The sequence below is a fragment of the Mytilus californianus genome, unplaced genomic scaffold (assembly GCF_021869535.1).
Source record: "Mytilus californianus isolate M0D057914Y unplaced genomic scaffold, xbMytCali1.0.p SCAF_4, whole genome shotgun sequence".
Taxonomy (NCBI): Eukaryota; Metazoa; Mollusca; class Bivalvia; order Mytilida; family Mytilidae; genus Mytilus; species Mytilus californianus.
In genome coordinates, this window is record NW_026262690.1 from 3,719,193 (window position 1) to 3,859,816 (window position 140,624).

The 140,624-nt window shown below is 32.9% G+C and overlaps 3 protein-coding genes and 1 long non-coding RNA gene across 5 annotated transcripts; all 4 read right to left on the minus strand.

Moving 5' to 3' along the window:
* Positions 1-2,522: 2,522 nt before the first annotated feature.
* LOC127737310 (uncharacterized) lies at positions 2,523-27,968 on the minus strand. Its single transcript, XM_052247900.1, has 4 exons — positions 27,825-27,968; positions 17,956-18,061; positions 3,935-4,014; positions 2,523-2,782 (listed from the first exon to the last, which is right to left on the minus strand). Exons 1-4 carry the CDS (start codon positions 27,889-27,891, stop codon positions 2,667-2,669), a joined length of 369 nt encoding a protein of 122 aa, XP_052103860.1. The 5' UTR covers positions 27,892-27,968; the 3' UTR covers positions 2,523-2,666.
* Positions 12,970-15,584, minus strand: LOC127737318 (uncharacterized). The gene is made up of 3 exons (XR_007999388.1): positions 15,155-15,584; positions 14,529-14,685; positions 12,970-13,394 (listed from the first exon to the last, which is right to left on the minus strand). It is a non-coding gene; the product is annotated as an uncharacterized LOC127737318 (long non-coding RNA).
* A 15,210-nt stretch (positions 27,969-43,178) lies between the features above and the next one.
* On the minus strand, positions 43,179-66,001 carry LOC127737311 (uncharacterized). Of its 2 annotated transcripts, XM_052247901.1 has the most exons (5): positions 65,834-66,001; positions 60,953-60,979; positions 58,267-58,369; positions 53,959-54,041; positions 43,179-43,557 (listed from the first exon to the last, which is right to left on the minus strand). In XM_052247901.1, exons 1-5 carry the CDS (start codon positions 65,898-65,900, stop codon positions 43,481-43,483), a joined length of 357 nt encoding a protein of 118 aa, XP_052103861.1. In that variant the 5' UTR covers positions 65,901-66,001; the 3' UTR covers positions 43,179-43,480. The 2 variants fall into 2 exon arrangements, 1 of the variants encoding a protein (XP_052103861.1); XR_007999384.1 differs by lacking the exon at positions 60,953-60,979.
* Positions 66,002-78,277: 12,276 nt separating this feature from the next.
* LOC127737322 (uncharacterized) lies at positions 78,278-105,337 on the minus strand. Its single transcript, XM_052247914.1, has 6 exons — positions 105,296-105,337; positions 99,278-99,374; positions 94,721-94,947; positions 88,459-88,624; positions 81,386-81,571; positions 78,278-80,541 (listed from the first exon to the last, which is right to left on the minus strand). The coding sequence occupies exons 2-6, from the start codon at positions 99,348-99,350 to the stop codon at positions 80,327-80,329; spliced, it is 867 nt and encodes a 288-aa protein (XP_052103874.1). The 5' UTR covers positions 99,351-99,374; positions 105,296-105,337; the 3' UTR covers positions 78,278-80,326.
* Between the last annotated feature and the right edge of the window lie 35,287 nt (positions 105,338-140,624).

Genomic DNA, 140,624 nt, shown 5'->3' on the forward strand with positions numbered 1-140,624 from the left:
GTAGTACAATTTCAGAAAGATCCATACACTTACACACAAGTTATTGTCATGAAACTAGAAAAATGCTTGTTTTTTGCCCCTTTTTTTGGCCCCTAATTCCTAAAATTTTGAGGCAATTACCCCCAAAATCAATCCCAGCATTCCTTTTGAGATATGGAACCTTGTGGTACAATGTCAGAGAGATCCATACACTAACACACAAGTTATGTCTGGAAGTTACAAAAATGCTTATTTTGGCCCCTTTTTGGCCCCTAATTCCTTTACTGTTGGTACCATAACCCCCAAAATCAATCCCAACCTTCCTTTTGTGGTATTGAACCTTGTGGTAAAATTTCATAGAGATCCATTCACTTAAACTAAAGTTAGAGTGCGAAAACCAATGTGTCTTCGGACGACGCCGGACGACGCCGAACGACGACGACGACGACGACGACGACGCCAACGTCATACCAATATACGACCACAAAAATTTTTTTGCGGTCGTATAAAAATGAATTTGAATATGTATCATGACCGTTTACTTTTTTTGCTATCTTTAAAAACCTAAGGCCATTAGTGCTTTTAGGTCTTTTTATCATGCAGTGAATACAAAATTAAAAAAAAATCTTAAAAACTCATTTTCATCTGTATGTAAAATTGTTTCATATATTTCTACACCTGATTCAGCCCTCAGTTTGGGAAAGTATGTTCAGTTGATACTGTATTTTTTGTCCAATCACACTGTTCAGATACATTGACTTAAAAAGAGCAACCTAAATTCCGGATTGCAAATACTACCGTGCTACCTACAAGCATCGTGTATAAGTTTCGTAATTTTTTGTCGAAGCATAGATATAATAGCCTATATCTATGGTCGAAGCAAAGTAAAATTAGATTGCGGAAACTGAAAATCTCCAATTTTTCCGGTTAACATAAAAGGAAATAACTCGAAAACGGTGAAAGTGACACCTCCCAAATTCGATTTTGATCTGTGCTTTGTGGTAATAATTATTTATTGTGTTTTAGGCAAACTCAAGTTAGAGAACATAGATCAATTCCGCGACGTACGGAACAATACCTAATTCCTGTTTCAGATATACATGGAGAGCAGCACTCTTGCAATTATGAGAGAAATAATTTAAGCGTTCGTCTTATATTAATTTTCCAAACTATTTCTGTATATAATGACTGGTTCGTAGTCCTGGTCTAAGAAATGGTATTTTGATAGGTAGAGTGAGTGGTTCGTAGTCCCGGTCTAAGATATGGTATTTTGATAGGTAGAGTGACTGGTTCGTAGTCCCGGTCTAAGATATGGTATTTTGATAGGTAGAGTGAGTGGTTCGTAGTCCCGGTCTAAGATATGGTATTTTGATAGGTAGAGTGACTGGTTCGTAGTCTAGGTTTAAGATATGGTATTTTGATAGGTAGAGTGACTGGTTCGTAGTCCCGGTCTAAGGCATGGTATTTTGATAGGTAGAGTGACTAGTTCGTAGTCCCGGTCTAAGACATGGTATTTTGATAGGTAGAGTGAGTGGTTCGTAGTCCCGGTCTAAGACATGGTATTTTGATAGGTAGAGTTACTGGTTCGTAGTCCCGGTCTAAGACATGGTATTTTGATAGGTAGAGTGAGTGGTTCTTAGTCCCGGTCTAAGACCTGGTATTTTGATAGGTAGAGTGAGTTGTTCGTAGTCCCGGTCTAATATATGGTATTTTGATAGGTAGACTAAGAGTGAGTGGTTCGTAGTCCCGGTCTAAGATATGGTATTTTGATAGGTAGAGTGAGTGGTTCGTAGTCCCGGTCTAAGATATGGTATTTTGATAGGTAGAGTTACTGGTTCGTAGTCTAGGTTTAAGATATGGTATTTTGATAGGTAGAGTGACTGGTTCGTAGTCCCGGTCTAAGACATGGTATTTTGATAGATAGAGTGACTAGTTCGTAGTCCCGGTCTAAGACATGGTATTTTGATAGGTAGAGTGAGTGGTTCGTAGTCCCGGTCTAAGACATGGTATTTTGATAGGTAGAGTTACTGGTTCGTAGTCCCGGTCTAAGACATGGTATTTTGATAGGTAGAGTGAGTGGTTCTTAGTCCCGGTATAAGACCTGGTATTTTGATAGGTAGAGTGAGTGGTTCGTAGTCCCGGTCTAAGATATGGTATTTTGATAGGTAGACTAAGAGTGAGTGGTTCGTAGTCCCGGTCTAAGATATGGTATTTTGATAGGTAGAGTAAGTGGTTCGTAGTCCCGGTCTAAGATATGGTATTTTGATAGGAAGAGTGACTGGTTCGTAGTCCCGGTCTAAGATATGGTATTTTGATAGGTAGAGTGACTGGTTCGTAGTCCCGGTCTAAGGTATGGTATTTTGATAGGTAGAGTGTCTGGTTCGTAGTCCCGATCTAAGATATGGTATTTTGATAGGTAGAGTGACTGGTTCGTACTCCCGGTCTAAGATATGGTATTTTGATAGGTAGAGTTACTGGTTCTCGGTCTAAGGTATTTTGATAGGTAGATAATCACCTTATAAAACAATAAGTAATGTTATAAGTCAGTCGATATAAATGTTTAATGGCATATATGGTGGTGGTGTACAATGTATAAAACTATAAAACTATATAAATATATGTGTTTGTGGTATGGATGTAGCATTTAGACTAATTCAATAATGCAGTAGCCTCCTTTGTCATAATTATTATTTAGGGGGTGGATTGTAATTGGCCTGTGGATAAACTGTTTGTGGGTACCCTTGTTGTCCAACTGAAGCACCCTGTGGCTGCAGCACTGTTCCACTAGTGTTTGCTCTGCGCCCTGTAAGACAGAAATATACTGATATATATATATATATATATATATATAAGAAATAAATGTCTTGACATGTATTAGTTATCTTATTCTCATTGCATTGTTTTATGATAAGTTTTGTGGTGTTCGTTGCTTGAATTTGTTTGTACCTTTATTTTGATTATTTTTTCCCAAGAACTGAAACTTGAGACAAATAATTATGTGTGAAATAGGTTCTAAGCCAGAATCAATACACACTTACACTGGATATAAATCTATTCAAATATTTTGCACACTGCTGATCATTAAAAATAAACTAGTGAATGTAAATTGCCTTTTGCACCCTAACATTAGAAATAATTTTTTGCTCATGTCTCAAGTCAGGAACTCCTAGCCTTTGTTAGTCTTGTTCGTTTTTTTTTAAATTTTGGTTCATTTGTATAATTCGGAGATTAGTGTGACGTCCATTTCGCTGAACTAGTGTAGATTATTGAATTAAGGGCCAGCTAAGCTCGCCTCCGGGTGCAGAATTTCTGCTTGCGCCGAAGAACCATTGTAGGCATTAACGCTTTTAATATAAAACTACTGTACGATTTAGTCTAAACAATATATTGTTTAAATAACTATAATTAAGCAATAATAGACCATACAAAAAGGATCCAGAAACCAGAAACATTGTGCTTTAAAAATATCAAGTCAAAAGAATATTTATAAATTTGAAATATGCAAATACTATACGGAGACGATCGGAGTAATCCCGCTTGTTTAGTGCATCCACAAGGATATGTGTGAAGTTTATAAATAAGAAAGTAAGTTCGGTAGATATGGAACGTCAAGTCCTGTTATCCTTGTAAGAGAGCCAAACGCTCTAGATATGTGCGAAGAAGAATTCTTTGAATAATGCTCTTAAAGAAGTCAGTGAATGGTTGATTTCATAGATGATTTGCTTCCATTATATGCTCCTTATTATCTGGCATTTAAATATTTCCCCTTTCGTCTAGGTAACTCGAATGAATGAAATATTTGAGCAAACAACTATATTTTATTGCTATCAAATTGAAGAAAGAACACGTTTATATCTAGATGTTTTTCAAACATTGTCTAAACCACGTATTGTTGTAATTTCTGGCGATTTGTATACCTCCTGCAAAAGTTTTGCAAATACAAAAAAAAACTTACCTCTGCAGCAACACACACAAATCACAGCAACAAAAATTCCAAAACTAACCAAGCAACCTATTGCTATACCAACAATGGCTCTGTAATAAATAAAACCAAATTGATTATGTTAATCATAATATTGATATACACACCTCTTTTAATAAGTCATTATACGACGAATTGTTCTTATTTGATATTATTCTTCACCACTTCAACAATATTATATACACTACTCTGTTTAATGCGGTGTTCACACAGTGCCGATTATGGCTCCCGTTTGAGATCAGACAGCGCTAGGATACAAAATCTGAAAAAGTCGGATTACTATCCTGAATGATCTGGAATGTCCTATCATTGTCTGAACGCAGTCAAATACGTTCGTAACAGATTCCTACGGATCGGGAATGGTCCGGAGCGGTCGGTCAAGCACCCCGACAGTTAGGTGCGTCCAGTAACATTCGGGGAAACTCAGCCGATTTTGTCTAGTCGGATTGAAATCGTGACTATGTCGTGACAGATTCTGCTATATCGGATCAAAATCGGAACATTATTCTGTGTTTTCTGGACGGTGTCCTGTAGAACGGACATGATCTGGAGAAATTTGTCATTGTTGGTTTTTTGCCGATTGAGTCCAGATTGCATCCAGATCTTACCGAATGCGAGCCGTCTTTGTCGAAACCGTTCCGGAACAGTTCCGTTATTAATACGAAATTCGGCAATGATACCCACGTCAGAGTCCCGACAATTACCGAACACAATACGATTGAGTCCAGACAAAGCCATTTGCATTGCGGTACAGCAGACTGTGATAGGATTGCGTTCCGACAGTACCTGATCATCCCGAATATGGCGACAGTTTTCAAACGGATATCTTCCAACAGCGTCGGTTCACTGTCTGATCACTGTCTGATCTCTGTCGGATCAAATTTGGTTGATTCGGGACGCTGTTAGGACATATTCGGTTGATTTCAACCTTCCGAAAGATACAAATCGGAATGAGAAAGGGAATAATCGAGTCAAATTCGGATAGAAACGGCTGATTTAAGACGCTTCCTGAACAATATCTGATTGTTGTCGTGATTAAAATAATTGTTTTTACAAATTTCAATTAATTTATAAAAGTTTGAATTTCCAGCCACGATTCACTGGATCTTGATCAGACTTTTGACAAATTTTAATCGGGAATGGTCCTGTCAACGCCGGCTGTGAAAATCGTGAATGTGTGACCCAGCTTACACTACAAAAGTCAAAAAGTCTGAAAAGACCAGTTTTTGTCTGAATTTGCATGAATTTTTACTCGACATTCTTAATTTGTCTGAATAATTTTTAAAAATTCTTGACATAGTATGAATTTGTCTAATAAGGTTCTTGATTTTACTTGACAAGTGTCTTGACAGTATGAACATTGTCTTAAAATTTCTCGACACTTCCTGTATCATCTGATAAGAGTCTGGATTAGTCTCGACCAATTCTTGACTGTCTTAAATTTGTCTCGATCTGTCTTGACATATTCTTGACATTCTTAATAATGTCTGAATATGTCTCGACATATTCTTGACATTCTAAATAATGTCTGAATATGTCTCGACACATTCTTGACAGTCTTAAATATGTCTTGACACTATCTCAACAGTATAAATTTCGCCTGAAATGTGAACAGACTTATTCTGCACTGTTTATGACATTCTATTGCTGTTGTATACTCCATTTTGTTATGGCTAAACTCAACTTTGAAGAATCAAGGATTAATTTGGTATAGTAAGATACCCTTTTGGTGCAACTAAGTTGGAATACCCTGAATAATCCCCCATGTAGTTTAATTTTGATTTATTTTTATTAAACATTTAAGTAATTGTTTTCACTTGGAATATAAGTCAAAGGTATTGACAAACAGCATTTAGATTTTTGCCGTTCGCAAAACTGCCAGTCAAATTTGCTTTACTAAAATAGGTGTCTTGTATCTCTTTTGGACCCCACAATTCATTTTTGGGTTTGTGTGGCTAAAAAAAGAGGGGGGGGCTTTCGGTTAGGTCAAAGAATTTGTTCCCATCTTGATTCAAAAACCTTATTCATTTTTTAGAACAACCCAAAAACATTTTTTATTCAAATGTGAGTGTTGAATTTTATAATTTTTTATCAAAAATAAATATTTGTGATAACTCCTTCCTGAAAAGAAAAAAATGTTTAGATCTATATTATGCAAGTCTGTGTGAGAACCATTTCATAAGACCGATGATTTCTATAGAAATCATTGATGGGACCCATTATAAATACATTTTTTTTATTATTCCTGGAGTAGATAATAATTTTCTTTTAATCTTTGGGAATTATTCAATTTGTTTTTATGTTAAAATAATTAACTTCATAACTTTGATGAAGAAAATCCATTTCAATTCAATTTTTTTTCATCAAAATAATGATTTTCATTATCATCTATCAACAAACTTTTTAAATTGTAGTGGCATGGTCGGTCAACTGATAAGTTGTATGGCTGATTACAGGTAAAGCAATAACTTCTATTTGACAGTTGCGTGTACTCTGGGGTGTGGAATACCTTAATTTTATGGGGAACATCCTGTCCATGTGTAATACTTAATATATTCCAACAGATGACATTACACAAATTTTTCTTCTGTTAAATGAATGATTTGTATATCATCATAATTTGCTATTTATATAAACCACATTTTGGTATAATAATTATTTACCATATCAACATTGAATATTATGAATGTAGAATGAAATATGTCTACAATATGATTGGTTTGAATCATTTAATTTATAAGATTTAGGAATCAAAATTTGTAATTATTTAAAAACCCACATTGAAATTGTTTTATATCAACACACCCACATTTGAATTATTTTATACTTTAGATTTCATATCCATATTTGCATTTGTAAAAATATTTATATACCCAAATTTTGAATTATTTTACATGCCCAACTTTTATTTTTGTTGTAAAGAAGTGCAACTTGAAACAACAGTATATCATATAAAGAGAAATAAAGATTAAAGTTATATCATGAATATTGGTCATGATTTGTAAAACTCAGAACTGTCAAGTAAATTTAAGACACGATTCAAAATGTTCAGAATATGTCAAGCCATACTGAGAAAAAATAAGAATGTCGAGAATATGTCGAGAAATTTCAAGACAGTATTCAAATGTCAAGAATTTGTCAAGAAATTTTAAGACCATATTCAGAATGTCGAGAATATGTCGAGTAAATTTCATACAAATTTAATATAAATGAGAATTTGTCAAGAAAAATTAAGACACAAGTCATACTTTTGGAGAATGTCGAGTAAAAGTTCATGGAAATTAAGACAAAAACTGGTCTTTTCAGACTTTTAGACTTTTGTAGTGTTAATGAAAAGCAAAACCAATGAAGTAATAAAAAATCGATATTTTAAAACTATTTACTGATTTGAACATTTAGTAATGAAAAAAAAAATAAATAAATAACATACACAACGAATTGAACTAAAGATTTAATCTAGCCAGGTTTTCGCAATAGCTGACTTGAAAGTCGGGATTAAATGAATGCTCTGAAAATAATCTAACTGAAAAGAACAAATAAGAAATATAACAGTTAAAATCATCTGAGCCCTTAAAGTGTAAAAATATATAAAAATGGGTATCAGCCTCACCACCTAGAAAACACCAAATTTTCAAATACATATGTCACTCCAATTGTTAGTTTGTTAATTGATGAATTATTTACACCTTTTTATAGAAAGGCATCAGAATCACAGTTAAAAATGGTCTGCACCTTTTATGGAACAGCATTGGAATCACTGTACAAATTATTTTACACCTTTTATAAAACAGCATCAAAATCACAGTACAAAAAGGTCTGCACCTTTTATAGAACAGCATCGGAATCACAGTACAAAATAGTTTGCATCTTTTATAGAACAGAATAGGAATCACAGTACAAAATGGTCTGCTCCTTTTATAGAACAGCATCGGAATCACAGTACAAAATAGTTTGCATCTTTTATAGAACAGAATCGGAATCACAGTACAAAATGGTCTGCACCTTTTATGGAACAGCATCGGAATCACAGTACAAATTATTTTACACCTTTTATAAAACAGCATCAAAATCACAGTACAAAAAGTTCTGCACCTTTTATAGAACAGCATCGAAATCACAGTACAAAATAGTTTGCATCTTTTATAGAACAACATCAGCATAACAGTACAAAATGGGCTGCACCTTTTATAGAACAGCATCGGAATCACAGTACAAAATGGTGTACACCTTTTATAGAACAACATAAGAATACCAGTACAAACTGGTTTACATCTTGTATGGAATAGCATCAGAATCACAGTATAAAATAGCCTGCACCTTTATAGAACAGCATAACAGTACAAAATGGTTGACACCTGTTATAGAACAACATCAGCATAACAGTACAAAATGGTCTGCACCTTTTAAAGAATAGCATCGGAATCACAGTTCTAAATGGTCAGCACCTTTGATAAAAAAACATCAGCATAACAGTATAAAATGGTAGAATAACAGTTCAAAATGGATTGCACCTTTTATGGAACAACATAAGAATACCAGTACATACTGGTTTACATCTTGTATAGAATAGCATTAGAATCACAGTATAAAATAGCCTGCACCTTTATAGAACAGCATCGGAATCACAGTACAAAATGGTCTGCAGCTTTTGTAGAACAGCATCAGAATCACAGTACCAAATGGTCTGCGCCTTTTATAGATCAGCATCGGAATCACAGTACAAATTATTTTACACCTTTTATAAAACAGCATCAAAATCACAGTACAAAAAGTTCTGCACCTTTTATAGAACAGCATCGAAATCACAGTACAAAATAGTTTGCATCTTTTATAGAACAACATCAGCATAACAGTACAAAATGGGCTGCACCTTTTATAGAACAGCATCGGAATCACAGTACAAAATGGTTGACACCTTTTATAGAACAACATAAGAATACCAGTACAAACTGGTTTACATCTTGTATAGAATAGCATCAGAATCACAGTATAAAATAGCCTGCACCTTTATAGAACAGCATAACAGTACAAAATGGTTGACACCTGTTATAGAACAACATCAGCATAACAGTACAAAATGGTCTGCACCTTTTAAAGAATAGCATCGGAATCACAGTACTAAATGGTCAGCACCTTTGATAAAAAAAAACATCAGCATAACAGTATAAAATGGTAGAATAACAGTTCAAAATGGATTGCACCTTTTATGGAACAACATAAGAATACCAGTACAAACTGGTTTACATCTTGTATAGAATAGCATCAAAATCACAGTACAAAACGTTCTGCACCTTTTATAGAACAGCATCGAAAGCACTGAAAAGAACAAATAAGAAATATAACAGTTAAAATCATCTGAGCCCTTAAAGTGTAAAAATATATAAAAATGGGTATCAGCCTCACCACCTAGAAAACACCAAATTTTCAAATACATATGTCACTCCAATTGTTAGTTTGTTAATTGATGAATTATTTATACCTTTTATAGAAAGGCATCAGAATCACAGTAAAAAATGGTCTGCACCTTTTATGGAACAGCATTGGAATCACTGTACAAATTATTTTACACCTTTTATAAAACAGCATCAAAATCACAGTACAAAAAGGTCTGCACCTTTTATAGAACAGCATCGGAATCACAGTACAAAATAGTTTGCATCTTTTATAGAACAGAATAGGAATCACAGTAAAAAATGGTCTGCTCCTTTTATAGAACAGCATCGGAATCACAGTACAAAATAGTTTGCATCTTTTATAGAACAGAATCGGAATCACAGTACAAAATGGTCTGCACCTTTTATGGAACAGCATCGGAATCACAGTACAAATTATTTTACACCTTTTATAAAACAGCATCAAAATCACAGTACAAAAAGTTCTGCACCTTTTATAGAACAGCATCGAAATCACAGTACAAAATAGTTTGCATCTTTTATAGAACAACATCAGCATAACAGTACAAAATGGGCTGCACCTTTTATAGAACAGCATCGGAATCACAGTACAAAATGGTGTACACCTTTTATAGAACAACATAAGAATACCAGTACAAACTGGTTTACATCTTGTATAGAATAGCATCAGAATCACAGTATAAAATAGCCTGCACCTTTATAGAACAGCATAACAGTACAAAATGGTTGACACCTGTTATAGAACAACATCAGCATAACAGTACAAAATGGTCTGCACCTTTTAAAGAATAGCATCGGAATCACAGTACTAAATGGTCAGCACCTTTGATAAAAAAACATCAGCATAACAGTATAAAATGGTAGAATAACAGTTCAAAATGGATTGCACCTTTTATGGAACAACATAAGAATACCAGTACAAACTGGTTTACATCTTGTATAGAATAGCATTAGAATCACAGTATAAAATAGCCTGCACCTTTATAGAACAGCATCGGAATCACAGTACAAAATGGTCTGCACCTTTTGTAGAACAGCATCAGAATCACAGTACCAAATGGTCTGCGCCTTTTATAGATCAGCATCGGAATCACAGTACAAATTATTTTACACCTTTTATAAAACAGCATCAAAATCACAGTACAAAAAGTTCTGCACCTTTTATAGAACAGCATCGAAATCACAGTACAAAATAGTTTGCATCTTTTATAGAACAACATCAGCATAACAGTACAAAATGGGCTGCACCTTTTATAGAACAGCATCGGAATCACAGTACAAAATGGTTGACACCTTTTATAGAACAACATAAGAATACCAGTACAAACTGGTTTACATCTTGTATAGAATAGCATCAGAATCACAGTATAAAATAGCCTGCACCTTTATAGAACAGCATAACAGTACAAAATGGTTGACACCTGTTATAGAACAACATCAGCATAACAGTACAAAATGGTCTGCACCTTTTAAAGAATAGCATCGGAATCACAGTACTAAATGGTCAGCACCTTTGATAAAAAAAAACATCAGCATAACAGAATAAATTGGTAGAATAACAGTTCAAAATGGTTTACATCTTGTATAGAATAGCATTAGAATCACAGTATAAAATAGCCTGCACCTTTATAGAACAGCATCGGAATCACAGTACAAAATGGTCTGCACCTTTTGTAGAACAGCATCAGAATCACAGTACCAAATGGTCTGCGCCTTTTATAGATCAGCATCGGAATCACAGTACAAATTATTTTACACCTTTTATAAAACAGCATCAAAATCACAGTACAAAAAGTTCTGCACCTTTTATAGAACAGCATCGAAATCACAGTACAAAATAGTTTGCATCTTTTATAGAACAACATCAGCATAACAGTACAAAATGGGCTGCACCTTTTATAGAACAGCATCGGAATCACAGTACAAAATGGTTGACACCTTTTATAGAACAACATAAGAATACCAGTACAAACTGGTTTACATCTTGTACAGAATAGCATTAGAATCACAGTATAAAATAGCCTGCACCTTTATAGAACAGCATCGGAATCACAGTACAAAATGGTCTGCACCTTTTGTAGAACAGCATCAGAATCAAAGTACCAAATGGTCTGCGCCTTTTATAGATCAACATCGGAATCGCAGTACAAAATGGTCTGCACCTTTTATAGAACAGCATCAGAATCACAGTACAAAATGTTTTACACCTTTTATAGAACAACATCAGAATAACAGTACAAAATGGTCTGCACCTGTTATAGAACAGCAACGGAATCACAGTACAAAATGGTTTACATCTTTTATAGAACAGCATCGGAATCACAGTTCAAAATGTTTGTGTAACAGCCACTATGTTCCGTCAGTTACTTTGTTCCGGCGGAACTTTTCAACTAGTTATTTCGTTCCGATGGAACTTTCCAACTAGTTGTTTTATTCCGAGTGCAGTTGAAAAGTTCCGGAAAAAAGTAGCTAGTTGAAAAGTCCCGGAACAATGTAGCTAGTTGAATAGTTCTGGCGGAACAGAATCGTTCCGAATATACCATATTTCGTCCTTTTTGTAGAAAGAGGGGGTAGAATGAGTATCAGTATATATAAGAGCAAATCATTAATTTACAAGAATACCCAACGCACTGAAAGGGGTTTCTTTGGGAACAAATATGCAAAATTTAAGTTGTATTTCATAGCTCACATAAAACGGAATAAGTTGCATTATCATGCAAATTTAGTATTCATAGTACCCTCAAGAGAGGGAAGAATACCCCCCTCCTCATGTGGTTCTTTGCATCAATTCTCCAAATGGAACTTTGTAACTGGTTGATAAGTTCCGTTGGAACTTTTGGGCTAGTTTGTTAGTTCCGGTTTTGACTTATTTGCCAAAGAGGAACTTTGTGGCCAGTTGATAAGTTCCTTTTGACTTTTGTAATCAGTATCTTGGTTTCCCTTTGAAAGGTTCAAATATAATATGTTGCGCTGTTACTTTGCATCAATTCTCCAAATGGAACTTTCTGCCTGGTTGATAAGTTCCGTTGGAACTTTTGGGCTAGTTTGTTAGTTCCGGTTTTGACTAATTTGGCAAATAGGAACTTTCTAACTAGTTGATATGTTCCGTTGGAACTTTTCAACTAGTCACTTTGTTCCGGTGGAACTTTTAAACCAGAGTAAGAACAAAGTACCTACCCTACTGAAAATGTAAAGTGGGATTTCACTGAAAATACCAGTGGAGTTTCATCAGAGTTCCATTGGAATACCACTGTATTACCACTGGGAAATTTGGTCGGGATTTTCATTGGACATTCATTGTTTTCCATTGGGATATCAGTGGAATATCCAGTGGGATTCCGGTGAATACTCGAGTGGAATACAGTGGAAATTCCATTGGAATACCAGTGAAAACTTCGTTGGAATACCATTGTTTTCCCACTGGACATTTATTGTTTTCTACTGGGATACCAGTGGTAATTCCATTGGAAATTGTAACAATCAACCAAAGAAAACCAGTGATATTTCAATGGAAATTGACAATTCCACTGAAATGTTAGATATCATTTTGCATGCACTGCTTATTTTTGAATGAATTAATAAGAAAACTTGAAATAAGACAATAACCATTTTAATGCAAGTCAACAATTAAAGAAATTACAACAGTTTATACATCATCCACATTTAAGACCTTTTAAACGAAAAGATCAACCTCTTTAAAATATTAACGTTGATAAATTATCATTTTTTAGTCAAAGATGTATTTACTTAATTGTACATGTAAATCATTTTTCTGGTTAAATCATTCATAAGTCCATGGTAACTTTTGGTCCTCTTGAAATCTTTCACAAATGGTTTTAATTTTCAATTTTACAAATTTGTTTATTGTGCATTAACCAAACAAAAATGTCCAGTTTACATGCATACGAAATACTTTGTCAGTTTGGTCAGTTTTCTTCATCATCCATTGATATTATTCATGAATTAAGTCCAAAGTTTCTGCATTCCAATCCTGTTCCATTAAGTCTTCATCGATTAATCTGAAAGAAAAAAAATCATACATCATAACATGCATAGAATTTTGAATTAAAATAACATTACAATACCATGCTCCAGTCTGCAATTATTCAAAAATATATGTTACTGGCATATATATTTTATTTGTGTTTGTGTGTAATTTATTCACAACATTTATACACTAAGAGCAATTTAGACACATGTATGTCTATTGTTGAAGACTATGTGTTCTCTAGATATCTTTGGCTATAGTTGTTGGGTTGCTGTCTCTTAGACTTATAACACACATCTCTTTTTATCAAAATAGACTTCTATTGTTCATGGATCAGGTGTCTCTCAAAGCCAAATAAAACAGTATGTGTGGTTCCAGTTACATTTAAAAAAAATTAGGGTAGGTAGGTAAGAATTTTTTTTATTTTATGGTTTTTTTTTACATTGAGTCTATCATGTCTGCAATTATTCAAAAATATATGTTACTGGCATATATATTTTATTTGTGTTTGTGTGTAATTTATTCACAACATTTATACACTAAGAGCAATTTAGACACATGTATGTCTATTGTTGAAGACTATGTGTTCTCTAGATATCTTTGGCTATAGTTGTTGGGTTGCTGTCTCTTAGACTTATAACACACATCTCTTTTTATCAAAATAGACTTTTATTGTTCATGGATCAGGTGTCTCTCAAAGCCAAATAAAATAGTATGTGTGGTTCCAGTTATATTTAAAAAAAAATTAGGGTAGTTAGAATTTTTTTTATTTTATGGTTTTTTTTTACATTGAGTCTATCATGTCTATGGGAGCAACATTTTGACTTAAACAGTACTTACTGAAAAATGACAAAAAAATCTTTAGGGTAGGCTATTGTTAAGACTAAACAAAAAGGTAGGTAAGGTAATTGGAACCACGCATATATTTTTATTTAGCCTCATATTATCTTTCCCTTTGTGTTGTGTTTGTTGTTGGTTTACTATCTGGTTGAAGCATACCAGACACCTCATTTTGTTCACATAATAGCCATGATTAACCATTGTGCATGATGATCAGATCAATGTTTTTGAGATGTGTTTACAGCTTATAGATGTGAATGATTAACATGATTAATGTATTTTTATTTCAAGTGTGGGAAGGATGAAAAAATAATTCAATAAGTACCTTTCAATAATCTTATACTCAAATTTCTTTTCTGCTGCTGGTTCGTTTGTTTTCATCATGTTTTCATATTATTGAGTGGATATTGATCGATGCACAGTCATCATTTTTGCAGCTTTGTACCTTCACCATGATCAATCCCTTTTAATATATGGACAACCTAAAAAAAATGTAAAAACATTTTATTAATCATTTTTAATTCTGGTCATGACCTGTATGCATCATATATTACTGATATTTATCATACAATGTACATATATAATTAAGAAGCTTCTTTCAGTTAAGTATAAAGACTCTAAAACACAATATTAACCTTTAGGGATTTTTTGTGTTGCATGTCCATCCAAATCAGAACATGACAAAATTAAGTTGAATGTGCCTGAGATTGTGTAGTAAACTGTAAACATCTTTCCTTGATTGTGAAGGCACACAATGTAATTTAATATTGAATAATAAAATTATTATTACATTCCCACCTCCCCCTTTTCAGAACACCAAATGGTCATCCTCAAAGTGTGAACTAACAGAGCCCATGAATAAAACTAAAGGGGGTATATATCTTTTCTTTTTAATTTTAATTAAAAATATTCATGATGTAAAAATCAAATGTAAAATCTCTTAAAAATTACCTGTATCTGCTGTACGTCTGCCCTACATCAGCACATCGTCTCATCGTAAATTCTTGGTTCAACAGCTAATGTCATACCTAAATGTTCTGCCTTTAATGTCTATTTCTTTATTTATCGAAGGTTGTTGAGTATTAATTATTATTAACATGATTAATGTAACCACAGCTGGACAATGCTGGACAGGATACATACTCGTACAATATTTTTAGTTTCAAATTTGAACACATTCCGTGTATTAATGATAACGACTATCTGATTGGCCGATCGGAAATCCCGGATATAGAGTTATCCAATCAAATCAGCGGTTATATATATAGTCTGGTAGAAAAAAATGGCAGCCTCCATGAATGTAAACATGTGTGTTGAAAAACAACATTATAGACTACAGTTTCACGAATTTTCTGCTCAAATTATGCCAAAAACACTGACATTTAGCTTACAATTGATTGGAGCGGATTATATGTGAAATGTTTCTATAGATTAACTTATATGACCCGAGTTCCAGTGCCGAGTTCAGGACATGAAAATGATGAAAAATTCATCACACGGACAAAGTTAAGATACCGAAACAGTTTATAGAACAATGTGGAAAATGAAAGCCGTTCACTTTACTTTTCTCAAAAGAACAGTAGACCAGTAACAGTTAATGAACATGATGAAGTCAAAGGAGAAATAATTATATTATTGTATACATGTAGACTGTAGTGCAGGGCAGTTGCCAGTACGGTCACTTGAAGAAAAAAACGGAGTTATCCTAACAATTCGTACAGTCTGAAGATAATTTCTGCAACAGATCTGTTTAAAACGGCCCTTTTAAGAGCCATGCACATTTTTCAAAAAGAATCTTAATTGTTTTTGTTCGTTAAATCAACCAGAATTTTATTCTCAACCCAATTTGATATAAAATATTCATTTCTTTATTTATATTATCTGATTATTGCACATTTAATTTTATTTCTTAATAGTTAAAATGTATCCTTTCAATGTGTCATACTCATAGGCTATATGGTGATGCATTATATTCACCCTACATCTGAGGAGCTACCATTTTACTTATTTTATATGGGTGTGGGGGGGGGGGGTCTTTCAGACCAAATGATTATTTTCATTTGTTACTAGGCAAGTGATTTCATATTACATTTAACCATGTAACATTTTTTGAACAAATGTTTCATATACATGTATATATGTAGGTTTATGAAATATTCATAATACATCCCTTATATTATCATGATTATAATATTTAATTTCTTATCAGGCCAGCAAATTATATGCTACAAATTAAATCCTTTATATAATAATCATGCACTTAATTATTTGAAAAATTTAAATTAGAAGTATATATTCCTTTAAATTTCTAAGTCCAAAATTCCACTGGAATATTTGCATTAAATCAAAACTCCACTGAAATATAAACAATAATATTCCACTGGAAATTAATTGGAAAATCTTTGGAAGTTTCATTGGAAATTTCACTGATTTTCCATTGGAATTACAGTGTGAAAAATATTCCAGATGTTTTGGATGAAATTCTAATGGGATTCCATCGGAATATTTTTTTCCACTGAATACCAGTGTAATTTCACTGGAAATCCAGTGGAATCCCGTACTCATTTTCAGTAGGGTAGTTAATAAGTTCCTCCGGAACTTTTCGGCTAGTTAGTTCTTTCCGCCCGGAACTTTCCAACGTCGGAACAAAAGAGCATTTACATTTGCACCTTTTATGGAACAGCCTCGGAATCACAGTACAAAATGGATAACACCTTTTATAGAACAACATCAGCATAACAGTACAAAATGGTTGACACCTTTTATAGAACAGCAACGGAATCACAGTACAAAATGGTTGACACCTTTTATAGAACAACATCAGCATAACAGTACAAAATGATCTGCACCTTTTATAGAACAACATCAGAATAAAAGTTAAAAAAATGGTCTGCACCTGTTATAGAACATCAACGGAATCAGAGTACAAAGAACGGAATCACATTTTAAAGAACAGCATCGGAATAACAGTTCAAAATGGATTGCACCTTTTATAGAACAACATAAGAATACCAGTACAAAATTGTTTACATCTTTTATAGAATAGCATCAGAATCACAGTATAAAATGGCCTGCACCTTTTATAGAACAGCATCGGAATCACAGTACAAAATGGTCTACATCTATAATAGAACAGCATCAGAATCACAGTACAAAATGGTCTGCACCTTTTATAGAACAGCATCGGAATCACAGTACAAAATAGTTTGCACTTTCTATAGAACAGCATCAGAATCACAGTACAAAATGGTCTGCACCTTTTGTAAAACAACATCAGAATCACAGTAAAAAATGGTGTACACCTTTTGTAGAACAACATCAGCATAACAGTACAAAATGGTCTGCACCTTTTACAGAACAGCATCAGAATCACAGTACAAAATGATTTGTACCTTTTAAAGAACAGAATCAAAATTACAGTACATTTTATAGTGCAGAAATATACCATGTGCTTATTGGAGAACAGCATTCAGAACAATTACTTAATGCTGCAGTAATTCTCTATAGGACAGTATTGGGAAGGTGTGCATAAAAGATAATCTCACACAATACTGAGAAATTTAGTCGTCCATGTACATGTACAGTGCAATAGGAAACATGAAGAAGAATTCAGGATTTTCACCGCGAAACTGCTAATTTAAAGATCTGCTTCCATTAAGCAAGCTAACATATAATTCTGAATTACTAGTTTTTCAATAGTTTCCTTTGTTTTTAAGACCTCACCAACTGAACTTCAGCAAAGAGATACTCACCCGATACTGAGACAGGTTGCGGTCCCTGTACATACATATCCATCTTGGCAACACCATATTGTTCCACTACAGTGATGGTATCCAGAAAAACATGAATAATCTGACCCTATATAAAAAAGTGAACGTTAATGACATTATTTAAAGACTACTACACCCTTACTATTTGCAATCTTATTTGTTTATTTCTAGTTTCGACAACAAGCATGGTCTTCAGCACAAAACCATAGAATAAAATAAGGAGATAACTGTATTGTATTTTAAGCCTACTCAAAACGCAAAACGAAGGTGATGTTTTCCTTTTTAACATTTGCATTCTATCACTAACTTATAATTACTACTTTTCTACAGCTTGACATATTGTAAAGACACTTAAAAGCATACATTAAAGACGCAGTGTGTGTCTTTTTTGTTTTTGCGTCGTTGGGTTGCTGTCTTGTTGATGTATAGCTCACAACACCTTTTATCTATACACGTATGTTTTAAAAATACAGGGGTCACAAACAATAACATATCAGTACCTCGTTGTTGAAATATTGATTCACGCGTCATATATTTTAAGAAATAATTTATGGTGGCTTGAATTTAAACTGATTTTATCACTGGTCAGCCCTTTATGCTAAATATTTTACCTCGAGCGATAGCGAGGGGAAAAATATCGGCATAAAGGGCCAACCCGTGGTAAAAACAGTATAAATTGAAGCCCCCATGAACTATTTCTATTATACGGCAATCATTATGGATCGAAGCGCTCTATATAGCTAAGTGAAGGCAAACATTTGCCGTTCCCGTCATTAAACACAATATTAATATTGACGTGAATGAACGGAGAAAACTGAACTATTGACATGCTTAAGGTAGATCATAAGTATATACTTTTTGAGACAGAATTTTCTTATAATTTGCCAAAATGAAGATTTTACTATGCTTTTTTCAAAAATAAAATAAAAAGTATGGGTCACCGTGCTAATTTTCAAGCTATGAGTCGTTGAAAATTGCCTAAATTTGGTTAGATTGTTCATGAAAAAACACATTTGTGTGCATAAAAAAAATTCTATGAGATAGAATTTTGAAATAAATTGTTAGAAGATAGGTTTTATTATATGTTTTAAGAAAATAAAAAGAAAAAATGGTGTCACCGAACTTGTTTTCTTGCTACAAGTAAAAATTAAAAATTTCCCTATGAGTCCAGTATAATTTTTTTACTAAAAGAGTTATCTCCCCTTAAATGGCTCTTTTGAAAAAATGAATTTGTAAACAAGAAAAAATGATATTTATTTAAATATTTTGTATAAAACAATAAATCACCAAGTTTTTATTATATAAATAAACAGTCTAACCATTTATTGCTAATCTGTCTCTAAATTTGCAGACTTGGGCAAATAACTAGACCAATTTTGAACTGCGATTGTACAATTCAAGATGGCGGTATACCATAAATCTACCTTAAACTATTTACAATAACGTACTTAGTTAGGTTTTGGGCGAATTTAAATGATAATCTTACTTATATGTAATAAAATTGGCTTTTAACAAATTTTATGATCGTTTGTTTATGTTTCTTTGATTTGATGAATTTCAGTTTAACAACCGTGCATTTTCCCGTAAAATGCTTTTATTCTTACGTCATCGTTCAATGACGTCATATCCACCGATTGACGTCGGGTAGCTCATTCATAAAAAAAGCATATGACGTGGCAGTATGATCGGAACAGCCCAAACAGATCATGACGTTACCGATCACCTGACATGCAATATATTCATATTTTACCACGGGTGTGTACTCAAATTGTTTGAAGAACGTCATATTAGAATTTTCAATTTATTTTTATAGTACAAATTCAATAAAATAAAAAATAAAATGTTCCGCAGGACGCAGCTTGATACGACCACAGTGATCGAACCCTGAACAGTTGGTGCAAGTATGGACACTATATTCAAGCTTGATATAGCTCTAAATTTTGATTGTGATTAAATATTTGACACATCATAGGTTTCTTACATATCCAAAATCTGAATACACGATTAGATTCAGCATATCATAGAACCCCAAGAATTAAATTTGATGAAATAAAAAAATGTTTAATTTTGGACCCTTTGGACCTCAATGTGAACCAATTTGATAACAGAGACCTGAAAATTCAAAATCTAAATACAAGGTTATATTCGGCATATCAAAGAACCCCAAGTATTGAATTTTGGACCCCGATTTGGACAGATTCAGCATTTGCAAGTACACCAAGAATTTAATTAAATTATTTATTAATGGACAATATGAGCTAAGTTTTTAAAGGGGTTCGCATAAATGTATATATAGCATTCTGAAAACTAATTTATACAAAATAACAAACAAACCTGTCACGAAATTTACAAAAAAATGAAGAAAAAAAAAATTTCCAAAATATCATTCCCCATTAATACAGTCCTACAGTTATCCACAAGAAATCTCATCAAAATGATGGTGGATTTATAAATAGCTTTTCAGCCACACCACTTAGAAAACACCAAATTTTCAAATAAATTTGTCACTCCAATTATATTCTTTTCTTGATAATAGATGATAATTGCTGCATGAATGAATTAATAGTAAATACACAACACTTATCCATATGCATAAATGTGAATTAAATTACAAATGTTAATATGTAATACACACTGTGTGTAGTTTTTAAGAAAATTTTAGATAAATAATAATAATAATACATGTAATAATAATTCTTTATTTAAAGAAGGTTACATAGTCAGCTGTAAAACTGATCTTCCTTGAGACTCTCATGAAATACATTGAAATATAACAAAGAATTACAAAATATTCAAACAAATACACACATTAGCTAATGTATAGGGAATTCCATACATCACAATCTTTCCGTTATTCATTTTAATATTCAATTTCCATGATTAGTTATAAAAATGTTAAAATAAACAAAATTTCAATTAACTTCATAGTTCCTGTCCTAGAGTGGTAATATCCGAAACTGGACATAATCATCTCTCCATATTAACAGACTTGGTATTTAGTTTTAAACATCTGTTTGTTAAGTTATATTATATATCCCTTTATCAGCATGTCTTGAGATGACAGATTTACAGCTCTACTTAACCATTTAATAATCTAATAATGATCAGTAAATTTCAAACTATATTTTTTCTCTAAAATAAGATAATTCTTATTATGATGCTATGTCTGTTCTAAAAAGAGGGACGAAAGATACCAGAGGGACAGTCAAACTCATAGATCGAAAACAAACTGACAACGTCATGGCCAAAAATAAAAAGACAAACAGACAAATAATAGTACAGATGACACAACATAGAAAACTAAAGACTAAGCAACACGAACCCCACCAAAAACTGGGGTGATCTCAGGTTCTCGGGAAGGGTAAGCAGATCCTGCTCCACATGTGGCACCCGTCGTGTTGCTTATGTTATTCTTTACTATGACTTTACTTCTAATTTCTATTTATTCTGCAATACAGCTCAGATTAAATATTTCATATAGCATAGTTTCTGACACAGAATGAATGTGGTCAAAGTACTTAAATAATTTTGAATTTGATATTTACCAATTATGGTCCTATATCCAAAATCTAAATACATGGTTGGAATCAGCATATCAAAGAACCACAAGATTTCAATTTTTGATGAAATCAAACAAAGTTTAATTTTGGACACTGTGGTCCAATTTGATAACAGGATCCACAATCTAAAATATAACTACATCTTAGATTCGGCATCTCAAAGAGCCCCATATATTCAATTTTTGTTGAAATCAAACAAAGTTTAACTTTGGACCCCAATTTGGACCAATTTGAAAACTGGGCCCAAAATCAATAATCTAAATACTGCTAGATTGGGTATATCAAAGAACCCCAAGAATTCAATTTGTTTTTAAATCAAACAAGTTTAATTTTGAACCCCAATTTGGACCAACTTGAAAACTTGGCCCAAAATCAACAATCTAAATACTGTTAGATTGGGCATATCAAAGAACACCAACTATTCAATTTTTAAAGTTTAATTTTGGACCTGCATTTGGACAAACTTGAATACTGTGCCAAAATTCGAAAATCCATCAACACGTTGAGATTCAGCATCTCAAAGAACCCCATATATTCAGTTTAATTTTGACCCCAATTTGTACCAACTTGAAAACTGGGTCCAAAATCAAAAATCTAAATACACTATTAGATTGGACATATAAAATACACCAATAATTCAGTTTTTGATGATATCAAACAAAATTCAATTTGGGATCCAGATTTGAACCAACTTGAATACTGTGCCCAAATTCAAAAATCTAAATACACGCTTAGATTCGGCATATTAAAGAACCCAAAGAATTCATTTTTTTTTTAATCAAACAAATTTTATTTTTCTACCCTTTGGACCTTAATGTGGACCAATTTGAAGACAGGCCCCAAAATTAAAAATCTTAATACATGGTTAGATTCAGCATATCAAAGAATACCAATAACTCAATTTTTGATAAAATCAAACAAAGTTTAATTTTGGACCCTTTAGACCTTAATATTGACCAATTCAAAAACAGGGCCCAAAATCAAAATCCTAAATGACCGGTTTGATTCAGGATATTAAAGAACCCCTATAATGCAAGACTTTGAATAAAACCCTATTGAAATTGGTCAAGAAATAAGCAATTTATACAAAGTATTACAAAAGTATTGTTTTTGACCCCTTTTTCCTAAACCGTTAAACTCATAACCCCCAAAATCAATCCCAAACTTACTTTTATGGAATAAAAACTTGAGGCACAATTAAATAGTAAATCATAGAATTACACTCAAGTTATTGTATAATCCAGAAAATCTTAGCTTTTTTGCCCCTTTTCGGCCCCTAATTCCGAAATCGTTTGGGCCATGACCCCCCAAATCAATCCCAACCTTTCTTTTGAGGTATGAAACCTTGTGGTAAAGTTTCATAGAGATCCACAGACTTATACACAAACTATTGTCCCGAAACAAGAAAAATGCTTGTTTGTTATCCCTTTTTGGGCGCTAATTACTAAACGGTTTAGGCAATAACCCAAAAAATCAGTCCCAATCTTTCTTTTGCGGGATGGAACCTTGTACTAAAATTTCATAGAGATCCATAGACGTATACTCAAGTTATTGTCTGCGAACCAAAATGTATTCGGACGACAAGAAAAATGCTTTTTTTTTGGCCCCTTTTTGGTCCTTAATTACTAAAAAGCTATGACAATAACCCCCAAAATCAATCCCAACCTTTCTATTGTGGTATGGAATCTTCTGGTAAAATTTCATAGAGATCCATACACTCATACTCAAGTTATTGTCTGCGAATCAAAATGTCTTCGGACGACAAATGTTTTCGGACAACGTCGCAGACATCGCCATAGCATAATACGAACGCAAAACGTTTGCGGTCGTTTATAAAATAGTTAAATCAATGATAAAACAATACGAGTAAGTTAATACTTTTTTAGCGCCATATGTGTTAATATTTTATTTTATATTGTAAAAATCTAACTGAAAGAAAACTAATTATATTCTTTATTTACCTTTGATATTTGTTATACACTGAAATAGAATCGCAACTAACACACTAATCAATATTATCAACTTCATGGTGTAATGTTTTACCAGTAAAAGTGTGCTATTTAGTTGGATGATATTAATGTAAAATTGTAGAATTTCAAAACTATGTCGGAGGTTGCGAAATCGACCAAGCCTCCTGTCACGTGAATTTGTTTATCGTCAATTGATAAAACATGTAACGAAAGCTTTTCTATTATATATGTTATCTTTTATCAGTTACGATTCACATGTTTTTAGAATTTAGAAATGTATATATATATATATATAATTCGTCTTATATGACTTATATGTTGCACAACAATATATAAATATTTGTAGATACTATACCAGACAAATCTCCAGTGTGTACATTTATGTATCATATCAATCATACATTGTAGAATACATATTCATTATGTGTACAGCAAAAACAAAGGTGTAAACTAAATGTGTGAGGTATTCTATTAAAATACATTTCTATAAACGAGAGGTGCTACTTAAGAGAGTTCCAGTCCGAAATTTGGATCGTCCTTACTATAGCCGAACCTAACCCAATGTTATGATCAATCATGTTATCCCAGATTAATTAATTATTTTCCAACTACTCCAACTACTCCTGTAAAGGGTATATATATATATATATTATATACTCTTGTTTTATGCATGTAATTATTATCTAAAACTGTTTTTAATTTTTGCTAAAACAAATAAAATAAACATTCAATTGCCTTTCATTTATATATAAACCTGTACACCACCTTAACATGTTTAGGATACATTGTATATTTTAATTAATATAGTATTAATTATATATAGAGTTTTTATACGTTTCAAACATTAGAGAACGTATTTGATGACATTCGCATTACTAAGCATGCTTTTAATCTTTACTATGAGGAATATAGTAATAACTCATTTTCTTTAAGTTAATTCAAAAACCCACTGACGGAATCTGATATACTGAAATATTTTGGACGCAAAGACGTTGTTATTAAGTTTCATTTCGATTGCATTTTGCTAGAATGTGATAGACAAACGACATTTTGAAAACTACAAAATTCGGAGACATGTGTGATACTTAAGACGAATTTCGCAATAGAATTAAATTGAATTCGAACAAAACTGAAGTACTCTACTAGCGAAACAGAGATGTGGAAGTCTTTCTTTGAGGCTCGCGACGGGGATACACAGCGGTGCACAACCAAATACAACAGGAATTCCACGGAGGATGAGTGTCACTGTATACTCATCTGCTCTTTATACAAGGACTAAGAACTGTTGGTTATATATTTACTAACAATGGAATTTTTCGTTTTGAATTTTCCTTGAAGGTCGGTATTTTTGTTATTTTAGTTTTTACGTTACGTCATCAATGATGTAAAAGGGCTCTTCTTGACCACAGATTATTCGCGAAAGTTTGCCAATTAAACAGCGAATGCTTATTGAATATAGGCGTAGAATGTTATACACATTAAAATCTTGATAAAAAATAGTTATTATTTCAATTTAAGTTACTAATTTTAGCTGGACGTCAAGAGTGTTTTTCCACTAGCTGCAATATTTAAGAGTTAATAAAAGTTTAACTCATAATCAGTCTGAAATATTTTCTGATACTAAAATATAATAATTCTTCTTTTGTTTTTGTTTTTCATTCAACTTTAAACGCTTATTTGTATGGACATATATTTATTCCTTAATTCTATTTTTTTTATTTCTCATTATTATTTGGCATAACAAATTTTCAAACTTTCTCAAGCTTCCTCATTTGTTGAAAAATCCGTAAGGAAATGACATACTTGTTTGAACTTTTGAAAGATAAAAAGATAAGAAATTTATTTATAGTACATGTATAAAATCCGGACAATATGATAGCTACGAAATACACGTATAAATAATCAAGACTACACATATGTAACATTGACAAAACACTAATCTAAGTTTGTTTGTTTGGTTTTGTTTTTTCTTTTCTTAAATGCTAGACAACAAGCCTCTCCTAAAATTAGTATATCAATTAATATATCTAGAACAGTAATACAAAAGGAAGAAATTCTGCTTACCTCTGTTAATATATTTATTGTTTTCATAACGAGTGTGAATTGGATATTGCTTGTTATCGCTATTTTACGAAAATTTCCTTTGATCTTACTGACTTATAATTTCCTTTCTCAGCGGAGTCGAGTGATATGAAAATTATCGCTAAAAACTAAGGGGGCACGTGCCGTTGCTAATGAAATTGACATGAAATTGACAACGTCGTCATAGGTAAAATAGCGATAAACAGATTATCATTGGTCATCTCAACTCGATTGCTTTTCTCGCTTTCGCCGTACCGGCTCAAGCGAGAAAATCAATCTCGTTGAGATGATCAACGATAATCTATAATTATCGGTGGTACCTGTATCACTCTGCTCAGCTCTTAATAAAATTGCATATCACGGCTTTGTGACGTCAAATACGCAGACCCGGCCTTAATAACTTTGACCCGGACATATCACCGACGTCATAATATATGAACTTATCACGTCATCTTCCGATTTGCTGGTGAAACAAAGAAAACACTAGTTTGTATCATGCAAAATACGCAAATACAACCCGATAATTCGATTATCTGGTTGTCTGCATATTAATATTGTAAAATATGAGCTACTCGACAAAAAGCTTCATATTGTGACTCGCGGCTGATATTTTACGATATCAATATGCAGACAACCTGATAATTGGTACATATCAACTCCAGTTATTTAATTTCAATATAGATATAAACGCGATGGCGAGTTTATCATTGCCATTCAAATTAAATACAATCGATATCAGATCGATCCAGTTTTAGCCCTCAGCGTGATAGGGGGACCAGAATCAGGCCTTTTGCTCATCTTTAGTATATTCTTATTTTTCCTGAAGCGGTAGGTGTTTATTTTTATTTTTCCTGAAGCGGTAGGTGTTTATTTTCATTTTTTAAGTACATGACATAATACTCTGATTACCTTACTTTGATTATTTTTATTTTAAAACAAGGATAAGACAATGGTGTATGGAAGATGTACTTTATCGCGCAAAAAAACCCCAAGTTATATGGGATGGATTAAATAGGGGCTGTGCTGAGGAGCTCAACACAGATAAAAATATACTATGGAATCATTTAGGAAATTTCAAATTTCTATTCAATTTGGTCTTTTAAAAATAGATATATGTATTGACAATTACTTACTGGAATATTATAGCTGTGAAAAAACGTGCTCTACCAATTCTAATTTAATGTTTTACTGTTTAACCAGAAACATCCCCAGATAAATTGAGGGATGTACAAGCTATGCTATAAGATTTGTGTTAAACGTAAAGGGGAAAATAAAAAAGATTGATTGATCGATTGACTGATCGATTGGTGTTTAACGCCAATTTCAGCACTATTGGTTATTACGTGGCGGTCATTCTTTATTGGAGGAGGTAGCCGAGTTCCAATCCTTTAGAAGTGCAGAAATTAGTCCATGGAACTCTTGGGAAAAAAATGTATATTGAATTTCTAATACATTCCTGAAAATTGTAAAATTCTCCATTTTCCTTGATAAGATTAATCATGAAATATATATTTTACTTTATCTAACTATTAAAACACTGTTTTCCACCAATCATGATATTACAATTTAAAAACAGTGGTTGAGACAAGATGTCACACGGGGCTGTTGACAGAGGTTCACATGTTGAGGCCCATGATGCAATTACATTTTGCTAAAATGGGTTAAATTCATTTTTAATTTTGTTAAATGCTGAATAATATCAACTATTTTCTCCTCAATTCATTTAATGATGATCTTCCAATAACACCTTCAATGAAGAATAATTTGAAGGGTATAAAACCTATTTATACCCAAGACAGCTAAAGCGATTTGATAAAGGATTCTGTGTGTGGCATCTTTGCAGCACCATTCTCATAATTTGAGGAGAAAACATTTTTTTTTTAATGTAGATATTAAAATGTTCTGGCTAAATTCTTCCAAAAGTTTGAAGTGATATGTAAAATTTCGACAAGAATAAAAAGTCACAATGATTTATCTGTAACTCGTTGTTAGAATATTGAATCACGCGTCATAGATATAAGAAGATGTGGTATGAGTGCCAATGAGACAACTCTCCATCCAAGTCAAAATTTATAAAAGTAAACCATTATAGGTCACAGTACGGTCATGCATTTTTACAAATCCTTTTTGATATACCACAAGTTCGTGTATATGTAAATAAAAACAGGTCAGTTCATCATTTTAATATGCGCTACATAATTATGTTTACCTGAAATTAGCTAATATTCTGTAAAATTACCTTTGCTATTCGCTATACACTGTAATAGAATCGCAACTAACACACTAATCAAAATTAGGAACTTCATTGTGCAATGTTTTTCCAGTAATAAAGCGTGCTATTTACATTAGATGATATTAGTGTAAACAAATAGTTTCTGTAAAATTTCAAAATGCCGGAGATTTCGAAATCGACCAAACGTTCAGTCACATGATTGTTTAGTCCTTCATTTATTTACAATTCAAATTATCTATCATATATTTTCTTTAATTCGTATCGTTGCACACATTTTAGACTTATAATAATAATAATAATAATAATAATAATAACAATAATATTGACTGTATTTAAAGAGGATGACTCAATTAGCATTCCCTAATATACCTTGAGGCCCTCACGAAAAACATACAGAACAGGTATTACACACATTACAACTTTGTTAACATATAATTCATTCTTCACGCTAAATGATTGTCTGTAGAACAAGGAACACAAAATAATACATTATACACAAACATTAAATACATGATAGAGTTAGAGAGTTGTTACGTATCATTTATAGTTTTTAAAAATCTACACATTTTCTTTTAAAAAAGTACCAACATTTTCACATAGTTTTATTTCAGCAGAGTATAAGCATTATAAAAAAAATCTTCTTCTGGATAACAGTGCAATACGAGAACTTATGCGTTTACATACATGATAAAATTAAAATTTCCAGTGTAAATGTTTATCAATATATATATACCACAATAAATGCTCCATTTTGTGAATCCTTATACAAATTTAAGAAATATATACAAACCAAGCTATCAATATTGTTTATTAGCTGTTGGAAAAAACAAATAGATAAATTTTCAGACAGTAAACTGAAAACCTACCTTTCATATAAAACAAATTTTGGTTTTGAAAAATATCTAACATTGATCAAGAATTTTGAACTTAGAAGAAGTTTTACTAAATTACGTGTATCTTCTCATAGATTACAAATAGAATAGGTAGATATCAGGGTATTCCCCGAATCAACAGAATATGTAATAAATGTTCTTCCAATACTGTCGAAGATGAGGCTCATTTTCTATTTGATTGTAACAAATTTGAGGATGATAGAAATTGTATGTTAGCTAGTATTGCAAAATATAATTCTTATTTTAATCATATGAGCAGGCAAAGCAAAATTATCTGGTTATTTAGTGTAGAAAATGTTGAGTTACTTAAAATAATATGTAATTTTATATACAAACATCTTCCTTATTGAAGATTAGTTAAAGGAAATCTATGTGTGTATATACATTCGATTGGACATAGAAAATTATATTCATCTGAATATCACAAACATACTAGCCTATTAAAAAAAAAAAAATTAATTGTTAAGATATATTATTTATTCAAATGTTCTCTTATATCCTTGAGGCATCGTCCCCTGGTATCAACTGCATTCAAGTTACCTATGATGCTTCCTTGTTTGCTTTTGATACAGGTAGGAAAGAGACATTTACACACATTTTACATGCCTATGGCCCATAAGGTATCGCCCCCTGGTGTCAGCTGCCTTTAGGAAACCATAATACTTTCCTATTTGCTGCTGACACAGGATGAGTCATGGACATGCTTAATTTCTACTTTCTTTTTGACTGATTATTATATGTTTAATTGATCCAACTTTTTGTGTACTATACATATATGGATATCTATTTTTCTTTTTTCTTTTTGGGCTGCTTGTTTGTTATCTATATCAACCACACTTGCAATAAAATGCATTAGTATTAAAAAAAAACATACTATAGATTCTTTATCTACGTATTCTTCAAGAACTTTAATAGTTCTCATTCTATAAGAACTTAAATAGTTCTCGTTAAACTTTTTTTTTTTTTTTTCATTGTTTGTATTGTATTATGAAAAATTATTGATGTTGTAATGTTTATGCCCTTTGGGGCCCATAATTGGAAATAAAAATATCTCTTATACCCAGAAGCCTTTGTGTTTCAACAGATGTTATTGGGCCATCTTCTGTTGATATATTTAGTTTATAGGACAGAGGTCAAATCAGAAGGGACAACACAGAACTCAAAACAAGTCCAACAGAACTGATTGAATTTTCTGTCAATCACTTAGGCGTTGGTAAAAGGCAATCGGACATAATAACACATCCAGTGATCAGAGAGAGACCATGCAGTGTTTCGTTGCATACCACATGAATTCAACATTAAACATGACGTAATCAAATCAACTTTCGAACTGCAAACCTTTTTAGTCAATGGAGTTATGAATGAAATTTATGTTTATACATGTATTGTACAAGAACTGCATATGAATGAGAATTAAATAGAATAATCAAGTGAGTTTTTTACATGCAATTTTAATTTTAACCTGTTTTTAATTTTTGCAAAAAAAAAGCCACATTCAATTTGCCTTTCATCTGCATATAAACATGAACACCACCTTAAAAATGTTTATGATATATCTCAATATAGGAATCTGTATATATTTAGTTTCATAGAGGACCGTAGAGAATTTTCATAATCGATCAATACGTTACTTGTGTTTTGTCCTACATCTTGACATTTATGGGGATATTATAAGAATTCCATATCACTGAGTGCACATTGGGCAATATAGTGTACGCGACTGGAATAGACTCATTTAATTCGATGATGACACTCACATTGCTGAGCATTCTTTTTTTATCTTTACTATGAGGAATATGACAATAACTGATGTTCTTATGTCAAAGACCTACTTACAGAATTTGATATCCTGGAACATTTTGGACACAAAGCGTTATTATTATGACTAATTTCGAATCCATTTTGCTCGAAAAATATGACTCTATAGACAAATGGCATTTTGACAACTACACAATAAAGAAACTTATGTGATACTGAAGGCGAATTTCGCAATAAAACATGATTTGAACAAAACTGAAGGACTTTCCTAGCGCAACTATGATGTTGAAGTATTTCTTTGAGGCTCAAGACGGGGATACAAAACGGTGAACAGGAGTTCCACTGAGGATTAGTGTCACTGTATACTCATCTGCTCTTTATACAATGAGAAAGTACTGTTGGTCATATTTACTAACAATGAATTACGTTACGTGACATATGATGAAAAAAGTAAAATAACAAAAACGAAAAGTCCTTTATAAAATCAAAATCTCAAACACATCAAACGAATGGAAAACAACTGTCATATTCCTGACTTGGTACAGGCATTTCCTTATGTAGAAAATGGTGGATTAAACCGGGTTTTATAGCTAGCTAAACCTCCCACTTGTATGACGGTCGCATAGAATTTCATTATACTGACAACTATGTGTGAGCATAACAAACAGACATGATAGGTAAAAATGTCAAAAATCGGGGTACAGCAGTCAACATTGCAATATAATCTTAATCACTAAAAAAAAAACTATTTCAACAAAGAAAAACAAACTGGCATATAGAAACTCTATAGACAAAGTACATAAGCAAAAATGAAAGACAAGAATACAAAATTGACCATAGCACAATAACACAATGGCGGGATCTATAATTACCGAGCCACGTCAAAAGTTTATTACCAAAAATGGTAACAGTTAAAATATACAAGGACAAATAACACTATAACACGTAATTAATCATAGATTTAAATACTGTGTGGAATAAAATCGGCCGCTTACGGTATGGGTTTTGCTCATTGTTGAAGGTTGTACGGTAACCTATCGTTGCTTACACTCACGTTGTTTGTACAGTTGTCTCATAGGCAATCATTCCACATCTCCTTATTTTTAATTAAAGATTTATATAAAATTTATAAAAATCCCAACTTCGCAGTGGTACCACAGGAAAATATTGTAGCATATGGTCTAAAATAAAGGCAACGTAGAATTAACATTAATTAATTAATTAGAAGAAACAAAGCATCCGGGAAATCATGTAATCGCAATAACAGTTAAACTTATAAACTGGACACAACCACATACTGCAATACTGATATAATTTTTGACAAGTCGAAAGTTCATTCTCTACAATAATGATACTTTTTAAAAAAATTTAGTCTAAAATGACAAAATCGCAATAATAAATGCACGCAATAATTTCTGAATTTACAGTACTCCATTTTTTCAAACAAATCATTTTCTCTTGCTGAATCTGTTTTCCACGTTTTTTGGATCACCACTTATCATATACCTTAAAGACATTAAAAAACAACAGCAGGAAAATAATCCAAAAAGGCGAATGAAGGAATAGGTGGGTGGGGTTGAGGAAGCTTCCCGATCGAACGTTAGAAAATTCTAAAAGTGACGTATGCTAGTGACGTCACAAAGTGAAAACATCACAGACACGGTCAAGGTTCAGAATACGAAGAGAAAAGGGGGGACTCGAGAATAAATACGGAATTTAAACTTTTATTAAACCTTTATTATCAGTAAACCGATAAACATTATTAAAATGATAACCAACGTCAGTACCTAGAATCTATACCTCAAGACCATCATGTATTATTTGTGAAGTTGATACGGAATATTTATCAACAAGGTCTTGGTATCTTCCAATAATTTTTTTTTAGAAAAAAGGACGATACGTTCTTTGGCATAACCTAGGTTCATCAACTTTCTGCTCAGACACTGCTGACGTTTTATAAAGTCTGAGTAGCAGCTGCAAGCTCTTGAATACCGAATGAGTTGGGAAATGTATATCCCCATATGCAGGTGAAGTTGATATATTGCTGCAAAGGTTGGGGAAATTTATAACTTCAAAATTAAAATCGTCTCGTTTGTCATAGATTCTGGTACTGAGATGACCTCTTATGTCAAATTCGAGGTATAAGTCTAAAAGGAGGCAGAGGAAACCATGTCTGTTGTTTCTTTAATTTCTAGTTATGGAGGATATATTAATGGAACCCAATCAGAAAAGTTTGGATTGTTAATGGAAAGAACATCATCAATATATCTGAATGTGAAATTAAATGATCTGGCTTCTTTGATCTTCTTGTTTTTGACAAGCGTCTGCAGGAACTCCGACTCATATGAAATAAAAAGAGGTCGGCAAGGAGAGGCGCACAGTTCGTTCCCATAGGAATGCCGACAATTTGTTAAAAAAAAGTATACCTCCAAATTCAACAAATATGTTGTCAATAGAAACTCCAACATACTGATCACTTCTTCCTCTTTGTAGCAAATTGAAAAGAAAAGGAGCACTTCTAGACGACACATTATTGCGAAAGTTGGCCATTTAAATAGTGAATGCTAATCAAATATAGGTGTAGAGTACGTGTTATTCTTTGTCTTTGTATATTTTTAACCTTTACTGTTTAATTCATTTTTGGTAATATCCTGTTGGCTCAGTATTTATACATCCCGCCATTGAGTTATTGCTATGTCATTTTTTTGTATTCTTGATTCTTTCATTTTTGCTTATGTGCTTTGACTATAAAGTGTCTATATGCCATTTTGTTTTTCTTTGTTGACATAGTTGTTTGTTTTTACAGTGATTTAGATCATTATACAATGTTGACTGCTGTACCCAAATTTTTTACACTTTTACCTAAAATGTCTGTTTGGTTTTTGTTTTTTTTTTTTTTTTAAATTGATAAATCGTTTTATTCAAATTTCCTCTGTTATACCATATCCCTAAGCAGCACAGGAAAGCAGACTGAGGGCCCCTGTTTTATTACATTCTGCAATTGTCCAGGGGAACAAATGGCATATTTCTAATCCTAAAAATTACAAATCAAATTATACTCCTTTTCACCTTTTCAAACATATTTGACATAGATACATAATCAATTTATCCAATTTAAATACCTCGTGCTACACTTAACCACCGTAGATCACAACAGATCATTATAACGAACCACGCCGTTCGATGGATTTCTATTTTATTATAGTGTCACATATTGATCGACATACATATTATACAATAACATTAAAACATACATATCAATCAATACCCAGCCATATCAATTTGGCTTATGAGACACATTGCACAAAATATATACCTGTTCTTAAAAATCCAAGGATACTTTGAAATTCTATTTTAAAACTAATAACTATGATTTAAGAGTATTTTCAACACGAATAAAACGAAAGAAAAAATAAATAAAAATATTTTGTAAAAAAATATTTACTTTACCTTTATTTAAAAGTTTAGACATATGTGAAAATATTTACTTTAAGATATCACGATACTCTTATATGCATAATGTAAATAAGCAGAATTAATTAAAATAATTTATTCACGATCCCATAAAAAACTTATAAATACTTTTACATAAAAATGGATGAATCTCGGAGCAGTTCATGATTTGTATTAAATCTAAATCATCATTCAAATTTTCGAAACTATTAATATGTTGTGAACATTCTGAGTAAAGGTCAAATCTTAAATCATTATATAGACAGCAGTTTAATAAAAAAAATGTTTCTCAGTTTCAACTCTATTGTCAGAACAATAAATACATAATCGATCTTCAACAGGTATTGGCGACCTGGTGTATCTTCCAGTCTCTGCACGAAACTAGCCATTACACGTCGGTACGACCGTGGAATAATATTTGAAACATACGGTACCACAGAACAGTTTCTTTTGTATTGCCTGTATGTTCTAAGTTTATTTCATTATCTCTTCCGCGATCGTTAAAGAGTTCTCGCTGCCATTCTGTGTTATTTAGGATGTTAACTTGTTTAACTACTTTTTTCATGGCTACTTTTGTACTTATTGTCACATCACTAACAATGTCCCTAATTTCCAATAAGTTAACCGTCTTGTTCACCTCCGTATTCTAGCCTTTTCGTCGACGTGATATCCAACTCAGGATATTAAACACAGTTCTACTCTGATCCATTCGTGTAAGTTTACACTGAAGCCGGACGCAAGAAACGCGCTGCTTATTCAAACATGATGTCCACACTAGGTCGCCCATTGTAGAAATATTAGACGTATTTCTAAGAACAGATAAAAAGTACTTACAAGATTTATTTTTGAGTTTTTGTATAAACCCTATATGATATACCACTGGATGAGATAAAACATCCAAAAACAGCTCCAAAGCTCGGCTTGCTGATTTTGCTATTTTCTTGGTGTTTTTGGTAAACGTAAGATGTTCGTCAAGCAAAATCCCAAGGTATTTATAAGAATCCGTTATTGTTAAATCATAATTACTACATGTAAAATAATGTCTGAAATATCAAACGATTGCGGTATAAAGTGAACCACTTAAGGCTTTTCTGGGTTAATGGACAACTTCCAAGATGAGCACCAGACTGTCAGGACATTAAGCATACGCTGTAAACTCTGTTCGTCCGGCGCGATTAATGCAATGTCATCAGCATAAAGCAAAATGCTTAATGTTCTTTCACTTAAAGACACTCCACAGTCAAGACTGTTAAAACGGTCGGCTAAGTTATTTATATATACAGAGAATACATCCTCGTTTAACTCCAGATGACACATCAAACCACGGTGTTAACAGATTGTTCACTCAAACCGTGCACTGAACATCTTCGTATAATGATTTGACTGCATTTAAAAATTGGCCACGAATACCCATAACTTGAAGCTTGTACCAAAGTAAATCCCGCCTTACAGTATCGAACGCTTTTTTCATATCCACGAAACATACGTATGTTGATTTCCGACTAATTTTTCTATCAATAAAAATTGAATACAATGCGAAAATGTGTTCTTCACTATGAATCATAGTAAAAGGTGATTGCTTTTTTATTTTATTTCTTTCTGATCTTATTAATTTTTAAAAGATGGATTATGTGCAAATATACAAGAATAGAAAGAGTGCGAATTCTATACTTCAAGATTATAGATATTAATTTGCTGCTAGATGTGAGTATTTATAGTAAAATTAAAGACATAGTCGTAAGTGTAGATAGTAGTATATATAGTATGTATAATTACATAAATTAAGATAAGGTTAATATGTACTGAGCTAATTAATCAGTCAGGGTTAAGAGCCAAATAATAAGTCATTAAAAAAGCAAATTAGAAATTAAACTTTGGATATATAAAGTAAGTATGTTATGAATAAATACAAAATTAGAAGAGTGTATTTACCTAAAACTTAGAAATTTACTATGTTCGTGAAATGATAGTTTTCTATGCTTGCCATTTGAAATATTTCCGTACATTCCTTAAGAATAAGTTTCACAATCTTTTGCTTTGTAGTGTTTTTCTTTTGGTACATTAGAATGTTCCGTTCTTTCCAGATTACAAATTTCCCTGTTAATAAGACGTATTTACAATTACATGGATCAATTCATATGCTTCATTCACAACACCTAAAATAATTGATTCCTTTGATTTTTGTATAGTTTTGCGATAACTGTTTTCACAAAATAAATGTATCTTCTCAAAAATAACTATCCATACATCATTTATATGTGTACAATTCGAAAAAAGATGCACTTGTGTTTTCTTGTCTATTCTTACAAACGTGACATATTTCATTGACCTTTTTAGCTCACCGGGGCCCAAAGGGCCCCATGTGAGCTTATGCCATCACTTGGCGTCCGTCGTCGTCCGTCGTCTGTCGTCGTCTGTCGTCGTCGTCTGTTGTCGTCTGTCGTCGTAAACTATTTCAAAAATCTTCTCCTTTGAAACTACTGGGCCAAATGCCTTCAAACTTTAACTAAATGTTCCTTAGGGTATCTAGTGTATAAATTGTATCCGAAGTTTTGATCCATCGACAAACATGGCCGCCATGGCTAAAAATAAAACATAGGGGTCAAATGCAGTTTTTGGCTTATATCTCAAAATCTAAAGCTTTTAGAGCAAATCTGACATGGGGTCAAATTGTTCAATTGGTCAAGATCTATCAGCTCTGAAATTTTCAGAGGAATCGAACAACCCATTGTTGGGTTGCTGCAACCAAATTGGTAGTTTTAACAAAAGTTTGCATTTTTTTGTTATTATTTTGAATACTATTATAGATATATATAAACTGTAAGCAGCAATAATGTTCAGCAAAGTAAGATCTACAAAAAAGTTAATATGATCATAATTGTCAATTGTCCCCTTAAGGAGTTATTGCCCTTTAAAGACAATTTTACACAATTTGTTCATCAAGTTTGCTAACATTTAAAAATCTTCTCCTCTGAAACTACTTGGCCAATTACCTTCAAACTTTAACTAAGTGTTCCTTATGGTATCTTGTTTATAAATTGTATCCGAAGTTTGTATCCATCGACAAACATGGCCGCCATGGCTAAAAATAGAACATAAGGGTCAAATGCAGTTTTTGGCTTATATCTCAAAAACTAAATCTTTTAGAGCAAATGTGACATGGGGTCAAATTGTTTAATTGGTCAAGATCTATCGGCCCTGAAATTATCAGACGAATCGAACAACCCATTGTTGGGTTGCTGCCACCGAATTGGTAGTTTTAACAAAATTTTGCAGTTTTTTGTTATTATTTTGAATATTATTATAGATATATATAAACTGTAAGCAGCAATAATGTTCAGCAAAGTAAGATCTACAAAAAAGTTAATTAAAGACAATTTTACACATTTGTTCATCAAATTTGCTAACATTTAAAAATCTTCTCTTCTGAAATACAGGTGAGCGATTCAGGCTCTTGAGAGCCTCTTGTTTTAGCTTTTCTTCAGTATATACAATATCATGAAGCATTTTACATTGTGATTCAAATTGTTTAGCTTTTCCAATTGCAACATTATTTTGTAAAAATTTCCATATATCATGCCAATTTATTTATTATGTCTGTTTGTTTTGATCACACATTGTTGTCAATATAATGGTATTATATGTGACAGGTTTAGCTAGCTATAAAATCAGATTTAATCCACCATTTTCTACATAAGGAAATGCCTGTACCAAGTCAGGAATATGACAGTTGTTTTCCATTCGTTTGATGTGTTTGAGCTTTTGATCTTGCCATTTGATAAGGGACTTTCCGTTTCAAATTTTCCGTTTTTTTTTTGTTTTTTTTTTTACTTTTTTTTCCATTAGCTGTAATATTCAAAAGTTAAAAGTTTACCTCATAATCAATCTGAAATATTTTCTTATCCTCATTTGTTCGAAAATCTGGAAGGAAATGAAATACTTGATTGTAAATTTGAAAGGTAAGAAAAGATATTTTTTAGTATTAAATCCAAACAATATGATTGCTACTTAATACACATGTAACGCTACACAATTAACACATAGTTGATAGAGTGATAAAGTAAATTATTACTCTGAGAAAAACATTGTCAATCGAGGTGATGTCAAAGTTTACAATGTTTTTTTCGAGGGGTTACAATCTACTTTATCGCCCTCTCAGCTATGTGTTATTTAATTTATTGTACTGAATGTTCTATTATACTGTCTATTAAATTTCAAATTTAATTAACGTAAAAAAATACTGACGTCTTGTACATAACAACCATCCGCTATCAATAAAGCGCACAATTAATCAAGCATCTCCGTGAAGAGTATTAGCCATGTGTTATTGACTAAATTATCTCCCTCGTATTAACCAATCAAAATGTTGCATTTCAACATGAAGTATAATAAAACAAAAATCAACAATACAAATATGTAACATTGACAAAACATTAATCTAAGTTTGTTTGTTTTGTTTTGTTTATTGTTTTTGTTTTTTTTTCTGTTCTTACATGCTAGAAAACACGCCTTTCCTAAAATTAGTATAACAATTAATATATCTCGAACAGTAATACAAAAGGAAAAAACTCTGCTTACCTCTATTATATATTTATTGGTTTCATAACGGATATAATTGGATATCGCTTGATATCAGCTCGACTTATTTGATTTCAATATAAATGTAAACGAGATGGCGAGTTTATCATTACTTTTCAAATTAAATAACGAGAGTTGATATCAATCGATATCAAATCCTCACGAGTTGTTAAACCGATTTCTCTTGTGGTGATCATTTTTGTTCTGTTAAATAAAAAATTCGCGACTCGTTGATCTAGTCTATAGATAAAAGAAAAGCTTTTCCGGTGAAAAGTGTAAGTGTTTTGTTTATTATTGAAGGAATCACATATCTATGTTACCATAGGGACCAAAATATAGAATTCCCCAGCCCATCAAATGGAAAAAGAACTTCAGGTTACTGATGGATGCAGTTGAGGACTATGCTAGAAAATGGGTAAAGCGCAAACCATACGAACCAGAACTGGACACTTTGTATGAACGAATCAAAGCTATTCGATCATGCATTCAGAAGCGCATCCAGAAACTTCGATGTCCTATGAGCACAAGGGTTTCTAACCTATTCAATAACCCGGAGGTTGTGGATGCTTTATCCTCTTTGCATGACACATATGTCGTTGTTCCAGCAGATAAAGCCTCCAATAATATTGTCTTCGTATGTAAAAACCATTATTTGTAATGTCTCACAAAAGAGCTTGGAATAAATAGCACAACTGGTAACCTACATATTCTTTAACATCATTTACAAAAGGATGAAATTTTACAAAATCACACATCTGTCCTTCTTTCTTTTGGTATTAACATCAAAGAAAACGAAGAAAATCTACCGTCATTATACTGGATACCAAAACTTCACAAAACTCCGTATAAAGAACGATACATAGCTGGATTATCAAGATGTTCGACTAAACATCTTTCTAAAATGCTGACTACTATTCTTTCTACAGTAAAAGATTGCCTTCAAAAATATTGTGATGAGATATATTCAACCAGTGGTGTCAATCAGATGTGGATTCTCATAAGTTCTAAAGATCTACTGCTAAATCTTAGATCACAATTTGATATTTCTACGCTTTACACTACTATTCCCCATGCTCAATTGAAAGAGCGACTTCACCATCTCATTAAACAGAGCTTTTTCTATAAAAATGGGAACCGTAGATATAAATTTCTTGTTTTGGGTTATAATGATTCTTATTTTGTGAGGAACCACAATGGTTCTATCAGAAAATACACTGAAGATGATTTTATCAAAATGCTGGACTTTTAAATCGACAATATATTTGTTGAGTTTGGAGGATTGATATTTCAACAGACAGTCGGTATTCCAATGGGTACTAATTGTGTACCCCTTCTGGCCGATTTGTTTTTGTACTCGTATGAAGCAGAATTCATTCAGAACCTTCTAAAAGACGAAAAGAAAAAGCACCTTGCGAAATTCTTTATTTTTACTTTCAGATATATTGATGATGTCCTATCACTTAATGACCCATATTTCAGTCAGTACTTTCATCTCATATATCCCAGTGAGCTTGAAATTAAGGATACTACTGATACTAGAAGGACTGCTTCATACCTTGGTGTTTTCCTCAATATTGACACAGATGGACGACTTCACACTAAAATCTATGACAACTTCCCAATTATCAATTTCCCATTTCTCAGCAGTAACATACCCTCTGCTCCGTCGTATGATGTTTACATATCTCAACTGATACGTTATGCTCGTGCATATTCACACTATACGGACTTCATATACAGGAGTGTGCTCCTTGCGCAGAAACTGCTCCAACAGAGTTATGAGGAGGAAAGATTAAAAATGACACTCCGTAAATTTTATGGACACCATCACGAATTGGTTGATTCATACGATGTGTCTGTGTCTAAACTGACTAACGACATTTTTACCACGTCTTAGATTGTGGTTTACCATCTACGTCTGTCTGAACCGAACGTGACCTATTCCCGAATATGACTGTTTTGCCGAGTGTGAATTCGCATTGCTATACAACGTGTCTCGGTATTTATACATCCAACATTCATGTATTAGTATTTAGTTATGATGTTTCTTTTGTAAGTTCGGATGGATATTGTGTTATGTCTTATCGTCTGTGGTTTGAATTCTGTATTTTCGGTACATTTCACATATGTCTTATTTGTCAGTATAGTCGAGTTAATTTCCATTTTCCATGGATAAAGTATTGTGTTAGTCCAAATAATTATGACGTCGTCACAGCATTAATTTAAAATAGCCTTTCAAGACCGTCATAATCATGGTAATTATTTGGACTAGTATTGTGAAAACAATTGTGAATTTTTGGATCTCGTTCCATATAATTGTATGAATTTCAAGATATATACGTCACAAAAACATGTCACTGTTTGTGGTGTCCTGTGCTGTCGTTAATGGGAGATGTCCGTTGTTATTCTGCGGTTTACATGTTGTAACGACTATTATATTATTTATTTATGCATTTCTCTGTGCTGAGTGTTCTTGCGTTTGTTTGAACTGTATTCCTGTCACGTAGTGTTGTCATTTTAGCGGTATTTTTTAACATTGCCATATAAGCGGGAGGTTTGGCTAGCCATAAAACCAGGTTCAACCCACCATTTTTTCTTAAAATGTCCTGTACCAAGTCAGGAATATGGCAGTTGTTATCAAATAGTCCGTTTCTATGTATGTTGGCGTTTGTTTTTGTTGCAGTTCAGTGTTTCTGTTGTTCCGTTGTTTCCCTCTTATAGTTGATGTGTTTCCCTCGGTTTAAGTTTATAACCCGGATTTGTTTTCTCTTGATCGATTTATGACTTTTGAACAGCGGTATACTATTGTTACCTTTATTTACCATGGAGAAAATATACTTCTTTTTGACCTCATGGAATATTTACAGCCATATAATACACGGAATTTATAAAACATTTACAAAACTGTTGACTGTGACTAGTTACAATTGCAGAAATGTAAAAAATATTTTATTCAAGTTGAAAATTAATTATAAAATCGATTGAAAACCCATATTTTCTCAATATTGGGGTATAAATCCTAAATATATACGATGATTATGTATTGGAGTACTCACTTTCTCGACCTCATAGTTGCTATCATCTCTTATCGAGCACTATGCAGGTTATAAAACATGTTTTTTTGCTGGTGTGCGATGGTATATATGACGCGTGATGGTAAGTCCAAAATCTACAGTTGTGCAATCATTATGAGAACTTGACTGATTTCTTTATAAGAATGTCTAGAAAAAGGAAATTGTACTTCCTTTTATATTCATGGTAAATAATTGACTGATCTAGAGAGTTTAGAATCTCAAACAATCGCTTCCCTTTTCTCGTAATTTTAATGTTTATAAGCTCCTTTATAAAAATAAGGAGATGAGGTATGATTGCCCATGAGACACCTATCCACCAAAGTTCAAATAAAGTGGATGTAAGCAATTATAGGCAACCGTACGGCCTTTAACAATGAGAAAAACTCATACCGTATAGTCGGCTATTAAAAGCCCCTACATGAAAAATGTGAAACAATTCAATTGAGAAAACTAACGGCCTAATTTATATCAAAACAATTAACGAAAAACAAATTAACAGACATGAACCAACGACAACCACTGAACTACAGGCTCCTGAATTGGGACAGTCACATAAAAAAAATGTGGCGGGTTAAACGTGTTTGTGAGCGCTCAACCCTCCCCTATTCTGGGAAAGTGGTGTAACAGCACAACATAAGAGCACACTAAAAAATCAGTTGAAAAAGGCATAACTCATCAGATCGATACAAAGAAGAAAAACATCAAACATAAGCACAGACCGGACGTGACAGGGTACGTATTTATCCGTCCCTCGTCCCCAACAACAAAAAGGACACTTAGTACAGATCTGAGAGTACTCGCAGTTACTGACAACTAGTTCAAAGCCAATAACAACTAATAAAAAAAAATCATGTATTTAAGACTAAAATATCAATCAGTTCACATCCAACATTCAATGGATTTAGTGTAAAGACGTCATTAACAGTCAGTGAAAAACATGACCTTGTGCAATGCAAAAATAAAGGTATCGGCAGATTGTAGTAACGTTAAAGTGCATATGTGTTTAACCTAGTAAACTTGTTACCTTGTGGAATATGCATAAAACTTTTGAGACTGATGTGAGACTAAAATTTGTACATCAAACATCCATCAATCTATTGATCTTTATTTTCGCAAATGATAGAATTGTATTTCCGATGTGATGTTGTCTTGGGACGTAGACATAGTGTTTGAGATGCGATCCGTGATCGATTATAAAAGAGCGGTTGTAAAAGGAAAGATTTTGTGTCCCTACCAAAATATTCATATCTCCGCCAGTTGCAGTAAAAACCATCTTTCTTATAAAATTAATCGCTCTGCTTCTCAGGAGCATCGATGATTTACTAAAAACAAACAAAAAAAAAGCTGCTTCGAACAAATAATTTGACTCTACTTCGAAAATGAAACACATTGAAAATATAGTTTATCTCACCCATCGCACTTCAGCGTTACCAACAACACACTTCATCGTAACTATCAACAAGATAGCGTCACAATGCCACAATCGTACTTTAACGAGATCAAAAACGTATTGTTCAGCGTCAAACCATCGCATTCCAGCGTTTTCATCGCGGTTCGGAGCAACATTGCGGTCAAGAGTCTGACACATATATAACTGGAACGAGCAAGTTTCAAGCCTTTATTATGATTAAAATATATGTTGGTAATCAACAAAACATCAAGCATTCATGCTAAGATGATAAAATTCAATCTGTTTTCATAAATAGGCTTTGAATATGATATTTTATAAACATGAAATGCATTATAACTTTTAATTTGAAACGACTGATATTAAACGGCTAAGCCTAAAGATATGTTGGTAAAAGATAAATCTAATTAGGCAATACAAGATCATACAAAATGGATCCATAAACCAGCTTCATTGCTCTTTTCCTTTTTTTTTTTTTTACTCTTTCTCCAAAACAAATTATAATTGGCTATAAGGAGCCTGTGGATGAACCAGTTTTGGCTGCAACACTGTTTCACTAGGTTTGTCTCTGCATCCTATAAGACAGAAATATACTAATAAAATAAAATTCTTGACATGTGGAAGTAAAATAATCTCAATGCATTGTTTTTTAAAAAACGCTTATGTTTGGTTTTTGCCTTTGATTGTATCTGTATTTTGCATACTACTTTCCAAGAACTGAAAAATCTAACAAATAGGTGTGTCTGAAATAGGTTCTAAGCAAGATTCGATTCACACTGGCTATAAGTCTTCGACGAATGTTGCACACTAAATCAACTAGTGAATGTAAATTGCTTTTTGCACCCTAACATTAGAAATAGCATAATAGACGCCCGTTTATCACTATTTTGGCTAACCGAACAAGTTCATTGTACCATGTGTTGATAGGTTTTATCAAACTAAGAAGATTGCCAATGAGACAACTCTCCACCAGAGACCAAATGACATAGAAGTTAACAACTATAGATCCCCGTACGGCCTTAAAAATATATACATATGTAGGACTATGAGGTGCAATGGGGACACTGAAGTCCGATGGTCACGACGAAGTGCGATAGTCTGCGCCGGAGTGTGCTGTGATGGTCCTTTTGCTGATGTGCGATGGTATATATAAAGCGTGATAGTAAGTTCAAAATCTACAGTTGTGCAATCGTTATGAGAAGTTGATTTTTATATTAGAAATAATTTGCATCAATTATTGTCTATAGTATAGTTATGGTATTTCAGTATCGATGTTATGTATTTGTAAGAATAAAATAGGAGAATTGATAAAAGAATTGTCATCCTGCAATAAGTATGTTCACCATACAATTTAGAATTATGTGTTGATCTTATACTGTTTGAATAGTATCTGTAAGTACCCTGCGAAAAGTATAGTTTGATCTATACCTTTAATGTACGGTGAAATTAGTACAATTGTTAAATGATATGAGCGAATCAGCCCTAATACGGATAAATAAGCATATGCAATACTGATTACGTCGACCTGTTGTAATACATTTGTTTGGCCCGGTCCAGTACTGAAAAAAGCCGTATAAGCCTATGGGCTAATACGGAGTATTCACAAAAAACCGCTTCAGAAGGTTAAATTTCCTCGTTCCACCAATCGATCCCCTTTTCCCGTAGAATTAAAAGTTATAAGCCCTTAGTTAACGTTTTTCTCATGTGGAATAGGCAAAATTTGTTTAATACTGAAATTTGAGAGTTGTGTTTCAATGTCGTTTTGTGTTGTGACATGGACGAAGCGTTTGATATGGGGATTCGTGATGAAACCATAGAAAAGTGGCAGTAAAAGAAAAAATTTCGTGTCCTACCAAACGTTTCATATTTTTTCAGGTTGCAGTAAAACCATCTATCGTACTCTTTGCTCTCGTTCACAGGAGATCAATGGTTTACTTAAAACCCCAAAAAAGCTGATTCTAACAAACAAATGGACTTCGATATTGAAATGTGAACATGAGAAGCATTGAAAATATAGTTTATGTAACCCATCGTTCTTCAGCGTTACAACCAACGCACTTCGCCGTAAGTTTCATCAAGATAGCGTCACAATGCCAACATCTACTTCAGCGTAATCTAAAACACACTTCTGCGTCAAACCATCGCATTTCAGCGTGACCATCATGGTTCGTAGTACCATCGTGGTTCCGAGTCCTACACATATATGACTGGAACTAGCAAGTTACAAGCCCTTATTATGATAACAATATTTGTTGCTTATATGATAGAAGTCAATCTGTTTTCATAGATAGGCTTCGAAAATGATATTTTATTAAAATTAAAAACCAATTGTTCAGAGAACAATTGAAGGTCTTTCCACTTCTTACGATTCATTTTGATATGAAAATATTAAAATACGGTTTAAAGTGTTATATACAGTGTCAAATGATACCTTAATGTACGCTGATTCCAAAAATATATGGTTTCTAAACAATTTTATTGAAATAAGGGAGATAATTTGTTACTTCCGGTCTGAAAAAAGTCACTTCCGGTATTATTTGATAGTTTACTTGACACTGACTCCAAAAAGATATGGTTCTTTATACTTTAACATCAAATAAGTACAATACAAAGCTACTTACGGTTTACACAAAGTCATTTCCGGTTGAATTTTCAAGCTCATGTAAATTGCAACCTAATGAAAAGGGTCCCATGGCTTTACCGTGTCTAAATATGAAGTTTAAGCAAAGGTCAAAATCTAGAACGTCAATTTCAACTTTGACCTTGGGCTCAATTTCAAGGTCATAAACCTTACCCTAGGTCTTTATTATACTTGGGAAATGAGTTAAACCACCATACATGTAATTTTAAATATAATTTTCATTTTTTTGGACCAATCACCTCAAATCAAGAGACCCTAGGTCTTTATCACTTATGGTTTACCAGTTAGAAATGCATATTACTTATATCAAATGCATAAGGGGGAATAACTCTCATATGGAGTCTCCGGATAGCTTCGATCTAAAGTGTCATCCTAATCCGGAAGATGTAACGAGCAATTTGGTAAAATAAATTTGTCATAAACTTTTACGGTTGCGAAGGAGTAGTAGCCACAAGAAAAACAGTGTTTGGGGAGATAAATCTTACAACGTAAAGTGTTCGGTTAAGCAGTGTTAGTTTCAAAAGCGTATGAACTGTACGATATCATATTCCAATTATATAAGCGACATCTTATAAAACAAGAACACAACGATAGAAAAAAAAAATAATCAGAACAAAATCAATAGGTCTTTCCACGGAAGAGTGGCGGTTTCTTGGACAATTCTATACTTTGGAAAGACATACTTAACTTTTTTTATTCAAAAGATAAACGCTAGCGGATTTTTGTAAAAGCATCTGGAGTATTTTCTCTACATAAGTGTGCTTTGAATTTGTGTAACTATTCTTTGGAAATTATTCATTTTTATCACATGTTCATGATTTTAGTCAAAGAACGACATTTTGTGCTGTATATTTATCTTATTTAGAATAATCATCGGTGATTTGTTCATAAAAATTGGCACAAATATTGTTCATACATAATCAAGGCAAATGTCATTTTTAAAAAGAGGGGTCCATGAACTCGTTTTCAAGTTAATTCAGACGTCTGAATGATAAAAATCAGTCGAAAATGCATCTTTTTCCGTTATGTCACAGTTTGACGTCGTGAAAAATAACAGTTCACGTTACCAACGTCATTACCTCCCCTGTAACTGTATCGTATGTCCCTAATCAAAGAGTATGAGTGAGATTAATTTTTTGTAATTATTTTTTAAAGTAATGCAGAAATAAAAGATAAGAAGAAAAGGAAATTATAAAGGAAAAAAAACAAGGAGGTGTATAATGGCGTTATGCCATGAAGAAAAAGTTTGATTGAAATCCATTCCCTGGTTTAGGGCGAGATACTGGTGGGGGATATTCACTCTCTATAATATGAAGGACAAAGTCCATGTACTTGAACGGAAAACCCCAGAGATAATTCCAATTAAAAAGTAAAATAGGAGATGTACAATGTTATCATGTCATGAAGAATCCGTAAAAGTTTATTTGAAATCCCTTCACTGATTTAGGACAAGGTACGGATGGGAGATGTTCACCCTCTATAGTATGAAAGGGCAAAGTCCATTGTTTTTAAAGGGAAACCCTAGAAATAATGTTGATCAGAAAGTAAAAGATGTGGTACAAAATGGCATTATGTCATAAAGAATGCGTGAAAGTGTGATTGAAAGCCATTCACTGGTTTCGGAGGAGTTGCTGATGGTGGATCTTTATCTCCTATAATGTGAAAGGGCAAAGTCTATATTTCGATATGGGAAAACCCAGGAATCACTCTAGGGGAGTGACATTAACCTTAAATTTCATTTTTAATGCACCCACCTAACACACGGCTACATTATATATTTCTGGAAAGCTTATTTTCTGTATTTTCTGTGTTGCCTGGACGTAAAGAAATCATACAGTGCAATTTCTGTACAATCAAGACCAAAATATTAAATGTATCAAAATAATCATTAATCACAGAGATTACCAATTACTTCTTTGAAATATTTATGACATGTTTTTAATAAACAGCAACTTTTCCAGAAGTTGCAATCAAAATGATAGAAATAAGTGAAAACAAAAATATTTGTTTTTGATTCTAATTTTCATCACATAAAACCAAACAAAATCCTTTATTCAGTACTAAGGAAGTTTTTGACATCATCAAATTACTTTAAGCACGCTTAATAGCCAATCGTCTTCAATGTCCCAAAATACCGCCATCTGCAAAAAGATAGTTTTAATAGTTCTACACTAAAACATTGTTTAGAGTCAATTTCAGGTTGCAGAAACACTATTCTTAAAAATGGGAAAACATTTAAAGGAAATAATACAAGCGAGTATCATAATTTTGATGGGAATTTAAGTGAAAAAATCTTCTATATGTAACTGCCAACCTGAAAGATAAACTCTTTCGAATTTGATAATTATTTGATTTGTGATTTCATAATAAACAGTTATTTAGTTATAGGACTTTTTATCTATATCAAGTCAGCCCAAATAAATAAGAAAGAAAAAATAAACACTGTTAAAAGACAAATTCGTTTATGAAAAAGCAATTTCTAATAATTCTCATACACAATTTAGAAAACCTGTCCTCTTGGTTGATTCCAGTGCAACGTGCATTGTTCTTGGTATGAATTCATAACTTTATAGACCACAGAAAAAGTATTTATAATATCACATCTTCTTATTTTTATATTTTAATAATCTCTTTACACCTCTAAAGTAAGAATATAAAAAGACGTCATTTTCAAGTACATGTTTCAGTTATATCAATTGACTTCCATTCTATATCTTGCACATATGGAGCCTGCTTACCCTTCCGGAATACCTAAGATCACCCCCAGTTTTTGGTTGGGTTTGTGTTGCTCAGTCTTTCAGTCAGTTATCAAATAGTCCGTTTCTATGTATGTTGGTGTTTGTTTTTGTTGCAGTTCAGTGTTTATGTTGTTCCGTTGTTTTCCTCTTACAGTTGATGTGTTTCCCTCGGTTTTAGTTTGTAACCCATATTTGTTTTCGCTTAATCGATTTATGACTATTGAATAGCGGTATACTACTGTTGCCTTTATTATTTCTATGTTGTGTTTTGTGTTCTGTTGTTTGTCTGTTTGTCTTTGTCTTTTTTCAACCATGGCATTGTCAGTTTATTTTCGACTTATGAGTTTGAATGTCCCTGTGGTATCTTTCGACTCTCATAACTTCTCTGTTGATCAATTTAGAAATTATTATGAGATCAACTCATTCAGACAAAGTTTGATTTGTTATTCCTTTGGTCATAAAGCTTTCTTCTATTCAAGTAATTATATACCTTTTGCTTTCATATTTTTGGGTTATATCCTTAACATGCCTCAAAGTGAGGTACTCGACAATAAATAGAAATTATAAACCTTTCTGCAATGATATTGCATGGACATGATGCTATTTTGAGTATTTGACTAAGCTTAACCATTTGTGTTCTTTGAAGAGCAGAAGACTGTACAATAAAGATGTAAAATCTTTTGAGTTATTAAATGTTTCCAAAGAACTGAATGTCTAGAGAATTTAACTGTGTCAAAATAGGAAAATGTCACTTGCTGAAGCGGCATCAAGTGGGTACTTTCGGGGTTGCCCATTTTGTAAAAACATTTATATCACTTCGTACCCCTAAAATTTAACCATATCTGTGAAAATTTCTCAGCTTCATCGAGCCATCATACATATCCAAGTTTATGATATGGACAGAGAAATGGAAGAAAATGCTACTATTGCTGCCTAACTGAAATGAATTGCGCATCCTGACCAAGTTGCTGATGAATATACATCTAGAAAAGCCTTTCAGATGTGCACGAAATTAATAAAGTGTTATTTTCATAAATTTAGTCTAAACATTGAAGCATAACTCTAGATGTTATTAGACTTCCTAAATGAATTACACATTAGTAGTATAAACATGATATAAACGAGAGATTACTTAGTAATTGTCACACCAATAATTCAATCAATCAAGATCAACAACATTTTATAAAAGAAGGCCTACTCTCACGATACGTAGTACTATTGAAATTGCTGAAAACCAAAACTGCATAAATCAAACTTTTGCTAAAAGATCACATATTTTTGGACAACTTTGAGCCAATATTTACTTGCCTATGGTTTTGCATTAAAATGCTATGGTAGATTGGATATATAATGTTTCCATCAAAGATATTTAAGACAATGCTGGTACGACGTAACAAAATGTACACTGCAAGTTTGTGAACGAGGAATAAAATTGTGTGTACAGTATAGATTTATACAACAGAAATATAGATTACAATATAAGGGTATTTCGAGCTTTTTTATTTGTTCCTATCATTCAATATTTAGAAAATGGTCTCATTGTGATTCAATAGTCGGAAAAATGGTCGAATTCCAATTTTCCCATAAAAATGTGATCTCATATTGAATGTACAATATCGTCGATTAAAAAATCATGGCAAACAATCCTACCAAGTATGATAGCTTTCTGTCAAAGGGCCTCAGAGGAGTTGCATTCACGGGGTCTCATTGTGGTAGGTAAGTGTAAAAAATACCAAAGTCTCAGAACTTCCATAAAAAGACTGGTCATATTCCATCGAGATAACTTATGGCCTGATTTATGTACAAAACAATAAACGAAAATTTTAGGACAGGCACATACAGATTGTGCCAGGTTAAACTAGTTTGCTGGCGCCAAACCCTCCCTCTAACGTGGGACAGTGGTGTAACAGTACAACATAAGAACAAACTGTAATAAACTGTTAACACAGAGATATGTCTCGCCTTTATGCAAATATTCAAAGTCAATGAACCATGACTGAAGGTACATGGCAAAACAATCTCCATGGAAATGAGATGTGCCACTGCTAATACAACTGCAAACCAAATACCATTGACTTTTCATAAGTCGTTCCCTTTAAACAAACCTAAACACAAACATTAACTTGTAAACTATGTAAAAGTTTCAAAGTCAATGAACCATAATTAGGGGGTGGGGTTATATAATCTCCATGGAAATGACACTTGCAAATGCCAATACATTTGCATACCGAATATCATTGACTTAACATTAGTGGTTCATCTTTAACTGACCTAATCACAAACTAATACATGTAAACTAAGCAAAAGTTTCAAAGTCAATAGACCATGACTGAGGGGTAAGGACCAAATATTCTCCATGGAAATGAGATGTGCTATAGCTTATACAACTGCATACCAATTATCATTGACCTACCACTAACTGTTCCCCTCAAACTGACCTAATCACAAACTAATACATGAAAACTAAGCAAAAGTTTCAAAGTCAATTAACCATGAATGAGGGGGCGTGGCCAAATAATCTCCATGGAAATGAGATATGCCAATGCTTATACAACTGCATACCAAATATAATTGGCCTACCACTAGTGGTTCCCAATAAACTGACCTAATCACAAACTAATACATGTAAACTAAGCAAAAGTTTCAAAGTCAATTAACCATGAATGAGGGGGCGTGGCCAAATAATCTCCATGGAAATGAGATATGCCAATGCTTATACAACTGCATACCAAATATAATTGGCCTACCACTAGTGGTTCCCAATAAACTGACCTAATCACAAACTAATACATGTAAACTAAGCAAAGTTTCAAAGTCAATAGACCTTGACTGAGGGGGCGGGGCCAAATAATCTCCATGTTAATGAGATGTGCCAATGCTAATACAACTGCATACGAAATATCATTGACCTACCACTAGTAGTTCACCATGAACTAGACCTAATCACAAACTTATACATTGTTGACGCCGCCGCCGCCGCCGCCGCGGACGCCGACGCCGGAAAAAGCATACCTATGTCTCGCTTTTTGACTCCGTCAAGGCGAGACAAAAATCAATTGAAAAAGGCTTAACTCATCAGATTGATACAAAGCAGGAAACATCTAACGAAAACACAGACCGGACGTGGCAAGGTATTTATACATCCCACAACAAAAAAGACACTAAGTACAGATCTGAGAGTACTCGCTGTAAGTGACAGCTAGTTCAAAACAAATAACAACTAATAAAACAAAATCATGTATCTAAGACTGAAATATAAATCTTTACACTGTGTTCATCTAACATCCAGTGGATTTAGTGTAAGGACGTCATTAACAGTCAGAGAGAAAAACATGACTTTGTGCAATGCCAAGATACAGGTATCGATAGATTGTAGAACTTTGAATGTACACATGTATATAACAATAATACATAATAGTTTGATTTTAATCTACTGAAAACAAAAACAATATTTATACCAATAAAAATTATTTACATGGTTGAAAAACGAAAAAGAAAACCAAAGAGACAATCTCATACCATGAGTTGGCAAAACACAATTACGACATGACCAGCGCAAAAAAACTCATACAAAATCAGTCCGTAAAAGAATACACCGAAATGTAAAACGACCAATACTTAAAACCGGATGTGATTTCATGTGTCAAGGAAGAGTATTCAATCTTTCACAAAATTAATGTTCAGTCATATTAAGGTCCTTTAATTCACCATTGCATTTGTATTTTGAAAGCTCATGATGAAAACAATAGTCATTCAATTATTGGTCGAATATTGAATGAGCTTAAACTTCTTAACATGGTTAATACTTTTTTAAACAAAAAAGCAGTAGCAATATTCCTATCATAGTTCAATCTATCCTAATATGGGATAGATTGTTTCAACTTTTAGAAGTTGCAGTCGCAGTTGGTATTCGAGTTACCTTTATTGGTGCAGTCTTTAAATAAATAGGTCTGCGATTTTCAGAATATCAAACTTCAATTTTTGGAAACGGGTCATGTGGGCTAATGAACCAATAACGTTTGTGACGTCAGTGTAATGTCTGCGTTAGCGTTCAGAAGGGATAAAGCATTGCAAAAGAATCAATAAGAATTTTTTTCGGCTTTGTGTAATTATTTTTATATAATGTGGGAAAAAACCACCCTCCCATCTCTTGATTTGAAAATGTTTGTATTTTGTCGATATACAGCTGCTGTTTTGATTTTTTTTTCAGATTTTTATATTTCTTACATAACCCGATATTAAGTCGCACTGAGAGTGTCCCTTTGTGCGTCTCATGTTGTTCCATTTTTTACACACAAAAAAAAGAAGACAGAAAGGGACATTTTCTTGGCTGTGTCTTATCTTTTAAAAATGAAAGTAAGATCGGTCGATCACGTCCATATGGAAACCTCAAATCCGGTCATATTTGTGAGGGAGCCCAGACTTTATGTATGTGTGTATATTAGATAACCCTTTATATTGCTTGGTCTTTCAAGTGCAACTCGAAATCTATTTCTAAATTATTAACATCAATTTTATCAACAATCAAAGCAGGGCTTCAAAGTTATTGTAAAACTACCTATTCTTCAGTTAGCGTGATTCAGATGTAGATACTAAAAAATTTCCGAAGATCTTTCATCTTGCAACACATTTGATTTTTCTACATTTTACAAAAGTATTCCACATTCCAAGCTAGAAGACAAATTGAAAGAGTTTGTCCTGCTTTGTTTAATAAGAAAGAATGGCCAACGTAGATACAAGTATCTTGTCTTAGGAAAGGATAAATCGTACTTTGTAAAAAATCACTCTGATTGAAACAAAACATTCTCTGAAACTTGATTAATAACATATTTGTTACGTTTGGAGAATGTGTATTTCAACAAACATTCGGCATTCCCATAGGAAGCAACTGTGTCCCTCTTCTTGCCGACTTGTTCTTTTATTCATATGAGGCTGGCTTCATACAGGAACTTATTAGGAAGAAAGAATAGAAGTTGGCACCTCACAAGTTTGTTGACCTCATGTAATATCTGTTTCACAGATAACAACGGATATGTTCCAATTGTCGTAACTATAATACCGTCTCCTTTTCCACGATTGTGACCTACCGAATAGGACTTATCACCGGGTTTGTACTTACATGAGCAACACGACGGGTGCCTTTCCGGAGCATATGAGATCACCCCCAGTTTTCGTGGGGTTCGTTTTGCTCAGTCTTTAGTTTTCTTTTTTAGCTATCGCGTTTATTTTCGACTTATGAGTTTGAATGTCCCTTTTGTATATTTCGCCTCTCTTTAATAACACTCTTTGAGAAGTCAGTAAATAATCAATTCCAAAAATGATTTCCTTCCCTCTGAACTCTATCTTTTCAACAGGTGATTCAAATATATCCTCTTTTTTCTCGGTCGATTCATTTTGCATAAAATGTATTTTTTGTTTTACTTAAGTGAATGAAATATTTGTGCAAATAACTATTTTTTAATGGTGTTTCATTGAAGAAAGAACGTGATTTTATCCAGATATTTTGTTAACAATGTCTATACCATGTATTATTGTAATTACTAGCGACTTGTGTATACCACGCTGCAAAAGTGTTGCAAATACAGAACAAAACTTACCTCTGTAGCAAACCACACAACAAAAGGCAATAACAAGTACTAAAATAGGGCTGAGTAGTCCCCATAGAAGGCCTTCGTTTTCTCTGTAATAAATAAAGCCGTGTTAATTAATATAAAAACCGTTGTGACCCCTCAAAAAGTAAAATATGAAAAATACCGAACTCCAAGAAAAATTAAAAACAGAAAGTCCCTTATCAAATAGCAAAATTAATAGCTCAAAAACATCAAACGAATGGAACAGAACTGTCATACTCCTATCTTGATACAGGCATTTATTCATGAAGAAAGTGGTGATTAAAACCTGGTTTTATAGCTAGCTAAACCTCTCACTTGTATGACAGTCGCATAAAATTCCATTATATTGACAACAATGTCTGAACAAAAGAAACAGACATAATAGGTAATAATTTTATAAATAAGGGTACAGCAGTCAACATGGTGTTATAATCTTAATCACTATAAAAACAAACAACAATGCCAACAAAGAAAAACAAATGGCATATAAACAAAGCATATACACAAAAATGAAAGACAAAAATCACCATAGCTTAATAACACAATGGTGGGATGTATAAATACCGAGCCACGCCAAAAGGATATTACCAAAGATGGACTAAACTGTAAAGGTTAATAATATACAAAGACAAATAAAAGAACACTATAACACGTAATTAAGATGATAAACAACGTCAGTATCTAGAATCTATACTTCAAGACGATCATGTATTATTTGGGAAGTTGATACGGAATATTTATCAACAAAGTCTTGGTATCTTCCGGTGAACTTTTTAAGAAAAAGGACGAGACGTTCTTTGACATAACCCTGGTTCATCAATTTTCTGCTCAGACACTGGTGACCTTTTAAAAAGACTGAGTAGCAACTGCAAGCTCTTCAATACCGAATGAGTTGGGAAATGTATATTCCATATGCAAGTGAAGTTGGTATTTTGCTGCCAAGGTGGGGGAAATTGATAATTTCAAAAAATCGTCTCGTTTGTCATAGATTCTGGTACTGAGATGACCGCTAATGTCAAATTCGAGGTATAAGTCTAAACATGAGGCGGAGGAAGCCATGTCTGTTGTTTCTCTAATTTTTATTTATGGAGGATATGTTAATGAAACCCAATCAAAAAAGTTTGGATTGTTAATGGAAAGAACATCATCAATATATCTGAATGTGAAATTAAATGATCTTGCTTCTTTGATCTTTATGTTTTTGACAAGTGTCTGAAGGAACTCCGACTTATATGAAAATAAAAAGAGGTCGGCAACTTATTTCCCTAAGGATTGCGCCCTCAGAGAAATAATCTTTTACGGTTTACAATTCTGGATATTTATCCTCTTTATGGTCCATAATTGTATATACGCAAAGAAAAACAGTTTGATAACAAATAAAAAATAACAACAACTTTTTTACACCTTTTTAAGCCAATAATCGGAGGTAAAATTCATGCATTAGAGTAATACAATTTCTCTATTAGTCCTGCTTTTCTGTATTAGACCTGTATCCATGACGAGTTTTCAGACACATGAAATTTTATTAAATGAACAACCTAATGCGAAAGATACCATGGCTTTATCATTTATGAATATGAATTTATAGCAAAGGTCAAAATCCAGAACGTCAAATTTACTTTTGACTTTGATCTCAATTTCAAGGTCATAAAACAAGGACCTCAAACCAAAAGACCCTCAGTCTCTACTATATATGGTTAATGAGTTATATCCCAATACAGCTAATTTTAAACATTAGAGGGGAGAAACTCCCATTAAATGTTAAGGCACTCTTTTAACCAAAATATATATGTTACGACATGTCGCAACTAACACATCAGTAAAAATGTTTTGTCGATATCTTATAAGATTTCTGAGGAGAAGTGATAATAAGCCAAAACTAAAAATCTAAAACATGACCTTTACCTTTGAACTTGACCTCATTTGATTTTTGATGGACCAATGACCTTAAATGAAAAGACCCTAGGTCTCTATCAATTATGATTAATACATACCAGTTATATTAAATACATAAGGGGAACTAACTCTCATATGGAGTCTCCAGATCGCTTCGGTCAAAATTTGACCAGAAAATTCTGAGGATATAACGAGCAATTTGGAAAAAAAATTGTTGGTTTCTTATATGGTTACGAAATAGAGATAACAAGTAAAACAGTGATTGGGGAGATAATGAAAAGTGTTCGGTTAAAGAGTGTCAGTTTCAAAAGCGTATAAACTGTTCCATATCATATACCAAATATCTAAGCGACATCTTGCGAAACAAGAACGCCTCGCAAGAAATAAAAGTGGCGGGAGAGAAAAAATATAATAATTATAATCAGAACAAAATCAAGAGGTCTTTTCACGGAAAAGTAGAAAGACCTCAAAAGACAAAATACTAGTTCACAAAATACCGATCTTAAAGTACTCGCAGTTACTGAAAGCTAGGTAAGAGCTAATTACAATTAAAAAATAAATCATGTTTCCCAGACTAAAATAAATCAGAACACATCCAATAGATTTAATTTAAATACGCTGAGAAAAGCATGAGTGCGGGATTTTATCTCTGACCTATTGGTGGCCTTGGCCTGCTTTCTGCTCTTTGATCGGGTTGTTGTCTCTTTGACACATTTTCCGTTTAATTCTCAATTCCATCTAATTAATATCACCGTTCCTGTAAGCGAGATATATATATATATACCGCCTATACTAAACAGGACCTCTCCAGTAAGAGAAATAAACAGCATTTACTGAATACAATCATTCCAGTAAGAGATCTAAACAGCCCCCTCTGGTCTGACCGTTCTGGTAAGAGATAAAAATAGCACCTACTGTATATATCTGTTCCAGGAACAGAAATGTACAGCCTTTACTGAATAGGACAGTTCCAATAAGAGACATATATAAAATAAGGAGATGTGGAAAGATTTTGAATGAGACAACAATCAATTAGAGTTCAAATGAGGTGGGTGTTAGTAATTATAGGCATCCGTACGGCCTTTAACAATGAGAAAAGAACCTTTACCGTATAGTCGGCAATAAAAGGTCCAGACATGAAAAATGTGAAACAATTCAACCGAGAAAACCAATGGCCTAACTTATAACAAAACAATTTATCATAAACAAATATGACAGACATGAAACAACGACAACTACTGAACTACAGGCCCCTGACTTGGACAGACACATAAAGAATGTGAAGAGGTTAAACATGTGTGTGAGCGCTCAAGCCTTCCTAAACCTGGCACAGTGGTGTGATAGCACAACATAAGAACAAACTGTAAAAATCAGTAGCAATTGGCTTAACTCAGAGCATCAATACAAAGCACATAAACAACTCACATAAAACAAATACAAATACAGCACCATAACCGATGTTGTTGTAGAATAACATGTTTTTTTTTAATTTAAAGTTTATATTGTTATTTAATATATTTATTAATCTCACAAATTTCTTAATTTCATGAAAAAATATTGTAAAACAAAAGAGATATTAACAATTTCTGTCGACCAGGTCAATATTATTCGTAGCGTAATTTTCGACGGTAAAATCCGTCAGGCCAACTTTTTTGTATAAAACATTTTTTTTTACTATAAAAGTTATATTTTCATATAATATATTTATTAATCTCACAAATTTCTTAATTTCATGAAAAAATATTGTAATACAAAAGAGATATTAACAATTTCTGTCGACCAGGTCAATATTATTCGTAGCGTAATTTTCGCAGGTAAAATCCGTCAGGTCAACTTTTTTGTAGAAAAACATGTGTTTTTAATATCAAATTTATATTGTTTTATAATATATTTATTAATCTCGCAGATTTCTTAATTTCAAGAAAAAATATTGTAAAACAAAAGAGATATTAACACTTTTTGTCGTTAGTGTTACCCCAGTAAGAGATATATATTCAGCTCCTACTGAATAGGACCGCCCAGTAAGAGATATATATACAGCATCTTTTGAAAACTTAATGACAGCTCGGACATTAATAGACGAGCATCGGAAGGACAATACAAAATTGTATGCACCAATTATAGAACTAAAATATATATTGCAATCCTCTACAGAGAAGAACAAAAACGTAAGCTCGCATTAGAAAACAGCAGTAGAAATATACATAATGCAGCACTCTATAGGACAGTGTCGGGGAGGTGTGCTTACAAGAGATAATCACACAATACTGAGTGCTTTAGACGAACATGTACATACAGTATCATTAAACATTACAAGAGATGTATTGAACCAATAGAAAGCGATTTAAACATTAAGGTACAAGCACAAACATTAACCATCTTCAAAGAGATACTCACTTAGCGGGACATATTACGGTCCCTGTACATTCATATCCATCTGGACAGCACCATATTGATCCGTTACAGTAATGGTATCCAGACAAACAGACATCACCTGACCCTTTATAAAAAGCAAACGTTAATGACAATGACGTGTTTCTGCTTAAAGACAACATCACTCTTTATTACTGCAAACTTATTCGTTTATTTCTGGTCGACATGTTTTTCTCCAGGCATTTGGTGAATGGACCGAACAAGAGAGAGTCAAACTTTAAAATCAAATATTCAATCTGTCCTCTGAGACATTCACTGTTTTTGTTTAGGAAAATCACTATCTGGTTTGGGGGAGATAACTCAGAAGATATTTCAATCAAATATATTTGGTTCAGATAGAAATTTAACCTGGGTAAACCCAACATTGAATATCTTTATATTTCATGCTTTATACATATTTTGGAAGATCATTGCATTTATATAACTATCATTTTACATTTAATTTTTTTACTGTCATTCATTGCAACACACAGAGACATTGTTTTTCTACTGGGTTAGGTTATGGCAAAGAAGAAAAGATCACACAAGAAGCACAACTATACAAACTGTCAATATATTTATCATAATCTGTTGTTTGTCTAACACCTTCATTCTATTTCGAAAACAATTTTAATTAAAGGAACTACATGTAATATATAGATTAGCATTTTATGTACAATATTTGAAGTCTGTCAGAGTTGTTCAATTTACTAGATAGTTGTATTTCTATGTTCATCTTTCGTATACACGTATTAACAAGAGTGCACACGCAGAAATGTCTCGCCTACTATACTGACCATTGATTTTATGTTGATAGTCCTACATATAAAGTTTTACTACAAGTATCACATTAACATTTATGATCCAAGAAAATGAGGTCAGATAAGATAAACCAAGCCGGAAATACATGTACACCTTTAATAATCATTCCATACACAGAATATAGATGGCCTATTGCTTATAGTATAAAAGAAACAGACCAAACCATGGAAATTCTATACTGACCAATGAACCATGAAAATGAAGTCAAGGTCATTTGAACCCTGCTAGACAGACATGTACACCTTAAAATCATTCCATGCATCAAATATAGATGACCTATTGCTAAAGGTATCTAAGAAAAAAAGTTAACCAGGAAACCTGAACATTGGCCAATCAACCATGAAAATGAGGTGAAGGTCAGATGATACCTGCCAGACAGACATATTCACCTTACAATCATTCCATACACCAATTATAGTTGACCTATTGCTTAAAGTTTAAGAAAAATAGACCAAAACACAAAAACTTAACATAAGCAATAAACCATGAAAATGAGGTCAAGGTCAAATAAAACCTCCCAGACTGACATGTACATCATTAAATATTTCCATACACCAAATATAGTTGACCTATTGCATACAATATTAGAAAAACAGACCAAAACACAAAAACTTAACATTGAGCAACGAACCGTGAAAATGAGGTCAAGGTCAAATAAATCCTGCCAGACTGACATGAACATCGTAAAATATAAAGAATATTGATATTTGACCGTATCTGGAATATAATGAATAAATAAAACCTCTCAGTCTTATTATATCTACAAAGGATGAGATATTTTTTTTTTAATTTAACATTGCAGTTTTTGTCGAGCCTTAACCTGACTAATCCAGTCGTTATATTCCGACTCACTATCGATCGCTACGGTCAAAGATCAATATTCTTTATATGACGTAAGGTAGTTAAATATACTAGTTATACCTGAAAGACTATTTGCAAAAATACTAACTTGAGGGACAATATCAAAATTAGGTACTGACAAATGCTTAACGCTGCCTGACTTCAAATGTAGTATCACTCTTAACAAATACCAATATTTTTGGCATCAAACAGGTAAAACAAAGTTGTACATGGTCAACATATCATAAAAACTAATCTACCAATCAAACACAAACTGCACATCCTGAGCCTATGTATGCACACCAGATTAGTGAGTTAGTTTTAGCAGAAATTATGCATAATTATATATACAGAATGTATTTTCAGCCTTGTATCACCATACACGATATCTCAGTAGCACGAGTTCGAATCCCGGCCAGGGAAGAACAAAACATTTGCTTCCGCAAATTTACAGATCTAACATTTTTGGGCTGTTGTTTAGACGAATTGTATATACAGAGTGTATTTTCAGCCTTGTATCACCATCACTGCTGGTGATCCGATGGATAAAATCTGTTGTAGAGTCGTCACTGGTTCAGACGTACTTATATATATATATATATATATATATATATATAAACAAGTCTAAATTGAAAACAACGTTCAAACCTATGATTGCGTTGGATAAAAACCGCAATTTTTATACGTGTGCATGCAAAACATATTTCTTGATAGAGGGGTCTAAATACAGCACAAACAACATTTTCCAAAGACCAAAAAAGTGAAAAAGTATATTTTAACAAAACGCATTTGACTAGCATATCAGCAAAACATCAACACAACAGGCTGGATAATATAGAGCAAAATAAGCATATACGTTTATATGTGGATGCCACTATATTGCAGGCAAAAAAGCAAAAAAGAAGAGAGAGCTAAACTGAAATAGTAAATACAAAAAAAACAAAATATTTGCATAAACAGAAAATAAACCTGGAATTAATTTCCTTGGATTTCTCCCTTCAATACTTACAATTTGGTTTCAGTTTTATAGCTATATCTGTGAAAGTACGATAAAGAAAAGGTTTATATTTAGACAGAAGAGAAGGAAGAAAAATGATAAAAAAAACAGTTTTGTATACAAAACTAGATTGAATTTTCTCTTAAAGTAAGCTCATAACTTGATTATTAAAGAATTATCTAATATACTAGATATCTACAACCGCACATATGGTTCTATATTTTTTTAGAAATAGGTCAGTTTAACCTATATATATATATATAAATGGCTCATTGTTATGTACATTGTTGTACATTGTTATTTGTCGTTCATTATTCTCGTAAGCTAAAAGTGTCCGCATTATTTTTACAAGTTTCAAGAGTCATATGTACCCCAACATCTCGAATAAGTGTTTGCATTTTTTTTTTTTTTTTTCGCGTATTTTGAAGGCTTCATGAGATAGAAGGAATCCGATCGTCTAGAATACGGATTTAATATAAAAAAAAAAGATGTGGTATGATTGCCAATGAAACAACTCTCCACAAGAGACCAAATGACACAGAAATTAACAACTATAGGTCACCGTACGGCCTTCAACAATGAGCAAAGCCCATACCGCACAGTCAGCTATAAAAGGCCCCGAAATGACAATGTAAAACAATTCAAACGAGAAATCTAACGGCCTAATTTATGTACAAAAAATGAACGAAAAACAAATATGTAACACATAAACAAACGACAACCACTGAATTACAGGCTCCTGACTTGGGACAGGCACATACATAGAGAATGTACTTTTCAGATTGTGCAGTACCTTTCAGATTGCGGACACTAGATATTATTAGTTGTCTTTCTCCATAGTGTAAAAATGTAACAATAATCGCTTTGGGTCCACTGCTCCTTGTTGGAACTCAATGAGCATTGGCAATCGGAATGGCGTTTGCTTTTCTTTGATCAATACTTAGATTTTGGCTAAACAACTGACGAGTAACTGAATAGATGTTCTCATCTACATTACTGTCATCAACACTATAAATCAAAACTTTGTATTTCCTTTCATGCTTTTCAAACAACGTTACCTTATTCATTAATTTCATTCATCTAGGTTTGAATTTGAATTTTTGTTTTTGTAGTTTTTCACCTTTAATTGCCTGTATTTGCAATTCCTTACCTATAACACACTGTTCCAGCTCAGTATATCTCGTCTAAGATTAGTGATTTCTATTTGAGATGCATCATATTTTGCTTTTGATACATTAACGTCAGTTTTTAATTCATTGAGAATACCCGTTAGGTTATGTTCAACTTTCTCTAGTTACTTTTAAAAATCATCAACTGTTTTATCATCTCTAATTCTGAGGCTTTTTGATCTCTTCAAATTCTGCTGATTCCATTTTTATTGTTGTATGGAAATATATTCTTAAAGTTTTTAGAACAGTATTACTCTGCTTACTTCTTATTTTGTAAACTAAATAATTGCACACAGTCTAACCTACATGAAAATAGTTGCTGCTGCATGTATAGTTCCTGGAAGCTTTTTTGTTCATAGATATGACACGAGAGTTTAGTCTATATGGTTTGTTACTCAAAGTTATATATATTATATATAATTCATATGTAGTGGTCACAAGAGTCAAGTATAAGAAACAATAAACTTGCAACAGTGCACATGCATCATCATTTGATCGTTGCGATCGAGAATATTATTGAACATCGTTTAAAATGTTTTTTTTTTGTTTTTTTTGATAATATTTTTTTAACACGCACTGTCCTAACTGCACATTATGTTATCTTACACATTCACAGGGCCTCAACAGTGTAAATGCCTATAAAACTAACTCTTATGAAAATATCATGGGCGCATCCTATATTAATTTTGCTTAAGCAGAGTTCGATTTAAAATTCCATCTGTCATTGAAGCAGTTGAATGGCTTAGATACAATATAGGATTGACATAGCCTCTATGAGTTTATGCTCGACCAATAAAGCAAATAAAAGAAATTATCAAATATTGATAATATTTTATAAAGGAAAAGGGCTTACAGATATATACATCACTGGTAATTGACTGATTTATTGAGATAATTCTTCTTTTCCATATTAAATCTATGATTTAAAGGCAAATATTTGTACATCTATATTTATACATGAGACTTGAGAGTGATGTGTAAATATGGATATGCATTACAACAAGAGTGCACACGCTGAAATGTCTCGCCTTCTTTACTAATCATTGATATTATGTTGATAGTTCTAAATATAAAGCTTTACTACAACTTTCACATAAACTTAACACGATCCAAGAAAATGAGATCAAGGTCAAATAAACCAAACAGGAAATGCATGTACAACTTACAATCATTCAATACACTAAATATAGTTGACCTATTGCTTATAGTTTCTAAGATACAGACTTAACCAAGAAAACTAAACATTGGCTAATGAACCATGAAAATGAGGTCAAGGTCAGATGAACCATGCCAGGCTGACATGTACAGCTTGCAATCCTTCCATACAACAAATATAGTTGACCTATTGCTTATAGTAATAGAAAAACAGACCAAAACACAAAAACTTAACACTGAACTATGAACCGTGAAAATGAGGTCAAGGTCAAATAAAACCGGCCAGACTGACATGTACATCATAAAATATTTCCATGCACCAAATATAGTTGACCTATTGCATATAGTGTTAGAAAAAAAGACCAAAACTCGAAAAATTAACATTGACCACTGAACCATGAAAATGAGGTCAAGGTCAGAAGACACCTGCCAGCTAGACATGTACACCTTATAATCATTCCATACACCAAATATAGTAGACCTATTGCATACAGTATAAGAAAAACAAACCAAAACACAAAAACTTAATTATAACCACTGAACCATGAAAATGAGGTCAAGGTCAGATGACACCTGCCAGTTGAACATGTACACCTTACAGTCCTTCCATACACCGAATATGCTAGACCTATTGCTTTTAGTATCTGAGATATGGACTTGACCACCAAAACTTCACCTTGTTCACTGATCTATGAAATGAGGTCGGGGTCAAGTAAAAACTGTCTGACAGGCATGATGACCTTGCAAGGTACGCACATACCAAATATAGTTATCCTATTACTCATTATAAGAGAGAAATTAACATTACAAAAAATCTTAACTTTTTTTTCAAGTAGTCACTGAACCATGAAAATGAGGTCAAGGACAATGGACATGTGACAGACGGAAACTTCGTAACATAAGGCATCTATATACAAAGTATGAAGCATCCAGGTCTTCCACCTTCTAAAATATAAAGCTTTTAAGAAGTTAGCTAACGCCGCCGCCGCCGCCACCGCCGCCGCCGCCGGATCACTATCCCTATGTCGCAGGCTCGACAAAAAATAACTATCATTCAGTTCTAGGGAATAAAAAAAAACTACTAAGCTAGCATTATGTAGCTTTTCGTCTCATATATATATATCGAGACTGAGCCATTAGTATTGGACAGGATATTTCATAACAACAGAATCGGGACCCAGAGCTTGCTATTGGGGAGGGATAATGTTAAATTAGTATTTTAAGCCAGTCATACTTTCATATGTCCAAAATCAAGAAACCTCTCGACTGACGTCGTTAGTCTTATCAAAATGTTGGTGGGGGGATCTTTGTGTATTTGTGTTTTCTGTTACATATTTTGAGTATTTATGTCGTTATTTGTTGGTTGAGGTCTCAATGATGTACACCTAACAACTCCTTTTATTAATGGGTTAAAAAAATCACAAAGGCCAACAAGAATGAAAATCACAATATTGATTCAAGCGTCATGCATTTTTACAAATCATTTTTAATATACCACAAATTCGTGTATATGTAAATAAGTATCAGTTGACATTAATAATAAAAATAACATGTCAGTTAATCATATTTTTTGCGCCACAAAATTATGTTTACCTGAAATTAGCTAATTAGCTACTATATTGTAAAATCTGGAATGCCTCAAGGGTTCTTTATTACTTATTTTGTTTATAAATGATTTACCATTCGTCTCAAAAAAAAACAATTTGGTAGTTATTCGGCCAAACACGAATTTATAAAAAAAAATGTTTTCCATACAATTCTGCAATTCTATGGAATAGCTTACAAATGAACATAATAACATCTTTATGTTTGCTTCAAATATCTTTGTCAAGCGACAGAGATAATAGATGATTAATTAACACGAACACTATGAATGATATTATCATATGTATATGTTGTGTACAAGTTGTAATTTCGTACAAATTATAATTTGTACAGGGCTTTTTTACAAGTTATCAGTATTGTGACACACACCTTCTTTCACCAGGTGATACAAGTCTATCTTCAATAATTATCCAGTTCGTTGTTTTACTCACAAATTTATATACTTCAACCTAATATTAAGCAATGTCCTCTATGTCATAAAACTACAAATAAGGACACCTGATTTGTATAGATTATATTTTTATTTTTTGACTAATACTAAATTCTATGTCCACAAAATATATTTTAGTGTTTTTATATAAACTTTGTGTCAGTACTATGTGCAAGACTGTAGCATGTAGTTGTGGAAATGAAACAGTGATACGCTTAACCAAAGACACTGTGCTTATTTTATCTAATTATGTAAAGAAAATATTCACAAAATACTGATAACTTGTACAAAAAATAATGTACAAATTATAATTTGTACAACATTACAATTTGTACACAACATATATACTGCTTTGTTTGTGTTTATTGTTAATTTGTATGAACTACATTATTTTGTACTTATACTTTATGCGGGCCCTAAGTAAGATTAGTGAAAACTAATTGGGCTACCCTCTTTAAATAAAGAATATTAACATTATTATTATTATTATTATTATTAATATTATTATTACTATTATTATTATTATAAAATTACCTTTGCTATTCGCCATACACTGAAATAGAATCGCAACTAACACAACAATCAAAATTAGGAACTTCATTGTACAATGTTTTTCCAGTAATAAAGTATGCTATTTACGTTGGATAATATTAATGTAAAATTATTTTATCTGTAAATTTCCAACATGCCGGCTGTTTCGAATTCGTCCAAGCGTTCAGTCACGTGATTGCTTTGTCAGTCAATTAAAAGTTCCATTATCTATCATCTGGGACATAATATATTAGAATAAAAGTCCCAGCTATCATATATTTTCGTTTATCCCTATTGTTGCACAAATTTTAGACTCAAATATATATATAAACTTCTTCTCTTCTTAAATGTAGCACAACAGTATATAGATATTTGTAGCGATATCAAGTGCGTACATTTATGTATCACACCAATTATAGAAGACCGATTTACATCTGTACTACAAAGGTAGACACAAATAGTATGAGGTATGCTATTAGAAATACATTTCTATTAACGGAATGAACACTTTCTAACTTATAAAAAATACTTGTGTCTGATCATTTTGTTATTGTTTTGGACAGTAAAAATAACCGACATGTTGATTTCCAGTCCTAAATCACGATCGTCTTTACTATCGCCGAACCTCAGCCAATGTTTTGATCAATCATGTTATCCAAATTAATAAATATTTTTCAACCACTCATGTAAAAGGTATATAATCTTTTTTTACGTGCGAAAACTATGCACAATGTCGAGCAACACAGAATATGTTCTTGGCTACTCACATTTAAAAACGTTCGCAATATTTTACATTTTATTCCAATCCCTGATGGTCCTTGGAAAGAAAGATTGGCCGTTGGCATCTGTACTGGTTCTTTCTTGGTAGAAGCGGTTTTTGTCTCTGGTCCGATTATCATTTAGGTTCAGATATTGTTGGCGGTCTTGAATAGAATGCATAATCTGTTTGTTTTTCTCCATTCTTCAAGACTTTCACATTTCAAAGTTTTAACCATATTCGTGACACAGCCAGGTGTTCGGTCTGTGTCCACAAATCTTGCTGCTCTTCTCTGTACTTTCTCTTTTGTCTTGGTCTCATTTTGGTTTGTTGGGTCCGATACTGTGTATGCATATTTTACTGCCCGTCTAACCATGGATACAGCTGCAATTGCCTTTACAGGTTTTGTGCAACCTTTAGGATTTCAGCGGATAAATCCTAATGTGTTATTTCCTTTGCTAACTGTATTGTCGATGTGTTTATCCAAGGTTAGGTTTTTATTGATTGTTACTCCTAGGTATTTTCTGGCTTTAAAAGTGTCAGGAGTCTGACCGTGGAGTTTGATTGTGGATTGTATCACTTGTCGATGATTTTTTTCTGTTATTCTTATAACAAAGTATTTTTTTTGGCGTTGAAACTCATTCGCCATTTGTTTTTCCCAGTCTTCCAATGAAGTTAAGTCTTTCTGGAGGAAGTCACTCAGTGGAGATATAAGGCCAACATTGTACGTCAGTGGAGATATAAGGCCAATATTGCACGTCAGGTGAGATATAAAGCTAATTTTGTAAGTCAGTAGAGATATTAGGCCAATATTGTATGCAAGTGGAGATAATAGGTCAATAGTGTTCGCTAGTGGAGATATAAGGCCAATAGTGTACGCCAGTAGAGATATAAGGCCAATACTGTACGTCAGTGGAGATATAAGGCCAATATTGTATGTCAGTGAAGATATAAGGCCAATATTGTACGCCAGTTGAGACATAAGGCCAATACTGTACGTCAGTGGAGATATTATGCCAATATTCTATGTTTGTGGAGATATAAGGCCAATATTGTACGTCAGTGGAGATATAAGGCCAATATTGCACGTCAGTGGAGATATAAAGCCAATATTGTACGTCAGTGGAGATATAAGGCCAATATTGTACGCCAGTCGTTTGGTTATCGGTCACTCAGTGGAGATATAAGGCCAATATTGCACGTCAGTGGAGATATAAGTCCAATAGTGTACGTTAGTGGAGATATAAGGCCAATATTGTACGCCAGTGGTTTGGTTATCGGTCATTCAGTGGAGATATAAGGCCAATATTGCACGTCAGTAGGGATTTAAGGCCAATATTCTACGCCAGTGGATTATTTATCGGTAACTCTGATGAGATATTATTACTTACATAATGTGCTAGTGACTTAATACGATATATATGGGGTCAGTAAATTCCATATGGGGTGAGAGCGAATATGTACGCCAGTGGAGATATAATGCCAATATTGTATGTCAGTGGAGATATAAGGCCAATGATGTACGCCAGTAGAGATATGAGGCCAATATTGACGTCAGTGGAGATATAAGGCTAATATTGTACGTCAGTGGAGATTAAAGGCCAATATTGCACGTCAATGGAGATATAAGGTCAAGAGGGGCGAAAGATACCAAAGAGACATTCAAACTCATAAGTCGAAAACAAATGACAACGCCATGGCTAAACAAAAAGACCAACAGACAAACAATAGTTCACAAAACACAACATAGAAAACTGAAGACTAAGCAACACGAACCCAATCAAAAACTGGGGGTGATCTCAGAAGCTGTGGAAGGGTAAGCAGATCCTGCTCCATATGTGGCACCCGTCGTGTTGCTCATGTTAGTACAAACTCTGTGATAAGTCTAATTCGGTAGGTCACATTCGGGGATTGTAGTTACGACATTAGGAGCATATCCGTTATCATCTGTGAAACGGATATTCAGTAACGGTCAACCAACTCGTGATTGCGTCCGTAAAATTTACGAAGCGATGATTTCAACTTCACCACTTGGAACTCTTGGTTTAATAGCTTTCTTGTGAGCAGCAACCCTCTATTAAGGAAATCATGATAGGAAATACAAGCCCTGGAGTATAGTATCAACTTGGAGATATATACTCCGTATGTAGGCGTTGCTGGAATGTTGCTACATAAAAATGGAAAGGTCACAATTGGGAATCTGAAATCATCTCTTTTGTCATAAAGTTTTGTTTTCAACCGACCCTCATTGTCAATTTCTAGATGTAAGTCAAGATATGAGGCAGACTTAACTGTATATGTTGCATTCTTAATCTCAATTCGATGGGATAGATGCGTTTAACAAAGTCACCAAATTTTGAATTATTTAGTGAGAGAACATTATCTATGTAGCGGAAAGTAAAGTTAAAGGATACTGCTAACTTCTTTGTTTTCTTCCTAAGAAGTTCCTGTGTGAAGTCAGCCTCATATAAATAAAGGAACAAGTCGGCAAGAAGAGGGCACAGTTGCTTCCAATGGGAATGCCGATTGTTTGTTGAAAAACACTTCCTCCAAACGTAACAAATATTTTGTCAATCAAGAAATCAAGCATCTTGATAATGTCAGTTGCAGATAATTTTTTGTTAGAATCAGAGTGAATTTTTACAAAGTAGGATTTATCCTTCCTTAAGACCTGATACTTGTATCTACGTTGGCCATTCTTTTTTATGAAACAAAGCAGGACCAACTCTTTCAATTAGTCTTTTAGTTTGGAATGGGGAATACTTGTGTAAAGTGTAGAAAAGTCAAATGTTTTAATACTATTGCAAGATGAAAGAGTCTTAGATTGTATGTACTCTAAAAGATCTTTGGAATTTTTTAGTATCCACATCTGATTCAGGCCACCGCTAGAATAGGTAGTTTCACAATAACTTTGAAGCCCGGCTTTGATTGCTGATAAAATTGATGTTAATAATTTAGAAAGAGGTTTTGTGGAGCACTTGGAAGACCCTGAAATATACCGTTGTTTGTAAGGACACTTATGTAGTTTAGGTATCCAATACAGTGATGGAAGATCCAGTTCTTTATCTTTGGTTGAAAATCCAAAGTAACATAGAACAGACCTATGATTATCAAGGATTTCCTCTTTAGTAAGTGTCGTGGGGGTATATGTTGAGTTTCCAGGTGAATTGTCAATCCCTAATGCATTTATCAAGCAATTTATGTAATGTGATTTACACACACAAACGATGCTGTTTGGGGCTTTATCTGCAGGGACAACAACATATTTGTCATGGAGGTAGGACAAGTGTTTAGCAACATTTGGGTCTTTAAAGATTGATGTAGCATTGTTATTTATAGACCCATTCAGTTTCTTAATTCTGATTTGTATTAACGACTTCACAGCCTAAATCCATTTGGAAAGAGTATCTACGTCTTCTTTCTCGCGTTTAACCCATTGCCTGCCATAATCCTCGACTGAATCCATCAGTATATTTTGAAGTGTTTTCAATTGATGGATTTAGGCTCACGATATTTCGGGCCTTTGGATAACACATTTCGCAGAGAAGTGTTATTGACAATGTTTAGGTCACCAATAATAACGTGGCCAGCCGGATTATATATTAATGGGGAACTAGCACAGGTGCAATTAGGGGGTTTAGACTTGAAGTTAATATTTAGATCCTGCAACACGTGTTTGTAATTGAAAAATTAAGTTGCAATTGATTTGGTATAGGTATAAGAAATGATAGGTACAGAGTGATCTTTAAAAAGAGGGAGGTATTTTCGAGTGAATTAATTAATGATAAAGGATATTGTACGTCAGTGGAGATATAAGGCCAATATTGTACTGCAGTGGTTTGGTTATCGGTCACTCAGTGGAGATAAAAGCCCAATATTGTACGCCAGTGGTTTGGTTATCGGTCACTCAGTGGAGATATAAGGCCAATACTGCACGTCAGTGGAGATATAAGGCCAATAGTGTACGCCAGTGGTTTGGTTATCGGTCATTCAGTGGAAATATAAGGCCAATATTGCACGTCAGTGGAGATATAAGGCCAATATTGTACGCCAGTGGATTGGTTATCGGTCACTCAGTGGAGATATAAGGTCAATATTGTACGTCAGTGGAAATAATAGGCCAATATTGTACGCCAGTGGAGATATAAGGCCAATATTGTACGCCAGTGGAGATATAAGGCCAATATTGCACGCCAGGGGAATAGACTTGTTCAATTTGATAACACTAGCATTACTAAGCAAGCTTTAGTCTTTACTATTAGTAATGTAAAAAATAAACGATGTTCATATTTCAAAGACCTACTTACGGAATTTGATATACTGGAATATTTTGGACGAAAAGACGTTATCATAATGACTATTTTTTATTCCATTTTTATCGAATATTATAATTCTATAGATTAAAGATATTTTGAAAACTCTAAAATTTAGAACTTATGTGATACTGAAGGCGAATTTCGCAATAGAACTTTACGTTAAATTGAATTTGAACAAAACTGAAAAGCTTTCTTTGAGGCTAGAGACGTGCATATACAACGGTTAACAACCCAATACAATAAAAACTCCACGGAGGATAAATGTCACTTTATACTTATCTGTTCTTTATACAATGAGAAAGTACTGTCGAAGATATACTTCCTAACTATGAATTACGATACGTGACCAATGATCAAAAGGGGCTCTTCTTGACGACAAAACTATCCGCGAAAGTTGGTCAATTAAACAGTAAATTCTAGGTCTTTTGGAAAATGCAACACTGTTATTTATCGATGATGAACTAGAGTTACCAAAAAACGTTACGAACAATAAAAAAATCAGCATTTGTAATTACCTCAAACAACCATGTTTTCTAATTCACGTACCTAGCACCAAAAAAAATGAAAACAACACTTCATGAATTGCATGCGCTCGAAGCGCTTTCCTGCATTTACCTTCATGAGGAACGCTCAAAACCAAATATGACCTGAAAATAATAGTCAATTCCATCTTGGAGTTCGGTATTTTTGTTATTTTACTTTGGAGTTGAAACCTTAGTTTCTTTATACTGTCATAAATCATATCAGTACCGAAGTACTAAAAACTGAACTGAGAATCTAATCCCGAGATCAATCAACAACATCCGTCCTGGAGGTGATCATACTAAAAGAAGACATTTAGTAAATTTTCAAGACGTGTTCGGGTTTTTACAGCGACGGCCGTGGCATGTTCGTGTGTTTAAGTTCAAAATTTGAATTGAAAATGTATTTAAAAAGGGCAATGATTTTACACATTTTGAACAATTACATGCACAATGCACAACATTTGGATTGTGCCGGATAGTTGTCCCATTAGCAATCATACCACATCTCCCTACTGTATATAGACATATTAGATTAGGACGTAAATATATTATACATCAGATAAATATTGGCTGTCCATGTACTAAGTATGTCTTCCAAAAACAATGAATTAATCTTCTTGCAAAGATTTTTACTAGTAATAAGTGGTTTAGGGAAAGATGAACGAGACTGCATGCTGTATTACTGACATTTCATGATGCAAGATCATAATCAGAACGACTGCACGTTTCCCTAATATATCATTATACCTTTGCAAATAATGTTTTGGTGACAAATTTTACAGGGACTTATATTTCAGTACTTTAATGTATTTGCGCAATCTCTTTCTAACAATTTTCCGTTACTTTTCCCTAGCTGTCATTTTGTTTGTATGTGCCGTTGGCTTGCTATCTCATTTAAGCAAACACCGGCGCCCATGTCTCATTTTATACTGATTTGTTGGAACCATGAATCCATTTCATGTGTGGTTTTTCAGAATATCTAAAAATCAGTATCAAAACCATAAAAATTAATGGAATGTATAATGACAACAATATACACTCGAATAAGGCATGCGTTAATACAATTATTTTAGAACCAAGAGTTCCAAGTGGTGAAGTTGAAACCATCCCTTCTTAAATTCTAAGGACGCCATCACGAGTTGGTTGACCGTTATAGAATATCTGTTTCACACATGACGACGGATATGTTCCAATTGTCGTTCAAATGCCGAAATTACAATCTTGTCCCCTTCCCCCGAATGTGACCTACCGAATTAGACATATCATCGGGTTTGTACTTACATGAACAACACGACAGGTGCCAAATATGGAGCAGGATCTGCTTACCCTTTCGGAGCCCCTGAGATAACCCAGATTTTGGTGGGGATAGTGTTGCTCAGTCTTTGGTTTTCTATTTGTTTTGTGTACTGTTGTTTGTCTGTTTGTCTTATTCTTTTTTAGCCATGGCGTTGTCAGTTTATTTTTGACTTAAGTTTGAATGTCCCTTTGGTGTCTTTCGCCTCTCTTTTTTCTGGTCTAGCAAGTTTTTTTCAATAAAACATTTTAAAAAAAGGCAAATTAAAACCATTCGTGATTAAAGATTACACATGTCGCATATTCTAACAACAGAACGCTTTATATTTCTATCAATAAGATTCTACATAACACAGAGCAAGTTCAAACAGTACACCAGTTTTTTTTTGTTTTTTTTTCTAAAAGAAAGAATATAAACTCTCATACTTTATTCTTTCTACTTAAAGTGTGAAAAAAACATTTTATGTGTAATACTAGTACATGTAATGATTAGTTAATCAAGACAATTTATACGCCTGGTGTCTTTGTTGATTTTTTTCTCAAGAAGACTGTGTTCTGTACAAATACTGACATCTACATTGGATTAAATTATTCTTGGACTCATTTACATAAGAGATCTTTTCTTGTTGTACTGTAGTGGGTTAAGCTTATTTTTCATGAAAGAGAAAATGCTTTACTAAATTATCATATACTATCTACAACATGACAGCAACTGAAACACACTTTTTAAAATCATTTTAATCAAGTATATTATCCAGTCAGTATCACTACTGATGAATCTTTGTAGAGGATCTTTAGTTTCTATTTATTAAAAATATCCAAGACTAATCTAGATATCGATATCGACAATGTCGACATGATATCGAATCGATATCGATGAACTTATACACTCATGAAATAACCAGATATCAATTTCGATGACAACACCAATGACAAAAAAAAACCTGATGTCAATATCGAGCATGTTGACTTGATATTTACTCGATAACGATAGTGAAATGAAAAAAAAGACATATTCAGCTGATCAAATTAAGACCGAATATAAAGATTGATATATAATGAGAAGAAGGCTGAATTGTAATCGATTTATTTACTTTTCCCATTGTATTTATACAAGACAATCAAGTGGTCACCTATCCAAATTACTGCATCCTTTAAAAAACAAATTTCATTTGGTGTATAACGTTGACATGTAATCTATGTGATAACCAGGTGAAATATGGTTACATGCAAATACGGTAAACATAGAGATACAGTACAAACATGACTTAACTATGTAGAATTTAAATACATAGGATGTATAAGGATATGTTTAGTTGTTTATAGACAAGTAATGAAGGTATTTATCCGTAGCTTATTAGATCGTAAACTATGCCTTATGGATTGGTCCAGAAATTTTTATTTCCCATGTCTGCACATTTAAATAAAAATGTATACTAACTGTATAAAATGAATATAGTGTAAACTCATTGAACGAACAAATCAGTTGAGGAAACCTTTTAAAGTCTCATTGAAAATTCTACAACATATTCTTATTGAAAAATATAAAATAATAAAACATATTAAATGAATAGAGAACATCTACCTCGTGAAGAAATTTTTTTAAATGTCGGTAGCTTTAACAGATAAACAAGGAGAAACTAAACAATCTAACCTGAAGAAACGTCCCATGTTTAAATTTGGCTGACTTTATCGATATCGACGGCTGATGTTGTGTTTGCTGCGACACATATAGTAAAAGGTGCATATTGATATCGATACGATATCGTTGATATCGAAACTAATGTCTTGGACATGTGTCTAAAGATTTGCAACATTTTAGTGCCATTTAGCTCCAAAGAAACCTTTTGATAAAACATAACCAATAAAAATAAGAATAGCTTCTTGCAACAGTTTTGGGCCCATTAAAACACAAACAAATTACTTTAGGAATGCAGGCTTTGTTGTGCTACACATACCCTATTCTCATTTCAAAAAAGCTCACACGGCTGAAAAACTGGAGATCAAATATGAAGCCATTCTGTTAAGTAGACTGTTGGAGAAAAAAGTTACAAAAATATTTGATGAACGAACGTACGGACGTAAGGACAAGGTGATTGTAATATGAAGTCATTCTTTCAGTATTACTTGAGATTATGTGATGTAAATATATGTTCAATGAACAAACGGATGGACGTACCAGGTGATTGCAAGGGGGATTTGTATAGTACTATACAAATCCTCTTACTATACAAATCCTTGGTGATTGCAATATGATTTTTTTTTTATCTTATATTTGTTTTTCAATAGTCAGGATTTTACATACACCCATACACCACTAACTGACAAGGGTATCAAGGGGTTAAATATAGAAAATAATGCAGTATACAACATGTATCTCTGACTAATTGATTTTTACAATAAGAGTATTTTTAAAAGGTTACATATAAATTGTATTTGATTAATCTCTCTCTCTCTCTCTCTCTCACATACAACATTAATACTTTTCACTCATCTGTTTTGCTACATTATGTATCATGACTTACTTTTTAATACAATTATTTTAAAGACAAACATACATTTGCTCATAGTATATAGCTTATTTCTTTTCATTTAAACTAAAAAATAGATAATATGAAACAACATTTAGTTAAATATTACATGTAAAGGAGACCAAAATTTTTCACAAACTTGGACTTTTATAATTATCTTTGCAATATGATATTCAAGAAATTGGTATTTCTTTATTCTATTCTTTAACTCAACCAAATTTGGTTTTGTTTCACATTTATATATATAATTCTTTGTAATTATGACTAACAGATTCAATAATAAACTTTCATGTTTGCAACCAAGAAGCACATTTTCTTTGTTGAGAACAAAGTTTACATAAAAAAGTTTCACGATATTTGAAAAAGACTGCCACAATTGAAAAGTTATTGGGCATTCAAAAAAAAAGGTGTTCAATGGTTTCTTCTCCAAGTTTACAAAAAGAACATAACTTGGTATCTTTTACTTTAATTTTGTACAAAAAGGTATTAGTTGCTATAATGTATAATGTATTGCCATTAATTTGAAAGGTTCTTAAATAGCATCTCTACAAGACTTTTTTGTTATCATGAAATATTCTGACCATTCTGTTGTATCAATATTAACCAACCGTTCTTCCCATTTCAAAAATTTGATTGTTGGTAGTTGAATAACTACATCTACTAAGTTTTTATATCTAAAATTAGCTTTCACATTACGCATCATTTTCTTTAAGAAAGTATCACCATTGTAAGACTTGTCCAAATCATGATTAAGACAGTTCTCTTTAAGGCATTTTTTCATATAGTGTTAGGGATTTTTTAAATCAGACCATAGTGTTTGATTAAATTGTTGGTTTGTACTTTTTCTTGAAATTGCTCAAATTTATAAAAATTCATATTTTCATGATTAATAAGGTCACTGTTAATGGTAATACAGGAAATCATCCAAAGAAGAAAAGTTCAAAATATCTAAGGATAAAATGTCACCGACAGATATTTCAGTATAAGATTTTGCAACAGAAAAGCATAGTAAAACATCCTTCCAGAAAGAAATTTTACATCTTTTAGAAATCTCAATCAGCTTTTCTTTCTGAAGATGTAAAACCCTTTCACCCCCATACTGTATAAGGTCTACCAGTAACAACTACTGTCAGTCACCACTAGGGTTTGACAGCAGTCTTTTTATCCAACTAACTTTCAAATAGATATTAAAGGAATGGGGATGTACCATATTGAGTCCACCTTGTGAAATATCACAAATAAGTGTGTTAGTACGCTTAATTCTGTCTGGTTTTCCATTCTATATGAAATCAGAGACATATAATATGTCTCTGATGAAATCATAAAATAATGAAGTGAGCTCTGTTAACCTGGAGTGTGATAGGGTTGGCAATGCAGTCATCAAGTGGATCAATTTTGAAAGAGCAAGTGATTTAATTACTGTAATTTCCCCCAATAACGTGAGTTTACGATGTTGTTAGCTCTTCAGAATTGCAGAGTATTCTTTGATCTTCTTAGCAAAATTAATTTCTGTGATACAGCTCAAATCTAAGAGAGCTACCATTTGATTTTTATGGGGGGGCTAGGATAAAAAATTGTCATCCTGCCTTTTTTTTTTTTTTGCAAAGTTGCTCATCCTGCCTTTTTTTTTTTTGCAAAGTTGCTCATCCTGCCGTTTTTTTTACTCAAAACTCTTGTCCTGCCTTTTTTTCAAATTTCATCCTAACACAACACCTCCCCCCCCCCCAATAAAAATCAAATGGTAGCTCCCTAAAGAAAACTCGATCCCCAAAAGTTTAAAATTCGAATGTGACCAATGAAGTTTTAAGTCAGGACATAGAATAAGATCTGAATATTTTTTACTTCCAACCCATGTTGCTTTTGTCTTTGAAGCATTTATTTTCAAACCTGAAATTTTATAAAAAGATTCAAAACATGAAAGTGTTTCCCTCAACGATATTTCCCTTCCATCTAACATCATGAATGTGTCATCTGCATACTGGCCTAAAAGTGATTCATTATCATTGACAGTAATTCCCCTTATATCAGCAGGATTACCTTTTAATTTCAAAGGTAGTAATTCAACACCAATTATAAATAAATAGGGAGAAAGAGGAACGCCTTTTCAAAATCAACAAGTAATAAAAGACCTGTCTTATTATTTTCCTCATGATAGTGCATCAAATCATATAAAAGGCGTGTGTTCTCACCAATAAATCTATCTTTGATGAAACCTTTTTGTGAATCACTTATGATAAATGGTAAAACTGGTTTAAGTCAGTTAGCTATAACAGCAGAAGCTATTTTCATATCAGTATTCAAAAGACTACTAGGATGCCAGTTACTTATATACTGTCTGTCTTTTCCCTCTTTAGGAATGCAAGTTATTACTGTTACTGTACAGTGTTCTCCCCAGGATTTTTGGATAGCACCAGGGTAACGCGTGTGCACAATATGTACATATGTCCGTCCCCTTCACAGATACTATAGTTTGAAACCTGATATCATGCACTATGTCATAATTAAAGAAAATGTTGGCCATGCATGGTTTAATCAGACATATTAAACAATACTAATGAGCCAACTTTATTATGTACAAAAAATGTACAGGCGTGTGTGCAACTATCAGGTTCACACTGTTTGTGTACAAAGTATTTGCAGACTTGTCACAGGTCAGCGCTTGGGTTGTGAGTGAAGCCATAAAATAGTTATCAGTGATCATAAAGTTATGAACTCCTAATTAAAACATAAAAAAGAATAATGTAACAAGTGTTAATTACATCGTTTAAATCCAATCAACAAGGTTAACCTCATAAGGTAAATCGATCACGTGGTGTCAACAATCTGGGTAAACTGGTTTGAACTGGTCAAATTTCACCTGGAATTTTCTTGGTGAAATGATTCATACAATCAGTTGTGTCACGTCGCGTCGCTTAGCCATATTTCTAGTTACTGCAGTATGTCTCTTGTTTTGTTCTGACACTGTGGTACTGTGTTATGTAGACATTGAGTCAGACAATTATTGGTAAAAAAGAAGTAAATCAATAAACAGTTTGTATACTTTAATATTTTTTTTAAATAAATAAAACATGATTCATTACAAAATATTCATCTAAATTTAAAGTAATCAAATCTTTTATAAAATCCATGATCAATAAAAATAACATATCATTCAAAGAAGACCAAAAATGTTCAATTTAAAAAAAACTTTATAGTTTCTAGAAAGCAAGTTGTTGTATGTGAAAGGATTCTTGTCATAAGGAGATATAAAATAACAAGAACAAATATTGATTTATTGTTTGAATCAGTTTCTATCTTAAATTTTAAAAAAAAAAGAAATTTTTCATAAATTTAAAAACATTTTGCCATAGATATCATGTAGATATTAACCTTTCTTGTCTTTGGTGATAATCAAAAATTGATACAGACTTAATACTGCACTGAAATCTAAATCTTTATTTGTCATGATCCATTTAAAAAGAATTTCTAAATCTATAAATTTATCTTAAGTCTATAAGTAACCATATTTAATGTCAACAACAAAGTCTCCCTATTTTTCCCGCCTAAATGACAGGAAGTAGATATAAATAGATTTAACATGAGCTTATGGATAAAATTTGCAAGATTACTTCTGTTATTCATTAATTGTGGATATAGATATCCAGTTTGAAGGTACAGTCATAAATTTTATTTATTAAATAGAATAGATTGCAATTAATTGCAAATAAACATATTCTACATTAACTAACTGGGTCATGTGACAGAAAAGAATTAATAAATCGCTTAAAACTTTACCAATTTACGATTTTTTTTACTGAAAATTTTAGCACCACGGTAAAAAAATTATACATCGCGGTAAGACCGATACCACCACGGTAAAAAATTATACATCGCGGGCCCGCTGTCCTTTAAGGGCTTGGGGAGTGTCACTTTGATATTGAAAATCAGAAAATTCTCCACCCTCATATCCAAAGTGAAGAGACTGAAAGACAAAAGGGCCAAAATCTTTCCAAAAAAATTTATAAAAATCTACAGTGTACCCATCAGAACCTGGACTTTTACCATTTGTCATAAATTTTAATGAATTAGCACATTCTTTAAAGGTTAAATTTCCTTCACAAAAGTCACTTTGTTCTTCTGTAAGCTTAATTTTATGATTAAAGAATGATGTATCATTGTAATCTAATTTTTTGCTTGAGTAGAAATTTTTTTTTAAATTTTGTTGTTCCATCAGAATTTTGGATTGCTCTGAAATATGTTGACCTTTTTCATCTATTAGATCTGTTATGGTTTTCTTTATGTAATTTTTCTTTTCTAATTTACAAAAATAATTTGAGCACTTTTCACCATTCTCATGCCAATTAGCACTGGATCTAAGCAGCAAGCCTTCAACTTTCTCTTATTGTTAATTTTCTAATTCAAATTTTTTTTTATTTTTGGAGAATGATTCATGATACTTCCTAAATTTACAATATCATTTTCAAGTTTGAGAGTAACGTTTTTGTACTCCCTGGATTTATTTATGCTGTAATTTATGGACAAAGATCTAATCTTCATTTTCAATATTTCAAAAAATGCTTGATCATCGCATGACAGCTCCACAGAAAGAAGATCTTTCATGTCGCCTGACAGATGATATTCCAAAGTAGTATCCTTAATGCAAGATTTAACCCTTTGTATATAATCTGCATCTCTAAGTAACTGAGAGTTAAATTTCCAGTAACTTTTGCCCTGTTTCTCTAAACAAGCTGAGAAGGTGAAAAGAATTGCCGAATCGTCTGTTCTATAACATGTATAACCTGGTATTATAATTGTATTTTTCTTTAAAAAAAAATATTTGTTTTCATTTAACATTTGAAAGTATCAGAAAACAGGTAGTAGATGTCCGTCCCACAGATCCAAAAATTGTGCACACATTACAACTCATCACTGTCATGCTCCTTACCAGATATTAAATCATTCTGTGCATTAGTATAATTTGGTCTGATGGTTTTCAAGGAGAAGATGGAAACTTGAATATCAGCACATGTCTAACGACTGATGATAAGGGTTAAAAATTTCCCTGGGAGCAAGGTGAATGTTGTAGTCATTTCAGTTTAAGATTTTTCATATTCCATGCCTTTACTGATTACACTGTCATATGTAGGTGGTGGTGCAGATATATCTGACCCTATTGGAGGTGCTGATGGTTCTACTGCGCTAAGAGTAGTCGGACGAGCGCCTGAATATGATTCAGGACCTTGATAGTACTGATTATTTGTGACACTATTGGCATCTCTAATTCCAGTATGCTGCATTAAATTTCTTTGCTCTGTAAAAAAAGAAATTTATCATTTAAATAAACATACCTCGATTTACTGAAAAAGTGTTCTTTTTAGATACTTTAATAGTTCGGATGGTTTGCCTAATGTCTAGTCGTATAATGAGAATGAGATCAACTTAATGATGAATCTAATAGACTGGTTATCTGGGATGGACTGATTTGGACTGTATATAAATGAAAAATAGATGAGAACTATTTGAATAGAGACTGGAATATTGCCTTGCAACTGGCTTCGTACAAATCCTTCAATTTCAATATGATGGTGCAAAGGTTATGAAACATGGGGAGAGCATGACACTCTCCCAACAGGAGCAATAGGTTTAACATCATCATTCCGACCAGACCGGACTGTGTTTTCATAAATACCACAGAGCCAAATAACCGCTATTCAGCATGAGTTTATTGTCAGATTCACAGGAAACCATAACGTTATCAAAATAAATATTCAGGAGTTATTAATCCGCCAACTTTTTTCAAATATGTTTTGACCATAAAACACAACAATTTTCACCCATGGTTTATATGTTACACCTTTTTTTATTTGTCCACACACTAAACACATTAACTTACTCTGTCAACATCATTCTTTATGAAACAAAATTTGACTAATTCATCCTACGTTTTAAGGCTAAGGAATTTCAGATAAAGGTAAAAGACGTTTTAAATATAATGTATGGGCTAAGAGACTTAAGTTGTACATACTCTAATAAATTTTACCTTGATATACAAATAAAAGTAATATTGCTCTAAGAGGATTGCTCTCATATAATTTTAAGTTATACTTATAAGGTACAGTAACTATTCCTTCTTTATATTCGCCTAATATTGTTACCTGGGTTTTGCTGATGCCATTCATTTCCATGGAACTGTGGCATTGTATTGACATCATTATTGTCTTGTTGTCTGGTTCCCTGCATTATAGACTCGGATGCAGCTTTACGCTTGATTACAAGGATACATACAAAACATACCAGACAAACAATGAATATACTTCCGATAACACCAGCTATCACTCCACCTAAACAAAAATGTATATCACCATTAGTATAAAAAAACGTAGTACAAATAATAAACAAGGAACATACTACCTACAACAACAGCAATCAATCCACTGAACAGTAATATACAACATAAAACACCAGCTATTACTCCACTAAACAATGAATATACAACATAAAACACCAGCTAGCACTCCACTAAACAATGAATATACAACATAAAACACCAGCTAGCACTCCACTAAACAATAAATATACAACATAAAACACCAGCTATCAATCCACTGAACAGTAACATACAACCTATAACACCAGCAATCACTCCACTAAACAATGAATATACAACATATATCACCAGCAATCACTCCACTAAACAACGAATAAACAAAATATAACACCAGCAATCACTCCACTAAACAATGAATATACAACATATAACACCAGCAATCACTCCACTAAACAACGAATAAACAAAATATAACACCAGCAATCACTCCACTAAACAATGAGTATACAACATATAACACCAGCAATCACTCCACTAAACAATGAATATACAACATGTAGCATCAGCTATCATTCCACTGAACAGTAATATATAACCTATAACACCAGCTATCACTCCACTAAACAATGAATATACAACACATAACACCAGCAATCACTCCGCTAAACAGTGAATAAACAAAATATAACACCAGCTATCACTCCACTAATAATAAATCTACAACCTATAACACCAGCTATCACTCCACCTAAACAGTAATATACAACCTATAACCCAAGCAATCACTCCACTATACAATGAATATACAACATATAACACCAGCTATCACTCCACTAAACAATGAATATACAACATATAACACCAGCAACCACTCCACTAAACAGTAATTTATAACCTATAACCCCATCAATCACTCCACTAAACAATGAATATACAACCTATAACACCAGCAATCACTCCACTGAACAGTAATATACAACCTATAACTCCAGCAATCACTCCACTAAACAATGAATATACAACATATAACACCAGCAATCACTCCACTAAACAGTTATATACAACCTATAACACCAGATATCACTCCACTAAACAATGAATATACAACCTATAAAAAATGAATATACAATGTAACAAAAAATTTTTGTTTTGGCGTGACATTTGTTTCGCCTGAACTTATTTCAAAGGAAATATGTACCACCTGAATTTATATCACAGAAAATGTATAGAGTGGGGTGCCCATATTCGCCGTTTTATGATTTTGTTCGGGAAATGTCGCGTTTTTTTTCCCCATTGCCAACCAAGATGTCTGCAGTTGTCCGGCGGCATAGTTAATTTTTATGAATCAGTTTTGTTTATCGAATAGTCAACTACATGCAAGTAACATAAAAAGATACTGGCGTTATAAAATTCGTTGTCTATGGGTAAAAATTGCCAGTTTTTGCGGCGAATATGGGCCCCCCACTCTACCTGGAATATATATTATAAGGAAATATGTTCTAGCACTGTTCCATGAATTATTGTTCCAATATTAAATGTTCAAAAATGTGAAATAAGTTCCTGTGATATAAGTTCCGATGGAACATATACAATAAGTTCCTTTGCAACATATTTCACAGCGGAACATTTTCTTGTTACACTTAAATAATAATGCTGGGTGCTGTCCTGAGCTTGCATGGGATACATTTGCAATTAAAGGCGTGACTGCAACTCTAGGATGAAGAATAGAAATAAAAGTGACGGTTATGTAAAAAGTAAAACAACAAAAATACCAAACTCAAAGGAAAATTCAAAACGGAAAGTCCCTTAACAAATGGCAAAATCAAAAGCTCAAACACACCAAACGAAAACAACTGTCATGTTCCTGACTTGGTACAGGCATTTCCTTCTGTAGAAAATGTATTATAATTTGTATTTATTTGTATTTTATGTGGTATTCCTCCTTGTTTCCTGTAAACTGTCATGGGTGTTATAGTTTAATGTGATGTATTAACCTTATATCAAGCAAAACATTCTATACCGGTAGTTGTACCTGACAAATTTAATACTCATCATTGAAGTCTTTAAACAACACGAGAACATTCAAAATATGGTGATCTTTTAGAAATTCAAATTAAGTCAGCATATATATTGTATGTAGATAATATCATTTTTCTGAGTGATTTTTCTTATTCTTCTCTTTCCTGCCCCATTAGTGTCATTTGGGTATTTTTTATCGAGAATGTAATTAAAAATTTTGCTATACTTCACACGATCCATATTGGATGTTTACACTTTTTATTTATTATAATACATGATCTTATAAAATATATGAATGATAACTTTAAACTCACTGAAGACAATGCTCAGTATAAAAGATAACTTGTATAACCAGTGGAACATATTTCACAGACAAGGAACTTATTTCACCAGGTAAGGAACAAATCTCACAAACCCGAAACTTATTTCACCAGGTAAGGAACAGATTTCACAAACACAGAACTTATTTCACCAGGTAAATTGTGGAACTTATTTTATAGAGATGGAACATTCTCCCATATTTATTCCACTGGAACTTTTTTTCACAGGAACAAATTTTGGCTCACACATTTACCACACTTAAGATTCAGGTTGGTGTTGCTTTATCTCAAGCTAGATATTTTAAGTTTATTGTGTACTGTTTTGTGAACTCTTGTTTGTCTTTCTTTTTTTTTTCTTTTGACCATAGTGTTGCCTGTCTTTCTTTAACTTTCGGTTAATTAAATTGCCATCTTTGAATTTTATTTTATTTTTCTTCAACCATTGTCAACAGAAAAATATCACTTTAAACGCCACATAAAGGGTTATGATGTTAATGTTAGACATGCTTCATTCATGGAGCAACAATTTAAATGCTAAAAAGCTACATGTAATTTGATATCATTCTCGTTTCTTCAAGTTAGCAACCATTAGAAAAAATATTTGCCACCTTGGAGACCTAAACCTAAATAGAAAAAGCATTGAAAAAACTACCATCCATTTAGAAAGTTGCTAAAAATATAGATGGAGATTACCGTTTATATTTTTCAAAGATTCAGACAAACCACTGGATTTAATATAATAGAAAAACAAAGGATATGTGCTATTCATCCATGACACAAAATCAGTACATAGATATAAGAAGATGTGGTATGAGTGTCAATGAGACAACTCTCCATCCAAGTCAAAATTTATAAAAGTAAACCATTATCGGTCACAGTACGGTCTTCAACACGGAGCCTTGGCTCACACCAAACAGTAAGCTATAAAGGGCCCCAAAAAAATTACTAGTGTAAAACCATTCAAACGGGAAAACCAACGGTCTAATCTATATAAAAAACGAGAAATGAGAAACACTTATGAACCACATCAACAAACGACAACTACTGAACATCAGATTCCTGACTTAGGACAGGTGCAAACAAATGCAGCGGGTTTAAACGTTTTAATGGTACCAAACCTTCACCCTTTTTCTGAAACAATAGTGTAACATCACAACATAGAAAGACACACTATAAAATATCAACTGAAATAGCTTAACTCAATCAAAGGACATATTAACACCATTGAACATACACTGAACAAAAATACAAAATAAATAAACTAAGGGAAGAATAATAAAAGTAACATGTTATATCGGTAAAAAATGTTAAACAATTAAACAATATGCTCGAACAAAAATATCAGCCATTTGCAATAGCTTTAAACACAGGTAAATGAAAATAATTTTGTTGTTAGGTATACGTGTACAGTACTAATAGAGAAAGGAAATATTTTTACAAAATAAATAATTTTGATGTTCATAGTACGAAATGAAAATTTATAGTTATACCAAACACTCATCAAAGCTGGTATATAGACCAGATATAACCCTGAATAACATTAAATAACAAAAAAGCAATACAATTAGTATCAACAGGTCAAATAAACAAGAAAGTACGATTTGAGAGTACTCGCAGTTACTGACAGCTAGTTAAAAGCCAAAACAATTAATAATAAAAAATCATGCATCAGAGACTTAAATCAACTAAAACACATCCCAGGGATTTAGTATTTTAACGTCATGGACAGTCAAAGAAGACTTGACTAGTGCAATGCCAAAAATAAATGTATCGACAGACAGTAGGATAGTTAGTTTAACCTCTTTATAGATCTAAACGAACGTGGGTGAGTCTTTATACATCCCGCTTGAAAAAAATACAAATTTAGTTATGTTTTAATTTGCTGATGACAAAATCGATATTAGTGCCAATGTAAACTATATTCAAAGATCTAATTACAACATTGGTAAGATAACCTTTACTAATAAGTTTGTTTAAAGGTTCGATGAGTTTACACGGATCACATAGTGATTTCCGCGCTTTAAGTACAATATTACCGTAAAATTTAGGATGTGAAATACCGTTTTTAATCAGTTTTCTACAAGTACAGCCAAATTTACTATTCAAATCTTTGTATCTATGAAAGAACTTAGCAAAAGTTTTACGTAATTTATGGTAACGAAATCCTTGATTTAATAATTTACCAGTGATGCATTGATTACGTTCGTTAAAATCTATGACATCACTACACACACGGGCATAACGAATGAGTTGGGATATATAAACACCGTATGATGGATCCAAAGGAACATCACCGTCTAAAAAAGGAAAATTAACAATAGGGAATGAAAAATCGTTTCTTTTGTCGTAAATTTTCGTATGGAGTTTTCCTTTAGAGATTGAAATGTCCAAATCCAGAAAAGGACAACTACTGCTGTTTATGTTAGATTTAGTTAAAGTAAGTTCTATTGGGTAAATTTCGGTAGTATATTTAGAGAACTCTGGATTATTTAACGAAAAAATATCATCTAGATAACGGAAGGTATTGTTGAATGTATCAACCAAATGTAACAATGACGTGTCTTTACTGAGTTTGGTCATAAACTGAGATTCATAGCAATACAGGAATAAATCTGCTATTAAAGGGGCACAGTTAGTGCCCATAGGAATACCTACTACTTGTCGATACACTCTATCACCGAAACGTACATGTATGTTGTCCAGGAGAAAATTCAAAGCTTCAATCATATCTTCACATTTCCAGTAAGTGTATCTAGCATACTTTCCTTTTTCGTTACAGAAAAAGGCTTTAAACGAGTTACAGCAAATAAATTTGTAATGAGATTTTTCAAAAGACCATTTAATTAAATATGAAAACTTTTTCTTGATAAGATTGTGTGGAAGTGTAGTATAGAGAGTAGAAAAATCATAACTGTCAACAGAATTAAAAGGACCATCAAAAGCATGTATTTTATCTAAAACCTCTAAAGAATTTTTAACACTCCAAAAATAATTAATACCATTATTTTCATAAGCTTTATTACAAAAGTTAATAACAAGTTCTTTGATAGAAGTAAGGGAGGTAGTTAGAAGCACTGATAGATTAGTAGTAGAACACTTACTAGATGCAGAGATGAAACGGAATTTAAATGGTTTTTTGTGCAATTTAGGTAACCAGTACATAGTAGGGACTTTCAAATGTTCGGAAGAGGCTTTAAGCTGGGTAGTGGCAGTGATATGCTTGTTTACAATTTGACTCTCATGCATAGTAAAAAACACAAAAAAAGCAAAGGAACAGCTCTTTTATTGCTGTTCTTCATCTCAAAGTCATTGTGAGGCCTTCAACACAGAGTAAAAAAATCTTACCTCACTGTAAGCTTAAGACGGCCCCAAGTACAAGTTTGAGCGGAATTTTTTGCAAAATAATTTGGACAGACTTTGTAAGATGTAACACTACCAAATCAGGCATGGCCAAAAAGAACATACTACATACTGGAAAGTAGTACATATTTGATACAAAATAGTTCTTACGCATAGGTGTAAATATCAAACTATGTAGAATACACTTCGGTAGTTTAGGTATCAAACGAAAAAGGAAGACTGAGATCGTTGTAGAACACATTTTGACTGATAATTTTGAATAATACAAAAGTGTATGAATGAAATCTAAAATTGAGGGAATATATCATTATTGCCTGTTTCTCAGATATAATATACCTGATTTGGTGTATCCAAAGTTCTGGAAACCAGTATGGTCTGATGTGTAAATAACAGTATATTGATCCCCCCATTAATGTTTAAAAGTGAAAAATTTTAACGTGGAAATTAAAGGAATTGGGACCAAGAATAGGTGGTGTGAGTCTTATTAAAATTTTAGTACACAAACTGGCCTTAAATTGAGAAAATGAAAATTATCTCAAGATTGAAGAATAAAGACACCATAACTTTTAAAATACAGAAGAGAGTGCACCTCAAGCACGAGGAAACTTTCTACAGCCTGTTTTAAAATATAACGGATCACTAAGCTATAATATGTTTTTCATCATTGGAAAATATTCAATATGTTGTGCTGCTTTTACTATTAGTTGTCAAAATTTGTTACATATATCATGTATATGTCCATAAGGCGATAATTTTTTTTGTATTGAAGTATTGAAAAACAATTTCCATGTCATCAAATGGCAATTCATGAAACTACAAAAAATGAACCATGTCTGCTTGTTTGTAAACTTTGTGATATATGTGACTAATAATCTTACATTTTTGTGAAATTTCTAAAACACCCTATGTAATAAATAGTCAAGAGAACCTGTGTAAAGGATATCACTCTAATGTCACCTATCTGTTCCACCACTTTTAAATTTAAACAAAATGAAATATTTTAGATTACTAAGCATCCGTTAGGCATAGGCATATTCTCCTAAAACTGAGCGCATCAATGCTAATACAATAGTATATCATTACTACTTCTTTATAAAAACACCAAATCAGACAACTTACACAGCTCCTTTTGTGTTGACCACACATCTCAATCATGTCCTGACCTTGTAACAAAGGTTTATAAAATCTTTGGACTACCTACCATTAGGTGAATCTTCATCCCCGTATTTTGATAATAGATTTGCTGTAACTGTTATTCTAAGTTTAGAATTAGAGCGTTTGATATTGTAATAGTCTGGCTCTAGTGACATGAACAGTAAGTCTTCATTACAGTATTTAATTGGTAAGGAGGAATAACAGTCATAAATCTGCAAAAAAAGAAATTAAAAAAAACCTTTTTAAAGATGTCAAACTCTAAATCCAGGAATGTTTATAATTTTCAGTGACATAGGGTGCACAGGTTTGTCTATACACAGCATTGATGTTGGAAATCTTTATCCTTAGACTGTATCTAAATGTTACTTGCAACTACAATAAATGAGGAATACAGATGATATATATATAACATTATAAAGGGACATAACTCAAGAACGGTAAAAGTGATGGTCACATAAATAAATAAATGGATCCTGGTGTAGTCTGAACTAAGTCTTGTAAGTGAACATAAACACAAAGTCGATTAAAAGTTCAATACTGTATTATTCAAAATCCAATGTGTTAACAAAGTAACAGTAATAAAGTTTACAACATCTAAACTGCAGGCTCAACAATACGTTTCTCTCTTTTATACCACTCTATTTGCCCTAGTAGCCCGATTACAAATATGGTTAAATGACTCCTAAAAAAGAGATAATCAACCGGGCACTAAGGCAACCGGAGCCGGTAGCAGAGGTCAACCGGAGCCAGGAGCATAGTTCAACCGGAGCCCAGAGCTGAGGTCTACCAGAGCACCTGTATAACCAGAGCAACGGGGCACCAGATTAACATGATTAATTTGACATTAAACAAATAAACTCTTATCGAAGGCAATAAAAATAGATTGTAATGAATGACTTTACAACTGTAAATGAGAATAAGTAATCTTATACAATAATAATAAAACTGAGTGACATAACATATAAAAACGTTACAATAAGATTCATAACATTTGGTTGAGGCAAACTTAAGTTAGAGAACGGAAACTAAAAATTCAGCAATTTTTCCATTTGTAAAGGGGCATAACTGTAGAAAGGTAAAAGTGACACCACCAAAATTCAAACTTGATCTATGTAACCACAGACTGAACCTTAATGTTGACGATTCTATTTACAATGATGACGAAATAAAGGAAACCTATGTCTTGCTTCTGCACATGTATGCAAATTTAAAGAAAATCTTAATTTTGATATACTGAACACGTTCAGCGTATGTACTAAATTCCTACATAAAATTAAACTTCTGATGCTTGAAAACTGTGAGAGCCAGATAAACCATGTTCTCTTCATGCCTAATTTTATCAAAATATGACTTGTCATTTGTGAAAAACTAAATCAAGTCCTGATAACATGCTCATCTTCAGTATTTGAACTAACACCCTACACAATCAAAAAAGGTGAAGCTAAAAAGTTGAAATCATGTGGGACAGACAGAAAGAGAGATGGAAAGGGAGACCTACAGACTGACAGGGGAAAAACAATACACTGATCATATCATCATACAAAATAAAACAGCACCAAACAACACTAAAAAACTAAAGCAAAGCAACATACTGCAACCACTACAAGACTGAAGGAAGCAACAACGCCTTGTTATAGTATACTGCAACCACTACAATACCGTAGGAAGCAACAATGACTTGTTATAGTTTACTGCAACCACTACAAAACTGAAGAAAATAACAAAGCCTTATTATAGTATACTGCAACCACTACAATACCGTAGGAAGTAACAATGCCTTGTTATAGTATACTGCAACCACTACAATACTGAAGGAAGCAACAATGCCTTGTTATAGTATACTGCAACCACTACAAAACTGAAGGAAATAACAGCGCCTTGTTATAGTACCGTACAGCGGGTTATTTTCGTGGGGTGTTTTTTTTCGCTTATTTTGGCGGATAAAGGAAAATCGCGAAAATAAATTCCGCTAAAATTTATGCATCCGTACGATACTTTCCAATAGCTGGAGCGTTTTGTAAACGATGTATTTTTCAGTTCGGCGGGTCAATAACGGTTTATGTTAGTTTTAACAACATAAATGCCAAAAGGGCATTATACGTAGTATTACATATATTTTATAAAATGGCTAATAGGTGTTAATAAGTTTATTAGTGTCAAATAATATAAGTGTAAGGTACTCTGTCAGAGATTTACCCTTATCAATTAGTGTCAAATTATATTTAAGAGTTGCAAGTCACTCTTGGTTATTTTAAAACTAATTAGTACATCAAAGGTCCGATCAATTTCGTAACTAATCAACCGTAATATATACAAGAAATGTGTACACCTGTATTCTATTCATTAACTGTATCAATATATAATCAATAAATAAGACGTCATGCCGGCAAAACAATCATTTAACAATAACAATAGACACTTGTTTGTCAATTTTTACAACTTTTTAGCTACAACCATTTCGGTATCCGCCAAAATATTTAATTGGTATTTAAGAATCCGACAAAATAAAAACCGCCAAAATTTTTCGTATACTTTGTTGCCCCTAAATGGCGAAATTTTACACCCGCGAAAAAAACCCACTATACGGTAAACTGCAACCACTACAAAACTGAAGGAAGCAACAATACCTTGTTATAGTATACTGCAACCACTATAATACCGCAGGAAGTAACAATGCCTTGTTATAGTATACTGCAACCACTATAACACCGCAGGAAGCAACAATGCCTTGTTATAGTATACTGCAACCCTTACAAAACTGAAGGAAGCAACAATGCCTTGTTATAGTATACTGCAACCACTACAAAACTGAAGGAAGCAACAATGCCTTGTTATAGTATACTGCAACCACTACAAAACTGAATTAAGCAACAATGCCTTGTTATAGTATACTGCAACCAATACAATACTGTAGGAAGCAACAACGCCTTGTTATAGTATACTGCAACCACTACAAAACTGAAGGAAGCAACAATGCCTTGTTATAGTATACTGCAACCACTTCAAAACTGAAGGAAGCAACAATGTCTTGTTATAGTATATTGCAACCACTACAATACCTAAGGAAGCAACAACGTCTTGTTATACTATACTGCAACCACTACAAAACTGAAGGAAGCAACAATGCCTTGTAATAGTATACTGCAACCACTACAAAACTGAAGTAAGCAACAATGCCTTGTTATCATATACTGCAACCACTACAATACCGCAGGAAGCAACAAGGCCTTGTTATAGTATACTGCAACCACTACAATACTGTAGGAAGCAATAATGCCTTGTTATAGTATAATGCAACCACTTAAAGACTGAAGGAAGCCACAATGCCTTGTTATAGTATACTGCAACCACTTCAAGACTGAAGGAAGCAACAATACCTTGTTTTAGTATAATGCAACAACTACAAGACGGAAGGAAGCAACAATGCCTTGTTATCGTATACTGCAATCACTACAATACCGCAGGAAGCAACAATGCCTTGTTTTAGTATACTGCAACCACTACAATACCAAAGGAAGCAACAAAGCCTTGTTATAGTATACTACAACCCTTACAAAACTGAAGGAAGCAACAATGCCTTGGTATAGTATACTGCAACCACTACAAAACTGAAGTAAGCAACAATGCCTTGTTATAGTATACTGCAACCACTACAATACCACAGGAAGCAACAATGCCTTGTTTTAGTATACTGCAACCACTACAATACCGCAGGAAGCAACAACGCCTTGTTATAGTATACTACAACCCTTACAAAACTGAAGGAAGCAACAATGCCTTGTTATAGTATACTGCAACCACTACAAAACTGAAGTAAGCAACAATGCCTTGTTATAGTATACTGCAACCACTATAATACCACAGGAAACAACAATGCCTTGTTATAGTATACTGCAACCCTTACAAAACTGAAGGAAGCAACAATGCCTTGTTATAGTATACTGCAACCACTACAAAACTGAAGGAAGCAACAACTTGTTATAGTATACTGCAACCACTACAATACTGTAGGAAGCAACAATGCCTTGTTATAGTATACTGCAACCACTACAAAACTGAAGTAAGCAACAGTGCCTATTTATAGTATACTGCAACCACTACAATACCGCAGGAAGCAACAATGCCTTGTTATAGTATACTGCAACCCTTACAAAACTGAAGGAAGCAACAATGCCTTGTTATAGTATACTGCAACCACTATAATACCGCAGGAAGTAACAATGCCTTGTTATAGTATACTGCAACCACTATAATACCGCAGGAAGCAACAATGCCTTGTTATAGTATACTGCAACCCTTACAAAACTGAAGAAAGCAACAATGCCTTGTTATAGTATACTGCAACCACTACAAAACTGAAGGAAGCAACAATGCCTTGTTTTAGTATACTGCAACCACTACAATACTGCAAGAAGCAACAATGCCTTGTTATAGTATGCTGCAACCACTACAAAACTGAAGGAAGCAACAATGCCTTGTTTTAGTATACTGCAACCACTACAATACTGCAAGAAGCAACAATGCCTTGTTATAGTATACTGCAACTACTACAAAACTAAAAGGAAGCAACAACGCCTTGTTATAGTATAATGCAACAACTCCAAGACTGAAAGAAGCAAAAACGCCTTGTTATAGTTTACTGCAACCACTACAATACTGAAGGAAGCAACAATGCCTTGTTATAGTATACTGCAACCACTACAAGATGGAAGGAAGCAACAATGCCTTGCTATAGTATACTGCAACCACTACAAGACGGAAGGAAGCAACAATGCCTTGTTATAGTATACTGCAACCACTACAAGACTGAAGGAAGCAACAATGCCTTGTTATAGTATACTACAACCACTACAAGACTGAAGGAAGCATCAAAACCTTGTTATAATATACTGCAACCACTACAATACCGCAGGAAGCAACAATGCCTTGTTATAGTATACTGCAATCACTATAATACCGCAGGAAGCAACAACGCCTTGTTATAATAAACTATAACCACTACAATACCATAGGAAGCAACAATGCCTTGTTATAGTATACTGCAACCACTACAATAATGCAGGAAGCAACAATGCCTTGTTATAGTATAATGCAACCACTATAATACCGCAGGAAGCAACAATGCCTTGTTATAGTATACTGCAACCACTATAATACCGCAGGAAGTAACAATGCCTTGTTATAGTATACTGCAACCACTATAATACCGCAGGAAGCAACAATGCCTTGTTATAGTATACTGCAACCCTTACAAAACTGAAGAAAGCAACAATGCCTTGTTATAGTATACTGCAACCACTACAAAACTGAAGGAAGCAACAATGCCTTGTTTTAGTATACTGCAACCACTACAATACTGCAAGAAGCAACAATGCCTTGTTATAGTATGCTGCAACCACTACAAAACTGAAGGAAGCAACAATGCCTTGTTTTAGTATACTGCAACCACTACAATACTGCAAGAAGCAACAATGCCTTGTTATAGTATACTGCAACTACTACAAAACTAAAAGGAAGCAACAACGCCTTGTTATAGTATAATGCAACAACTCCAAGACTGAAAGAAGCAAAAACGCCTTGTTATAGTTTACTGCAACCACTACAATACTGAAGGAAGCAACAATGCCTTGTTATAGTATACTGCAACCACTACAAGATGGAAGGAAGCAACAATGCCTTGCTATAGTATACTGCAACCACTACAAGACGGAAGGAAGCAACAATGCCTTGTTATAGTATACTGCAACCACTACAAGACTGAAGGAAGCAACAATGCCTTGTTATAGTATACTACAACCACTACAAGACTGAAGGAAGCATCAAAACCTTGTTATAATATACTGCAACCACTACAATACCGCAGGAAGCAACAATGCCTTGTTATAGTATACTGCAACCACTATAATACCGCAGGAAGCAACAACGCCTTGTTATAATAAACTATAACCACTACAATACCATAGGAAGCAACAATGCCTTGTTATAGTATACTGCAACCACTACAATAATGCAGGAAGCAACAATGCCTTGTTATAGTATAATGCAACCACTACAATACCGCAGGAAGCAACAATGCCTTGTTATAGTTTACTGCAACCACTACAAAACTGAAGGAAGCAAAAATACCTTATAATAAACTGAAACCACTACAAAACTGAAGGAAATAACAACGCCTTGTTATACATGTAGTATACATTTGTTTTTTTTTCTCGTAAAGGAGGCCTTCTTCAAATGTGTTCAAATGTGAGAACCATTTTACTATTTTTAGCTTATTCAACAATTTTTTTAAAATATTTCTATATACTTACCTTTAGATTCATGCTGACTCCCCAATAGAACTTGAGTTTAAAATCAGGACATTCCAAACGAAACTCAGTGACCTTAGCACATAACTCATAACTGTCTGCACTGACCATTTTAAATTTCAAACTACAAAATTTGGGATACTCCTCTCCATCCCAGATTATATTATAGACATCTCCTGCATTGTACATTGAAAGCCTGTATTCATCACAGTCTTCTTTCTTGAATCCAACTAAACATAATAATAAAATCTAGCTAATTAATAAGCAACTATCAAGACAATGTTATAATGGCTGCTTTGTGAAATACTATTTAGGTTCAAATAAGAGGCAGTGTTTAGAGGGTCTTCCAATTAACATTAAATAAAATAAGTGTCGATAGTTTTCCAATTAACATTAAACAGGAACAAAAATATTGACATACTGTTCCCAGCATTAAATAAGGAAAATTTTTAGAGGGTCTTCCAATTAACACTAAATAAGAAAGTTTGTAGATGGTTTTCCAATTAACATTAAATAAAGAGTTAGTCTTCCAATTGCAATTTAAATTCAAGAAATAAAGTTTGTTGAGGGTTTTCCAATTAATTTTGAAAAAAAAGAAAGTTTGAAAAGGGTCTTCCAATTGAAATTGAACAAAAACAAATTCGTAGAGGGTTTTCCAATTAACATTAAATACAATATGCTTTATTTAAAAACACTCTGTCACATTCACATGTGAAACAAGAGGTAAACATAATACAAAATACAATCATAGAAAGAAATAAAACAACTCTAAAATATAATAAAGAAAGTTTGTAGATGATTTTCCAATTAACATTACAAGATAGTTTGTAAAGAGTCTCCCAATTAACATTACATTATAAAAGAAAGTTTAAAGAGGGTTTTCTTATTTACATTAAATAAGGAAAGTTTGTTGAGAGTTTTCCAATTGATTTAAAAAAAAAAGAAAGTTGAAGTGGATCTTTTAATTAACATTAAAGAATGAAAATATGAAAAGTGTCTTTAGATTAACATTCAATAAACAAAGTTTGTAGAGGGTTTTCTAATTAAAAATTCAATAAAGAAAATTTTAACAAGATTTTCTAATTAACATAAAAAAAAAGAAAATATAAAAATGGGTCTTCAATTTACCTTCAATAAAGAAATGTTGTAGTGGGTCTTCCAATAAACATCCAATAAAGAAAGTTTGTAGAGGGTTTTTCAAGCAACATTAAAAGATAGTTTACAGAGAGTCTCCCAATTAACATTACCGGTAACAAAAGAAAGTTTGAAGACGGTCTAATTAACATTGAATACAGAAAGTTTGAAGAGGGTTTTCCAATTAAAATTAAATAAAGAAAGTTAGTACAGGGTCTTCCAATTAACATTCAATAAAGAAAGTTTGAAGAAGGTCTCCCAATTTACATTAAATAAAGAAAGTTTTTAAAAGGTCTCTCAATTAACATTCAATAAGTCAAGTTTGTAGAAGGTCTTCCAATTAACAATAAATAAAGAAAATTTGTAGATTGTCTTCTAATCATCATTTCCCTAAAGATTCAAACAATTTTAGAGTTGTCAAATCGGTGAAGAAATACTAAATGAGTACTCATTGTTTTTGCCTACAGATACTCTCGAGTACTCCCTTGGGAAAATATATACTAAATACGCTTTTATGGTTATTGTGTAATGAACGTTAAACTCTCTACATTATTAGATAAGTCTAAATATTAGGGAAGATAATAGCCATGAGAATATTATATACAATAATTAATAGCTCATTTACTACATGTACAAATTAAAATAACAATTATTACATAAACACTTTTTTAAATATCAATGATCACAAAGTTAAACCCAGTCTTCACGATAAACTTTTGAATCCACTAGTCCGAAGCTCAATTTTAAGAAAATTTTAGTTTGATTCTGTTGGCTTTAGAGAAGAATTTTACAAAGCCCGAAAGCAATTTCACAAGCCTGGGCTGGTAGTTTTGTGGTTAATTGTGAAGACTGTAAACCAGATCAAACAACACAAACATTATATCATCATAAAGAAAAAACATTTACAAAGGCATGATAACTAGAAGTCACTGACCAGTGCGTTTAACCATAATTCTTTTTCTGGGGAGATTCGATTTCGCAACTTTCGAAAGTAAATTTCTCTCTCTTTTTTTCCAACATTTTAGTAGTCTTCCCAACGATATGTCTGTTAACATTCACAAAATTTATATTTTTCAGTCAGTTTTACTGTCGATAATTCCGGAGATTACTATAGTTGCGTTATAGTGATCGCAAGAAGAAAACAAGAGTGCACACGCTGAAATGTCTCGCCTTCTTTACTAATCATTGATATTATGTTGATAGTCCTAAATATAAAGCTTTATTACAACTGTCACATAAACTTAACATTAATCAAGTAAACTAAACATTGACCAATGAACCATGAAAATGAGGTCAAGGTCAGATGAACCATGCTAGGCAGGCATGTACAGCTAACAATTCTTCCATACAACAAATAGAGTTGACCTATTGCTTATAGTTTAAGAAAAACAGACCAAAACACAAAAACTTAACACTGAGCAATGAACCTTGAAAATGAGGTCAAGGTCAAATAAAACCTGCGTGACTGCCAAATAGATCATAAAATATTTCCATACACCAAATATAGTTGAACTATTGCATACAGTATAAGAAAAACAGACCAAAACACAAAAACTTAACTATAACCACTGAACCATGAAAATGAGGTCAAGGTCAGATGACACCTGCCAGTTGGACATGTACACCTTACAGTCCTTCCATACACCGAATATACTAGACCTATTGCTTATAGTATCTGAGATATGGACTTGACCACCAAAACTTAACCTTGTTCATTGATCCATGAAATGAGGTCGAGGTCAAGTGAAAACTGTCTGACGGGCATGAGGACCTTGCAAGGTATGCACATACCAAATATAGTTGAACTATTGCACATAGTATTAGAAAAAAAGACCAAAACTCAAAAACTTAACTTTGACCACTGAACCATGAAAATGAGGTCAAGGTCAGATGACACCTGCCCGCTAGACATGTACACCTTACAATCATTCCATACACCAAATATAGTAGACCTATGGCATACAGTATACGAAAAACAGACCAAAACACAAAAACTTAACTATAACCACTGAACCATGAAAATGAGGTCAAGGTCAGATGACACCTGCCAGTTGGACATGTACACCTTACAGTCCTTCCATACACCGAATATACTAGACCTTTTGCTTATAGTATCTGAGATATGGACTTGACCACCAAAACTTAACCTTGTTCACTGATCCATGAAATGAGGTCGAGGTCAAGTGAAAACTGTCTGACAGGCATGAGGACCTTGCAAGGTACGCACATACCAAATATATTTATCCTATTACTTATAATAAGAGAGAATCTAACATTACAAAAAATCTGAACTTTTTTTTCAAGTAGTCACTGAACCATGAAAATGAGGTCAAGGACATTGGACATGTGACTGCCGGAAACTTCGTAACATGAGGCATCCATATACAAAGTATGAAGCATCCAGACCTTCCACCTTCTAAAATATAAAGCTTTTAAGAAGTTAGCTAACGCCGCCTCCGCCGCCGCCGCCGCCGCCGCCGCCGCCGGATCACTATCCCTATGTCGAGCTTTCTGCGACAAAAGTCGCAGGCTCGACAAAAACTAGCAACAAAAGACAAATTTAGTGACAAGTAGGTTTATTAACTATCAAAACAATAAATTTAAACAAAAAAAGTCAATTAATTACAGGTTATTATAATTGTTTTATAAATTTTCCAATTTTCATTTAATAGTAGCTGTGCCATAATGTAGTGAATTGTTTGAAAGTATTTATGAATCTGAACATTTTGTTACAATCACAGAATCATAATGGTGTCACAACAGTGAAGTAATCTTGATAAATAAATTATGTAAATAAAAGGACATGGCAATAACTCTAAATATAAGTGCATATGGGATGGAATCCTTTCATTATCTGGTTATACTAAGTGTCCATAAAGAATAGCTTAAAAATTAAAGAACAAAGAAATTAACTTCCCCCTTTTTCAATCATTCATTCACTTATGCACTATTAGTATATATAACCTGTAAACTATAAATATATTATCTTAAACATATCCTTGATAATAAAACAAAACTCTTTTCTTGAACAAATGTTCATTTTCTTCAATCAGTATAACAAAATAATGAAAATATACACTTTAATGTATGTTTTCTATATCTATTTATTTATTTGAAATAATAAATATTTAGATTTCTTCACGCTAAATTGGTTTTCTTGTTGCTTGACACTTAATTTGTTTTCTTGTCGCTTAATTATTCTGCCTGTAACTAAATCATTCTTCTTGTCGCTTCTTGATGCTTCTTGTCGCTAATTAGTGAGACCCACTTCCGAGCGATACTCGAGTACTCTTTGACATCACTATATATTTTGCCTAAATTGGCCAATCAGTTTTTGAAAATCAAAGATAAATTCTGGTGGCCCTGCTCTTTATCTAATAGGAATGAAATAAAAATTATATAAATAATACATTCAAGTGACCATACCTGTTTTGTTAAAAGCTGAGACTATTAATGGACAAGCAAGCAAAGCACTCAATAAAAACAATGGTACACACATGGTCGCTGTTCTTTAAAAACAAACCTAAAATCAGAATCAAAGTGCTTGTGAGCATTAAAGGGTAAAAATTGTTTTCATTTTTGTGATGTGAAATTAAAATGAAAACATTGAATTGTATTTACCAATTGACCACATTTAGACAATCATATACTTTTGATAGATATAAGAAGATGTGGTATGAGTGCCAATGAGCATGATGAGACAACTCTCCATCCAAGTCACAATTTGTAAAAGTAAACCATTATAGGTCAAAGTACGGCCTTCAACACGGAGCCTTGGCTCACAACGAACAGCAAGCTATAAAGGGCCCCAAAAATGACTAGTGTAAAACCATTCAAACAGGAAAACCAACGGCCTAATCTATATAAAAAACAAGAAACGAGAAACACTTATATTTTGCTTCTGTAGTTTGTCATAACTGTAAATTTGTAGTTGAACCTATTTTTATAAAGGATAGCTTCATACGCCATGACACGAAATAAACAAATACCCCATAACACGAAATAAACAATGTTTACCTCACTGAACTTTGTTTTTTAATATAAGAGGTAGTGATAAATGCTGGAAGATATTGATATCAAACCAATAACATAAGGGTTATGATTGCATTTCACATTTTTATGTTATAATGAAGCAGGCATAAGTATGTTTTTTAAGGGGCCTATTTGGCCCCATATATTGTCCAGTGTTTCAAGTTGATTAATAGATATGTTAAAGAGTAAAATAGAATTATTTTTGTTGAGATTTTCTTATAATGCATTGACGTTTACAACCTAAAGAGGCCAAACATAGATATTTTGGTGAAAATTGACAAAATTGTCTGGATTTAACCCGAATTTAGGTCTTGGAATGAAACATAGAGCGCAGGCTTTAACACACTAAATATTCAAGTCAGACATGTAATTTGATAAACAAACATAATATAGTTACGATACTGTTGTCAAGTCATTAAGGATTGCATATTTTGGTATTAATATTGATTCACTCATAGGGTCTTTGCATCGGAAATAAACACGCTTATTCTAAAACCAGTTGTTGGCATGATACGGGTTATGTTCTTCTCATATATTTTATGATGGTATGATACTAAACCCCTAATGGGAGGGATTGTACTTGATTTTCATATGATGAAGACATAATCTTTCAATCAGTTTAATTAAAGACTGGAGCTGGCATGTCAGTTACTGCTAGTAGTCCTTTGTTAATTTATGTATCATTGTCATTTTGCTTAGTTTCTTTTGTTACCTATTCTGACATTGGACTCGGACTTCTTTTTAACTGAGTTTTACTGTGCATATCGCTGTGTGTTTCTTTACTCTACATTGGCTAGAAGTACATGTATAGGGGGAGGGTTGGGCCGCAATTAAAAATATCTTTGTTTCCCCTTACCCTACCCACCATTTTGGAAGTGGGTAGGTAGGTAGGCCTTTTTTTTTTTTTTTAGAGAAAATCACTGAAATATATCTAACACACAGGAAAACACAGAAAAAAACCAAATTGAACTTTATTGATACTAAAACAACATACTGTATAATGTATTATCATGATTATGCATGACTAGAAGACCCTACAATTTCAGACTAGAAAAGGTTTGTAAATATCAATGTCTTTGTGACTTAGAGTAGACCACATATAAATTGAGACACGGTTCTATATTTTTCTTATAGTTTCATTAATTCAATTGAAAATATAAAACCCCAACGAGACTGCTACCTAGAAACATTCGATGCAAAAAATATGTACACTTGTTTTTCATTTAAGGAAATACTAGAAGCCACAAACCGTGATCCAAGCGAGTATGACTACGCCTATTAAGGCTTATTCTAGAAAACTATGAATTTATTTTTAACAATAAACTTTACCATGAAACCTTGGGCGTGCCTATGTGCGGATCAGCATTCGCTGAGTTAGCAGGCCTTAAAATGTTTGTTAATTCTTGAACACATTTTACAACGCTTTCAACACAGAGAAACAAAATGATAATGATAGTTGAAGTTCACTTACGAATTTTCCTGTAATGAAATAATATTCTTAGACACTGTCATAATTATACAAAGGAGAAAGATTCTTTAACGAAGGCATAGTATGATACAAGACATTAAAACCAATATCAAACCAACTGAAACATATCAATATCTGCACAGACACTGCTCACACCCAAAAAGTGTTTTCATTGAAAGGATTTATCAAGGGTGAAGTATTGAGGTATCTCAGAAACACAAGCAGCAGAACTGATCTTAAAAAAACAGTAAGAAGCTCAAACGAGGATATCAAATATCTGAAATCAACGATTTTTTTTATCAAACACAAAATACAGAAAGGGAAAACTTGCTAACACATTGCCCAGCGAAACGGGAGCAACCGCTAGTAGTGTTAACAAAATTCAACCCATCTATACAGAAACTAAAAATATAATAATGAAACACTGGCATCTTATTTCACAAAACCCTGAACATGTGACCATATTTAATCATCAGCCCATTATAGCTTATAAAAGACATATGAACTTACAAGAACTTTTATCAAAGCATTAGCTGGTATAGTCATCTCGACTTTTCACAACACAATATGATACTGAGCTCGAAAAAAAATCAACAACTATTTTATCCAAAGACAACTAGTGTATGGTCCAATATCACATACGAAATGAAACAAAATAGCATAAATAGCACGCCAATATACAACTTATTGAGTCACCAACTGATAAAGACGAACTCAGTCTCAGGGATTTACCACAAACACGGCAGAATTTCAGAAACACCGGGCCTAACATTTTAGCTCAAGGGTGAGCTCGGATGTGCAATCGTAACTTCTCGGCCATTCTCCATACGCATTTTGTTATTGGAGGCGTAGCTAGAATGGAAGAGTAGTTAAGATTGCTCGGATGCATTTATTCAAAACATTATTCCATTCCAATTTCAGTATCCTTTCATACGTAGTTTACCCTTTGCTGCAAACACACGGGCGACAATGATTTCGCGGAATGTTGAAAATACGGACCATTCAAGGAAACGAATTTAAAAAACGAACTTTTGAGCGAAACGAAAAAAAAAAACAACAACGTGATTTTCGAAAAAAATTATTTCAGTCGGCGGATTTTTAGTGGGTCGGTCGGGTAAGGGGAAACAAACTTAATTTTAATTTTGGCCTTGAGATCTCACAAAACATGTTTAACCCCGCCGCATTTTTGCACCTGTCCCAAGTCAGGAGCCTCTGGCCTTTGTTAGTCTTGTATGTTTTTTAATTTTAGTTCATTTATATGTTTTGGAGTTTAGTATGACGTCCATTTTCACTGAACTAGTACACATTTTTATTTAGGGGCCAGCTGAGGACCACCTCCGGGTGCGGGATTTTCTCGCTGCGTTGAAGACCCTTTGGTGGCCTTCGGCTGTTATCTGCTCTTTGGCCGGGTTGTTGTCTCTTTGACATATTCACCATTTCCATTCTCAATTTTATAATGTCAAAAGATCTTTTTGTCAATGAATGCGCTGTATGTTTCTGGTCCTATTAACCAATGACAATTGACCACTTTTCTTTGAATTTAGACGATGATTAATAGGTTAATGCGGAACTAGTCTGGTCCCCGTTCAGCATTGTATATTCATCAGACACACTGAAGTGTTGCAATCGTTGACTGTTGACTAACTTCTTTTCTTCTTTTCTTCGTATGAGCTTCCTCTAATAGGAACACCCCTCTTTTGAGGGTAATATGGTTAAAAAGTAATTTTAACTATGTACACACTCCGTAAATATATATACAAATGCTAAAATCTAAAATAGACTTAAGTTTCTGAGAGTGAGTTATAATTATCAACAGCCATCACACACTTATCAGTTTTGGTCTTGAATTATGCATCTTGTAGAACATATTTCTTGTTAACGTTTCTAGTTCTTCTATTTTGAGTTTGCTTTCACTGAATATATGTGTGAAGTTTGTACATAATAAGGACTGTAATTTTATGTCTATCTATAAAGGTCTCTTTCCATTTCCTTTCTCCAATGAATTTGGTTATATAAATTTTGATTGGCGTAAAAGTTTCTTGTCTCACTTAATGCTGAGCAGGTAGTAAGCATATGTGGAAGGTCTTCTGGTTCTTGATTACACAATTGACATGTTGGAGCAATTTCATATCTACTAAATTTATGTCGATCAGCTTGTCGGGTATATGTACATGTCATCATCCTACTTTTGATACCTTTCCGAACATCTACAATTATAGGTTGCAATGTGGTGTAGGAGATGTGCAGCTTTCCAGTTTTAATATAATTTACAGCTAGATATTTAAGTGGGACTGTATCAATTTGGAGAGCATTATTCCAGTAGTTTGACATTTTAAGGTTTACTTATCATGCTAATGTTTAGATTTAGATTTTATAGGCAAATTGCTTTGAAGTTCCCATATGTTTGGAAGCTTGTATATTTGAAGTGTTTCCATTGCACCAAAGAAGAAGCTTTTGGGGTTGTCAAAATTGATTGATGATTGGCGTTGTAAGAGATCTTGAATAGTTTGATTTTTGGCCGATAATAGAGAGTAGAGCATAGATAATTGTCGCTTGTGAAGTTCTCCTTCAACTGGAATTGCTCCTAGTAGTAGATGTATTGCTGATGTGGCTGTTCTTTGAGGCAGCGATTGGATATGTCTCAAGGTATTTTTATGAAACTTTTCTAGAGTTTCAATTTGACCTTTAGTAAGTGGTAGTATTTCTAAGCCATATAGAAGCCTTGGGAGAATATATGTCTTGTAGATGTTATATCCTGTGATTGGGTCAACCCCGTTTGCAGTCCAGGCTATAACTTTATAGGGTTATTACAGAAAAATAACATACATTTGTTATTGTGGACTAAAAAATCAAAGAACTGTGATAACATATGTATGTTACATGTTTCAAAGGGCCAATATTATTAATATACATCATTTGTTTTGTTAAAATGTATACAAGTTCTATTGACATTATTATTGTCTTAAAAATATGCCTGTAATAACTAAAGGGTGTTATTACAGCTTCTTTACATCACTTCAAAGCCTTTGCTCAGACATAAATCATGTTTAATCACAATGTATTTTAATTTATTGTAAGAAATAATTATCAAGGCATGTAATGAGGTTCTGCGCAAGCTTCCCAGTAATTCCCAAGTGTCTCATATAATAAGTTACATGCTTTTAATAACTAAGCCTTATTACAGCTAAGTTTATCCCTTAAAAGCCTTGTCTCATTGATTTACCATGGTTGGTGAAAAATGTATCAATGTAATTTGAAAATTAGTAATCGAGGCTATGTATTTAGTTTCTGCGCAAAGTTTCAAGAATTCCCAAGTGCCCACTAAAAATTAAAATGTTTATGATTTATTCAACAAATAACAAATATATGTTACTACAAACTTAGAAAATTTAAGGAATAAAGAGTAGACAACTCATGAAAGTATCTGTAATAACACATGTATGATATTTTCTCTAATAACCCTATAGAGTTATATCCCTGACTGGTTTGTTCCATGAAGAACTGAGCTCATTAAGGAGTATTTTGTTCTTTTTGCTTGTTTAATATGGTCGTCAATGTTAATTTCATTTTCTCGTTTATTTGTTCTTTGACGACCTAAATGTGTTGTGGCATTTGTTGGTTCAATAGTTTTTCCTTTCAATAACCATTTGTTGTCTTTTTCTTTCGTATTACACTGTACGGTTTTTGTTGGATGGATGTTATATTGATGCTGTTCAGCATATCTACCTATAATGTCAAGCATTAATTGCATTTCAGATGTGTCAGAGCTCAATAGGGCAATGTCAACTGCAAAAGTAGGTGCGCCTATGTATGTATATATATTCCTAGGTGGAAGCCAATCGAGTTGTTTTTGAGTTTTCAAGTAGGTCTTGGACATACAGTTTAAGGAATGAAACACAGAGCGCAGGCTTCAACACACTAAATATTCATTAACTCTACCTTACCTGGCTACAGTTATTTTTAGGCTTTATCGAAAATGAAAGTTGATATGTGATTAATAGTAGAACCGTAAACGGATCAGCCATGTAAGTGTTTTGTGGACTGTTGCAGAGCAAGTAACCCAAATCAATATGATGCCAAAATTTATAATGTTGTCTATAATTTGCATTTTAATATAATTCTATTAGATATGTATAATGAAGAGAACATTTTTTTTTAAATATGATACAAAATGATTTTTTTTTGTAGATAAAAGAGAAATATTTTAGATTCTATCCTTGTATAAACTAAACAATAACCTTTTTTACCCAGCTATTGATTCTAACATACATTACACCACTATACACTCCTACAGGTAAAAACTATAATATCTTTGTAAAATTGATGGAAAATTAAAAAAAAGAGGTCTGTTTAAATTTTTTTTAGTGTCGTTATAGACATAGACATAAAGCTTTATTTAGAGTCGGTTTATACAATACAAGCACAAACATAAGCTCTGAAGAGCTTTTAAAACCGACAGAGCAACAAATAAAACAAAACATACATATCAAGTCATGCACACATAAATTAAACATATAAAGCAAGAGTTCATATCAGTATATAAACATGCAGCACAAAAGTTCTTAAAAGCATCTTACAAGTTAAACATAATTACACTGAAACATGCACTTGTGAGATAAAAACACAAAAGCAAAAATAAAATGGTTTGCACATTAAAAGCACAAATAGATTAGTTAGTTACTAAAATTAGCACAAAGCAGCAGAAGCACTATAGTAAAGATAACAAAATAAAATTGCCATGCTGAAAATAAAGCATTAAACCAAAAATAATGAACAGAAATTAACTGGTTTTGCAGGCTAAACATTGGCATGAGCTGCCAGACCAAGAATTTATCAAGTTCTTGAATTGATTTAAAGATGATTGCTTACGTAGCTCATCTGGCAGCTCATTCCAAAGCTTAGCACCTGCATACCTTTATCAAAATTTTGCTTTCATCTTCTAGAGTATTAATTAATTTATATAAATTTTTATCTGCGTATGAAAGGGTGTTGTCATCTGCATATATATTGAGTTCACTTTTATGAATAAAATAGAAAATGTCATTTAAATAAAGAAAAGTTATAGAAAAATTAGACTACATAGTGAGCTGTACATAGTTTGTTGGGATATAATACAACAAAAAACATAACTATTTTATTTTACAAAATTTCCCTAATACTCTAATATTAATATTGAGAGGTGTTTCTATCCACAGGAAGCCCAGAAGAAGTTGTTTATCTTTTCGTCGTTTTTGGGGGTTTTTTTTATCATATACTATAATTGTCAGGTTTTTCTCCTACTTATGATTTTTGATTGTCCGTTTGGTGTCTTCCGTCTCGTTTTTAAGTAGTAAAAACATTATAAACCTAATATTCGTTAAATGATACTGATGTGCACGTATCCCAGATTACCTGGCGCGAATACTGATCTGACCATGGAATGTTTGCCAATTATCTATTTTTACACTCTTTGGGGGAACACGAAAAACAAATTTGGCCATTAAATCTGAATTTTCCTAATCATAAGTTCTTTTTAAAAATGCAGAAGATACCAAAAGAACAATCAAAAACCGAAATCGAAGAAAAAGAGACAATACCATGGCAAAAAAAAAAGAAATCACACGAAAATACAAAAAACAGTCTACAAAACACACTACACCGAAAACTATAGAACAACACGCACCCCACACAAAAGAAAGGTTCAGGTGATCTGGAAGGGTAAGCAGCTCCTGCTCGTCTAGTGACCCCCCCTCCTCCTCCTCCTCCTCCTCCTCCTCATTATTATTATTATTATTATTATTATTATTATTATTATTATTATTATTATTATTATTATTATTATTATTATTAATAATATCATTAGATATGTGTTTTCCTCATTTTTGAAGGTCATACGATAATATACGAGTCAGTTTTTATCAGTCATGTATGAAAAGGAAGTCTAGATTGGTCATTTTGTCCGTCAAATTTATTGGAGACTGCGTATACATAAAGGGTGAAATTAGAGGCAAGAACAGATTATAGATTATAAAAACTCGTAGATCCATTTGGAACAGACCAATCAACCCGGAATTGTTACACCCCGAACTGAGAAGTGCAACCAATTCGTGGATAGGAAAAGCGTGTCCAACGATTCTTTCATCGAAAGATCTTATACAAAGAAAAAGTTTCTGGTGAGATTAGATACTGATCAACGTAAAAAGAAAAAAACTTATAAACTTGGATATTTTTTAGCATATGGTTTTCATAAGCATTCTATGTCGATAGAAATAACACAAATAAGTGCATTGAATAACTTTGATAAAACTATTCATACTAAATATGTTCTCATCTGATATTAAACTGAGGATGACGCACCTTAAAGTAACGTGTAGTTGCGATTATTTGAACAATCAAATGAATGTCGAAAGTTCAAGTATGTGTCACAAATCAGATTGAACAGAATTTTTTTATCCCGTTCTATTGATTCAACAACGTTCGATTCGAAATATTATAAACGTTTGGTCAAAAGTAACGAGCACTGTATCAGGACTCACCAGCACAGAGCCAGGGGCCACCAGCACATAATCAGGACACATCTAAACTTGAAATGTCAACTGATAAGGTACAAAATGTACTTGTAGAAATTAATTATGCTGAATTAGTTTTGTCGAGTTCAATTACCTCATTCTATTTTTCATAGAATAAATTATGTCATTCTTATTTCAATTTTATTCAATTTAAGAACAAGCTAGTATTGCGTTGTTGTTTGAAATTTTCTATGTTGGTCTTTTGTCCGATCTTGTATCATTTAGGTACGATGTGGTGCCTTGTTGTTTGGATATGTTGTTCGTTTTTAGTTTTATCTTCCGATTCTTCAAGAGGAAACGGAATTATTGACATTAGAAAATAATTTATTCCCCAGATAATCCAAACTCAATGTTTGTCTATTGTTTTTATGTTGATTGTTTTTCTGCCTCGAACTGATCTTTCGAGTGAAACCAACTGCAACAAATTTTACAGTGTGTTCTTATGTTGTGCTGTTACACCACTGTTCCAGCTTAATAGGGTGAGGATTGAGCGCTCACAAACATGTTTAATCCTGTCACATTCTTTATGTGCCTGTCCCAGGTCAGAAGCCTGTAGTGCAGTTGTTGTCGTTGGTTCGTTTCTGTCATATTTGTTTTTCGTAAATTGTTTTGTAATAAATTAGGCCGTTAGTTTTCCCGTTTGAATTGTTTCACTTTTTTCATGTCGGGGCCTTTTTTATACAAATTTAAGAACGTTCTTCGTGGATTTTATCTGCTTTTTATACAAGTGTTCACCTATTCTAAAACAATGTATTCAGTAAAATTACAGAGATAAATGTATTATTATTTCGATTTTCAATTCAAGTTTAGCAAACAACAGCTGTATGCAATATTTGACAAAAATCTGTGACATGACCCATTCACTGTAACTTGACCTTAAAGACTTTATGTAGTCCTATAATATAAGACTTCAGAGTTTCATATCATTTACATTCAACGTTTTTTATCGGAATTTTTTTTTTTACTATCAATGTTGAAACGGGTTTCAACATTGATAGTAAAAAAAAATATCCGATAAAAAACGTTGAATGTAAATGATATGAAACTCCGAAGTCTTATATTATAGGACTAGACTTTATGGTACTTTTGTGTTTAAATGATTTGTTGTTTTTTGGGGTTTTTTTTTCTGTCTTGTTTCATTCAGGTACATTGTGGTTCTGTGTGGTTCTTTGTTGTTTGAATATGTTGCTGTATTTTAGTCATGATTATTGATGCATCCTAGCTTAACGACACATATATATATGTAGGACTCTAAAGTGCGATGGTACTCTAAAGTGCGATGGTCACGCTAAAGTGCGATGGTCTACGCTAAAGTGCGATGGTCTACGCTAAAGTACGATGGTGTCTCACGCTAAAGTTCGATGGTTGTTTGTTTGCTAAAGTACGATGGTATATCACGCTAAAGTGCAATGGGCCAATAGGGTAAGGTTCGAGGGATTAAAACTTTAAAGTACATGGATGTTAAAAAATAGTCTTTTAGCAAAAGCTAGTTTGCTAAGGTATAACATATAATTTACCTGTAGGTTTAAGTGATTGTTTCTAAATTTAGAAGACCGGCCACGTAATAATTGCTAAAAAGATAATTTAGGGGTCACAAAATACTTTATTTCCTGTAAAATGAATTTTTAAAAGATCGGGCGTATTAAATATTTGGATAATTGGTGTAGCTTGCCGTTCACACAGTCTATCACTAATGTGAACACCTCCCTTACAGTCGTCATTGTAAATTACAAATACAAAATTCGTTCATTGTCGGAATATGTAACATTTATTTGTGTAAGCTTTAATTTTAATGCGAGAGAAAGGCGATGTTCGCCGAGCTTTCTTCTTTTTCATAACCAGTACAAATACATGTTATAATTTCCTACACTGTACAAACTATGTTTTAGCCGACAATTTATAATTTACGCTTAAAACATGTACCTTTATTTTACCGACGTTACTTTTCAATAAAATCAACAATATTTTAACGGGGACCGCAAAGTAAACTGCAACGTAAACAATGATTTAAAATTAATGTATCCGTTCGCCTCCAATAGAAACAGGATACAGGATACCTATGCGTATACTATTTTGTATCTATATAGTAAAATGGTCGGTTTAAAATTTGTCAATCAAATATTCTTAATTTATCTTCCGGCATATTCATTTTTGGTTTGTATAAACGACTGTTAACGTCATAATCCAACTACGTTTCTTACGTCTATACTTTCGCGGACCATCGGACTTTAGCGTATGGAGGCATCGCACTTTAGCGCAGACCATCGCACTTTAGCGTGACCATCGTACTTTAGCGTCCCCATCGCACTTTAGAGTCCTACATATATATATATATATATATATACTGATAAATTTAATCTTGAAGTTTGAGAAGCGACATAAACAAAGACTTGTCTCCGTTTTTAGTATTATATACTAGTATACAAAAACATATCTCCACATTAAATATAATGTGTCTTTCTTTCTTTCCTTCTTCACAACTCATCCTTAATTATTTGTTGATTATCACCATCTAGTTCATCTTCTTGCACGATGTAAGCATCATTAGTATCAGTGTAGTGACCAGGGTTACCAACATACCAAGCTGGTTCAATTAACAATGGATTTGTTGATAAGGCAATAAGATTTCTTGGAAAGAACTTTTTGTTCCAGGACCTTCTGCAATAATACTAATATTACTGATTAATTTTTGTTACTGAAGATAATGAGGATTTTTCAACAACGACTTGAAACAAAACCCTAAATTATCAAATATTATAGCCATGCATTCAGATAGTTTCTTTGGTTTTTTTATTGGTAATTAAACTTTAAGAATGAATGATTCGATTTTAGTCACTGCGAATACACTTAGGTACTTGCGTTTTGGTTATTTTGTAATGTGTTTTGTTTTTTTATTATCTTCGAGTCAATCCTTTGAGCATGATTTCTAACTGATTATTACATCTTATGGTGTGCTGTTACACCAAAGTCTAAATTTAGGGGCGGTTGAGCGCGCTGACAAAATTGTTTCACCTCGCCACATTCTTTATGTGCTTGTCTGAAGTCAGGAAACTGTAATTAAGTGCATGGTTGTCGTTGGTTGCTGTCTTTCATGTTGTTTTTTTAGTTTGTTTTTCATTGTTTTTAACACATGCTTTTTCTCTTTTAAATTGTCTCATATTTTTTCATATTTTGAATTGTTTCATATTTTTTTATACTGTGACCCTTTGTATCTTGTTATGCGGGATTGGTTTTGCTCATTGTTGAAGGCCGTACGGTGACCTATTATAGTTGTTTACATCCTCCTCACTTTGACATGTCTTTGTCTTTGTTGGTTAGTTGTTTTATTTGCAATCTTACAACATTTCCTTAGTTTCATAGAGTAGTAATTTTTCAGTTGAATGTAAATATGACATATCAAAAAGTTAGTAATCAAAGTGCTTTTGACATGTTTGTAAAATATAATCCAAAGATTTCTTTCATTTTAGGCGTATCATTTTGGCTCGTTTTCTTTTACTTAACGTTTTTTGCTACATATACTGCAGTATTATTGTGGAACATTTTATTAAATTAAGTACAAAGTAGCATTATAATATTTTATCTTACGGTAATTTCCTTTTAACATTAATGAAAATGTTTGACCTATTAGGGAAGAAAACGGAGATAATCTAAATTTCTAAAACATTGTTCTGTAAAATTAAGTAAAAATAAAGAAGTACTGTCACCCATTTGTTTCTTACTGAATTCAAATGTGTAATCTTGTTTTCTTTAGTTACATTGTAGTGTACCCTTGCTTTATGATTTTCTTTTTTTACATACTTTTTATCATATTTTCGGGAACAACATGGTAGAAACTACATGTTTACAATTAATGGACCAATTCTATGTTTTTGTATATAATACTCACATGAACGGTAATACCTCAATACTTAGGGTTATGTTGTTGTATATAATACTCACATGAACGGTAATACCTCAATACTTAGGGCTATGTCGTTGTATATAATACTCACATGAACGGTAATACCTCAATACTTAGGGCTATGTCGTTGTATATAATACTCACATGAACGGTAATACCTCAATACTTAGGGTTATGTTTTTGTATATAATACTCACATGAACGGTAATACCTCAATACTTAGGGCTATGTCGTTGTATATAATACTCACATGAACGGTAATACCTCAATACTTAGGGCTATGTCGTTGTATATAATACTCACATGAACGGTAATACCTCAATACTTAGGGTTATGTTGTTGTATATAATACTCACATGAACGGTAATACCTCAATACTTAGGGCTATATCGTTGTATATAATACTCACATGAACGGTAATACCTCAATACTTAGTGTTATGTTGTTGTATATAATACTCACATGAACGGTAATACCTCAATACTTAGGGCTATGTTGTTGTATATAATACTCACATGAACGGTAATACCTCAATACTTAGGGTTATGTCGTTGTATATAATACTCACATGAACGGTAATACCTCAATACTTAGGGCTATGTCGTTGTATATAATACTCTCATGAACGGTAATACCTCAATACTTAGGGTTATGTCGTTGTATATAATACTCACATGAACGGTAATACCTCAGTACTTAGGGCTATGTCGTTGTATATAATACTCACATGAACGGTAATACCTCAATACTTAGGGTTATGTCGTTGTATATATTACTCACATGAACGGTAATACCTCAATACTTAGTGTTATGTTGTTGTATTTAATACTCACATGAACGGTAATACCTCAATACTTAGAGTTATGTTGTTGTATATAATACTCACATGAACGGTAATACCTCAATACTTAGTGTTATGTTGTTGTATATAATACTCACATGAACGGTAATACCTCAATACTTAGTGTTATGTTGTTGTATATAATACTCACATGAACGGTAATACCTCAATACTTAGGGTGATGTTGTTGCTTTACACTTCAGTTATTGAAAGTGACTGTTTACATATTACTTTTTAACAAAATATATTTCTTCTTTTACTTACTCTCCCTCTGGATTCTTATCAAACATAGTGGGTAAAAATTCGTCTAAAGTAATCATCTTTGTGAGTGGTTTTTGGTGAAGTAATTTCTTGACACCTGTATTAGTAATTGCATAGGCTACTGTCCAATATGAGTAGTTAGGCCACACAAGATAATTACAATCATTTACTGGATATTCGTCTTCTGGTTTGTTCCTTTTACGCCCGAGATATCTGTAAGAGATTTACATTGTTTTTTTAATTTAGATAACTTTTAATATTAATTTTTCAGCATCATTTTGTCACCAATGCCGCAATGTTTGCCACCCGAAAAAAATAGATTCAGACCGTTTCTTTTCAATCAACATTCTCCTAAAGTTTCCCAAAAATTTGCTATTGTCGTTTCAAAGGAATTCCAATTTTGCCTCTAGTGGCCATCTTATAAACTTGTTACTTGTTATTCATGTCAAGTTTAGTTTAAATTGGCCTTGTGGTTTTAGAGATTATGCTAAAAATGTAAATTGTCTAGCAACGGCCCGACGACGAACGGCTGAACTGATGCAAGGTGAGGTATTTAGCTCACATGACAAAATTTGAGTCATGACAAAATTGAGTCATGTGAGCAAAACATATACTTTTTAATATGTTCATAGTATGAAATGATAAACTTTATGGCAAGGTGGTAGCCATTTTGATTTCAGATTGGCATTATCTCTTAGAAACGCATTTGAAAGATAATTCATGCCTACGTTTCTCTAATCGGCGAATAAGTTTCCAAGAGGCTGTGTGCAGAGTATTTCTCATACGGCTCGAAAAATTATGTCCTATGTTAAAAAGTATGATTTCACATTGAAACTTAAATCACACATTTATGATCTTTTTACATCAACACAAGTTTACCGCTTTTGTATTATTTTCAAAATGCGGAAATCTTAATCCTCACTTGTAATATATCAACGCCAGTCTTTTCTTTGGACTAATTTGATTTTGATTTACGAACATTGTGCTTGATTGGTCAACTAGAATAAAGTTACATGTCATAGAAATCAAAACGATCATGAACGTACAAAATACATAAAACTGTATCATTATACAACACATGCCATCTATAATCTAAGTCAAAACTCGTCCGTGTCTAATTCCGAAAAACTGGACAGATGATACTGGAAATTGATATCTCTACCAACTACACACTATGCTGCATATAACTCACATTTGTCATTATAGGTAGTAATCACACATTAATCTTAAAGATTATCTTGGAATTTTGTGTGTTTATCTGTTTTATATAAATATTTTGTTTTAGGTTAAACGAGTATACATATGACGAAAGTAATTCAAATATTTATACCTATGGCAAAAGTTTATCAAATATTTATACCTATGGCAAAAGTAATTCAAATATTTATACCTATGGCAAAAGTAATTCAAATATTTATACCTATGGCAAAAGTTTTTCAAATATTTAAACCTATAGCATAGATATTGCACACATTTAGACCTATGACAAAACTACTGCTTAAAATATCGCTTCTAACATTCAATTGATTGAGTTGTCAAATATAAAACTTACAATAAATCCCAGTTTGAAACAAATTCTTGTACATCAGCAAAAATTCTCCACCATTGTCGTCTGAACATTGGTATAAACTTTGCATCATCTTCAAGTATAAGTGCCTTTTTATATCCCTTCTTTTCAATCTAACTCATAAAAATATACACGATTACGTTTGTTTATGCGCTCATTTTACAATAGATATAATAGTATAAAAAAAGATGTATGATTGCGAAAGAGACAACTCTCCAGCAGAGACCAAAATGACGCAAAAGTAAGCAACTTTAGGTCACCTTACGGCCTTCAACAATGAGGAAAACCCATACTGCATTTTTCAGTTTCAAAATAATGTTTTTATCGACTCTAGTGTGCACAAAACGTGTTTCGTCGGGTATGCCTGTGATTAGATATTTTAGAACACAATGAATAAAACTTGACTATAGAATGTGAAAAGTATCGAACCAAGCAGAACAACCGAAATCACGATCTGGAAACATTGCCTGAGGATGGTGGAACTTAATTCGGTAGATTTACCTAATTTAGTTTGTGAATTCTTATTTCCATAAACTATAAACTAGAAATTTATATCGAAAATGAATTATATATGCCAGTTACCGTACCGCCTTTCTGCATAAGTTTTTTTCATAATTATTTCGTTTTCACATGCAACTGAAAGAATGAACAAATTGATTCTAAAAAAAACTTACATCTTTCCAAATATTATAATGGCTCAAGAAACACCCAACTTCACCAAATGTCATCGGTCTGATGTTATTCAAGAAATAAAACAAATACATGTAGCAATTTATTATATAAGTCATATGATATGTAAATTATTCATTAACGATTTTTTTTTAAAACCAAAACTCTATAATTTCTTCGTCGTGTGAATTAAGATTTTGAAATTTCTCTTCATCTATCATCATTATTTCCGAAAATTTCTTGACAGTGAAATAACTTATTTCTATTGTGATATTTTTTTCTTGGAAAGAAATACACCTTATCGCTATTTGTCCGCCATTACTGCACATAACAAAAGTTCTCGTAAAATTTTGGGGTCACAATAGAAAATGTCTGACGTCACAAAGGAAAAGTGATTGTGTATTGACGTCAATAGTTCAAGTGTCGCAGATTCGTGAATAGCGATGAGGTCAATTGATTAATTGTATAAAGAACAAGACTTATTAAAAACGCTTCAATTAAAAGAAAACAAATATTTTTGCTATACAATCATACATACGCTACAGATTTCACATGGGCGAATGAGGCGTAATCCAAAATGGTCAAAATAAAATAAAAAATTGACATTTTACAGACAAACAAAAATATATGTTTTCTAATCACAATAGGATGGGGTATAGTGGACGTTCCACTGAATCCGCTATTGTAAATTTCCCCCAGAAGGTTATGATTTAAATCTATATATTCATTTTTTCAACGGTTTGAGAGAAAACGAACATACTTTTTTTATGAATTTAGGCAACAGTAGTCTACCAATTTTCAAATTAATACTATAAATCGTTTGAGAAGACACGAATTAAAATGTCGTTTCGATACAGTCAATATATTTGCTGAAAAATGATTATTTGTGTCAAAAATACTAAAACAAGTTAGAGTGTAGAGATTACAAGTAGGACAGGAAATGATCTTACCAACATGAGAACACATAATACCTTTGTAAATCAGGATCCAGATAACCATGAAGCAATATAACTCCAGCATGGTCTCGATAGTCTGGAGAGTATATGAAGGACAGGGAATGATCTTACCAACATGAGAACACATAATACCTGTGTAAATCAGGATCCAGATAATCATGAAGCAATATCAATCCAGCATGGTCTAGATAGTCTGGAGAGTATATGAAGGACAGGGAATGATCTTACTAACATGAGAACACATAATACCTTTGTAAATCAGGATCCAGATAATCATGAAGCAATATAACTCCAGCATGGTGTAGATAGTCTGGAGAGTATAGGCAGGACAGGAAATGACCCTACCAACATGAGAACACACAATACCTTTGTAAATCAGGATCCAGATAGCAAGGAAAAAATGTCACTCCAACATGGTCTAGATAGTCTTTCGAGAGTACATAAAGGACGGGAAATTATCCTACCAAAATGAAAACACACAATACCTTTGTAAATCAGGATGCAAATAATAAAGAAACATTGTCACTCCAGCATTGTGTAGATAGTCTGGAGAGTATATGAAGGACAGGAAATGATATTACCAACATGAGAACACATAATAACTTTGTAAATCAGGATCCAGATAATCATGAAGCAATATCACTCCAGCATGGTCTAGATAGTCTGGAGAGTCAGGATCCAGATAGCCATGAATCAATATCACTCCAGAATAGTCTAGTATTTGGAGAGTGAGGATCCAGATAACCAGGAAGTAATGTAACTCCAGCATGGTCTAGATAGTCTTTGGAGAGTCAGGATCCAGATAACTATGAAATAATATCACTCCAGCATGGTCTAGATAGTCTTTCGAGAGTCAGGATCAAGATAACCTGGAAGTTATGTCACCCCAGCATCGTCTAGATAGTCCTTCGAGAGTCAGGATCCAGATAACCTGGAAGTTATGTCACCCCAGCATGGTCTAGATAGTCTTTGGAGAGTCAGGATCCAGATAACCATGAAGTAATGTCACCCCAGTATGGTCTAGATAGTCTTTGAAGAGTCAGGATCTAGATAACCATGAAGCAATATCACTCCGGCATGGTCTAGATAGTCTTTGGAGAGTCAGGATCTAGATAACCAGGAAGTAATATCACCCCAGCATGGTCTAGATAGTCTTTGAAGAGTCAGGATCCAGATAACCAGGAAGTAATATCACCCCAGCATGGTCTAGATAGTCTTTGGAGAGTCAGGATCCAGATAACCATGAAGTAATGTCACCCCAGTATGGTCTAGATAGTCTTTGAAGAGTCAGGATCTAGATAACCATGAAGCAATATCACTCCGGCATGGTCTAGATAGTCTTTGGAGAGTCAGGATCTAGATAACCAGGAAGTAATATCACCCCAGCATGGTCTAGATAGTCTTTGAAGAGTCAGGATCCAGATAACCAGGAAGTAATATCACCCCAGCATGGTCTAGATAGTCTTTGAAGAGTCAGGATCTAGATAACCATGAAGCAATATCACTCCGGCATGGTCTAGATAGTCTTTGGAGAGTCAGGATCCAGATAACCAGGAAGTAATGTCACCCCAGTATGGTCTAGATAGTCTTTGAAGAGTCAGGATCCAGATAACCAGGAAGTAATATCACCCCAGCATGGTCTAGATAGTCTTTGAAGAGTCAGGATCCAGATAACCAGGAAGTAATGTCACCCCAGCATGGTCTAGATAGTCTTTGGAGAGTCAGGATCCAGATAACCAGGAAGTAATATCACCCCAGCATGGTCTAGATAGTCTTTGAAGAGTCAGGATCCAGATAACCAGGAAGTAATATCACCCCAGCATGGTCTAGATAGTCTTTGAAGAGTCAGGATCCAGATAACCAGGAAGTAATGTCACCCCAGTATGGTCTAGATAGTCTTTGAAGAGTCAGGATCTAGATAACCATGAAGCAATATCACTCCGGCATGGTCTAGATAGTCTTTGGAGAGTCAGGATCCAGATAACCAGGAAGTAATATCACCCCAGCATGGTCTATATAGTCTTTGGAGAGTCAGGATCCAGATAACCAGGAAGTAATATCACCCCAGCATGGTCTATATAGTCTTTGGAGAGTACAGGAAGGACGGTTAATGATCTTACTAGCATGAGAACACATAATACCTTTGTAAATCAGGATCCAGAAAACCAGGAAGCAATGTCACCCCAGCATGGTCTAGATAGTCTTTGGTCATGTTCCTATATGAAAACAGCATTAGAAAACTTGTAAGTTTGTGAGAGGTTTGGCTAGCTATAAAACCAGGTTTTAATCATCATTTTCTACGATAAGGAAATGTCTGTACCAAGTCATGAATATAACAGTTGTTTTCATTTGTTTGAGCTTTTGATTTTGAAATTTGATAAAGGACTTTTCGTTTTGAATTTTCCCTGGAGTTAGGTATTTTTTGTTAATTTTATTTTTTGGAACAAAAATATCATTTAGATATACTAAAAAATTTATGGCACTGAAAGTTAATTGGCAAGACGGTCAGCAAAGCTGAGGTGCAAATAGTTTTTGTGAAATGCCCGAACCGATCCACAAACTAACATAAATGTAAAAATAAGGAGATGTTGTATGGTTAGACAACTAAAGAAAAAGTATATATCAATGGATTTAATATAAGACGTCATAAACATTTATTGCACAAAAGCTGTTTCCAAGAGTTTCCATAAGTGTATTCTCTCTATTTCCTGAGCCAAATCAAACTTTAACCTAACCTTTTTTTATTTCTAGAGCTAAACCAAACTTAAACCTAACCCTTTTCTATTTCCAGGGCTAAACCAAACTTAAATCTATCCCTTTTTTATGTCAAGAGCCAAACCAAACTTAAACCAAATCTTTTTTTTTAATTCTAGAGCCAAATCAACCTTAAACCTAACCCTTCTCTATTTCTAGAGCTAAACCAAACTTAAACATAGATATAGGAAGATGTGGTATGAGTGCCAATAACCATTTTCTATTTCTAGACTCAAACCAAACTTAAACCAAACCTTTTTCTATTTCTAGAGCCAAATCAAACTTTAACCTAACCCTTTTCTATTTCTAGGACCAAACAAAACTTAAACCTAACCCTTTTATATTTCTAGAGCCAAACCAACTTAAACCTAACCCTTTTCTATTTCTAAAGTCAAACCAAACTTAATCTAACCCTTTTCTATTTCTAGGGCAAAACCAAACTTACATTCACATCATTTGAACTTGAAGGTGGATAGTTGTCTCATAGGCAATCATACCACATCTTCTTATTTTCATATTAAACCAAACTCTTTTCTATTCCAAACACTAACTGAACTCATAGCTCATATACAAAGAAAACACCACTTTTATGATAAGTCAGTAGGTCTTATAACGTTAGTTTAACATATTATATCCTAGAGCAAAATCAGAATAACCACTTAACTTAAACTAAACGTAAACTAAAGGTGCACTCTTTGGTATTTTAACAGATATATGTGTCTTTTTATGCCTATTTTGTCATGTTTACCCACTTGTATATCCTAAAAACTCACTGTCCATCAACGGCTTCCCAGAATGTAACATTTAATTTTAATGTTTTGAAAATAGCAACCAAACGTTCTCTTCTTTCAGGCCTCCTCTTCAGGTTAACTACATAGATCTAAAACAAAAGGACTATTATTTTTTATGTTTAATATCTAAATCTGAATTGAAATAATTGTTATTCTATCTAATGGTTGTTGGTTGCAAGGGTCAATTTTTCATGCATGTTCAGGACGAGAGTTATTTTATTTCTGTTTTATTGTAATGTTTAACACTGTTTTTGTAATCATTAACTTCCTATTCATGTGTATGTCTTTTCGAGCTGATAAAGAAATGGAGTTAATGCAAATGATACAACTACATTATCACTTATTTCCTATTAAACTATTGATTAAAGTTGGTATCTTCAACATAACTCTGTTGACTCCAATCAACCATAGAAAATAATGAAATAATAAAAACTCATTTATGATATCAAGCTAATCATTTAGTACTCCAGAAGCGTGGCGTTTTGTCTACAAAAGAGTCATCAGTGATTGAGTTAATGCAATAGTTGTAGTTACTAACGATATGTAGGATGGTGTTGAACAATAATAGCTTTTATCGCAGATCTAAAACATGGGTTTCTTCTTTTGGCAGACGCTACATGTACAGTTCTTCGTTTCATCAAATTGGGCATTTATGGGAACAGCCATTTTTGATATGATACAAATCTTGTCATTTGGTATTATTCATGCCATTTTCTAACATTTAAAAAATCGTAGCTCCGTTGTTTGTGGTCCGATTTATAAACTGTTTAGTGTTTTGATTGCGCAAATTGTGCCGCCTTGTTTAAGAAAATCAGTTCAGGCATTCAAAAGTTAGTATTTTATGTTACTTCAAAATACTAAACTATGTTTTCAAAATACACAAGGAGCTATCTTAAACAATGTCATAAATATTTTCCCAAATGTTTTTTGATCAGTTTTGACGATCGTACAACCTTTGACACAATGTACGTATCAAAGCTATGATGTATTTTTAAATACTTATTGCCTATGCGGTTTTGTGACAGGAAAACAAAAACCTGTTTTGTTACTGATTTTTACAATGTCCCTGGCTTTCAGATGTTTAGGTTTTTCCTTTTGATGGAAATTCTTAATGAAGCGCTTTGATGCATGAAATCTATAAAACGATATTTTCATTTACTAGCTCTTGCTCGATACCAGATCATACCACTGCTGGTGGACTGTAAGCCCGGTTGTATCATCAGCTCAGGAAGCAGTGCTTCGATACAGACAATATTTATAACAAATGTCTAAAACTTTTATTTTCTAAAATTCCCGGTTGAAAAATTAATAAATTGTAAAGAAACTAAGGTTCAAATTCCCTCAAAAGTTTACCTGAAGTGTTTTTCTCTTAAGGTCCGTTTTTGTCATAAAGCTCTTTACATTTCTACGTACTCATACGCCCCTGACTTTAAAATGTTGAGGTTTGGGCGTTCCTGATGAAAGGTTATCCAGAAAAATGGCTCGGACACACGAAGTTCATAAAGCGTTATTACCATTTACTTGGACTTGGACGCTAACACTGCTGGTTGACGAGTATCATCGACTCCGAAGTTAGTGATTCGGTATTAACATTAACGGTACTAATTGTTCTGCGCCAGATACGCATTTCTACCTTAAATGTCTCTTCAGTGCTTGCATGATTTATACTCTTTTTTTTTCAATTCCCTGTTGATAAATTGATTAATCATTAATAAACGAAAGGTTCCTCCCCCTCAGCATAAGCTGACTTTAGATAAAAGATTTTCATCTTAATTATAAAAAAGAAGATGTGTTATGATAGCCAATGAGACAACTCTCCACAAGAGACCAAATGACACAGAAATTAACAACTATAGGTCACCGTACGGCCTTCAACAATGAGCAAAGCCTATACCGCACAGTCAGCTATAAAAGGCCCCGAAATGACAATGTAAAACAATTCAAACGAGAAAATTAACGGCCTAATTTAGGTACAAAAAACAAATGTGTAACACATAAACAAACGACAACCACTGAATTACAGGCTCCTGACTTGGGACAGGCACATACATACAGAATGTGGCGGGGTTAAACATGTTAGCGGGATCCCAACCCTCCCCCTAACCTGGGACAGTAGTGTAACAGTACAACATAAGCACCAGTCTCTTTTGATCATATAAGTTCTAAGGTTTCTACGTATATAACAATGTACATCAAATGTTTAGTGTTGGGCGTTCCTGGTGACGGTTAATCCAGAAGAGCAAAAGACATTTAGAAAGTGTTATTTTCATTTAGAGAAAAAATGATTCGTTTCCTATCTTCAATTAGAAAGTTGAAAAATCATTACAGTGGTCATTTTAATCTGCTAATAATGAACTTTTAGTAACAGAAGAATGGACTAATAGTGCACCTTTTAGAAATTATGTGGTGATGTCTTTAAACTACATTGTATTGTACGTTATCCAGGTTTTTTGGGGAGAATACTGAGTTTAGTTTTATTAAAAGAGATGCGAAAGATAGTAAAGGGATATTCAAACACATAAACCGAAAACAAACTGACAATACCATAACAAAAACCGGGTTGATCTTAGGACCATTGTCGATTTCTAGATGAGAATTAAGATATGAAGCAGACTTAACTATATCTGTTGTATCCCTCTGTAGTAAACATCGGTTTGTTATGCCAATGATTTAAATATAATGACAATAAATTTACATTTTATCAAATAAGAGAACATTTTTCCTGCCTTTAAAATTCAATTTCTTTACTATCTTTAAATGTTATTTTGATTCTTAATTCAGTTTAAAAAAAACCACACACATTCACAAGGGAAAAAAATAACAGATTTTTATTAAATATTCAAGAGACTAAATACTATCCAAATTCACAAATTCGAGGTGATTAATATTCGTCTTATTCTCTACATTGATTATTTCTGTAACAGAATGATAAATCGTATTGGAGATAACAAACTACACTGTAAGTAGATAGGATAGGGTCATATTTTGAAGTAGGAGACGCAACATTCAAAACCAAGTCTCCTGCGTTCTTGATTATAGATAATATATGTACACACAAACCTCATCAAATCCTATTTTATCGTGAGGAAAATTCTCCATAGATTCAGATGGATGCACTGCAATATTAAAAAGGGATAACGTTTAATTAACTGTATAATTATTATTTGATAGGCAATATGGTACCTAATCAAAGAAATTCTTTTAAAAGCTATTATTTTTACCAGATATACAACAAAAATAATTAGCCAGACAAGATCTACAAGAACGTCAAATTTGGCAAGAATCTTCAGTCAACTTCCCCCTTCTAATGATGATTGTATCCTTTGTGTTTTGCTAAAACTTCTGATCGATAAAGAGAAACTGTGAACAATTAAAACAATCAGCAGACACAAGATGTTGAAAAACTATAAAACACAGAGAGAATTCAAACTTTAAACATCAAAGTCAATCAGCTATATTAGATCTTCAGACATGTCAACATGATCAACATCAGTTTGTCTACTGCTTTGTCGAGCTATTGCCCTTCAGTGACAATTTTTCCCGATTTAAGCGTTTGCACAAGGTCATCTTTTTCTCTGATTGTTAAGGACGTCCTAATACTAAATCCATTGGATGTTGGATGTGTACTGATTGATATTTTAGTCTTAGATACATGATTTGTTTTATTAGTTGTTATTTGCTTTGAACTAGCTGTCAGTAACTGCGAGTACTCTAAGATCTGTACTAAGTGTCCTTTTTGTTGTTGGGGATGAGGGATGGATAAATACCCTGCCACGTCCGGTCAGTGTTTTTATTTGATGTTCTTCTGCTTTGTATCGATCTGATAAGATAAGCCTTTTTCTACTGATTTTTTAGTTTGTTCTTATGTTGTACTGTTACACCACTGTCCAAGGTTAGGGGAGGGTTGAGCGCCCACAAACATGTTTAACCCCGCATCATTCTGTATGTGCCTGTCCCAAGTCAGAAGTCTGTAGTTCAGTGGTTGTCGTTGGTTCATGTCTGCCACATTTATTTTTCGTAAATTATTTGTTATAAATTCGGCCGTTAGTTTTTCTCAATTGAAGTGTTTCAGATTTTTCATGCCGGGGCCTTTTATAGCCAACTATACGGTATGGGTTTTTCTCATTGTTGAAGGCCGTATGGTTGCCTATAATTGTTTACATCCACTTCATTTAATCTTTATGGATAGTTGTCTCATTGGCAATCATACCACATCTCCTTATTTTTATAAGAATTAAGATATTCAAATTAATTATCATATTAATCAGAATCGACTCACTATGGAAGTTTTGCTCTCATTCAAGATAACAATATTTCTTTAATTTAGAAAAGCAGAAAGCTAAAAACAAATTATGGAATCGTATAAAATGCTCGGACGGCAACAATGAAAATGACATTGATTCAATACTTTCAGAACGGATAACATTTTACTCCGAGTTGTTTTGCATTGAGGGTTGGGACGAAAATAGCGCCGAAAAACTTATCGGATGTATTGACAGGAAGCGGACGAACAATGATAGACAAAATATAGAACGACAAATTGGCGTTGATGAATTAGCAAAAGCTGACTTAAAAAGTGAGTCCATTTATCAGTAAAATACAGAATCAAAAAAATATTCAAACTTTTTCTCTAAATGCTATGTCTTGGTATTGAAGATTAGCTGCTGTCCAAGTTTCATAACAATCCATGAAGGTTTACAAATTTATCATGTCAAAAAAATTTAATCCCTGACTGTCTGTAAATGTTAACTGTAAAAAAACTATGTCCATCTATCAGAAGTATACTCAACTGAATATGAAATTAATTTTTCAAAAGTTTGCTTCTGACATTATCTCTTAATCATAAAAAAGCTTCTGCCAAAGATTATATAAAAGTCTTTGACAAAGTAATTGGTGTGTAACAAACTTTAACACCAGACTGTATTTACTTCTTAACTGTAAAAAAATAAGTCCATTTATCAGTAAAATTTTACGGAAAAATGAAAATAAATAGTTTCAAAATTTTGCTCTGGGTACTGAATTGTGGTCATTAACAAGCGTCTGTCCAAATTTCATAAGATTCCGTGAAGGTTTGACAAAGTTGTTGATGACTGAAGACTTTAATCTTAGACTGAAACTGAATGTTAACTGACAAAAATAAATAAGTCCATTTATCAGTAAAAAATGGAAAAATATGAAAATAGATATTTTCAAATTTTTGCTCTGGATACTGTATTTTGGCTATAAACAAGCTTCTGTCTAAATTTCATAAAATTCCATGAAGGTTTGACAACGATATTGATGTAGAAAAAACTTAAAGCACAGACTGAACCTAGATATTGACGCCGACGCAGACGACGGAATTTAGAATTGCTTTGCCTCGCTTTTGCGACATAAATGTCGCAGGCTCGAAAGTTTTATAAAAAGCGAACATATAAAATTAGTTTATAGAATTTTAGAAAGTCCAACACAAGTTGGAATGCAATTGCCAAATACTGGCTAAAATACTTTGACAAAAAAAATGGTATTGAATATTTTATATGTACCTACAAAGATCTAAATAAATTTTTTATTAAGTTTATGTATAGTATTTGGAAAGGTCGCTAGTTCAAATCCCGTAATTTCAACAAAAATCCGCGGAACAGAACCAAACTTAATCTTGATCTGTAACTCATCATAGTAGACTCAAATACTTAAAATCAGCTCAATATGTGTAGGCGTTGAGAATAAAAAGTCCGTATAACTGTTCGTTGCATAATGACGGAATGACAGAATGACAGAATGACGGATAAGGGTAAAACTATGTTTGTTGCGGGGCCATAAAAATCTTATTCGGAATAGACAAACTTGACAGTTTATCTCAAATATTGTAATTACTATTAATAGTCAAATTTGCTTATTCTTTGCTTTTTCCTTAAAATTGAGAATGGAAATGGGGAATGTGTCAAAGAGACAACAACCCGACCATAGAGCAGACAACAGCCGAAGGCCACCAATGGGTGCTCATTTTGTAGATATATATACCTTTTATGAATTAACTTGTGCCTCGGTATTATAGTTATAGTTATCATTTGAATACAAAAGGCACACTTCGAACTAGTGTATTGTTTATACACCTTCATTTACCAACAATCGCCATTATTGATATAAGTTGATTTTATAGTTTATATTTTATACATATCTATATTACATACTACATAATTTTATTACTTTTTTTTTGTAATAGTATTTTACTCACCACAGATTGTGTTTCTTTATAAGTGCACATCGTTTAAGTGTGTGATAACATTTTGTGAGGGAATTCGATGTTTGCTATACCACGGTTCATTTCAACGCACTTTATGACAATACCAATCAGAATGAATATTTTTCCAGTGTTTTAAGAAATAATTTTAATGTGCGATTTGTGAAACAATAAATGTTTTAATAGGGCGAATTTTCTGTATAAAGTCGATAATTCTGTACACTTTTGAAGCCCAAACTTTCTATTGCCTTAAATACGCAAATGAAAGATCCGAAAACTATACCAATACAAAACGGCATGTTTTTGAAATTATAGCAAAACTTTTGGTTGACAAATTTTTATTCATTATCTTAAAATATATGTCATTTTCTCCCTGCCCAGTTTACCCCTATTACTATTCTGACGTGTACCGGTCATTGTTATTGAATTTTACGCAAGTTGATTGGATTAATTTATTATAAGTTTGAAATGTTTCATACATGTATATTGGTCATTTATATCAGAACGTGCATGAATGTAACAATAAAGATGAACAGTCTTCGTCTTATTTATTCATTTTTTTTAATTTATTAAGCTGAAAGTGTACAACAAAATGTATTTGAAAAAATTGTTTTCTTAAAACCAGAGGTCTCTGTTAAGACTTAATTAGGTCGTGGAAAGGCCTTTTTGCTTTTGTTCTGATTATTATTTTTTTTCTTCCGCCTAATTTTTGTTCTTGCGCAGTATTTTGTTTCGCAAGATGGGTATATGATATCGAACAGTTTATACGCTTTTGAAACTGACACTGCTTAACCGAACACTTTCTTTGTAAGAGTTATCTGCCCAAACACTTTTTTTCTTGTGTCCACTACTCCTTCGCAACCGTAAAAGATTACGACAAAACTATTTTGCCAAATTGCTCGTTATATACTCAGGATGTTGAGAATAATTTTGATCGAAGCACTCCGGAGACTCCATATGACAGTTATTTCCCCTTCTGTATTTGATATAAGTGAAATGTCATAGTAACGTATAAACCATAAGTGATAGAGACCTAGGGTCTTTTGATTTGAGGTCCTTGGTCCACCAAAATGAAACTGAGGTCAAAGTCAAAGGTCAAGGTCATATTCTAAATTTTAATTTTGCTTATTTTGGCTTTTCCTCAGACACCGTATAAGATATCAACAAAATATTTTACAAAATTGTTAGTTGCGACATGTCGTAACACATAAATATTGGTTAAAAGGGTACGTTGACAATTAATGGGAGTTTTCTCCCCTCTTATATCTAAAATTAACTGTATGGTGGTATTACTCATTAATCATATATAGTAGGGACCTAGGGTCTTTTGATTTGGGGTCCTTGCTTTATGACCTTAAAATTTAGGTCAAGGTCAAAGTTGAATTTGACGTTCTAGATTTTGACCTTTGCTGTAACTTTTATTAGGACATGATAAAGTCATAGGGTCTTTCACATTGGGTTGCTGACATATCACGTTGAAGAAGGTCAACCGAAAGTGATCTTTTGTAAAACGGAACAAGCCATTTTTGCCTTATTTTCATGTAAAAGTTACTAAAACTTTATATTTTTGGAATCAATGTTAGGTTAGGTACAAATGAAACCGGAAATGAAATTTTGTAAACCGGAAGTATCTACTTTTGGAATCAGCATAAATTAAGCTATCATCTGACACCAGAATTGACATTTTAAACCTGAAGTTCAATATTTTCCTATCAAAATATGAATATCTTGGGAGGAAAGACCTTCAAATGTTCTCTGAAAATTTGGTTTTTAATTATGACTGCTTTTGTTTTACATGTACACACAAGTGTACAATGGACGAGTCCATATCGTTTTTATCAATGAAACTAAAGGTATGAAAGGTAAGAATTGCGAATTCGTATATTTTCACAAAATTTCCACATATAGAGTAGATAAATTATTTTCTAATGGCCAATTCCCGAGAAAAAAGAGTATATTAACAAATCATACGTTTTATTCCATTAAACAAGTTATTTTTCGAAGAGAAATGCCGAAATGCATTTTATGCACGGCTACCCAAGGTAAAATTATTGTTTATCTTAACAACAAAAAAAAAACTTTTTTCAGTCTCATTTAAATTTTATAATTACAATTAAACCCAAACAAAAGTAGTCAGTAAATAAAGTAATTAAAAAATATGTCCGATCTGCCTATTTTTGGACATCAAAATTCAATACGATCGTTTTAAGGTCACTGAATTTCGTCTACCTCACAAAATCTTGTTAGGAACTTTGGAACTTTTGGTCCTCAATGCTCTTCAACTTTGTACTTGTTTTGGCTTTCAAACTTGTTTGATCTGAGCGTCACTGGTTAGTCTTGTGTGGACGAAACGCGCGTCTTGCGTATTACATTTTAAACCTGGTACCTTTTGTTAGCTATTATTCGTATGTTTCTCTGTCCTATATGTTCTCCCATTTATTTGTATTGTAGTCCTGTCATGTAATGTTGTCATTTTAATGTTATATTTAACATTGCCATAAAAGCGGGAGGTTTGGCTAGCCACAAAACCAGGTTCAACCCACCATTTTTTTCTTAAAATGTCCTGTACCAAGTCAGGAAAATGGCCATTGTTATATTATAGTTCGTTTCTGTGTGTGTTACATTTTAATGTTGTGTTTCTGTTGTGTCTTAGTTCTCCTCTTATATTTGATGTGTTTTCCCTCAGTTTTAGTTTGTAACCCGGATTTGTTTTTTTCTCAATCGATTTATGAATTTCGAACAGCGGTATACTACTGTTGCCTTTATTTAACAAAACTTTTTTTCAATCTCATTAAAATGTTATAATTACAATTAAACCCAAACAAAAGTAGTCAGTAAATAAATTCAAATATGTCGGATCAAAGAAATAAATTGGTCGTTCTCTAAGCAATTATGTTCGTTTCGCCTTGTTTTTGTTGATTCAGAGGACCTGTCTTAAATATAGCATTTGGTCTCTTGTGGAGAGTTGTCTCATTGGAAAAGAAATCATACGTTTTTTTCCATTAAACAAGTCATTTTTCGAAGAGAAATGCCAAAATACATTTTACGCATGGCTACGCAAGGTGAAATTATTGTTAATCTTAACAACAACAAAAAACTTTTTTCAGTCTCATTTAAATTTTATAATTACAATTAAACCCAAACAAAAGTAGTTAGTAAATAAAGTCCGATCTGCCTATTTTTGGACATCAAAATTCAATACGATCGTTTTAAGGTCACTGAATTTCGTCTACCTCACAAAATCTTGTTAGGTAATATAGTAGCAAATGGGATGTGTTAAAAAAATGAAGGAACCCCTCTGTCAGCTGCCCTGGACTGCTTAGTGTTTATATATCCAGGTGATTTGAAATAAAAGATATAAATCACCAAATATTTTATCGTTATAGTATGAAGATTATATTTCTAAGTAAAACAAATAATCATTTGCACACTGTACAATATAAATCACTCCTGTTATACACATGAAACAAAATGTTTCGTTTGATGAACACATTAAAGACTTTTATTCGCATAGTATCGAAATACAGTAAGCATTTTAATAAATTAATGGTTGCTTTAAAAATAAGATTAGCTAGTAGTCTTTGATATTTTTAAAAAATGACCTGAGACCAAGAGACTGTATTATTCATGTAAATCAAGTCCCAGGTGCGACAAATTGCCATTAAATAAATGAATATTAAGTAAACTGTACAAAAAAAAGAAACTTCGCTTTGTAAAGGCATAGAATAGACTGAGTTAAGCTATTGTTTTAGAAACTACATTTTATAATGGCATTGTAAAAATGTTTTAGTTATGCTTTTGTATTAGAAACTACATTTTACAGTGGCATCGTATGAATTGGGTTCTATACAATTGTTTTAAAAACTTCACTTTTAAATGATTTTTCTCCCTTTCTGCGTTTTGGGTTTTATTTTAAGAACTATAATAGACAGAGATTTTCTTTCAGAAAAAACAGATCAACAAGAAAAAAAAGAAATAGGTGTGTACTCAACGAAAAATATTTTTTTCGACGAAAAAAATAAAATAAGTAGTTCAGCCTCATAACAGGTGAAAATGATCATTTTGTTCACACAAAACCTCTTGCTCAAAAGCCCAACCCTAACCAAAGAAATAAATTGGTCGTTCTCTAAGCAATTTTGTTCGTTTCGCCTTGTTTTTGAAGATTCAGAGGATCTGTCTTAAATATAATATTTGATCTCTTGTGGAGAGTTGTCTCATTGGCAATCATACCATTTTTGTATTTGGATTGTAATCAAACCCTTATTTTTTCAAACTTGAAATGAAATTTTCCATATAAATAACTATTCTGGATTATGCATGTGTACAATCAAGTCAGTGTAATTTAACAAAATACGGTATATACAATGTGTGTTCTTATAAGGATTTATCATTACTAATTTAAAGAAAACTACATGTTTGATATCAATTTTTTTCTGATTTTTGTCTCAATGAAACTGAAAATATATTGTTGCTAGGCACTTTTCTAATATAAATAAATGGTTGGATGGCAACTTTCCCAATATAAACAAATGATTGCAAGGCACTTTTGCACTATGAATATATGATTGTTGAGGACTAGTGTGATAACATTCAACCCTGACCCTGGTCTTTGTAATAATCCATACAGTCCTGAATCAAAACATATAGGGTTACTAGGTTCTTTTGTATCAAATAGTGGCTTTAATCATCCTGAACATTTTCCTCCCGGATTGTTTGCTTCTTTCTATTATATTTTCTTACAAAATCGAATTAATATACGCAAGGTAAAAGGTCAAGGTCATCTATGATCTTTGACCTTAGGTTAAATTGAATGTCATTTAATGCCCAATAGTTTTCACATCATAGTCATTCAATTGTAATAACTGTTTTCGGGTAATCTTGATAACATTGTCGAATTTCTGCAGAAAAAAAAGCAAAAATGACACGTTTTGGTTTCCAAAACAACCATCCAGGCACCCTGAATCCCAAATATTTTGTTGTAAATTATTGACTAGAAACATTGATACTTTATATTTATTACCCCAACTTAAACGGAGGTGGATGCATAACTGTATATTTTGTTACATGCTAAATGTGTATAATTCGCCTTTACAAATGCAATGAAAAATGACCTATGCTCTTGCGGTTGTGACAATATTCAGCCAAAATATTATTTATATATACGAAATTGCTGTTATGATTGTTAAGTATCATGTTTCTGAAAAATATTAATAAATATCACTAAATAAAATCTGGTTTCGTTTCAGAATGCTTGCAAAGTAGGTGTTTTTTCAATGCTAAAATCCCCAAAATGTACGGGAAAACTCATTGACTTGGTTGCCATGGCAACCGTGGCCTAGCAACATTTTGGGAGGCTTTTATCTTACTTTTTCACTTAATTATATGGTCAGACTAAGTTTCAGGAAAATCGGTGACTATGTGTGACGACCTCCCTATATGAAATGGTTGGAGGTTACAGAGAATTGCTCTTAAGAAAAGCATCAACTAGTGTATGCTATCTGTAATCATGTTGTAAAGGTTTTTATAATTAGAAAGACATTTAATATAAAAATAAGAAGATATGGTATGATTGTCAATGAGACGACTTTCCACAAGAGATCAAATGACATAAATGTCACCAGCTATAGGTCACCGTACGGTTTTCAACAACGAGCAAAACCGATACCGCATAGCTAGCTATATAAAAGAAATGACAAATGTAAAACAATTCAAACGAGAAACTATCGGCCTGATTTATCTACAAAACAATAAGCGAAATACAGGATGCGACGGGATGTTTGTGATCGCCCAACACTCTCCTTAACTTGGGACAGTGGTGTAATAGCATAGCATAAGAACAAATTAATAAAAACAAAATTGAAAAGGGCTTAACTTATTACATCAATACAGATAAAAAAACAGAGCTAACAAAAACAAAAAAGACACATAGTACATATCTGAGAGTACTAGCAGTTACTGAATTCTACTTCAAAGCCAATAACACATTATTATATATCAAAGACTAAAACATTCCCATCGAAATCTTAGACGCCACTACAACCACGAATACAACAAACCAACTAAATGTAACATCACTATTTAGGAAAGGAAAATTAACAACAAGAAAGGGAAACTCCTACATCAAACCAACTAATGTTACAACACTATTTAGGAAAGGAAAATTAACAACAGGAAAGGGAAAATCATACATCAAACCAACCTAATCTAATATCACTATTTAGGAAAGGAAAACTAACAACAGGAAAGGAAAAATCCTACATCAAACCAACCTAATGTAACATTACTATCAAGGAAAGGAAAATTAACAACAGGAAAGGGAAAATCCTACATCAAACCAACTAATCAATATTTAGGAAAGGAAAATTAACAACAGGAAAGGGAAAATCATACATCAAACTAACCTTATGTAACATCACTTTTTAGGAAGGGAAAATTAACAACAGGAAAGGAAAATCCTACACCAAACCAACCTAATGTAACATCACTATTTAGGAAAGGAAGCTTAACAACATGAAAGGAAAAATCCTACATCAAACCAACCTAATGTAACATCACTATTTAGGAAAGGAAAATTAACAACATGAAAGGAAAAATCCTACATCAACCAACCGAATGAAACATCACTATTTAGGAAAGGAAAATTAACAACAGGAAAGGGAAAATCATACATCAAACCAACCTAATGTAACATCACTATTTAGGAAAGATAAAATTAAAAACAGGAAAGGAAAAATCCTACATCAAACCAACCTAATGTAACATCACTATTCAGGAACGGAAAATGAACAACAGGAATGGGAAAATCGTACGGTTTCTGGTTGATACCTTTTTGAATTTCAAATATTCATATAAAATAACACAATGGACACGATGAAGTTAGGTTGAGTTAATTAGGTGGCTAGAAATTTTAATGTTTCAATTAGTGTGTTTTTTTTTTAAGTTCTATAACAAAAACATTTAATCGACTACCTTATATACATGTAGCTACATCAACATCTATATAAAGACAAGTTTATTTGAACAGGAAAATAACTTAATCGATAATATTATGTTTTAATGTAGAATACAGAGTAGGTACAAACTGATTATCCAATGGACAATTGCTAAAAAATCCTACTTTGAGATGTTATCTATATTTCATTAAGATTCGTCGTTATTATTACCAGAGACATAATACAATCATATGTCTCTGATATCACTTAAGAATACTCACATTTAGTATTCCCATTACATCCATTGTAAACGTTCGATCCAAATGCATCTGAAATTTATAACCGTTACAGATACATTGTTCACTCACATATAAACTAAATTTGTTTAAAATACCATGTACTTTTTCTTAAGCTTGTCTGGCCGAAAAATCCATTTGAGCTTTTGCACTCGGCGTCCGTCTAAAACTTTTTCGGGCAAAATGCTAAAAGTGTCTTGATTTGCCGACTTTGTATTTCATCATATGACTCTTAAGATATAGACAACAATACGTTTCCGATGTTTAAGGTTTCTTTCCCCATTATGATATGTAATTTGTGATATCACCCGCATCGGGTTTGCCCATTATAATATGTTATTTGTGATATCACCCGCATCAGATTTACCTATTATAATATGGTATATGGGATATCAACCGCATCATTTTTACCCATTATAGTATGCTATTTGTGATATCATCGCTTCAGATTTGCCTATTATTGTATGTTATTTGTGATATCAACCGCATCAGATTTGCCTATTATAGTATGTTATTTGTGATATCAACCGGCATTATATTTGCCTAATATAGTATATTATTTGTGATATCACCATTCATCAATTTTCTTAAATGCACAGAAGTAGCGTTATCTTCATTTAACGTTTACTCAACCGGTATTAGGGGCAGTGTTGAAATTGCAGTTGGGTTTGTCTCGTGTTGAAGGTCCCCCTGTGACTGTGAAATGAAGAACAGAAATACAATCAAGTTTTTATAAGTTTGTTGTAATGAATTGGTACAACATATCCCTTTTGCATTACAACTATCAATAGATTAATAAAAATACTACTAGTTGACGTCTGTTTCGTGTAATACAAAAAGGTTTAAATTAAGACTAATTTGGTTGGAACCAGTCAACTTGAATTTTCTACCCACGATTTTGGGATCAGAATATTTAATTTACTTACATCTAAACGATTGAATATAAATGATTCCCATTAAACCAATAACAAAAGTAAGAAGATTTGCTTTTGACATCTTAACCACATGTATTTTACCTCTGAACAAGCCAGTAACAATATGTTACTGTCATACGTTATCATTACTATCAATATAAATATCATTACAATAACCTTTATTACAATATGATATTTTTAAAAAGATGTTTCTAATTGCAAATCTATCTTTATTTAGAAAAGAATGCTTTTAAAATCAATGTCTAGCTACTTTTGTATTAAAAAAATTTCCTTATGCACCTTTGATAGCTCATCATCATTAGATCTTGAAATGGTAAGTCGCGTTAATTTAAAGTTGATTTTCCAGAATGAGAAACATTATTTTTCTAACAGTATACAACTATCAACTGTATTGATTGTACATCAGATATGTCCTTGCTATCTTAAAAACTTTTTAAAATGACTGCCCGTTGATTAATTGATACAAATGTACGTATATTTTTTAACACTCATATAGTCTTGTCATTGCACTCCTTCCTGTTTAACAAAATACTTGATATACAACATTTCATCAAGTATGAGGGTCTAGATGTGGAGTCCTTCATTTCTGTAATCTTTAATTTTTTTGTGCATTTTTATTTATCTTACAAACCGGCGTTTATTCTGTAAAATGTTCATAAAATGATTTTACTATTTAATTTATCTGTAAAACTATGATAGCTTTATATGAAAAAGAAGATGTGGTATGAGTGCCAATGAGACAACTCTCCATCCAAGTCACAATGTATAAAAAGTTAACAATTATAGGTCAAAGTACGGTCTTCAACACGGAGCCTTGGCTCACACCGAACAGCAAGCTATAAAGGACCCCAAAATGACTAGTATCAAACAGGAAAACCAACGGTCTAATCTTCATAAGAAACGAGAAACACCAATGAACCACACCAACAAAAGACAACCACTGAACAACAGGCTCCTGACTAAGGACAGGTGCATAAAAATGCAGCAGTTTAAACGTTTTAACAGGCGCCAACCTTCACCCTAACCTGAGACAGTAGTGTAAATTACAACATAAAAAGACACATTATAAAATATCAATTGAAATGGCTCTGTAATCAGTATTGTTTTACCTAATTCGTTTATTTTTCATCGTTATTGTTTATAGCTATTCTCCATTTTTCTCTATTCATTAATTCTATTGGCCATTATTCTCAAGTCTGTAAACCCTACCCAAACCCTTAAGTACATCTGTTCCATTGATACTGACTATCCAAGGAGAATATTTATGTTTTACTGTCATTACAGTTTTATTATTTATAAATCCATAATTACTATATCTGAAAATAATACTACATAAAAATAAAAATATTACACAAGTTATATCTTGACACTGACGGACAATTATTTATATTCCACCGTTATCTCTTTTCTCTTTCAATATTATTAAAACATTTCAATTTTTCTACCTTTTACACAAGTTTTCCCCATTCCGAACTAAAAGGTCAATTGAAAAGAATTGGTCATGTTTTGTTTTATAAAAAAAAAATGTTTTAGGGAGAACAATTCGTACTTTGTAAAAAAACACTTTTCAAACAACAAATTTTCTGAAACTGACATTATCAAGATGCTTAATTTCTTCATTGACAACATACTTGTTACGTTGCAGGACATGTTTTTCAACAGACATTCCCATGGATACCAACTGTGCTCCTCTTCTTGCCGACTTGTCCCTTTATTCATATAAGGCTGACTTCATTAAGGAGGTTCTTAGTAGGAATGAAAAGAGGCAATCATTATCCTTTACCTCTCATTAAATAATTCAAAGTTTAGTGCTTTTGATGAACTCATCTTTCCGATCAAACTTGAAATAAAGTATACAATTGATACAATTAAATCTGCCGCATTTCTTGATTTACATCTAGAAATTGACAATGAGGGTCGGTTGGCTACAAACCTTTATGACAAAAGTAATGATTTCAGCTTCCAAATTGTGAACTTCCCATTTCTATGTAGTAACATTCCAGTATTGCCTGCATATGGAGTATATATCTCAAAGTTGGTACGATATTCCAGAGCATGCATTTCCTATCATGATTTCCTTGGTATAGGGTTATTGCTTACAGGAAATCTATAAAATCTAGAGTTCCAATAACATTAACACTGCTAATTTTACTGCACCAGATGCACATTTTGACAATACATGTCTCTTCAGTGATTATCAAGGCCAAAATATTTGAAACTCAGAAGCTTATAAAAAAATAATGAAGAGCTGATAAAATAAAAAAGGTTAAAAACCTTTTTTTTTTCAAGTGGTGAAGTTGAAATCATCTCTTCGAGTTGGTTTGCTGTAATGGAATATGTGTTTCACTGATGATGATGGCTATATAACCACGATTCCGTCTTCTTTTCCTCGAATATGACCTACCGAATTAGACTTATCCCCATTTGTGTCCTTACACGAGCAGCACGACGGGTGTCAATTGTGGAATGGGATCCCCCCTGATTTTAGTGGGGTTTGAGTTGCTCAGTCTTTAGTTTTGTGTTTTGTATACTGTTGTTTATGTTTTGATCATTACTCCCCTTTTGCCATGCAATTGTCAGTTGGTTTCCGATTTATGAATTTGAATATCCTTTTGGAATCTTCCGTCTCTCTCTTAACGGCCATACTAAATTATTTGTAAAATTATCGCCATTTACTCGTGAAATCTGAAACAAGGATTCAATGTGTACGTTTACTTTTTCATCCATTAAAACTGGTTTATTTGATAAATTAGTTTACTATGTGAAACTCTTAAATCAACGATTTTATTACTGTTTGAACACGATTGTGTTACGTTTCTTCGGATATATTTGTACATTTGTACGTCAATGTCTCATTTTGTAGATTTAAAAAGTAGAACCATAGTTGTACCACAAGTTTTGTGTATATTTTCATTCATCAATCCAACAAAGTCTTCTTTTTATTCAAATAGATGGGCAAGGCGGTGACCATTTTAATCTTGTCCTATTTGTACATTTTGGAGATCTTCTTTTTGTCTTGAATTTAAATGAAATATGACCGCTAGCTATACCTTTCAACGTATATTTATTCTGCTTAACAGAAGTTCCCCTGGAAACTTTGTTATAAACAATGCCATAATATCTGTTCCTGTTGGAACAAATATTCTATACCCTTTATCCCGTCAGGAACGAATACTGTTATATGTGTTCCAGTGGAATTATTATTACAGAATATTTTTTCAAGTCGAATTAATAATATGAAGGAATTTCTATTTCACGAGAGTCATCGTTTATACTGTTCCAAATTTCATGTTTAAGTAACATCTGCAAAAGGGTCTATTAAAAAGGGTCTAGACAGTTTGACATTAAAGTCAAGAACAATCATATGAGAACGAGATAAAAGCGCCATGTGATAAAAAATAACTGACGTACAGTAAAACCTCTAAAAACGAACAATTGGCTGTGGCAAATGAAACAGAAGAGGACCAAAAACTAACACGGATTAGTACTAATACAGTACCCATAGGTAGATCGATGAAAATGATGTGGTCATTGGAAAAACTTGGAAGTAATAGAGACAATTGCTGCAGATATGAGGGACTGGAAATATATGGTTGCAATCTTACTTGGTTAGATAAAATGAGGAGGCAAATATGTAATTGTCACCAGATGTTTAAGTAACAAATAACTTATAAATCTAAATATTTGTTCATGTGTTATTATATCCATATTTATTATACTTATTCATTTCACTTGCTTGATATTTGTGCCACGAGATAGGTTATGTAATTACCTTTAAATTCATGAAGAAAGAAATAAAATATAGATTAAAAAACTGTTTGGATTTCTAAAGTTTTTGCTTGCTACAGTGAAACAAAAATATGTGCTATAATAATTTCCAGTTACAAAATATTTTAAATGTTCTATCGGAACACACCTTCAAAATACTGATAGATTTAGTCGAGGATTATGCCAGACAATGGGTTAAACGCGAGAAAGAAGGCGTATTTACTCTTTCCGAATAGATTAAGGCCTAAGGTCGTTGATACAAATCAGAATTTAAAAACTAAATGGGTATATGAATACCTATGCTTCATCAATCTTTAAAAACCAAAATGTTACAAAACACCTGTCCTACCTCCATGACACATATGTTGTCGTCCCTGCAGGTAAAGCCCCAAACAACATCGTTTTTGTGTGTAAATAACATTACATTAAATGCTTGCTGAATGAATTAGGTATTCACTTGAAAACTCAACATAAACCCCAACGACACTTACCAAGGAATAAATCCTGGATTATCACAGGTCTGTTCTATGTTCCTTTGGAATTTCAACCAAAGATAAAGACCTGAATCTCCCTTCACTGTACTGGATACTTCAACTACATAAGTGTCCTCACAAACAACTTTATATTGCTGGATTTACCCAGTGCTCCACGAAATCTTCTTCCAAATTATTAACATCGATTTTATCAGCTATCAATGCCGGGCGTCAAAGTTGCTGTGAAGCTACCTGTTCTAGAGGTGGCGTGAATCAGATGTGGATACTAAAAACTCCCAACGATCTTTGAGAGTACATACAATCTAAGACTCTTTCATCTTGCAATAGTATTAAAACATTTGAGTTTTCTACACTTTACACAAGAATTCCCCATTCCAAACTAAAAGACAATTTGAAAGAGTTGGTCCTGCTTTGTTTAATAAAAAAAGAATGGTCTATGTAGATAAAAGTGACTTGTCTTAGTTGTTACATATTTTTATGTCCGTGCCTTTTATCCACTTCATTTGAAATTTGGTGGATAGTTGTCTCATTGGCAATCATTACTCATCTCCTTATTTTTATATAATGAAGGAATAAATCGTACTTTATAAAAAAAAATCACTCTGATTCGAACAAAAAAATCTCTGAAACTGATATTATCAAAATGCTTGATTTCTTGATTGACAACATATTTGTTACGTTTGGAGGACATGTTTTTCAACAAACAATCGGCATTACTATGACCTAACCGTATCTGTTGTATCCTTTATCTTAAGTTCGATGGAATAGATGCATTCAACATAGTTAACACATTTTGAATTATTTTGTGAGAGCTCATAATCTATATAGCGGAAAGTGAAGTTAAAGGATACTGCTAACTTCTTTTCTTTCTTCATAAGAAGTTCCTGTATGAAGTCAGCCTCATATGAATAAAGGAACAAGTCTGCTAAAAGAGTAGCTTAGTTGGTACCCATTGGAATTCCGATTTTTTGTTGAAAAAGACGTCCTCCAAACGTTACAAATATGTTGTCAATCAAGAAATCAAGCATCTTGATAATGTCAATTTCAGAGAATTTTTGTCTGAATCAGAGTGATGTTATACCAAGAGCGATTTATCCGTCCCTAAGACAAGATACTTGTATCTACGTTGTTCACTCTTTTTTATGAAACAATGCAGGACCAACTCTTTCAATTTGTATTTTAGTTTGGAACGGGGAATACTTGTGTAAAGTGTAGAAAACTCAAATGTTTTAATACTATTGCAAGATGAAAGAGTCTTAGATTGTATGTACTCTCAAAGATCGTTGGGATATTTTAGTATCCACATCTGATTCACGCCACCTCTAGAACAGGTAGCTTCACAACAACTTTGACGCCCGGAATTGATAGCTGACAAAACTGATGTTAATAATTTGGAAGAAGATTTCGTGGAGCACTGGGTAAATCCAGCAATATAAAGTTGTTTGTGAGGACACTTATGTAGTTGAAATATCCAGTACAGTGAAGGGAGATTCAGGTCTTTATCTTTGGTTGAAATTCCAAAGGAACATAGAACAGACCTGTGATAATCCAGGATTTCCTCCTTGGTAAGTGTAGCGGGGTTATGTGTTGACTTTCCAAGTGAATTTTCATTATCTTATTCATTTATCAAGCAGTTTATATAATGTGATTTACACACAAAAACGATGTTGTTTTGGGCTTTATTTGCGGGGACAACAACATATTTGTCATGGAGGTAGGGCAGGTGTTTTGCAATATTTTGGTCTTTAAAGATTGATGTAGCATGGGTATTTATAGCCCCATTTAGTTTTTATAATGTTGATTTGTATCAACGACCTCACAGCCTTATTCCATTCGGAAAGAGTCTCTACGTCTTCTTTCTCGCATTTAACTTATTGCCTGGCATAATCCTCAACTGAATCCATCAGTATTTTTAAGTTGTGCTTCTAATTGTTGGATCTAGGCTCACGATATTTCGGGCCTTTGGATAGCACATTTCGCAGAGAAGTGTTATTGACAATCTTTAGGTCACCAGTAATAACGTGGTTAGTCGGATTATATAAATGGAGAACTAGCACAGGTGTTATCAGGAGGTTTAGACTTGAAGTCGTCAATAGTGAGATCCTGCAACACGTGCTTGTAATTGAAAATATTAGTTGCAATTGGTTTGGTATAGGTATAGGTATAGAAAATGATTGGTACTGACTGATCTTTCAAATAGGGAGGTATTTTCGAGTGAACTATTTATAAGGCCACACCAATTTGATTTGTAGTTCTTCGGACAAAAGCTCCAAAAAATAAGGGGCGAGCGATTTTATTTATTTATTGAAAATGAGTTTTTTTAGGCGAGTCTACAAG

Coding starts and splice junctions, on each gene's coding strand:
- LOC127737310 (XM_052247900.1), bottom strand. CDS start 27,891: ATGAAGTTCCTAATTTTGATTAGTGTGTTAGTTGCGATTCTATTACAG. Junction 4,015..17,955: donor GCAACCTGTCTCAGTATCGG/GTGAGTATCTCT, acceptor TATTTATTACAG/AGCCATTGTTGGTATAGCAA. Junction 2,783..3,934: donor TTGTGTGTGTTGCTGCAGAG/GTAAGTTTTTTT, acceptor TCTGTCTTACAG/GGCGCAGAGCAAACACTAGT.
- LOC127737311 (XM_052247901.1), bottom strand. CDS start 65,900: ATGAAGTTCCTAATTTTGATTGTTGTGTTAGTTGCGATTCTATTTCAG. Junction 54,042..58,266: donor ACCGTAATATGTCCCGCTAA/GTGAGTATCTCT, acceptor TATTTATTACAG/AGAAAACGAAGGCCTTCTAT. Junction 43,558..53,958: donor TTGTGTGGTTTGCTACAGAG/GTAAGTTTTGTT, acceptor TCTGTCTTATAG/GATGCAGAGACAAACCTAGT.
- LOC127737322 (XM_052247914.1), bottom strand. CDS start 99,350: ATGTGTGTACCATTGTTTTTATTGAGTGCTTTGCTTGCTTGTCCATTA. Junction 88,625..94,720: donor GAGTCAGCATGAATCTAAAG/GTAAGTATATAG, acceptor CTTTTTTTGCAG/ATTTATGACTGTTATTCCTC. Junction 81,572..88,458: donor GGATGAAGATTCACCTAATG/GTAGGTAGTCCA, acceptor ATTTTTGTTTAG/GTGGAGTGATAGCTGGTGTT.